The sequence below is a fragment of the Aethalodelphis obliquidens genome, unplaced genomic scaffold (genome assembly GCF_003676395.1).
Source record: "Aethalodelphis obliquidens isolate GAN/ISIS:26980383/991018 unplaced genomic scaffold, ASM367639v1 scaffold7, whole genome shotgun sequence".
NCBI classification, from domain to species: Eukaryota; Metazoa; Chordata; class Mammalia; order Artiodactyla; family Delphinidae; genus Aethalodelphis; species Aethalodelphis obliquidens.
The window spans coordinates 22,421,739-22,565,917 of NW_020837951.1; the positions used below are offsets into that span (position 1 = coordinate 22,421,739).

The following is a 144,179-nucleotide window of genomic DNA, read 5'->3' on the forward strand; positions in this document are numbered from 1 at the left end:
CCTAAAACAGTGACCTAGGAGTGGTACCAGGAAGCACACTCTAAGAATGGGAATCTAGAGTTGCATCACTCGCGGATGGCGATGAGGGCCCCATCACTTGGGGTAGGTGTCGTATAGACAGCCCTTGGAATGCTGTAGCAGTTCAGTCGTTAATACGTTTATTTGTAGTGAGCAGGTGGAAGGAAATAGACTACTTTGTGCAAAGTCTCTGCCTTCATAGAACTCACTGCTGTTTAAAATGATCTTCTTTTGTCTTTGTTTTCATGTGTATTGTTTGTTTTCCACTAGGACGGAAACTACCACATCCAAGATCGTGTGCATTGTGTTCACTCCTGTTTCCCCAGCACTTACAACAGTGCCTAGCATTTAGTAGCTAATCAGTAACTCTTGGTCGAATAAATAATAAAAAATTAATGGATGGGTTGGAGGAAGGAATGACTGAAGATTTGTTATTAGGTGTGGTGGTCAAAATACTTAACGATAGGGCCCAGGCACTGCCAACAGAATGATCACCATACGTAGGGCCTGAATGCCCCCATTTGCCAGGTGATAATATTTTAGTTAGTAGATCTAGGGAAACAGTCTCAAGCGTTTAGTCAAGAAGAATGGTTTCCACTTCTACTGCATCCTTCTTTTGTTTCCTGTGTTCTGTTTTCTGTCAGCATGACTCCATCTGCTTTCTATCTTCCAGAAATGTATCAAAATCTATAGTCCACTGAGACCCCACATGGTGAGGCAAACACATGTGCTCCGTCTCCCATTTTGAACAGGGAGCCCATCCAAACATTGAAGATCCCACAATAATTTCACTTAATATAATTATTAATATGCTAGGGCTTAAGTCTGCCATTTTATTTGTTACTTTCTCTTTGTTCTCTCCATTTTTTTCTTTGTTTTCCTTTTCCTCACTTCCTGTGGGTTACTTGAACACTGTTTAGAATTCCATTTTGATTTACCAGTAGTGTTGTAAAGTGTATCTGTTTGTATAGTTTTGTTAGCTGTTGCTCCAGATATTCCATTATGTGTTTGTATGTAACCCATCATGGTCGATTGGTGTTGACATTCTACCAGTTTAAACAAAGTGTGGAAACTTTGCTTCCTTTTCCATCCTTCTAGCCTCCCTGTTCAGAATATACTTACCTTAAATGCTTCCTCTACACATATTTAGAACCCAGCAAGGATGAAAGTCTTAGCTCCTGACTTCACTCAGACTTTTCTGAGGCCACTCCTGCAGGGTTTGAGCCCCTCATTATGGATGGGTGAGGGTGGAAATCTAGGCCCCCATTCAACCTTTGCTGGCCTGGATGGAAACGAACTCTGATTTTTCTGTGGTGTTTGGCTGGAATAGAGCAATTATTGTTTGGAAGTTTTCTGTCTTAATAGGCTGTCCTTTTTCCTGGCTAAAGAGAACAGGCTTTAGTTAGAGCATTTAGGGGTGTATGTCCATTGGTGTTTCTGGGTTTCCAGCTTCTTCAGCTCCAAATCTGAGATATTTGAGGCCACAGGAAAATCTAGGGAACTCACCACTGTGTCATTCCTTCTTCTGAGCCAATCTGCCTACTTCTCTCCACCTTTCATAGTCTTATGTTTCATAAGACTTATGTTTTCATAGTCTTATGTTTATTTCATATATGATGTTCAAGGTTTTTAGTTGTATTTAGTGGGCGGGATAGGGAAAAGTACATCTCCTCCATCTTTCCGGAAGCAGAAGTCTGCTGTATAGGTTTTTATAACCTGTAGAGTCTGACTCATGTGAATACATTATTATTAAAAATCATTCAATAAAAATAAATAATGCAATGGAAACAGTTAAAAGCAGATTGGATCATTAGATAAGAGATATAATGAATTAGAAAATCAGATTGAGACATTTATCCTATCCCATCCCAGAGGAAAATGATATGAAATTAATACTAGAGTAAAGATAATGAATATAAAAGGCAGTTCCGAGTCATGCATTCTAATAAGGATTCCAAAAAACTAGAACTAAACAGATGAAGGACAATCAGTACGAAAGAAACAGTAACATGTCCTTGACAATTTACAAAATGACCAAAAGAAAGTTGATAAAAATATGTGAAAAAAATCCACGATGTCTCCAGGAATTTAAAAAAAAAAAAAAAAAATCGTAGGGGCTTCCCTGGTAGCGCAGTGGTTGAGAGTCCACCTGCCGATGCAGGGGACGCGGGTTCGTGCCCCGGTCCGGGAAGATCCCACATGCCGCGGAGCGGCTGGGCCCGTGAGCCATGGCCGCTGAGCCTGCGCGTCCGGTTCCTGTGCTCCGCAACGGGAGAGGCCACAACAGTGAGAGGCCCGCGTACCGCAAAAAAACAAACAAACAAAAAGCTAGGAGATAAAAGGTCTCTCTTGTGAAAATGGATAAATATTAAAATTTGATGACATTCTAAGGTAGCCAGTATAAGAAATGGTTACTTTCATATGTTGCTGTTGGTTGTATAAATTGTTGCAGGATTTCTGGAAGGTAATTTCACAGCATACCTTAACATTCCTAAAAATGTGTATTGAGTCTGACCCAATTACTTCAGTTCTATTGTATTCTTAGGAAATAGTAAAAAGATATGTGCAATGAGTTACCTATAGTTCATGGCAGCTATAGATTTAGCTATGGTTCATGGCAGCTACCTATATAATAGTAAAAATTAGACACAGTTATAGTAGCAAAACTCTTGGTAGTATTTGCTATGTTTCAAACACTTTCCTAAGTATTGTCCACGTATTAACCCATTTAATTCTTCCATCATCCTATGAACTAGGTCTTATTATTCTTATTTTATGAATGAGGAAAATTGAGGCATAGAGGGATTAAGTCAATTGCTGGGATGTGAGTCAGTGCTGGAGTCCATGTCTTTCACTGCTTTATCTGCTGTCTGTCTAGATGCAATTAGGCAATATGTATATAATGGTTTATTATACAGCCCTTAAAGTAATTGTTCATATTTAAAATATAAAAATTTGAACATATTTTTATATTTTATTTATTTATATTTTGAATATATTTATATTTTGAATATAAAAATTTATATTTTGAATATATTTATATTTTGAATATAAAATATTCATATTTTGAATATGAATATTTGAATATTTATATTCATCAATATTTGAATATTTATATTCATCAATATAAATATTCATATTCATATTTATATTTTGAATATAAAAATTCGAAGTTTATTGCTAATGGAAAACTGGTAGACTACTAAATAATACAAGGCAATCTTAAGGGAAAAAAATCTAAGTGTAGATTTCTAAAGTGGAGAATCTAAGTGTAAAAGATTCGTGTTAAAGGATTAATGGTTTTTCCTTCAGAGCTGTGGTATCTTGAAGTCATCATTTTGATCGTGCTGTAGATACAATGATTTACCTAGTCATGATAAATTCTGGGCAAGCGCTAGACAAATTCACATGTACTGCAATGAGAAAAGAGGCCTTTGAGAGGAAACATTGAATTTTCTTCAAATTTTTTAAAAAATTGGATGAGTAGAGGCATGCTTCCTTCCAAAATTATCTTGTGTTTGAAAATTAAAAACTGATTTCATCAAGCTTTGCAAAACTGATCTCACAATTGGAAACTGGATTTGTCAGCCATAGAAACTGAGATAAAGAAGTTTCCCCTAAAATTAGACGCTTACTATTAAAACTTAAAACTTATGACTCCTCAGGCATTTCCTGGTCTTTTTTACCTTCTTAGACATCGCATTTACCTGTGGTTCTTTGCTCACTCAGTGTCACCCCTCTGTAGACCTGTCTCCCTTCCTCGGTTATTTTTATCCCTCATTGCCTGTCACTGCTGAGAATAGTTTGGGGGATAGGCTGAAATCAGTGGTTCTTTTTTCAGGTTATCGTAAGCAAAGTGACCTGAGCAGAGTGATGTGGACAGTGACCCTAGGATCATTATTCTCTCCTGAGAAAAGCTGACTTAAATGAGTGAAGATAAAATGAATGAATACATGATACTTGATAGACTTCCCTAAGATCCTTAAATATAATACATCCCAATAATTGAAAAACCAAGATAGCAAAAGTGATGTTGACAGTAAATCATATGTTTAGTCCTTCCTTGAGTAAAGCATCAATTGAAATAAGAAACAGCATCATGCAAACCACTATAGTGCTAACATGGCTAAAAAAGAAGTTCAGAAAGCAGTGTCATGTCAACACTTCTAATTTTAATCGCAGCTCTAAATAGTTAAGAGCACACCCAGAAAATGACAGTGTGTATATCTCAGTCTGGTGTGTTTTGTGGTTAGCATCTCTCTGACATAACTTTAGATAGTACAGGTGGCTTCTCTTCTTAGGGGCACAATTCTAAATGTGGCATTTACTTTCCAGAGGCTGTGGTTTGAAAGGAGAGGAATGACGGCTACTTGCATAATTACAGGTATGATGACGAAGCTTATAAGAATAAGTATCCCTTTTGGATCTCTTAGAAGTTTTCAATTAAGAGGGATCCAGTAAGGAAGACATGTAAAGGTTGAGAAGTCGTAATTATTTCTCCACTTTTATTTTGCTTTATACTCAGATGACATAATCTTTTAGAAGGCAAGGTGAACATCTAGACACGCATATATCTTTGTTTGTAAGAAATGCACTGGCAAAGACTTTAAAAACTTTTTTTTAACTTTTTATAATTTTTAATCTTATTATTAAATTATTTTTTATTGAAGTATAGTTGATTTACAACGTTGTGTTAGTTTCAGGTGTATAGTGACGTGATTCAGTTACACACACACACACACACACACACACATATATACGTATTCAGATTCTTTTCTCTTGTAGATTATTACAAAATATTGAGTATAGCTTCCTGTGCTATACAGTGGGTCCTTGTTTGCTATCTATTTTATATATAGTAGTGTCTATATGTTAATCCCAAACTCCTAATTTATCCCTCCCCACCTTTCCCCTTTGGTAACCATAAATTTGTTTTTTATGTGGGTCTATTTCTGTTTTGTAAATAAGTTCATTTGTATCATTTTTTTTTTAGATTCCACATATAAGCAACATCATGTATTTGTCTTTCTCTGTCTGACTTACTTCACTAAATATGATAATCTCTAGGACCATCCATGTTGGTGCAAATGGCATTCACTCTTTTTCTGTAGCTGAGTGGCAAAGACTTTTTTAAAAATCAGACCGTCACGCCTATGAGTCTTCCCTGCTGATGTAATTTCCCACCACATCATGATGATGTGGTGACTCACAGGACCAAAAGCCACTGAGTGGTGCCGTCGTTTCCATGGTGATCAGGACCCAAGTAAAGGTCTATACGTGCATATATCTTGGTGTCTGTGCTACTTAAGTAGATCTAAAACAAGTAAAAGAATGGTGACCTGAAATACATGTTCTGTGACGATTTGAATCCACAAGCACAGGGTAAATCCTCCCCACAATAAGGAAGATTTTGGTTAAAGCGGTGAAATGAGCACAGCATCAAGTTCTCCCCTCCCCAATTCTCCTAAAGTGGCACGTAGACCGTGTTTAAAAGGAAACATGCGTATCCGTGTTGTAAAACAGGAATGGGTAACAGCTCCATGCAAGAAACTGGTGAATTTCTGCCAGCTGTAATAGAAATGGGAGAGGGTATTGGAAGCTATTAAAATGGACACAATCTGCCCTCTTGAGAAGGAGTGCAGCACCCGGACACCAAGCGTGCTTTCATTTTGGAGAGGCTCTAAGCCTCCTCCCTGACATGAGAGGCATTACCAGGCTGTGAAGCACTTTTCAGCTTTGAATGTAGATCAAGCATAGAAATAGAGCAGAGAGCCTGGCTCTGGGGTGTGTGTGTGGGGGTGGGGGGGAGAATTTGAAGCTCTCATCTATAATAGGTTCTTAGAAATACGAGTATGAAACTGGGGAGAGAGGTTTGAGCTAAAGATTAAAATGTTGGCATGTAGCTGGTATTTACAGCCACAATTGAGATGGCCGGATGCAATCACTGAGGGAGACCTTACATAAAAGAGAGATGAAGCCCAAGGATTGAGCTGTGGCGTGTTCCAATCTTAAGAGGCTAGGAGAAGGAGGGAGGAAAGAAAGAGTCAACAAAGAAGATTGAGGAGGAGGGAGCAGGTAATTCCTGAACTACCAACTATTCCAGAGAGGCTTCTCAATCAAAATGGTAGGCTGACTGAACCCCTTCTTTTCCTTTCCTCCCAAGATTTCATTGACGTGAAAGTAAATGTATGTGAATAAGAATAAATCTATGTACATGTCGAAACCAATCTAAGTGCCACCATGTTGACAAATGTTTGCAGAGCAGAAGGTATCTAATGTTCTTATTCATGAATAACACAGCAAACAGTAAACTACAGCCTGCAGCACACAGGAGCCAGCTCTCAGGGGAGGTGGGAAGTGATCTCACATGAATAAAGACTCCAGGCTCTGAGTCAGCAGATGCAGAGGGCAGGGATGGGCTCTGGGTTGTCAATCAGGGTGAGCAACGCGAGGCTTATATATAGAATAGGTGGACTGAGAGGCTTTCCCACCAGCTGGAGCCCCACGAAATGCTCTCTGAATAGACTGGAAGATTTGCCTGGCAAGGGTACTTGTTGTGTGTGTTGAATCTAGGTAGGGAGGAAGAGGAGAATAGGGGGAGAAGCTTAGACTCTCACAGGGGATGGAAGGGGCGAAGGAATAAAAGCTCTCTCCAGGAGTGAAATATGCCAAAGCGTTATATCCTCAGAGTAGAGTCTTTTGATCACTTTGGCAACTGTGGGATTTCTAACTCAGCCTGCCTAAGTCCTCCCCACAAAGCACATATGCAGAGCCCACGGGGAGCCATCCCGTTAAAGAGAGGCCGTGCTGCATAAACATTCCAACAAAATTGCAGAGGAACTACACTCCTGCCACCTATATGAATCAAAACAACTCTTCATTTGCAATGATGTATGTTAAATCAACCATCACCGGACATTTGTGGAAAACAAAAGCACGAGGAGGCAGAAGAAAGAGGAAGAAAAAAAGGAATGTTAAGAACAAAAGAGAACATAAAATTCTGTGATATTTTAAATGACACTTCACCCATAAAATAGAGGAAATAAAATGGAGTTTTAATGGATATTAAAATAGATTATCAAATTAAAATAATTAAATACCACTATTGGTGTAGCAATGCACGAGTATTACATAATCACACTGTTGTAGGCATTGTTTCTTTTTTTTTTTTCAAGCTTAGAATCAACCTAGAGTAAACACTCAAATCTTAATTTGTTGCAGAAAACAAAATGCAAACATTATAGATCCTGACGGCATAGAAACAGCTGGACAGTATAGAAAAAGCTGTACAGCACAGAAACAGGTGATAGAACATAGGGTGGACGGAAAAAGTGATAGAAGGAAGTGTGTGAGCTTCAGTTGTATCTAACATAGTCCAGAATCAATGGGTAGCCTTTGTTTAAGTGTATTTTTTTAATGTTTATTTTGTTGAATACAATATTGTGTTAATTTCTACTGTACGGCAAAGTGATTCAGTTTTACGTATATATATATATATACACATTCTTTCTCATATTCATGTGGTTTATCACAGAATATTGAATATAGTTCCCTGTGCTATACAGTAGGACCTTGTTTTTTACCCATTCTCTATATATTAGTTTGCATCTGCTAACCCCAAACTCCCAGTCCATCCCTCCCCCACCTCCCTCCTCCTTGGCAACAACAGGTCTGTTTTCTATGTCTATGAGTCTGGTTCTGTTTTGTAGATATGTTCATTTGTGTCATATTTTAGATTCAACATATAGGTGATATCATATGGTACTTGTCTTTCTCTGACTTAGTTCGCTTAGTATGATAATCTCTAGGTCCATCCATGTTGCTACAAATGGCATTATTTCATTCTTTTTTTATGGCTGAGTAGTATTCCATTTTATATATATATATATATATATATATATATATATATCTTTATCCACCCATCTGTTGATGGACATTTAGGTTTTTTCCATGTCTTGCTATTGTAAATAGTGCTGCAATGAACATTGGGGGTGCATGTATCTTTCCGAATTATCGTTTTCTCAGGATATACGACCAGGAGTGGGATTGCTAGATCATATGGCAACTCTATTTTTAGCTTTTTTAAAGGAACCTCCATACTGTTTTCCATAGTGGCTGTACCAATTTACATTCCCACCAACAGTGTAGGAGGGTTCCCTTTTCTCCACACCCTCTCTAACATTTGTTAATTGTGGACTTTTTAATGATTGCCATTCTGACCAGTGTGAGGTGGTACCCTCGTAGTTTTGATTTGCATTTCTCTAATAATTATCGATGTTGAACATCTTTTCATGTGCCTTTTGGCCATCTGTATGTCTTCTTTGGAAAAGTGTCTATTTAGGTCTTCTGCCCATTTTTCAATTGGGTTGTTTGTTTTTTTTGTTATGGAGTTGTATGAGCTGTTTGTATATTTTGGAAATTAAGCCCTTGTCAGTCACATTTTCTCCCCATCTGTAGGTTGTCTTTTTGTTTTGTTTATGGTTTCCTTTGCTGTACAAAAGCTTGTAAGTTCGATTAGGTCCCATTTGTTTATTTTTGCTTTCATGTCTGTTGCCTTGGGAGACTGATGTTTAAGTGTATTTTTAATACACTGATGTTTAAGTGTATTTTTTAAAGTTATAAGGATAAATAACATGATTGATAATGAGAAGTTAACTAAAATAACTCAAAATTGAGAGGGGTTTGAGTAAAAGTGCTCTAACCTGCCCATCTTTTGTGAAGGGAGATATTACACACCTTTTTTAATTGATCAGTTCAGAAAGAGATTAAGTATATTTGTTAGAATTGCATTGGTCATTGCCAGCAGAACTGAAACTAGAAATGGGTAAAGTGGTTTGTACTTAGGCTGGAACTAGAGATGATTTGGAAGAGGGGACTTTTTATTTTTTATTTGTACACTTCTTAGGAGTGTTTAAAAGATCATGTCTATGTATTGCTTTTATTAATAAGTAACAGTTATTTTTAAAAAACTAACCAAGATCCAAAGGAAGAAACTCCTAAGTTTTGGAAACTCATAATACTGATACCAAACTCTAACAGAGAAGAAAACGATAAACTTTTAATTTCATGAATTTATAAATATTGATGCAAATAAATGTTAATAAAACAGATTTGGTAGTAAAAAGACTGATGTGCCCCCCAAAGAGCATTTATTCTCAGAACTTAACAACATTTCAACATTAGGAAATCAATTCTTACATTTCTACATGTTGACAGATTAAGGAAAAAAGCCATAATCATCTCAGTAGACTGAAAATTCAACATTCTTTCCTGATTAATAAAATCTGATAGTAAAAGACAAATAGAAGTATACATTTTTAGCATTATAAAAGTGGTTGAAACATGTATGACAAACTTTAACTCAATATATAAAGCATTTTTATAAAGCAATAAGAAAGAGATATACCCAATAGAAAAATAACAATAGGAGGCAAATCACAGAGTAAATCAACTGTCCTCAAGACATTGAAAAAGTGTTCAGCCTTATCTTATTTAAAGAAATGTGAGCATAAGCTACGAAATAAAAACTTAAACTGTTATGTTGGCAATAATTAGAATGCTCATGCTCAGTATTGGTGAGGTTGAAAGAAAAAGGCTCTCATCTAGCTGGAAGATTATAGATTGACAAAATAATTCAGGAAGTAATTTGTCAATGTATTAAAAGCATTAAAAGTATATATACCCTTTGATCTACAAATTCTATCGATATTTCTAGGAATTATACATTAAGAAATCACTCGAGATAGATGCTCACAAAATTTAGCAACAGGATTATCAAAATACTGTATTTTATAACAAAAAAATAGAAATAAACCAAATGTCCAACAATGGAATAATAGTTAAGTAAATTGTAATTTCATATAATAGGATATTATTCAATCATCAAAAGTGATGTTGCACATGAATACTTGTTGATATTGAAGATGTCTGATACACTCAGTGATTAAAAACAAAGCTTTAAACAATAAAACAGTATGATCTTGTTTTCATTTTAAAGGATTATCTATCTGTTTCTCTCTATAGCTCTATCTCTCATCTACCTATTTACCTACCTACCTACATGAAAAAGACTGGAACGATATTTATCACGAGTTAATGTTAGTTACCACTGGTTGGTGTTTTTTCATTTTCTTTATTATTTGTATATTGTTGCTTATTATTTTTTCTTTTCAAAAAATATTGCTTTTGCAATGATAAAGCAAATGCTATTTTAAAATAAAAGTATATATGTATTTTCTCTTCTGTGCAACGTATGACAAAGGTTTACTATTTATTAAATAAAATGACTTACAAATCAATTAGAAAATGAACTATGCAATAGAAAAATGAGTTATAGATAATTCCCCACACGAGAACTATAAATGACCTGGGAACAAGAAAAATTCAACCTCACTAGTAATTTAAAAATAAAATCAAAATGAGATCATCTTTTTCTATAACCAAGTAGAAAAAAGCTTTCTAAAAAATAGAGAATTAATTCTCTATGTATGACAGCAACTGTTTAGGGCTATGAGATCCGTTGTACAACTCAGAGATGAGAACAGTGTTTCTAGAGAATATGACGAACAAAAGCCTTAATTTTGTTCATGCCATTTGGCTTGGATGTTCCCTTTTTTCAGAATTTCCATAGAGATATTTATGGGCTTGTGCAAATGAGGATGACCAATAGAGTATTGTTTGTGAAATAATAGTGAAAACTGGAAAAATAATAATAGTGAAAACTGGAAAAAACTCAAACGTTTCACTTAAAAAACTCAAATATTTTAAAAATAAGAAATATTTTAAAATATTCAAATATTTTAAAAATAAGAAATTAATTAAATTATGGTATATCCATAAAATGGAATATTATTCAGAAATTAAACTGAACTTTTAGAAAAATAGTTAATGATATAGAACAGGTTTATAATATCCTGCAAAGTGGAAGGAGTGCTCCTTTTCTGCTCTATCACGATACCAGGGAATGTGTTCTTTTGGTGCCCTGGAACTCTTGTCTTGTTTGGTATTCAACCATTTAACATCACTGTGGGTGCTTCACCAGTGCTTGTCCTGACACTTGGTAACAATGACCCTGTGAGTCTCTCTCCTGATCTTTTTGAACTTATACAATGATTTTACAATGGGAAAAAAAAAAATCTGTATTTAAAAAGGAAAACAATACTGGTAAATACTGGGCCCATGTCCCTGAGATACAGAACCTTGGGATGACCACTAAGGCAATAGGACAGTGCATTTAGAGCTAACAAAAAAAAATACACATGCCATCAACTGGATTTTTTGATTAAATTGACAATGCTAAAATATACTTTTTTGCTATTCAATGAAAAGACTGGGATAGGAAATCAGGAGTATAAGGGGTATGGTGTATGCTTTGAAACTACATGCAAATTATAACTCACCTCCACAGAGTCATTGTGATTCAGTTGTTCCCTCTGTAATCATCGGAAGCACCTCAGCATGATGATTGAGAGTTCAGCGTCTTTTGGTCACAACCTAGGCTCTGCTGTTCTGTGTGCTTAAGGCCAGTTACACAATCTCTCTGTGCCTGTTTCCTCACCTAAAAAATGGGCATAATGATAGTACTGACATCACAGGGATATTGTATATTGTAAGTTAATATATTTACTTCAATTTAAAAATATACAACTCTCTCACTTGTGTGCTTTATAGAGAAGTTCGATGTAATTCTTATACTCGTAGGTTGTCTCATTCCCTCCTGGCCCCCTTCAGGCTACTTTCAAAATTCTATCTTTGTCTTCAGTATTCTTCAGTTTAATATGATATGCCTAGGTACAGAAATTTTGGTGTTTGTTCTGCATGAACTTCCTGCATTTGTGGTTTTGTGTTCGTCAAATTTTGAAATATTCTTTGCAAATATTACTTCAAATATTTCTTTTGTTCTATCTTATTCTTTTCCTTCTGGTATTCCAATTGTGCATGTTACACCTTTTGAAATTGTCCCACAGTTGTTGGATGTTCAGGGCTCTTTCTTTTTCTTGTTACATTTCAGTTGTGGGCATTTCCACTGACGTATCTTCAAGCTCCCTGATTCTTTTCTCAGCTATGTCCATTCTACTGATGAGCCCATGAAAAATATCCTTCATTTTCGTTACAGTATTTTTATTTCTAGCATTTCTTTTTGTTTTTTTTTTAGACTTTCAATATCTCTGCTTATATTACCCATCTGTTCTTACATGTTGTCTACTTTTTTTTTCATCAGAGCCTTTAACCTTCAGAAGTGTTTCTCCTGTATATAGCTTTCTCCCCACTGCCACTTACTTGCTTCCCTAGCTATATCATCCCCAATCTCTGTCCTTGAAGTCCTCACCCTTTTTAACTGAAATGTTTCTCCTTAGGTGAGACATAAAAGCTGGAAGAATCTGGACTAAGCAGTAATTATCTTCCACTAGCTGAGACAACACTGTCAAATTCTTTCCCATGGAATGTAGAACTTTGTTACATGATACCTGGTTAAGTTCTTGGAGGTAAATCTCACAAAAGTTATGGGATTTCCTTAAATCTGTACCCTCCAGGATTTTTTCACTCGTATGCTAGTCCACAGCCAGCAGACTCTGCCAGTTCATCAAAATGCCAATTAAATATTCCTACCAGCTTAAAAAAAAAAAAAAAAATATATATATATATATATATATGCCTTAGAGTAAGCATTCCGTAAATGCTAGTTGATGGTATTACTATTGTTACTATAATGGATTTCTAGTTGTTATTTTAGTTTTCAGTTCCTTTAAATATTTAGTAAAATTGGATGGTCTATATAACAGTTCCTTGCTTGCTCACGTACTCATTCACTGACTGTAGTTACCTATGTCTCTCTGACTTTTTTGCTTTGAAATCTTAAATAGCAGAACCTAAAAGACACACAGAGAATCTATGAGGCTGTGGAAGGCATGTGGAAGAGACAGGAAAGTAAGGGCAGTTATCCAGCAATGGGGAGGGAAACAGAGCACAGCTCAAAGCAGCAGACAGCAGAACAGGGCAATGGAAACCGGTCTGAGGGGCAACACGTTCCCAGCAGCACTAGCCCCACGGCAGGTCCTCCAAGTAACTCTAACTGTCCTGACCCTGCTTTTCTATGGAGTAGTTTTTCTGATTGGCCTGACTTCCATGTCTTTCTTTTATAATAAAACTCTGTCAGCTGAGGAAAACTGAAGACGTCTTTGACGTTTGCAGAGCATATATGACACACACATGAGTTTTCATGGGTGAAGGAGAGGGACAAGTCTGTGTTTTTGTCTTGGTTGCCTGGAATGACTATGAACAAGAAAATGGCAGGTTTTCCAGCAAAGGTGAAAAAGTTTTTGCATGCAGGTGCCTTTGGAGATTTTAGGTAGCGTCTTCCAGAAGCAGTTGAAAATCTACTTTCAAGAATTCAGACCATTTCTCCATTGCCCTAACTACCAATTAGGTTGAATGAAAGTAAGCTGATATAGGGTAGACTGCTATTTTCTCTTCCCTGTTTATTTACTTTTTGGGAGAATTTGGGTTCATACTATATCAGGAGAGACTCACATCATCTGTGTTGGCCTCAGATAAAGCTATATTGTGTAGGCACCACTGAGAAATCTTGTGCACCAAGAACCTGACTTCCAGAGGGTTTTTTTTTTCTTTGTAAGAATCATAAGATGTAACAAGATAGGTGAACAGTCATGCAGAAGGTTGATAAGCAGCCCTACGTTAATGCTACTGCCTATCAAATTGGTTTCTAGAAGGAAACAAATGTCAGAATGCACAAACATCAGGTTTGAAATAACTCAGAGCCACAAGAGCATCTTGCAGAATCCCATATTATAAACTATGCTTTATAAAGAGATTTAATAGACTGTGGCAATAGAATTAATGGATGACAGCTTTAAAATGTGTGGCTTCAAAAGCAAGTGCAGAAGAAAATGGTAATACTTTGCAAAAGGTATATACGTAACAGTCCACAATGTTATTTAGAAAGTTATTATTTCTGCCAGGGTGTTCGTTGTATGGATGAAATAAAAAGAAAAAATAGCTATATAACCAAAGAAGAACCGAGTTCTGAAAAAAGGAAGAAATAAAGATAAGAGCAAAGAAAAAGTAGCAAAAAAACTTTCAAAGAAAAAGGTAAATTAATCAGCCACAAAAGATTTTTTTCAGAAAAGAAAATGTAGGAATAAAATACGCAGAGTAAATTCATGACAAGTGCACACAAAGGAGAAACTTCTAGAGAAGAAACACAAAGACAGAAAAAGGGAACTTATTTCTTATCACAGTAAGAATATAGCCTTGCTAATTTATCATTTTATTCCTTGGAAACCTTCTATCAATAAAGTAAGCCACAACTCTGTAGAATACGAACAAATATAAACGTGTGCGTTAAACTCAAGAAATACTGAATAAAAAACCAACACCCGTCTTTGGGTGAGGAGACGACAAATGGTTTTCCCTTCTTTGTAGTTTTCTGTGCTTGAGCTAAACTTCTTACAGGAAGATACGCTACTTTCCTAATGGAGGAGAATGAACTCCATTAAAAATGGAGTTCTCAGCTGCGTTTTGTATCAAAATTTAATACAGCAGAGTCTTACTCTGCTGCCAGCTAATTCAGGAACTGAACAGGATGACATGCTTTCCTGTACAGTCTATAATACAAACTTTCCCCATGAGGAAGAGTAGTTATCTCCAATTATCTGACATTTTTCCTCCCCTGCCTTTCCCATCACCCACTTTCCACCCACCCCAGGAGTTCTGCCCTGTCTTTTTTTTTTTTTTTCTGAGAAACAAACAGCATGGTACCCATGCCTGCTACTATTATTTCCTATCTGGGTCTCCTTGGGCCTCTGGTGTTGGACTCCGCAGGCTCCTAGAGTCCGAGAGGAGACTGGAGAGTTCTACCTGCCCATCTTCGACCTCAGACACCCACACTCCCCTCTGCCCGCTCGCACATGCGTTCCAGGATTCGGTGGATGCTGGTGAAACTGGGCCTGTCTGCAGGCAGCTCGCTCCAACACAGACGCATCAGATTGTACAGTTCCAGGGGGCAGTTCTCTGGGCAGGAGAGGATGTTGCCGTCCCGCACGTAGCAGATGACCTCCTCGTGGGCCATCCCGTAGTAGGGCTGCAGGCCGTAGGAGAAGATCTCCCACAGGAGCACCCCGTAGGCCCACACATCAGACTCCGTGGTATAGCGGTTGTAGAAGATGGACTCCGGGGGCATCCAACGGATGGGGATGGCGTCGTTTTCGTTGGCCTTGTAGTAGTCAGCCGAGTAGATGTTTCTAGAGAGGCCAAAGTCGGCGATTTTCACCACCATATTCTCACCCACAAGGCAGTTCCTGGTGGCCAAATCCCGGTGGACAAACTTGCGTTCGGAGAGGTAAGCCATGCCGGCGGCCACCTGCCTGGCGATGCACAGCTGCTCGGCACAGGAAAGGGGCGGCGGGCCGGGGCTGGAGGCCTGCGCCCCGCGGGTCAGGTCGCTGGGACTGAGGCTGCGTCCGGGGTGAGGGGACATGCTGCGGAGGAACTCATTGAGGTCCCCGTAGGCCATGTATTCAAAGAGCAGGCACATGGGCTTCCCCACCGCACACACGCCTAGAACCAAAACAAGGCCTCCTGTTAGAGGTTGCGTTTCTAAAGTGACACGTGGGAAAAAATTGTACGAAAGCAAATGACCAGATCAGAAAATGTGGTGGCTTGGTTTTCTGTTGAGGGCATCATAGTCGAACTCTGACCCCCTTTCTTTGTGTAAACATCTCCTATTTATCTTTTAAGATTCAACTGATTTATCACTCCTCATGGGGTGCTTCAGCTCCTGACCTTTCCAGGATCAGATTTTCCTTCCGTCATTCTTTATCCTTAATCCTGCATCCTATCTACCTGCCTGTTATGATCATCCATTTAGCTGAGGTTTCTTCCCAACATTTTAGCCCTTTAAACTAGAGATTATATCTTAAGTCTTCTTTAAATTCCACACACCTACCGTGTGTCTGGCGAGCAAGTACTCCATAAATATTGGGTGAATGAATTTATGAGTGGATGTTTGCTTTGAGTATGTAATGCAATTGCTCTGTCTTTCTGCTTCCTTTCCGAAGAAGGATGATAAGGAAGCTGTTGTAGGAAATTTGGAAAGGAGCACAGAAACAATCCAAGATCTTAGGTGAAGTATTCAGGTTACTGCAGTAAAACATGTAGGTAAATTTACAGTGTTCATTCCAGAAAGAAACAAAGTGTTAACATAAAGAGTCTTAGATTTAGTGCCAGGAAGACGTGTTAATTTTAAAATCTTGCTGTATTTGAGAGGGAAATGGACAACTTGAAATATTAGATCAGATGGTCACAATTTCATATCAGCATAAAAATAGATCATTAACTTTTTTTTTTCAGGCAAAAGTTAGAAGTCTGTTCAAAAAGGAAGAGAAATGAGAATACTATTATCTTGGCTTGTTTATTTTGGTGTTAGTTTTTAAATCCAGGGACTTTAGCAATCTGTATATTTATATGTAGTATATAAATTAAATTAAAAATTTAAATACAAAATTGGTAAAAGAATTAATGAAATGACAAAATATTTCTCTGAGAAGTTTTTTAAAACTTCAATTTTTTGAGTTTAGGTGATTTAATGAAATAGTCTACTCCCTAGTACAGAATATATTCTATGGGGAGGAACAGAGACATCTCTCTGATCAAGGAATGAAAGAAAAAACGTAAGTGAAGTATGAAGGAGAAAAAACTTGGCAAGCCTCTGTTTTCTGATGCAATACATTTCTTCACTTATATTTTCATACCTAAGAGTTTCACAATGTTAGGATTATCAAATTCTGCCATGAGGGCTGCCTCCCTCTGAAAGTCTGCTTGCATATCTGCTGAGGCTTCTTCTTTGAGCATCTTCACTGCCACCATTGTGAAAGGTTCATAAGGAAGTAAGCCTGGAGCCCTGAGAGATACATTTATTTAGCAAGAAATCAAAGATCAGGAAGATTACACAGAGTCACATGATAACTACCCATGTATACACATCCCCACACTCATGCAGCCTTTCCCAGAGCCACAGAACCAAAGTAAGATGCCAATGGCAGGTCACGCTTAAAGCTTCTTGACTCCAGTGAATAAAAATCACTGGGGTTATTTTCAACATCGATTGTTTGAAAAATGCATCATTTATTAATAACAGAAAACCAAAAGTGCCCAAATCCAATGGGATTATCATTACCATCCTAACCCCTTAATCTCTGGCCAGAATATAAATTCCTGGAAGGCAGGGACCATGACTTATTCATCTTTATATCCCCAAAGAGCCTAAAAGGGTGCCTTGCAGATTTTTTGGTTCCCAATAAGTATTTGTGTGAGATTTTCATTAATCATGTAACCTCCATACCGGGGCCACTATGAGTAGAAGTAAGGTTGTATCCTGCCCAAGAGCAACAGGCCAAAGTAACAATTGGTGATTAAAACCAAGTCCACACTCTGTGGCCCAGCTGTGTGTCTGTGGAGGTACATCCATGCAGAGAGGATATTTTATTCCAACTCACACAAAGACATTAACTGGGCTAGCATTGGCCCTAATACATACTCGTTTTTTTGAGCTCATTGTTGGCTGACATTTTTGCGTAATTTTTTTTTTCCTTTTTCTGTCTTGCCATTCTGTGAACATCTATTTAATATCCATACATGTCAGGCTTTGAGTTCTTAAACTGAAACACTCTTTCAAAGTAAACATTAAGTGAAGGGGAGACTATAGCAATGGAAAATGGAAGAGATTTTAGAAGGATTTACTAAAAGCAATGTGAGAAATGGTTATTTAAAATGTACAACGAAATTCTCTTCCGAAAAGAAAATATGATTAAACTTTGCTAATTGCTTATCATCGGAACGCTTTATAAAGATTCTCTCCATATACACAACCTTATTTTCCAGCAGAGGGGGAAAAGTATCAAGATTCAAAGTACAGTACTCAATAAAAATAAGGTGAATGATGTGAAGAATGAACTAATTTGATAATAACTATTATACACATTACATAGAATCAAGTTAATATCTGGTAATTTTTCAGACACAACGTATTTCAGTTGGTAGTTTTTTGTTTTTTTTTTAACGTGGGCAACTTTACCTTGCTTGAAAGACCCTTCCAAATGCTCCCTCTCCAATATCTCTCACATATTCAATGTTATTCCTGGGATACTCCAGGCTGAGCAATTTGGGATTCAAAAGAAGTGGCATCCTCTGGTACATGGGGTTGGGATGAAGTCTGTCTAGCAGGAGCTCAGAAGGAAGAGTAGTGAGGGTTACAGCCGCTGATTCTCTGCAGGTAAGACAGGTAAGATCAATAATGAGCTGAGGACCAGGTGAGAGCTTTGTACTCAGACTTAGGTTCTAAAGAGACATGGTGTTTAGGAGGAAACAAATTATGCTAAGTTCACCAAAGATCCTTCCATTTTAGAGCCACGAAGAATTTGGTTTGGAGCCTAAAGTTACATTCTTTTTTTCAGGAATTGTGTCACTATCCAATCTGATAGTGGCAGTGGGGCTGAGGGGGCTGACAGCGAGCAGGAATGGCCATATTCTTCCAAACCGTGGTTTAGATTCCATCTGCTGTGAAAAACTAACCTTAGGACATGTGATCCTATGCAACAAGTCACTGACATTTTTAAAGATCATGGTGGGGCTGCTTACCGTTAAAGCAAGGCAATGGCTGTCATAAAGGAAGTGGCAGTGTTATATATACCCCCCTCCCGTCTCCAGCTTCAATACCAAATACGTAAAGGTTTTAAAAATGTTACTACACGTGGTTCACTTAAACTAGAATCTCACCTTTTCTTATTTTTCCATTGTTTTCGTCTTCGGCAGCAATAAAGAGTGGTTACGGTAAGAAGCACGAATATGGCAAAGCTGGACATGATGGAGATTATTACAGTCATGGAGTATGTAGGTGAGACAGAGGAGGAAGACAGGGAAGAGGGAGGCACGTTTGGAATGTCCACACTCGGCTTTGAGGACGTCATTGGTGGGAATGCTGTAAGTCAACAACAGATTTTCACTCATTCTTAAACTTTTAAGCAGCAACGTTCGTATCCAGGCAATCAGGAAACTAAATTTAAGATTATGTTCTAATGTATCAGGTTCTCCCTGGTTATATATCTATAAAGCGCAATTGTAAGAATCCAGTGAAGTCTAGTTGTAAGTAAATCCAGCTTACAGAATCATAGAACTTTAAAGATGAGACTCAGAGAAAGGAAATACTTTTTCCAAGACAAATGCAAATCCTGGGCTAGTGTCTTTACACTCATCATAGTTTTTATGACCTGACAACAATCATGGACATTGTTAAGTTACTAAATAAAATATTTTTATGAAATTGAAGTCAGGATTATCTAAAGCTGAGGTTTGTTGGTTTACAAACAGAATTAAATGGAAGAACATGGAAAATGGAAATAGTAGGACAGATATGAGGAAGTTAGTTCATCTAACAATTGAACTCCTGTCAAACTCCTATTAAAAAGGTCAATGCAATATACAAATAAGTTAAAATCTGCATTACCGCTGGAAACCAAAAGATGTCATACTAATGTCCCTCTGTTTGTAGGGTGCAACGTCCATTGTATATCTATTAAAACAACATTATGAATTATATTTTAAATCCTTTTAGTTGACTGAGTAAAGACAAAAAGATCTATTCTTTGATCAAAATGCAATTAATAATAGATTAAATAAAATCCAATAAGACATTCAAAAAAGAAACATTTTAATAACCTTTCAATCAAAGAGTAGAAAGTAGCCATAGTTACAGATGACAAAGTAACTTCCTAGCAGTGTTGATGAGATTTGGCCAAAGATGTGTTCAGTGATAAACTCATAGCATTATCTTCTTCCATTAGATAAAATGAATGAAGTGAATGAACTAGATATTTAATTCAAGACTTTGGAAAAGAAACAAAATCTACAGAAAACAAAGGAAAACAGGTGATATAGTAACAGCCATGTACAAGCAGAAATTAATACGTTAGAATACACATAACACAAATGATAGAATTTAAAAATAGGTCAATAGTTTTTCTGATAAATATTTACAAGGTAGTCTAATCAGTGACATTTTAATTTTAAAATGAAAAGAAAGGCACAAACATACAAAATTAGGAATGATAGAGTCATTTTAAGAATAGACTCAAAGGTCAATAAAAATGAAATGATATATAACTATGGAGTTACATTTTTAAAATCTTAAGGAAAATGGTAGGAGCACGTTAATTACCAAATTTGAAGAATCAGAAAGTCTGAAACTAGCCATAACCAGGAAGTTTAAGTCATTATAGAATTATGGTTATATTCTTTCAGTATTGGAAGAGATACAATTTTCACAGTTTTATAATATATTCCAGTAAGAGAAAAATCTTTCAGATTGTTTTAGCAAGCTATTATAATACTAATATCACAACCTGACAGTGTTAGCACAAAAGTGCAGATTATAGAGCATAGATTTAGAAGATGCTAAATGAAATATTAGAAATTGACTGCAATATAGTCAAAGATTTCATAGAAGGAACTATATTATTATAACACATCACAGAGTCAAAGGAAAACTTTCATTGCAGGGATACCTGAAGCCATCTGAAATAGGACACGTAAAAGCAGAGATTATAAGGGGTGCCTACGTATGACTTCTTAGTCTAGGCATGGAAGCAGTGATTATGCCCTGAGCACCAGTGGCTAAGCAAGTGGTTTTGAAGCCTGTGGAGACCAAGTTTGGTTACCCTTGGGACTCAAGCAGGCACCTGGAACTAGAAGAATATTAGCACAGCAGTAAAACATTTGTGCAGGACCAATGACAGCATTTCTCATCAAGCATCACAGCAGTGGTGGATGTAACAGACTTCCCAGGCTCCGCTGTGATGGTTTGAAAGCTGCTCTGACTTTCTGTGGACTGAGTCATTCGAAGATTTAAAAAAATCAATCCAAGATGAGTGGGGAGGGGGGCTTAAATTGGAGAGCTAAACTTAATGCTAATATGAAAGTAGGAGCAATCATTAAAAGACAGGGAGAAGGGAAGCAAGAAGGAAATACCCAATAGATAAACTAATGATTAAAAGAAATCTTCCATCACCCTTCAAAGTGAACTGGTAATATCCTTTAGAGTCTACTCAGAATTCAAGAGACTCTCCAAGAAATATTTGAGGGCTTTACACACTCCCACAGAATATGAGACAGTCTACCTAATAAGGTTGACTTCTCTGTTCAACGATCGACCTACCTGAAGAGCTAAAGCCAATTTCTTTGATAATTGTATTTAACTCAGGGAACATATTTTTAGACATTCCTCACCGTATGGTCAGATGAAATGATCAGTTTATGACATCTGGAGTTCATTTTCTTACATATAGCAAAGATTTCATAAAATGATCTAGCTAATCTATGCTGCTCGCAATTTCTTATAATCAGTGTAGAAGGCAGAAATCTGGATGCTTTTGTGTGTCTTATTTCTGTCTAATCTAGGATTGAAGGTCAGCACCTTTCATACAGTAAACCCTCAATGAATGCGTGAATGGATGAATGAGTAAACAATCAAAGGATAACAAACATCACAGTCATCAATTAAGAGTCCAATCAAAGTTAACTTTGGTTGCTTCTGTGACAAAGAATTGAAACATTTCTTTTTCATTCTTTCAGGTTGGGAATGACAATTTGACAGGCTTCCAGAATAATAGATTTTTAGGGTTTTCCAAAGCTGTTCTTGTTTCCTAGCTCTGAGTGATTCAGTTGTGACCAGTAACATTCTTTCTTTCAATATTCTAAGTCTTAGTCCTTTAAGTAAGCTGGTAAAAGCAAGTCCTAGCACTTAGCCAAGTGCAGAAACAATTAGGCCTGGAATATCTAGCCCAAGAAATGAATACGATTTGAGCCTTGAACATGAAAATCAGAGGAAGTTAGTCGACATGAAAAAAATTTCTAATTTCATCCTGAAGATTTCTGCATTCTGATAGGCTTAACGTACCATCTGATACACGTTGGTTTCTAGGACGCCCCTTTTCAAGCAACCTTCTTGAATTCTTTCCTAGAGATTTTGAGATCACCCTTTTAAAACCATTTGATTTGACCCTGTAAACTTTATAGTATTGGATGATACAAAAATCATGAATGCAAAATCAAAAGGTGATATTTTAAATTGGCTTACTTTATAGCCATGGAAGGGATAAAGCAACTTAGTAACCTTGAGGTAGGAGATGGGATTTGCATCATTCACTAAATATGGTGCTCTCCATGGCCTAATTAGAAGCTATAAACTGGGATCTCTGATGATCTTCCTTCATATTCTACCCTGGGTGAATATAGTGAAAAGACTTTGAGAGGGACCGTACATCCCGTTCTGGACATCATGAAATACGGGTGTAAATACGCATGCATGAATCCAGTTACATACACATAACGTTTCAAGGGCACAAACAAAATTACTTACTTGTTAGGTTTTCTTTTTTATAATCTGAAGGGGAAAGGATAAAAATTTGTTTTAAGTGAACATCCAGATAGCTCCTGTGTTCTGTGAGAGAGTGCTAAGAAATGCAAGTTCTCTTTCAGCTTTTTAATATACAATGGGAAAACATTCTTCGCATTCGAATGCGAAAGGATTGCATCTTTGAAATTAAAACAGCTGTTAGGGCTCACCACATAGTTCCTTACAGATGAAGTTCATTAAAGCAACATGCAGCCATTCAGCTTTGTTTTGTGAGATCAGCATTTGCAAACATATGGCTTATTTTTGCATGCTGAAAAATCTGCTTCCTTGGGTAAGAAAGAGGACTTTTATGCTTTTATTCCACTCCTCTGACAAAATATGAACTGTTTCTTAGCCATTTCTCTGCACATTCAATAAAATGTTATGAGCTCTCATAAGATCTGCTTATGAAGTAAGGTAAGATCTCAAGCAGCAGCGAAAAGTGCTCTTTATTTTCTTTTAGAACAAATGGAATAAATCCTTATGTTAACCGGTGCAATTAGGATAGCAATAGGATTCTGTTATTGGGTATGGAAGGAAGGCAGAACTCAAAAAATATTGGAAATGCCTAGAAATATTAGGAGATTTAAATTCACACCTTAGTTTCCTCAAAATAGTAAATTTCTCTGAACCTCCAAAGTCTCGGGAGAACTCTGTTACCTAAATATGGCAGTCTGGTACAGGCCATGGGGTCCCAGTGCATGCTGGGGAGTTTGTTGCAGTCCGGCATGGAGAGCAGATGTATCCCAGATCTGTAGAGTCCCCTGTGGGTCTTTTCTTCCACCGCTAGCCATTCTTTTGCACAGAAGAGCTCCTTTACTGCCAGGCAGTATTCTCTAAAATAATTTAGGGAGAACAAAATTTGATGAATCATAGCACGTTGAAGCCAAATTGGTGGTGGAGCCTAAATCCCATATTTTCAAAACATCATCACAGTACACTGTTTGTTCTTGCAAAAGTGTTTTTGTAAAGATCCTTTTATTGTAAATAATGTGAGAAGCTATGAAATATATAGTATATTATCCCAGGAGATGAAATGCTGTCTTGTTTTGTTTTAAAAACATCACTAATGCTACTGGGGAAAAGAACGTTCAAGTTCCAAAGGTAATGGATTAGGAATCCCAGATATGTTTTCTCTTAACTTCATATTAAAGTAACTACAAAGGTACAGAAACAAGGTACGCAGAGCTTTAAAAGATCATTGTCAAGCAGTTTCCAGCCTGGGAGGTTTTTCTGTAATCTCAGGGCTAATGGGCAGGGCCTGAGGAACACAGTCCGTGTCTCTGTGTGCTTTGTTCCCTAAAACAGAATAGTATCACCTTCCTGAAAGGTTATAGGAGGGCTTGGGAGTCCTTACCCAGCCCTACCCTTGGAGAAGCTGAGTCCTATCTCATTGCTGTGTGTGCTTTCATCTGAGAAAGCTAGAGTAAGGTCTGTGTGAGTATGAAGCTGCAATGTTCATCTCTGTGTTGTACTGAGTGAAAAGGCTGAAGAAAGATTAGGTAGACTAGTTGGACTAATTAGAATTTTGTGGATTAATAATTGTTCAAGCTTATCTTATAGGAAATAGGATAGACTACATAGGAAAAATCAAGTTAGTTCCAAATTAAGATATTTGGGATTCATAATAAGAGGAAATTAAAGATAATTAAAGAAATTAAGGATAATAATAGTAATGTCATTCATTCAATATATGAAGTATAAAAGAGGAGGAAATTTTGTGTGAGTGTGTACATTCGTGTGTATGTGTAGTTATATATACATGTATATATATTTTTTACTACTCATGCCTACACTCCTGCCTTCCCAGGCAACCACTTGCCAATATGGACCAACTGAGCATGTGCAGAATGAAAGGGCTGTGCATACTAATGTGATGGGATATAATGGGAGTCATGAGTACAATGATGGGATGTAGATTCTTAATATGTCTGCAAAGGAAGAGGGAACAATGGGGCTTTCAGGCTTCTGAGACTCTGAAGAACTGGAGAAACATTGTTTGGCTTGCTTCTTCTTATGCCTGGTCCCATCCTTGGGTCATATAAGCAAATCTTTCTGCATTCAGATGTTATAGTTAAACTGTGCAAAAGCAATATGGGACATATGAAAGAACTTTTTAGCCCACATTATGTGGAGAAAGCAAATACCTGGGAAAATTATTTTTTATTATACATGGAAAAGACACGTTAGAGAATTTAAAAAATTGTTTTGTTTTCATTGCATGCACTGAAGCATGGCCTCTACAGAAGCGTTTTTCACGGGGAAAAAAAATCAAGATGAAATGGAAAATAGAGTGAAAACAAGGTTAAGTTAAACATGGTAGTGACTGAAGAAAATAAAGACCACAAAGAAGTGAAAACAACTGTTTCACTGAAACAAGTGAAATCTTCATTGAGAAAGAAACGGCACAGCAAGATATTGAACAAATAATAGGGGAAAACTTTAGAAGTTCTAACTGAATGCAGAAAGAAAGATGAAAATAGTGAGTAAGGAGATAACTGAGAGGGAGAAGCAAGCAAGAAATTCAAAGTACAAATAACAGTGTTTCCCAACAAGAAACTAGAGCACATAAAAAAATAGAAAAATACTCAGAGATATACTATAAGAAAAATTCTTAAAATAAAAAGGACATAAGTCTGATGATGAAATCATATTATCCATTCTTTTTATATTACTTATAGGAAAGAAAATAATGAAAAGAAATCTACTCCCAAGTCTTTCTAAATGTCTAATTTTTTAAACAATTATTGATTATATATAAGAGAAAAGAAAACCTTAAGTATAAAAATGTGAAAATTTCTAGACTATATTTTTCAACCCCAATGTGAATAAATTGTTTACAAGGATTAAAAAAATAGAAACAATTTTCAGATTAAAAAAAATACTCAGGGACTTCCCTGGTGGCACAGTGGTGAAGAATCTGTCTGCAAATGCAGGGGACACAGGTTCGAGCCCTGGTCGAGCAAGATCCCACATGCTGCAGAGCAACTAAGTCTGTGCACCACAACTACTGAGCCTGCATGCCACAACTACTGAAGCCTGCATGCCTAGAGCCCATGCTCCACAACAAGAGAAGCCACCGCAATGAGAAGCCCACGCACCACAACAAAGAGTAGCCCCCTCTCGCCACAACTAGAGAAAGCCTGCACACAGCAACGAAGACCCAATGCAGCCAAAAATAAAGAAATAAATAAATTTTAAAAAATACTTGTTTAAATAACAGCTGGAATTAAGAAAACATTTAAGTACACTAGAAATGGCTCACAGATTTAAGAGTTAATTAACTATGCTATTCTAATAAATTTGAAATCTCAGTGAATGGGATTTTTTTCTAAAAAAACAAAAAAGTTAAATTATTTTCAATCTTGAGAAAGAACATCTGTGGCCTATGCATTTAAACTGGTCTAGGGCATAAATGTTGGGAAATTACTCAATAAATTTATTTTGTGCTAGCATATGAAGATACAATTCAATTTTAATTCTCATTGTTCCTCAAAAGATACTTAGATGTCATGTCTGATGAAAATATAATCTTAAGTGAAGAAACAACAAATTATGTCTTAAGTAATTTTTTTTTAAGATTTTTTTTTTTGATGTGGACCATTTTTAAAGTTTTTATTGGATTTGTTACAATGTTGCTTGTGTTTTATGTTTTGGTTTTTGGGCTGCGAGGCATGTGGGATCTTAGCTCTCTGACCAGGGATCGAACCCGCACCCCCTGCATTGGAAGGTGAAGTCTTAACCACTGGACCGCCAGGGAAGTCCCTATATTAGTCTTAAAATGTCTCCAAACCCTCAAAATTTGCAGTAAGTTGAAGAATGGAGCACTCTATTTTAATGACCTCTGTAGTCCTTTTATACTAAATAGAATGCCTTAAAACTATTTCAATATTTAAATAGTTCCTGGTTTTATCAAAACAGTTGGAAATGTGCTGTGTTGGTAGTCTTCATGTGTTTTCTTGAAAAGCAAACAGTATCCATCCAGTTTCTAATATATACCCTGGGTACAATTTATCCTTTAATCCTCTCAGCTCTATTGCAGACGAGGAAACTGAAGTTTAGCTGAGGTCATATGTCAGTGCATCTAGAAAGCAGTACAAAACAGTATTTGAACTTTGTTCCATTTAGCTCAAAAGCTACATTGATTCCTGTCTTTTCTACACAAGAAGTAAATAAAGGCAAAGATAATTCTATTGAAAGTGGGTTTATAAATTTCAGTGTTTAAAGAGTAGGGGGTTTTCAAGAAATATCTGTTTTATAACTGTTTCTACTCCTTCCACCCGCCATGACACAAGAGTGTCAGTACGTAAATTAGAATATTGGGTGGAAGGTATTTTAATGTTCTGACATGCTCACCAAGATCTCATATTTATTGGCTAATAATGCTGAAATACTGGATATGTAGTCTTTATTTTCTCTATCTTGGCTTACTAATGAGGTCCATATTAGTTTGGGATTTTGTTTTTCACTTCCTAGAAAGCAGGGATGTTTATGAATATGATAATAATGTGAACAATAACAAATGTAATAGAATATTATACCTTTTATGACATTTTCTAACTTAGAGCCCTTGTGTAATAGGGTATCACCAGTGATTCACATGGTAGGAATTTTGTCCAATTAATTACCTTATATTTTGGACAAAAGCCAGCTTTTGCCTTTACTCTTACACCTAACAACTTCCTCTTTTGAAAACTTTTCCTGTTGGCAGACAGACAAACAGAATTTCCCCATTTATTTATTTTGTAAAGTTTACCTGCAAATGGGTGTAGGAGTAGGTGCCACCCCAGGGTTACATTCTTGGAAGATGTGGTTACACAGTAAAGCTTCAGCAGCCGGCCGGCAGAATGGGCTCACTGCTTTCAGTTCAATCCAGGCAGTGTGGACCAGTAGTTCTTGGGTCTCCTCAGGGTCTGCGTAGGAGTTGTTGAAGAAAACAAGAGCATCTTTTGCCAGGACAGCATTACACACCTCCCCTCTGTACTCGGCGCAGTAGCCTTTGTCATCTTTCTGTGGTTTACTGAAAGAAGCAGTGAAAAACATTCCTGATCACATGCTATTTCATAGCATTCCATCTGCCTTTTTGTTTGTTTTCCATTTCCACATCTGCATCACAGAAATAGAAGACTGCACCAGCAAATTGGTTGAAACGTTCCATCTGAATATTGTCTTCATTTCCAGCAGCAATTATATTACCTCTAGCTACTCCAGAGGGCTATGAAGAGGATCAAATGTGATAACGGATGTGGAAAGCTTTGGAAACGCTCAAGGCCAGAATGGATGGGAGAATTTTTATTGTTTCCATCATAAATAAAATTTAACTCCACATTTGTTACATATAAGCGTACATAGCAAGTAAATACGTCTAAAAAATATATTCATCATCATGATTAATAAGTGACTGAACGTAGTAATTGCTCTGATCCAAAGAGCTTGCAGCTTGATGAACATAGTTTATTTAAACGTTATGATAATTAATGATTTGAATTTTGTGGCACATCTTCCAAAAATCAGATCCTCTCACTCACACATCTTCCCAGCATTCCATTAAAGAATAAGAAGAAAGCTACACAGGAAGGAGAAAGCATTGGTTATGGCTCTCAGAGGAGCTAAGTAGCATCTTCACTTTTGCTATTTTCTTACCACATGTCTTGGGGAGAGTCATCTGGTCTCTGACAGTGTTCTAATCTGTAAAGTGATGTAAGTAATTATCCTGAACCCAGGTTATTGTGTGTTCATGGGTAATATAAGTGTTAGCACAGCAATAAGATTAAAAGCTAATCTGCTATAACAATTGAAGAGGACAATAAGAAAAATGGAAAACGCAGCTGGTACTTCCTCCACATATCCACTGCTTCCTTAATGCAATGCTGGGAATTATAATAACTCCTATACTCACCTGACAGATGTTTATTGAGCACTTATTATGTGCAGGCACTGTAATAGTCTCAATATATCCTTATGCCTTCCATCAGATATCTCATTAACAATGACAGCAAATTCAAGTTGCACTCTCATTTAGATTTGTACATCTGTTGGAATTTAGCATTTTATTATCTTTATATAAAGGATTTCAAGGAAAGAAAATTAAACAAATTGGAATTTGTGGGGATTGTTTAAGTTGCTAACAGACCCCATTTGAATTTGAAAAGGTGATTAGAAACATCATTGACTGGTCTTTGAAGCAAATCTATTAAATGAGATACAACTCATTCAGGTAAAACAATGAACTTCCGTGAAATACTATATTTTAAAATGATGTTTTGTAACATAGAATCATTCTCTAATTCATACTAGCATTCTACTAATTAGTCAACATGAATTTTATTGCATTACCTGTAATTCATTGGGGATTTTTTAAATGAACGCCTTGAATAAGAAAACGCAAAACTCCCATGATAACTTGGGCCCTATAGGGTTGAGAAAACACCCAGAGGAATAGCTCATGACTCAACCTCTGAGGGAACTCAGGGTAAGCTGACACTAAGAAAGTTCTAGAGAAGCAAGGATACTATGCTTTAAGAAACTGAATAATAATACCTAACAATTAGAAATACCCCAAACTGGCTCACAAAATGGTCACACATATTGATAATCCTTCCATAAAAAGAGAGGATGGATAAGAGCAGGTGTGACTCTTTTCACTTAGAAAAAAACTATGGGGACTTCCCTGGTGGCGCAGTGGTTAAGAATCCACCTGCCAGTGCAGGGGACACGGGTTCAAGCCCTGGTCCGGGAAGATCCCACATGGCGCGGAGCAACTAAGCCCATGCACCACAATTACTGAGCCTGTGCTCTAGAACCCGTGAGCCACAACTACTGAAGCCCGTGTGCCTAGAGCCCATGCTCTGCAACGAGAGAAGCCGCGGCAATGAGAAGCCCGCGTACCGCAACGAAGAGTAGCCCCCGCTCGCCGCAACTAGAGAAAGCCCGCGCAGCAACGAAGACCCAACACAGCCAAATATAAATAATAAATACATAAATTTATAAAAAACTATATCATGTAAAAGTTGAATATTTCTCCTAGTGTCTCTGAGCTGAGAATGATTCATCCATGTTGCACGGTCACGTGCTAACTATTGAATGACACTTCTTTATTTTTCCATGAATATATATATATATATATTTTTATAAATTTATTTATTTATTTTTGGCTGCATTGGGTCTTCGTTGCTGCGCACTGTCCTTCTCTGGTTGCAGCGAGCGGGGCTACTCTTCGTCGTGGTGCGCGGGCTTCTCATGGCGGTGGCTTCTCTTGTTGCGGAGCACGGGCTCCAGGCGCACAGGCTTCAGTAGTTGTGGCACGCAGGCTCTAGAGCGCAGGCTCAGTAGTTGTGGCACACGGGCTTAGTTGCTCCGCGGCATGTGGGATCTTCCCGGACCAGGGCTCGAACCCCTGTCCCCTGCATTGGCAGGCGGATTCTTAACCACTGCGCCACCAGGGAAGCCCTCCATGAATATTTTTAATTTAAAAAACTCATGTTTTTTTCTTTAATTACATAAGCAAAAAACATTTAAAAGAAAACATTGGAAACTAAGAAAAATTACACAAAAGAAAAAATGAAAATAGCCTCAGAGATAAGGATTATTAATAATTAAGAACCAATTCTTAAAAAAAAAATTCTTTTTTTCTGAGTTTCTGCTGCTTCTCTTTTAAAAAGCCCTTGGGAAAATCTTTAGAACAACCTCAATGTGAATTAATAGTACGGGGTCCTCACTGATTTTTGAACATTAGCTATATAATGCAAAAGAAAAGAAAAAGCAGAATAGGTTTTGAATAGAAATTAGAAGATCTTGGTTTTAATTTTGATTTGTCTTCCTACCAGCTTGAAGATAACTAGCCTGTGAAAACCCTTTGCATGCTGAGAAAAACCATACAGATACAAAGTATATGGTTCTTATTAATTTTCTCTGTCTCTGTGATGTTCTGGGAGCATTAAAGACTTAGCTTTGGTAGTATATCTTTGCTCGGATTAGCCCCACAAGGTAAGGGATATATAGTACCAAATATATATATACAGGAATAGAGTGAGTGTTTTAAAATACATAGGGAGGACACATGTGCTGAACAGTGTGCGAATGAAAGATGGCATGTCTTCTGCGGGTGGCCTGTATTTTAATTTCCCTACACACACATACATAATACATATATAAAGAGACTGCCCAGTCACAGTGTCAGTCAGAGTTGGAACAATTTCCTCCCCTGTTTTGCTGACTTATAAACCTCAAATTTTATGCAGTGATCAAATTTCAGAGGCAAGATATGGAGGCCAATGGGGCCATTTTTTCCCTCATCCTTCTAACCCTATCACTTAAAAAATTTAAGGAGGTCACAGCAAAACCCAGGGAACAAGATGAATGCAAAAAATTTCCATTGGTGTCTTCTGTCTTTTGCAAGTGATGAGTGCCCTTTCTGTCCAGCTGAAGTCGTATTTCTCCACATGCAGATCTTGGGACTGTGGATGGAGCAACAGCAGAGGCAGCTGGTCCTGTTCCTCGTTTGAACGGTGGGGCAGAGGTCACAGGGATCTGTTCACAGAATGCTGGTTGTTTTGGAATGATCTGCTGGACTACCTCCAAAAATTCTAGTTAATATTGCACATGGAGCCAGTCCCTCTCTTGTCTCCTGACAGACTGAACCTGGCTGACCTCTCTTTCTGAACAGTTTCTCTTTTTGGAGGCAACAACTGATATCTGATCCCACGTCCCCCTTCTAACTTATTTTATAGCAGACAGCTCTCCTTGGTCAGATGGAATATTTAAAGGATTCTCACTACACCTTTTGCTTTTATTTTCTCTTTGCTTTAACATGTATGAATCACGTTCAGTAGAATACAGTTGACCCTTGAACAACGTGGGTTTGAATTGTACGGGTCCACTTATGCCCAGTTTTTTTTTCAATAAACACTACAGTCCTACACCATCCCATCCGTAGTTGAATCCAAGGATGCAGAACGTGGATATGGAGGAACCACATAGAGAGCCAACTCTAAAGTTATAGGGCGTGCTGGTTGGTGCCCCTAACCCCTGAATTGTTCAAGGGTCCACTGTTTTAAAATGTGATCTTCCAGTTTCTATGAGGGCAACATCTCTTCCCTTTGAACACGTTGTCCAAGGGCACATCCAGATGACCAGCCATGGCATGGTTGGTTGGGACAACCCCACTACCCCAGCGGAAACTCCACACCTTCTTTTCCTGCCCTCCCTAGGGCTGGCACACATGAGAACGGGACCTCTCCCCTGATAGCGGCACATCTTCTTCCTTATACAGCAACTGCCAGGTTCCCATTGTACTTTCCCAACAAATGTGATGGCCAGGGCCCTACGCCACTCTAAACTTCCAAAGCAAACTGGAATTCTTTTTATCCTTTCATGCCTAGTGTCTTTGTATATGATTCAATCTCTATGACAGGGATCGGCAAATAGAACCCACAAGTCAAATTTGGCCTACTGCCTATTTTTATACCACCTGTGAGCTAAGAATGGTGTTTACATTTTTAGATGGTTGAAAAAAACCAAAAGGAGAAGTGAAAATGATATGAAATTCAAATTTCAGTGGCTAGAAGTACAATTTTATTGGAACAGAGCCAAGTTCATCCACTTACAAACTGTCTGTGGCTCCTTTTGTGCTGCAATAGCAGAGCTGAGCAGTTGCAACAGAGACCGTACGGCCCAGAAAGCCATATACTTGCTATCTAGCCCTTTGCGGAAAACCAAGAGTGCTTGTGTTATCACAAGTGAAAGATGGTATGGAATTTTCATTAGTTAGCATTTATTTGACCATAATCAGTTTAAATTATTTTCATTTGCATTTAGTTGCATGTGAATGATTTATTTCTGTTCTTGAGCCCTTAGAATTTGTGCATGATTCCATTATTATGTTACCTTGTAACGTGTGTGTGTGTGTGTGTGTGTGTGTGTGTGTGTGTCGGTCCCCTAATAAAATGTAAATTCCTTGGGTGCAGGGAATATGTACAATTTGTTTTGTTTTATCACTTTCCAATGTAGTGCCAGGAATAGAGTGTTTTAAAGATGCACAGGGAAGACAGGTGTGCTGAATGAAAGAGGTGTATGAATGAAAGATGGCATCTCTTCTGTGGTTGGCCTGCCTTTTAATTTACCTTTTCCCGTGTTTATGTTGTATATCCCTTCAGTAGATATTCAGCTTCTCTGTAGAATCCTTCAGGTCAGGACTCTTTCTCAATACCTATTTATTAACAAATGCATCAAAGCTATATGAATTGGGAAAAGATTGAGAACAAACTAAATGTTCTTATGCAATGAATTATTTCATTCCATGGAATTAGAATCAATGGCTTGAGTTGCAGGTCCTGCTCAGTTGCTGTGCTACCTGGATTAGCAACATAGGTATGAATCTGTGTTCTTGAGTCTGTCTGTCTGAGCTCAGATTGAGGCTTTGTAGTTAGCTATGTGGTCTGGAGAACTCTTGTGCCTCAGGTTCCTCATATAAAGAAAGAGGGATGACAGCTTTTGCCCCATAAAGTTGCTGAAACATTAATATGAGAACAGTGGTACTCAAAAATGTCCTGCAAAACTTAACTGCTGTTATTAGTAGTAATGAACCATTCTAAATCTCAGTTTCATCATTTGTAAAATTAGATGAAATTTTACACATCATAGAGTTTTTATGAAAGGCAATTTTATGCAGATAAAATGCTGTAAGTTTCACAGTGTTATATTACATGGTGTTACTTTCTTATCTGCAGGATAAAGCTATGAGGGAGGGTTTGGGAGTCAGTTCTGTGTCTCTTTTCCAAGCCTATCATATACTAACTGTGTAAGTCATGTGTACTCTCCAGTTCAAAGTATGTCTCTCTGTTTCTTTTCTGTACAATAGGGATAATACTAGCATCTATTTCATGTCCTGAGGATAAATTTTTAAAATGCATGTAAAGCTCTTAGCACAGTGCCTGATACATAGTAAGTATTCAACAGATGTTGCCTATCTTCATCTTCATCATCATTTTGTGAGAGTATTAAAAGGATTAGAAATTAGAAAGTTTTCTGAAAGATTACAGTACTCAACGAATAATAGATACTCAATAAATGGCATGTCAAACAAAGCGAAACAAAACATTGGTATAACAATAATATCTCACCTCCATTCTAGTAACAGGAAAGGAAGTTTCCACAGGAAATCAAATTAAAGGGGAAAAGAAACAAAAGTTAGTACATTTTCATCTCAAGGTTTGTAACAGATAATTTTCATTCTTCTAATCTCTAAGTTTCTGAAAAGTTCCCTGCTTCTGCTAGGAGGCCAGATCCTGCATTAACAGGCAGATTTGGAGAAGGAGAGTAAGAAAATATTAAATGTCTCCAGGAACTGAATTCTTCCTTTCAAGCTGAGTCAACCGTGGCCTTGTTCGCCCAGGCAGTATCATAGGTCAGAATTTCCCTCTGTTGGCCACCCAAGGACTTTGCATCAAGAAAGCAAGAAGTGGAGGTTGAACAGGAAGAGGGTGGCGGAGCTGCGATTCTTACAGACCCACTGGCTTCACGTGGTCACACAGCGTCCCACACTCAGAAGGGCCCCATGCTTAATTGAATGTTCTGCGGTTATCATCTTGAAACACTTAATAATTTTTTAACAAGGGGCCCCACATTTTCTGGAGAGAACAGATGGAAGAAACAGGAGGAAATTCTTACAGAGAAAAAGGTATATAATTTGGAATGGGTAAAGGCAGAATCTAACAGCAGCTGAGCAGGGAAACCTGTTGAAAGGTGAAAAGTCCAAGGTTATGTATATGAAAGAGCCCTGAATTTAAGATGTAAAAGAGAGGATTCAATACCGTGGAGGTCAACCAGAGCCAAAGAATCCAGCCGTAGAACTTGGGAAGAGATACTCAGCTTAGCTAGGCTTCGATTTCAAGCACAAGTGAGGAAAAAAAAAATCAAGGTCGTTTAAGGGTGCTCAGTCTTTTCAAGAATATTAAGAGAATCAAAGGATGATTCACTAGGCTTCCATGTGTTTCGTACAGAAATTTCTCCAGTCACATTTTCATTTTTGCGGGGGCGGGGAGAGTGGGGAGCAGGGAAGGGGTCCAAGAGCCTCCGATTATAAACAAGTGCTTTTATCTCAAAACTAGATTTTTAAAAATTTCAAAAGCTTCCAACAGCCATCAATATTTGTAGTATCTTTTCCATTATCTGGAAAAGCCAATAAAATGTTGTCTCTCTTCTAAAACAGGCAGCCAATCTAATATAAAAAAGCTGCCTGATTGTAGAAGGAATGCTTACCTCTTGAGCCTAGCTGCAGAACAGCTGGTAGCAATTTAGTGTGGCTACTGGCTGTTAGTCATTTATTCCTTTCCCTTTTATTAAAAACAAAAACAAACACCTTTAATCCATTGGAAACCAGATGAAGCCACCATGAAATGCCAAGGGACGGGGCCTGTTTTGTTGGTAAGAACACTTCTACCTATCATGGCTGAAACACTGGGTGATAGAGGGAGTCGTGTGCCCCTGCTACATCACCCCACGTCTCACAACTGGGGGGAACATTGCGGGGGACACGGGAGTGTGACTATGAGACATGAGAGAGAGCGTGAAACATGGTAGTACGTTCAATCAGCTATATCGATTACAAAATAAGAGTCCAAAGTTCTAATTTTTTTCTGTAATAATGTGAAACATCAACACAAAATATAGAAAATAAAAATATGAGATGAATGAATAAAGATGTGGTATGTATACACAATGGAATATTACTCAGCCATTAAAAAAATGAAATAATGCCATTTTGCAGCAACATGGATGGACCTAGAGATTATCATACTAAGTGAAGTAAGTCAGACAAAGACAAATATCATATGATATCACTTATAGGTGGAATCTAAACTATGATGCCAATGAACTTACTTACAAAGCAGAAATAGACTCACAGACATAGAAAACAAACTTATGGTTACCAAAGGGGAAAGGGGGGGGGAGGGATAATTTAGGAGTTTGGGATTAAAATATACACACTACTATATATAAAATAGATGACCAACAAGGACCTACTGTATAGCACAGGGAACAATACTCAATATCTTGTAATAACCTATAATAGAAAAGAATATGAAAAAGAATATATATAACTGAATCACTTTGCTATACAGTGGAAGCTAATACAACAGTGTAAATCAATGATATTTCAATAAAAATTTAAAAAATAAAAATACGTGGCCAATTTTGGGAGGGTGGGGAACTCCAATACTAACATATCAGATTTCTCCCTACTGCCCAGCTTTGATTATGCTACATATTTTCATTTGAGCTTTAAATTTAGAATCCCCAGACTCTGAGGTCAATCCAAAGAAGGGGCATTGCAGACAGTGGGGGTGTTGGTAAAATGAGGAGTGGCTTATGTTAGAGGAGGGATGTGACCACAGACTCATTCCTGTACCCTCAGACTGAATAAGCAGAAAAGAACTCTGGACCTCAGTATTTCGTGAAGGACCTATTAATGCCATTGAGAATGGGAAATACAAACATGGATTTTCCTCTACTGGATCCCTGTGTCTGTTTTTCCTAGCTTTATTAAGATATAAGTGACATTCAACATTGTGTAAGTTTAAGGTGGACAAGGTGTTGATTTGCTACAGTTACATAATGCAACTCTCTTAGCAACTTTCAAGTATATAATACAGTATTAACTATAATCACCAATGATGCACATTAGATTTCCAGAACTTATTCATCTTATAACTGGAAGTTTGTACCATTTGACCAATGTCTCCCCTTTTCCCCGACCCCACTGCCCCTGGTATCCACTACTGTACTCTGTTTCTATGAGTTAGACTTTTTCAGATTCCACATATAAGTGATATCATACGGTATTTGTCTTTCTCTGACTGACTTATTTCACTTAGCACAATGCCCTCAAGTTTCATCCATGTTGTCACAAATGACCAAATCTCTTTCTTTATCATGGCTGAATAATATTCCATTATATGTATATACCACATCTTCTTTATCTATTTTTCTGTTGACAGACACTTAAGTTGTTTCCGTATCTTGGCTACTGTGAATAATGCTGCAATGAACATGAAAGTGCAGATACCTCTTTGATATCCTGTTTTCATTTCCTTTGGATATATATCCAGAAGTGGGTTTGCTGGATCATATGGTAGTTCTATTTTTAATTTTTTTCAGAAGCTCCATACTGTTTTCTATAGTGGCTGAACCAATTTACAATTCCACCAACAGTGGGTCAGGGTTCCTTTCTCGCCAATACTTGCTAACTCTTACTTTGTTGATGATAACCATCTTAGTAGGTATGAAGTGATAGTTCATTGTGGTTTTGATTTGCACTTCCCTGATGAATAGTGATGTTGAACACCTTTTCATGTACCTGTTTGCCATCTGTATGTCCTCTTTGGAAAAATGTCTATTCATATACTTTGTCCATTTTTAAATTAGATTGTTTGGTTTTCTTGCTGTTGTATGTGCTCTTTATATATTTTGGATATTAACCCCTTATATATAATTAGCAAATATTTTCTCCCATTCTATAAGTTGCTTTTTAGTTTTGTTGATGGTTTCCTTTGCTGTACAGAAGCTTTTTAGTTTGGCGTAGTCCCACTTGTTTATTTTTACTTTTGTTGCTTATGCTTTTGGTATCATATCCAAAAAAATCATCACCAAGACTGATGTCAAGGAACTTACTGTCTGTTTTTTCTTCTAAGAGTTTTATGGTTTCAGGTCATGTGTTTAAGTCTTTAATTCATTTCAGGTTAATTTTTGTGAGTGTTGTAAGATAGAGGTCCAGTTTCATTCTTTTGCATGTGGTTATCCAGTTTTCCCAACACCATTTATGGAAAAGACTGTCTTTTCCCCGTTGTATATTCTTGGCTCCCTTGTCATAAATTAGCTGACCACATATGTGTGGGTTTACTTCTGGGCTCTTGATTCAGTTCCATTTGTCTAGGCATCTGTTTTTATGCCAGTCCCATACTGATTTGATTACTATAGCTTTGTAATATAGCTTGAAATCAGGACGTGTGATGCCTCCAGCTTTGTTCTTCTTTCTCAGGGTTGCTTGGCTATCGGGACTCTTTTGTGCTTCCATACAAGTTTTTGAATTGTTTGTTCTATTTCTGTGAAAAATGCCATAGGAGTTTTAATAGGAGTATATGAAATCCACAAATAGCTTTGGGTGCTGTGGACATTTTAACAATATTAATTCTTCTGATCCATGAACACAGGATATCTTCCATTTATCTGTGTCTTCAATTTCTCTTATCAATGTCTTGTAATTTTCAGCGTACAGATCTTTCTCTTCCTAGGTTAAACCTATTCCTAAGTATTTTGTTGTTTTTGGTGCTATTGTAAATGGGATAGTTTTCTTCTTTTTCAGATGTTTTGTTGTTAGTGTATTTTTAAAAAACTGATTTCTGTATGTCAATTTTGTACGTGGAACTTAATTCATTGATTAGTTCTAACAGATTTTGGTGGAGTCTTCAGGATTTTCTATATATAAGATTGCATCATCTGAAAACAAGGAGAATTTTACTTCTTCCTTTCCAATTTGGATACCTTTTATTTCTTTTTATTGCCTGATTGCTTGGGCCAGGACTTCCAGTACTATGTTGAATAGAAATGGTGAGAATGGGCACTCTTGTCATTTGCCTGATCTTAGAGGAAAAGTGTTTAACCTCTTGCCATTGAGTATGATGTTGGCTGTGGGTTTGTCATATGTGGCCCTTATTGTGAGGTATGTTCCTTATATCCAATTTGCTGAGAGTTTTTATTATGAATGTATGTTGAATTTTGTCAAATGCTTTTTCTGCATCTATTGAGAGGATCATGTAATTTTTATCCTTCATTCTATTAATGTGGCATGTGACGCTAATTGATTTGTATATGTTGAACCATCCTTACATCTCGGAGATAAATCCCACTTGATCATGGTGTGTGATTCTTTTAATGTGCTGTTGAATTTGGTTTGCTAGAATTTTGTTGAGAATTTTTGCATTTATGTTCATCAGGGAAATTGGCCTTTAGTTTTCTTGTAGTGCCCTTACCTGGCATTGGTATCAGGGTAATAAAAATTGGTGTTAATTCTTCTTTAAATGTTTGGTAGATTTAATACCTGTGTCTATTTTGATGGCCTTTGGCTCTTCCAGGACTATGCTCATTACAGGGATCATGAGGTGTCTTGCTGGTCTCTGTCACAAGGCTGATGACAAAGAGAAGGCATCTTGCCAATAACCCAGCATCCTGCTGAGTTTAAATTGCAACTTGAGCCTTTTGAGGTTGTGACTGGAGGGGAAATGGAACTTCCTGGTTCATAGGGAGAGGTTCCAAAAGTTTTTCTGGCTCCTTTTGATGACTAACAGCAAATGTAAATGAGTCAGAAAGAAGTATATCACATTTCTCAAATAATACATATGAATCTGGGCATACACATGGAAGAGTTTTGGGAAAATGAAGGCTGATCTTTATTTTTTGTTGTTGTTGTCTTTCAGACACTAGCAATATCAATAGACATAATCCTAAGCACTAGACCAGATTTTTCTATTTCCAGTTTTCCTGCTGGGTTGAGTAAATAAACAGATGGAGTGAAATCTTCAAAGTGAAACACAGAGAATGTGACAAAGGGGACTGTTGACTACAGAACACTAGGGGAGGATGGGGATGGCTGAAATGAGAGAAAGGAGAATTTGGGGTAAGGAAGCATTGCCAAAATGTCCAGGGGAGGCACCGGGCTCTGGACCTCTGGCCAGCGCCATCAGAGGCCAATGGAGAGAGATGCCTAAAGCAGAAGTGGAGAGAGCGAATGTCACAACCAAGCTCTGAGAGATCTGGAGAGCATAAGACCGTGCTTTGAAATGATTCTGAATTAAAGTGGTTCCATGAATCCCTTTTTCACCAGAGTGGCCTCACTTCCATGGAATATTGGTTCAGGGAGCACCCCAGAGTTGGGAAGTACAACAGTTTCCTCAGTGATGGCAGGGAGACTTTTATGAGGCATCTAGCAGCTTTGACTGAAAAGAACAGCTTAAGGAGAGGAAGAAAAATGGCAGGTGTCTCATGGGGTTCAGAGGTCTTATTCCAATGCACTCATGAGACACCCTCATTAAATCTGCCTGAGGAAATTTTAGGAAAAGTAGGGGAGCTTCAGGTCTCATAGTAAATGGGATCCAACAGGAAAAACAGATCAGGGGATGAACAAAAGGGCCTTGCAGCTTTTTATGAATTAGCTACATGAGGGAGTCCCTCTACTCATTTTAGTAACTTTGTTTCTATGTGCAGATGGATTCACATTCATTATTCAAATACATTACCTACAGGCCCATTGGCTAAAGTCCAGTCATTACTGGTTTCAGTCTACATGACTATTGCCCCTACTGCGGTCACTGCTCCCTATCTGCATTCACCTCTGCTGCGGCAAGCTTCCAGTCCTCTCTGCTGCTACGTGCCAACTCACGCATTGCTCCCACCATTCCTTTCCCCATGCAAATTCTCCTGCTATTTTCCCCCAGGCTGCCTTTGCTCTTTGCCCTCATTCTCACTCTGGTCTATTCTCAACATTAATGACTTCTCCCTGCATTCTGGGACACTACCTTTCTATGCTGCCTGTCCACACTTTAAGGCTCTTTTTACCACCAGAAGATACCATCATTTTCTTTAGGATTACAGCTTCCTCTGTTGGTATATTCTGTTTCTTAACGGTGTTGGATCAGGTTCTCATTTGGACTAGGACTGGGATGAAAGGGGTGATGTTGCCATATACTACACTATGGTGGTAATTATGCTCTATAGTCCTTTCAGCATCTTGGAGATCATGTCGTGTGACGGATCTGTCTTTGTGGGGGGGGGGAGATAAACCCATTTTATCAGGTTCTTCTTTTTATTGATCATAGCACTGCCTTCACACCTGTCTTTGTACTTATGATGGGTGGGCTGTGAAGGTTACCGCACTTAAGAGGGAGTCCCTGACCAGTTCCTTCAGCTTGGTATGTTGCAGAAAGGTGGAAGGTAAGGGAATTAAGAATTCAGATTCACATTTTATAGATTCCTTTCTCTGGACCAAAATCCTAGAAGAGAGGTATATTGATAAATTAAGGAAAAAGCCAAAGCAGAGGGAGTTTTTCCTACTTCTTATTTGGGACTCTAAAAGCAGAGAACCTTTTAGGGACCTCTTACCCTGACATAGGATGGCCATATTAGTGTAAAAATGGTAGCATGACATGGTTGGGTAGACAGCAGAACTGAGTTGGTAGGTGTGAATCTTTTTTGGATTTTGTGTAACATGAAAGTGATCCAGAAGTTGCTTCAGGCTGCATGAGGGATAAGGAAGGAGCTGACTTGGATTTTTAGTATATCTGGTATTGTAGGGAGAGCCAGGGTGACCTATGTGCAGACGTTGCAGAGTAGACTCTAGAGAGGGGCTCGATGAAGGATTTGACTGAGATGTAGAGGGTTGTGCTGCTACAGGAAGAGCCTCAGTGGGGCTGAGCCAGACAGGGAGGTCCTCTGGGTCCCAACCAAGCCAAGAGATGAGATCACTAGTTCTCTAGCTGTAGACTTTACCAAATACCAGGGCGGGTCCAGAGGACACCACTGCATAAATCCAAGACTCCTTCTCTCTTTCCACGTAGGGAAGAGATACAAGGAGAAAGGGGAGGAAGAAACGTGGCAGGAAATTGATCTTTGAATGACTGAATAATTACCTGAAATGAGACTCTCTTCAGATTAGCAACATTAATTTTTCTCTTCTAGCCAGTGGAGGTGATTCTAATCTAAGCTAGATTAGATCAGTCTATTTTCTTGGATTTGAGAATTCATACGTAAATGTTTCTCCTTCTCTCTGCACACACAAACACACATACACACACTTTGTAAATATATAGATATAGGTTATATAAATATATATTTATGTATTTAACACTGGGTCTTGATCAAATATCAAATAAAACATAAGATAGTGAGAATCATTCCAAGTAATTAAAAAGCATCAAAAATTTAATTGTTTTATTATCTCTTGAACCTCCTCATGTTCTTTTATCTGTTATTATTTGTCCTAGATGCTTTCCTCAAAATCTCAGACACATCTGAACTCCTTCTACCGCATTCAAACACTTTCAAATCCTATCGTTTCTCTCCTGATAGGTTTCACACATCTCCCCTGTTCTCTCTTTACCAATTGTTACTGTTGTTGTTCAGACCTTCATGACTTTCCCAGACTCCTGGAATAGTCTCCTATCTGCATGCCATGCCTCCCCATCTTTTGACACCCGACATCTGTCGATTTGATAAAGAATATATCTGATCATATTGCTTGCCTTCTCTAAAAAAATTAAATGACTTCCCATTGATTGAAGAATAGTCAACCTACTCAGGCTCTTCATAACCCAGCTAGAGCTCACATTTCAAACCTTTCTTCCCATCCTCCACCTCATTCTCAGTCTCCATCATGACTTGCTATTTTCTGAACTCATTTCGACCTTGTCATCTCTAACTCAAATGGCATCTCTTTCCCAAGGATTCCCTTAAACTCTGTCTTGTGTCTGCTGTTGTACTTTGTGCTGCTGCATAGAACATAGTCTGTGCCATATGTCTGTGACCAATGGACTTCCTTTTTAGGTTGAGAGTCCCTAGAAAACTGGGACTCCATTGCTAATGATCCCATTCGTTAATTAAGTTTGCATCCTCTACCTAACGCAATGGACTGAGCCCAGTGTATTTAATAAATGCATGTAAGGGTGCTTCGCAAACAACAAAGTGCTATGTGAATAGTAATCATTTTATTATTATTTGTTAAACTGAGTTGAATTTACTTTTAAGAATCTCACTCTTCTCTGGGAAAATGACTTCCCATCAGTGGAAATTCTCAAATAACTGATATGATGTCTCAAGATACTGTAGGCAGATGTATCCTTGGAGGAGAAGGCAGAAGGGATCCTTGGTTTTGAAATCTCTTTCCTTCATGGGCATGCCTCAGAGAGCCAGCCTTGTCCAGTGCTCCCTTTGTATCTCTCTGTGTCTTTATTCACCTCATGCTAAAAAATCGCAAACATTACTGGAAATTTCCCCATCAGGGAAGATCTAAGAAGTGGCACTGTAATAAGAAATAGTAGGCTCTGGGGAGCTGGCCCTGGGCACAGGTTCTACCAGTGCTTGCCTTACATGTGAGGCCAAGCATCTCTCTGCTGACCCTTGGACAGTAGACATGCTATGAATATTATCATGCCAGGCATTTCCTGATACAGGGATTATTTCCATCTCTAGGAATTCCACAAATGTTCTCAGAAGCCTTTGGGACATTTAAGTTTTAAAAATAAACCTTTATAACTCAACACAAGTATCCTAGAAATCCATGTGTCAGCCCTTTTCCTTGAAAATACCTGTAGGTCCTGCTATCACTTGCATGAAACAGGAAGGGGAAAGACCATAAGGTAGATCACATATTCATAAGTAAAAATACCCTCAAAATGTAGCCATGCAGAAACTGGCACAACCATGTTAAATATCTGCCAACTTCCTCTTTAGAGCCTTGGAAGGTTTGATTAACCCCAAGAAACAAAGAAGAGGAAGGGAAAAAAGAGGGGAGGAAAAGGAATGAAAAAGAATGGGAGGGAGGGAGGGAGGAAGAAAGGAACAAAGGATGAAAGGAGGGAAGGAAGGAAGGAGGGAGGAAGGGAAGAATAAAAGAAGAAGAAAGGGAAGAAAAGAAAATGAAAGAAAAAGAAATGAACTCCTGGAAGCTGTTACCCATCACTTGGGCAGGTATTTGTGGATCTAGTTTTTGAAGCAACAAATTAGCCAAAATCAATTATCTAGGTCAACCTCTGGAGTGTCCCTATGGAGGAAGAAATATCCCAAATGGGACTGGAGTAAGAGATTAAAAAAAAAAAAGATTTTCCCCAGTGAAAGATATTGTGGAATAGTGCCAACTCTCTCCTCTCCTGGAGCAATGCAATTGTGAAAATCCATCCTACCTGCTATACTGATGGTGGCCGCAGCCTTTGCGGTACTGAATTTCTCTCCATGCTTATTAGTAGCTATGCATGTGTAGAGTCCTGGCTTGGTGATAAACAGCTGCAGTCTTGAGTCAATTACTCGGTCTTTCACACTTTCTTGAATGGATCCAGAAGAAACCTGGTGGAGTCAGGGGGAAAAAGAAGATAGAATTAGGTCAAGGATTTCTAATATGCTGTATCAGTTGCCTGGAAAGAAAAAGGATAAGGATTACGATCAAAAGGCATGCGGTAGATTGCAAAACTTGCCAACAACTTTTCTCTCCATATGCCCATGACCTTGCAATGTGACTTTGTTGCTCTTCCCTCAAGAGGTGGCATCTTTCTCCATGCTTTGAATCTTGATTGGCTTGTGACATGTTTTAGAAAGACACAGAGACTTACAAAGTTCTTGCACATTGTGGCTTGCTTTCTTGTTGCTCTTAGACCTCCTGTGAACAAGCCAAAGCTAGCCTGCTGGAGGATGAGGCACATATAGCCCAGTCATCCTCACTGATCCAGCTGGGAGCCAATAATATCACCCAGATATACGAGTAAGGCCATTCTAGACCAATCAGCTCCCAGTCAACCTGCCAATCACAGGAGCTAGATCAGCAAGAGCAGGCAATCCTAGCCCAAATCAGCAAAACCATCTGGTTGACCCACAGACTTGATCATTAACAAATGGTTATTGTTTTAAGCCATTAGGCTTTGGGATGTCTGTGATACAACAATAGATAACTAATGCAAAGTAGGAAAGGATATACTGTGTGGATCCTCCAAGATATGTCTCTCTGTCTTGAAGATAGAGTCAATTATGAGAGGTTATAGAGTTTGGGGCTTATTTTCATAATTCCTGTTCAGTTCCCCATAAATGCACATCAAATAGTGAATGGTTATCAGGAGAAAATGGTTGTAAAGCCAATTCTGTTTCTGCCTCATTACTTAAATCAGAAAGTCAAATGTCCTCAAAGAGCCGGGCTATCAATGCCATATTAGCACATAATTGACAGGTTAATTTATGTAAATGCTTATTAGCTGTCAGCATTCAACTCTGTGAGAAAGACAGCTGTCTAGCACATTCTACTGGGTTGCAGAGTTCCAATTTACACCCTAGTTTGTCTGATCCCAAAGCCTGTGCTTTTCATCATTATGCTTTAGTGCCTTCCCTAGTCCTAGAAAACAGAATAGACTTACTAGAAAACAAGAACAGTAGTAACAACCTCAAATCAACCATGAGCAAAACAAATGTCTGACTTAAATGTCATTGTTAAAGTGGTGGCACTTGTTAACCTGGTGGTTCTTTCTTCACTGTTTTCTTAAGCACTCTACCATCTTTCCAATAATTATTGTTTAATTATCGTTGCTTATATGAGGGGAAAATGCTGGTTTGAGGGAAGTGTGAATGGAATGACAATCAAGGAATTAGCTGATGGTTTTACCTTAACCTTATCTTGGAGGAGTAGGGATGAGTACCATGGTGGCCTTGAAAGAGATCTTTCTGTCTAGGAAAGAATGAAAAACTTGGAGCCAGTTATTTTACTGTTTCACATGAGAGAAGATTTCACAGTTAGACCAGCAAGGGGGAGGGAAGCCCTGAGGTGAGACCAACTTTCCATCCTTCTGCTGCCAGGTGGCTGGCTGGCCCCAGAACCCAGCACTCTCTGTAGCGACTAGGCAGTGAAAGTTTGTTCACTTAGCTTCTTTGTCTTTTTATTCTTTACCTGCACTATTAGTCTCCTTATGAGAAACACTGGTTTACGTGAGCATCAATTTACCTTAACTGGGGAAACGTCCCAGGTCAGATCAAGTATTGTGGCATTTTCCCCAGATAAGCAGCCTGGACTCTATGAGAAATTGACAAGGCAGAGAGAAAAATATCTTTAAGAGACATACATGCAGTTGGGAATTCAAACCGAATTCATCATTATCATATTTACCAGAGGTGCACGTTCTTATGGATTTGAGTGTCCAAGTTAGATGGAAAGGATTGAACAGTTTGAAATGTAATTTTTAAAAAAATTTATTGCAGTATAGTTGATTTACAATGTTCTGTTAGTTTCCGGTGTATAGCAAAGTGATTCAGTTATACATATACATATATTCATTCTTTTTCAGATTCTTTTCCCATATTATTACAGAATATTGATTAGAGTTCCCTGTGCTATATGGTAGGTGCTTGTTGGTGAAATACAATTTTGGACTCTCCAACCTCTGTCAGTCAGTATGCCTTATGCTCTCAGGATATTTTGTTTATAAATATAATCCCTTTCCAGTTTATATATGTGAAATCCATAGAACCTTCCTCCTTTGCAAAGTTCATTCTCTCTTTCAAGAAGTAGGTCTGTACCGTCAGTGCCTGGGAGACAACTCAGAAACGAGTAATCCCCCAAATGCTGACTAAACTCCCACAATTTTCATGTTCACACCTAAGAAAGTCACTCCTCAAGGTCACTGAAAACAGTCTTGGGAGGAAAGAGAAGTGAGTTTTAAACCGCCTGACCTCTCTTCTCCTGGACATCATCCAGGTGCTGACATAGTTCAACGAGTAGACCAGCAAGTCCTGAGGCTCATTGCCTGATTATGATATGATTCCTAAGAGCTTTTCCTCCTGTTTCCAGAGGCCTGGCTTGATTCAGTTTGTGACTCACGCACAGCAGGCCTTGTTAGTCATCGTTTGAATTTGTTTTTCTTTCTTCATGAAGCAGCCTGACCAACAGTTTAGTATTTTTGATGACCTAAAATTCAAAACAGCCCTTTGCCCTGCGTTTTGATCGTTTTGTTCTTCAGGTTTAAAAGCTCAAAATGATGAGTTCAGCTTATTCCTGGGAGCTTTGACCAAGGTATGCTGAGGCGAAGCTGAGGACTTAATTGAGGTGACTCTATCTGGTATTACAGTAAATATGGTATTTCTCCAAGTCACCCAGGCATACTGATCTGAAGGAGCTGGATAAACAGCTCTCTGCTCTGTGTGTGGTATTGAGACAGTGACCTCAAATGAGGGCATCGAACAGGAACTCTATTAAATAGGCATATTAGTTCCCACCTGATTGAACGTATGTAAAAGGCTTCTGAGCGAGGCAATATAGGTGGAATATTTTCTACATATCGTTAATATATTAATAATGCTGTTTGGAGAGAATCTATCCCGAGTTATGGATAATCCCACAACTTCATCATGATTTGACCTCAACATAGAGAAACCTCTGAATGGTATTCTGGCTTCTATGACCTTGTCTTGCAAATAGTCCCAGCTGGCTAGGATTGTCTCAGGGACCTTTAGGATGTGGCCCAATACGGTCCATGTTTAGGGAGTTGTAATAATGTCTGTCTATGCATCATAGAAAAAGGAACAATTGAGAAAATTTCCCATGCTGTTTTTGATCAACATAGCTATGAATATTGACCTCTTTCGATCTAGCTGCTGAAATATTCAACTTAATATATTCCACTTGATATATGTAATTATCTTTGTTTACCCAGTTAGTGAGAGATGTTTCCAAAGCTCATGTCCTTTAAACCAAAAAACTGCCTCTTAAAAATATGTATAGGGACATCCCTGGTAGTGCAGTGGTTGGGAGTCTGCCTGCCAATGCAGGGGACATGGGTTCGAGCCCTGGTCTGGGAAGATCCCACGTGCCGTGGAGCAACTAAGCCCGTGTGCCACAACTACTGATCCTGCTCTCTAGAGCCCACGAGCCACAACTACTGAGCCCTCGTGCCACAACTACTGAAGCCCACGCACCTAGAGCCCGTGCTCTGCAACAAGAGAAGCCACTGCAATGAGCAGCCTGCTCACCACAACGAAGAGTAGCCCCTGCTCGCCGCAACTAGAGAAAGCCTGCACGCAGCAAGGAAGACCCAACGCAGCCAAAAATAAATAAACATATAAATTTTTAAAAATACTTATAATATATAGGTGAGTCTCCCTTTCAGGAAATTCAAAAACCACAATCTTCAACACAGATGATTTGGCTATTTATTTTATAAAATTCTTCTAATAAGTTAAAATGATTCAGCTTTTAACATATTTTAGGAACTATATGGATTGGACAAAGCAAGAGAGATGTGCAAATTTTCTACGTTTTTTTATTTGAATGCCAAAATAATAAATAGATGGGTATAACTTCAAATAAATCTGTTTATCAAAATATAAGGATATTTTCTTTTAGAAAAGTAAACTCTGCTGTAGCCCCACCAAACTATTATTTCCAACGTTGTAAAACAAACGTGATATTACTGCTCACTCTGACTACAAATTTGCATGAAAAATGAATGATATTTCCATAGGAAGAAAGCAAAAGAATTCTTGATGGCTTTGGGGTAAGTTGCTTGCTTTTCTCTTGTTCTTTGGCTGTACTCATTCAGGGTTTTCGTTTTTGGCATGTTCATGGAGGGGGAGAAAAGGAGCATTCGCATCTTTTGAAGTACTCGTTTGTACTTGGTAGTGTGTTATGAAGTTAGTTCACTGGCTTATAGTTAGTGAAAAGCCACAGTTCAAATTCTGTTTTATTCTGTGTCAAATATCTCCCAACTCTGCATTTGTCTTAATCCTGCCCACCCAGAATGATACCAGGTCTGTGGCCCTTCCCTGTTCTCCTCAATAGACTTTTCTGGTTGGCTACTTGTCCAACATTTATTAAATGCCTGCAGTTGCCTCCAGTTCCTGTGATTTGCATCAGCACGGGGCAGTCATCTCGACTTCTATTTGGACTTGGATAGTAGCACCGAGAACAAAACTTGGCTGTGACAAAGCGAGAGAGAGGCATGGACATATATACACTACCAAATGTAAGGTAGATAGCTAGTGGGAAGCAGCCGCATAGCACAGGGAGAACAGCTCGGTGCTTTGTGTCCACCTAGAGGGGTGGGATAGGGAGGGTGGGAGGGAGGGAGACGCAAGAGGGAAGAGATAAGGGAACATATGTATATGTATAACTGATTCACTTTGTTATAAAGCAGAAACTAACACACCATTGTAAAGCAATTATACTCTAATAAAGATGTAAAAAAAAAAAAAACTTGGCTGTAAGAATAACACTCTCTCTGACCATGAGAACTGCAGATGTCCTTTTGCTTTCTTCCTGGAAGAAAGTTACCATTCATTTATTTTATTCCTGTTTTAGAATCTCTGCCAAAGGATCCATTTTGCTTTCTGTTTTTTGTGAATCACATCTTGAAAGATGAAGTTGGAGTCTCAATAAGACCAAAACTAACTCTAACCATTGGCTTTTTTTTATTACTCCTCAACTCCAACAGAGAATAATATATGTTCCAGTTCTAAACTCAAAGGAGCCTTTTGAAAACACTGAATTTTTAAAAAGCCTATGTCTTTCCATTTTCTGTATTAACTGTTTTCACAGAGTTTAAGACAAATTAATAAAGTCATATTGTCAGTTACCCAGTTTTCTTAGGGCATCTCTTTACACTACTTGGAGAGGCTTAAGACAACTCCTACAGCTTCACAGAAAAGCCACAAAACATACTGCCAAATAAGATGTGAATTTTAAATGGCATCTAAAATTTAATTCGAGAGCTGAAGAAGAACAAGACTACAAGTTACTTTACTATAACAAGTTTAAGGCAGTCTAAGATTAGTAGTAGCCCCTGGTCCCTAGCAGAAACAAACAAAAATTCTCTGGAGAAAAGAACCTTTGTCTAGACCTCAAATTAATCTCTGACTTTTTTTTTTCTCAAAACAATGAACAGCAGGTAGTCAAAGATAACTAGGCACACAAGGAAACAAAACACAATGAAAGAGTCAGCAGGAAAACAGACGACAGAAACAGACCTACAATGGCATCCCGTCTCACTCAAATAAAGCCAAATTGTATCAATTGACCTATATAAGCCTGTAGGATCTATAACCCCTATGCACACCCCTTACCTCTTTCCTCTTTGCTCACTCACCTCTAGCCACACTGACCTACTTGCTGTTCCTCTGACATACCAGGTGCACCTTTATCTCAGTGACTTTGCCTGGTTATCATCCCCGCATTATCTACATAGCCTCCTCCTTCAGCTCTTTCAGATCTTTGCTCAAATATCTCCATCTTAATAAGGCTTCTCTGACCACTTTACTGAAAATGGAATCTTTCTCCTGAGATTGTATTTTCTCACTTTCCTGCTTTATTTTTCTCCATGGCATTTGACACTGTGCACATAGACTATAGATTCTCCCATCTGCTTATTTTATTGTTTGTTTTTCCCCATCACAATGTAAGCAAGTTGAGGGCAGGAAACTTTACCTGTTTTGGTTATGCCTGTATCCACAATGTCTAGAATAATGCCTGATGCCCAGGAGATGCTCAATAATATTTGTAGAATGAATAAATGAATGTTTCTATGTAAAGTGCTTAAAACAGGGCCTGGTCATAGCAACCACATACTATATGTTAGTTATTATTACCAGTATTAGAAATGAAAAGAAAATTTTGTTGCACTAACAGACATGGGTTCTAATTCTGGATTACTTTTCATCAAAGTAGGCTCCAACAGTGGACTAATTCTTAAATTGATGAGTTTTGTGTGGGAAGGAGTTAATACCACTTCCCTTTTACACAAAAGCATAAAGAATGAATTTGACTTTCTACTATCCCCATGATACAAGGAAAGAAGTAAACCTATGGAGTTCAGTCTCTAAGTCAGTGACTTCTAGGATGAAAATATTGGAAGGCTTTGAAAAATGGAGGTGCAGATGGGACCAATGACAGAGGTCAAAGTAACTCTACAAATAAGTGTTCTGCCCTGAAATTCACCACCAGTGTGTCTTCCCCAGACAAGTTTCCGTACAGTTGGCACTCACAGCGTTTCCATTTTCAATCCAGGTGATGGTGGGGACAGGGATGCCTGTTGCTGTACAGCGCAGGGTCACAAAGGAACCAAAGGTGACATTGTGGGATTCAGGAGGCCGCAGGATTCTGGCAAAAACTGTTAGGAAAACAGAAGTGGTGAGTGACTCTCCTACAGGGAATAGTCAAGCTGGAGTGGTCTTTAAGAAATGCAAATCAGATCATGTTCTCCTGTGAAGGATCTTCCATGTTCCCTCTGTCTTAAGGGTAATATCAAATACTGTGCCCTGGCTTCTAAGCCGTTTATGCTATGACCCTATGCTTTTCACCACTCCAGAATACACCAAGCTTGTTCCCAACTTAAGAGATGTCCATGCCATTCTTCAGCCTAGAGCACTCATCCCATAGATCTTCATGTCGTGGTTTCCTTGTATCATCTAAGTCTCTGTTTAAGTGACACTTTCTCAGAAAGGGCCTCCTTGACCACCCAATGTAAAGTCTAACCTTCCCCCCATTTGCTTTTTCATCATCCTGTTTCATTGTCTTTATAGACCTTACCCCTATCTGAAGTTATTTATTTTTTTGTCTATTGTCTGTATCCCCGCAGTAGACCGAGAGTCCTCAGCAACGAAAACCCTTGCCTGTTTTGTTCAGTACCTAGGAGAGTGCCTACCAAAGTAATAATATTTAATTGAATTAATGAAATAATTAATTAATGCTTTACATCTTCAACTATATCGTAGTGGGAGGACGGATAAAATCTGTCAAACTTTTCAGAGAGTGAGATGAGCATACAGGGTCAAAAAGAAAAGGAATATTTTAGACAAAAGTGGACAGGAGAATGGGTGATTTATATTCTTTTCTGAGGCTGAATCCCCACTAACTAGGTAAGAGGGAGTTCTTTTGGTGTGAAAAGAAATTTTACTTTTAATTGAAGAGTGGAGATGAGGTTTAGAATGTACAATAAATTGAAGGGTACTTAGAATCACAGAATCACTAATCTTGGAAGAGACTTCAGAGATCAACTAGATTTCTCCTCTTATTAAACAGATGTAGAAACCAAATCCCAGGTCATTTAAGTTTCTTCCCCAAAGTAATAAAACTGATGGGTGAGAAACCTGAGTTCAACTCCTCTGACTTCAAATCCAGTGTTCTTTAAACCATTATGGAATCCTTTTAATTGCCCATTTACTGCAAACATGATTTTTTTTTTTTTGCTCTTGCCTTTTGTTTTCTGGGACTTAAAGACAGAACATAATATTAGACTATGAAATTCCAATTAACACCAGGCTTTGATGCTTAGTTCTTCTAAAACTGCGAAATTTGTGGAATCTGTATTCGAAAGGAAAGTACAGAAGAGATAGTATATACTAGATAGGAGATGTACAGGCCAGGGCTAGATCAAATTCAGCTGTATTAGAAGTTACCCTGATTTTTGAATACCTGTTTAAAAGGGTTACATAATTCAAGGAGATATAGGAAGATATGATTTGTTTAACAGTTGTATGCTTTTTGCAAGTTCTAACTCCAGATTTGCAGGTTCAGATGAACTCACCTTTCTTTTTTTTCTAGAGAGAGATGGCAATTGGACCTTGTATTTTCTGATCATATTTTAGAACATAATAAATTTGAGAAAAATACAAATTTTGTCCTTAACCACAAGAATCGAACACCCACAATCTATTGATCATCTTCTTTTTTTTAAACATCTTTATTGGAGTATAATTGATTTACACTGCTGTGTTAGTTTCTGCTGTATAACAAAGTGAATCAGCTATATGTATACATATATCCCAATATCCCCTCCCTCTTGAGCCTCCCTCCCACCCTCCCTATCCCACCCCTCTAGATGGTCACAGAGCACCAAGCTGATCTCCCCGTGCTATGCAGCTGCTTCCCAATAACTATCTATTTTACATTTGGTAGTGTATATATGTCCATGCCACCCTCTCACTTTGTCCCAGCTTACCCTTTCCCCTCCCCCTGTCCTCAAGTCCATTTTCTACATCTGTGTCTTTATTCCTGTCCTGCCCCTAGGTTCATCAGAATCATTTGTTTTTTTAGATTCCATATTATGTGTTAGCATACGGTATTTGTTTTTCTCTTCCTGACTTACTTCACTCTGTATGACAGATTCTAGGTCCATCCACCTCACTACAAATAACTCAATTTCGTTTCTTTTTATGGCTGAGTAATATTCCATTGTATACATGTGCCACATCTTCTTTATCCATTCATCTGTCGATGGATGCTTAGGCAGCTTCCATGTCCTGGCTATTGTAAATAGAGCTGCAGTGAACATTGGGGTGCATGTGTCTTTTTGAATTATGGTTTTCTCAGGGTATATGCCCAGTAGTGGTATTGCTGGGTCATATGGTAGTTCTATTTTTAGTTTTTTAAGGAATCTCCATACTGTTCTCCATAGTGGCTGTATTAATTTACATTCCCACCAACAGTGCAAGAGGGTTCCCTTTTCTCCACACCCTCTCTAGCATTTATTGTTTGTAGGTTTTTTGATGATGGCCATTCTGACCAGTGTGAGGTGATACCTCATTGTGGTTTTCCTTTGCATTTCTGACCTAAATAGACACTTCTCCAAAGATACACAGATTGCCAACAAACACATGAAAGAATGCTCAACATCACTGAACTCACCTTTCTATCTTTTGATATTGAGGACTCTAAGAGGTGGAATCTAGAAGAGCATGCTAGAAATACACATGTTGGACCCTAAAGCCAGGAGAAAGAGAAAGGAAGGAAGATGCCAACTTCAAGGCAAAAATGTTAAAGAAAAAAAAAAAAGTGGATTTAATGTTTAAAGGGAAGCTGAATTTTCCCCCTTGCCCCAAATAAACACAAAATTGAGCCTGATTTTAAGTAAGTCCTGGGGTCGAATTACCAATATACGAAAGAATAGAGGATTGAGGAACATGTTAAACAACACTATAAGGGTACAATTCTATCATATGGCAAATATAGACAACTGAACAGGGCAAGTTATGTTGTTTCCTCACCAAATAAATAACATTGGGAAAAAAAGAAAAAGAGGGAACTATTATAGATTGAGAAAGGCTTAAGAGGCATAGCCCTAAATGTAATGTGTGAATTCTCATTTGGATTCTTATGCAACAAATCAGATGTAAAAAGAAGTTTTTTGAGACAATCAAATAAAAATTGCACTGTCCTGGTAGTAAATGGTATTAAGAAATTAGTGCTAGCTGGGATGGATGGGGTAATGAAAATGGTAATGTGACTGTGTTAAAAAGCCTTAAAGTACATACGGACTGATTGAATCCATGTCTGGGATTTGCTTTAAAATAAACCAGCAGCAATAAACTGGTACTGGGTTAGATAAAACGAAAATGGTAGACTATTGATCACTGTTGCTGTTGGGTGATGGGAACATGGGAGTTTACTATTAATATATTACTGTATCTACTTTTTTGTAAGATCGAAATGTTTTAACATTAAAAAGTTTAAAAATTGCAGTAGAGCTTACTCTACAGCTCCAGAGAAACATGCAATGGGACACATACCTCTTTTGCCATTGAAATAGCATAAGGTACTAGAAAACCTAAAACCTGAAGAAGGGTAAGGTTCTGAGGAAAAACGTTTGTCAGAGGTGTCAGTCCTAAGAGCTCAGAAATAACCACAACAGTTTTAGATCAGAGCTCTGTGGGGGATGATTCCAAACTGAAACAAAATGTGGGACTCAGGGAAAATTTTCCCTAGCAGGCAATAGTTATAACCTGAAAAATTCCATAGCAAGAGGAATAGCAGTCATTATGGTGGTCAGCAGGGTCGGCTCCAAGAGCGAGTGACCTGTGTAGTCCCCCAGGGCACCATGCTTAGAGGGGCCCATGCTTCGTTTATTTTTCTGCTGCCTGTGTCTTGAAATTATAAGTGATTTTTGAACTAAGGGCCCTCAATGTCATTTGCACCTGGTCCACAAATTATGGAGCCAGTCCTGAGAGCCTGGCGGTGAGAGCTAAAACTGCCTTCTTAAAATAGGGGTGAAGGCTGCACCTCTGTTGGAGTTCCAGAAAAACAAGGCTCCAAGGTGAAATGGAAAATTAAAAAGTTGCAAAATGCTGGATGGGTCAGAAGGAAGTGTCAAGAAAGACTAGAAGACAGAGGCTGTCCGCATTGGAAAGTCTAAATTTCTCAAGAAGAAAAGCCAGCTAGGAGGCAGTGTACATTTCTTCCAGAGCGACAAACATGGTACCCCATCTGAACACCTGATAGGAGATTTCTCCCAACTCAGTCTAAGTTCATAGATTGTGGACCCTGGACAACTAACACAGAGTGACTGGCATCTGAGCGAGGGTACACCCAGGGATTCTTTTCCTTCTGATGTTTTCTGGCAACAATAATGGAGACCTAGATTGCACAACATAATTGAGTCCATATTCATCATTTGGCTGAAATAACTCTTGTAGGGGGTTGGGGCTATACTTGTGTGTCCAGAAGTTTTTGAGTTTGAGTCTACTGCAATGATCATTTTATGGGTCCCACTGCCTTCGAGAATTTGGGGAAAAAAGCAGGATCCTTGAAAGATTGAGAGTGGGTTTAATTCAATTCCATAAATGCTGGAAAAGTGTAGACAGCAGCTGCTGAAGACGACAATAGTCAGTGTGCCCTTAAAACTGAATGAGAGCCTTCTGGCTGAAGATGAGAAGCGTAAGAAACTGGAGAACTATGAAATCTAGATTGTTTTTTTTCTGCTTTAATTTACAAAGGCAAGAATTTTCATTTGGGGACTTTAAATTCTTCCTGGAAATTTAATAATAAGGGAGGGTTTATTTATTTATTTATTCTGTAATTTATGGATTTTTCTCTTCTTTTGGCTGGCGTTACATTATTTGGAATATCATTTGGGCTCATTGCAAAACCTCTGATGATCCATATTGCACAACACAGTTAAGAATTACGTGCGATGGTAACTAAAACAGAGTCCGTCATCGTTCTAGAGGTCAACGTAGCCTTGGAGTTAATTTAATTAATGTGCTGCTCTGTCCCATATCAGAACCTTCTGGGAGGTCCAGTGGGGCACAGGAGGGTACAGAAAGGAGCACCATTGGCATTGCAGGTGGCTGCATGAATGTAGGCTTGTGCTGACAACCTGCTGGTCTCCTGCTCCGAGGGGGCAGATATGCCCTTGGCTGATCATGGGTTTCATTGTTAAGTCTGATGGGTTAAGAGAAAAAAAAAAAAGGCCAGGAAATAAAGGGAAGCTGGTCTCTCCTGCCCTCCCACATTCCTGCCAAAAGATAAAATAGAAACTTGACTCTTTCAGTATTGAAAGATAGCTTACACCTTTCCTGCCAGTTTGCCTCCCTCAAAGAAGGTTGCAAATGTCTTTTAGGTTTTGACTCAGATGTCTTCTCATAATGCTTTCTCGACACATCCCCCTCACACCATGTCATACGTATTGATGTGTTTGTTTTTTGGCTGTCTCTTCTCCTGGAATGTAAGCATCAGAAGGGCAAAGCTTGCTTTGTTCATTAACACAAGCTGATTGATAGACAGATCATTGGTCGGTTCATTGATCAATTGATCCAGAACCCTGCATGATACATGGTAGGCACTCAATAGATATTTGTTGAATGAGTGAATTAGTGACTCCTCTGATTGGTGAGATTGGGGAAAAGTGCTTGTATATGTGATGAGTATCTCAATCCTCTCTGGGCCATCTTTCTGCCAGCTACCCAGCAAACAAGAAGGGTATGGGTTAATATGCAGTAGGTAAGTTCTCCAGGTCAGGACTTCTCCATCCTATGACTCCAGGTGAAAGGTGGAGTTGTGGGGAGGAATCAGTAGATCACTTGACTCCAATTCTTGGATGAAGGAAGAGAAAGCTTTATTTTTCAATTCAGCTTTATCGGCAATGAAGCTAATATTCTTATACCTATCAGTATTTGTTACCAGTTCCAAGCATAAAAGGTGAAGGGATGGAGAAGGAAATTTCACCACATTTATCAAACATTCAAAACAATAAAGCCAGTTGCCATTAAAAATAAATGCCAGACTGCTCCATGGATAACAGTATACCTGTAATAATAAACTTAAACATAGTTCAGTAATAAACTCCCATTGTTTTAGCGGCAGCCACAAACTGAAAATTCGTTCTGAGTCATCCATTTTAAAAGTAATGTGATAGGTTTCATATCAAATAAATGTCCCTTGAATATCCCTATTTTACCTATATTTGCATGAAAGACAATATAGAAGTGTTTTTGTTGCATAAACGAGCTGTTTGATAGAAGGGGCATGACATTACTGAGTAATTTGGAAAATGTTTACAATTGTTTCAATGTGGATTTTTAAAGAAAAAAACTATCCAACTCTGCTTTCTACAAATAGTTTTATCCATCATTCTCCAATTCACCGTGAGCTGTGAGCTGTTTCTGACTTGCTTTCCTATGGCCAAGCACGTTATTCTTCATCTGCAACATGTAAAATAGACATGGGCAATCTGGGTTTTCTCTCATGGTATCTAGTTCTGAGTTTGGGGCTCTACTTTCTCTGGGGTAAGTTTACAATACTAACTGCAGGTTGAGAATCCTGTATTCAAAATTGGGCTTAAGCAGCCAGTGATTCCAAAGTTCTGTATAATATAACCGTATTGTATTCCCATTTCCTTTCTCTCTCTGTTTCTTTCCTTTTCCTTCCTTCCCTCCCTTCTTCCCCCCACCCCACCGCATCTTTCTCATTCCATTTTTCAAAGCACTTTCAGATATATAATAAAGTTTATTATTGGTTGCCATTTTAAGGGGTAATCTGAATTTGTAATAAGGAAGTAGGGCCATTATACACTCTGAAATTTGCCTGGTGGGGTAATGGAAAGCCTAACAGGTGGGGGACCCAAGTTAAATCCTGAAATTAATAAGCAGTTTGGCTTGAGATGAATTGCCTCTCTTTTCTTGGTAAGCGAGTAGGACCAGAAGAATACTGAAGTCCCTTATAAGTTCTATTTCTGAGCAATTATTTCAAAGGACACAATAAGTTTGCATGAATTTTTTCTTTCGTTCTCTTCCTTCTTTCTAATTTTCTAGCTTCCCTTAAAGAGGTCTTTGAGGCTACTTGATTCAAACCAGCACTGACAGGAGTAAATTGAAAACAAGCAAAACAAAAACTAAAATACAAACAAAACCCCCCCAAACCACACAGGAGCAGGTGAAATAATTTTATCTAAATTTAGTTATAAGCAGCGTGATATTTAGAAATAGGAAAACATCGAGGATACCTTATTTGAAATACTAAGATAAGGAGGTGCTATTTCAACGAATACCACCCTAGGATTTATTCCTAGAGCCAAACTGTATTGTATGAGAACTTGTGAATTTCATCCAAAATACACAAAAGTTATATTAGAACAGTATGATTGATTTGGTTTGGTTTGGAGCACTTGCATAATACTTGTCCACTTCAAGTAATGACAGTAAAAACCTAAGCTGGCACCTTGACATTTTTACAAATCTCCGAAGATTGTAACACCCTCACCTCCTGTCCCCCCAAGGCTTTTGGTCAGAGGATCTTTCTATTCCAATCTGTGTGAGATTTATATTCTCATGCTGATTGACGTCATTTCATTTTGTTTGCATTTTCAGAGTTTGGGGTACAAAGTTTAAACATTTCTGTCGATTCAAACTTTTCTTAATAAAAGTAAGTGCTCAATAACTATATTATGTAATAAGGCAGCCCATCTAATAACACTGTTAAATGCTGAATTAATATTCCCCGTACATCGTTTGTTATTTCCTTACAAAATCGTGGCACTCAGAGTTTACAAAGTCAGAGAAATAAACAGTTGAATCGAACCATACATTTAAAAAGAAGCAGTGCAGAAAGCAAAAAAAAATACCTTTAGTATCTTGCTCAGGTTCACTCTCTTCTATTAATAGAAACAAGACACACAAACAAACACAAACAAAAACAACGCATCATGAAAAGGGAAACCTTTGAGCACTGAAACAGCGCTGTAAAGATGAATTAGAATCTGCTTGTTTCTTAATGAGAGACAAATGCAATCAAGTGAAACTGCTGGCCTTTTAAAAGCAAACTATTAAATGACATAAAATTTCAATTCATTACTTTTAGTCAGGCAGTATTACACAGAAAATGAACTACAACATATCCCAGCAACGCAGCTCATTCATGCGTTTTTATTGCGATGTTGACAATTACCCTTTCTTTCAAGGCCACGGACTGTCTACTCTTCTGATAATAGTAGTAGTGATTGTGCTTCTCCTCGTCAGCGTGGCTTCTCCACTTACGAGGCCCTGCTGTGAAGTCAGTGATGTTGAATCTGGGATCTCAGCTATCATTTCTATGGTAATAGACTCATGTTGTGGTAAACAGAGGATTAGGGGGTGTCTGCAGAACGGAGCCTACAACCAACAGAGATTCTCTCCTCTGTATCAATTCCCAGAGGCTGCTCAGAGAGCAGAGAGGAGCAAGTCATTCTCTTTCAGGAAAAAAGCAGTAAAGCAAGCTACAAAGAAAAATATCAAAATATCTAAATTGGGTATACGGAATTGAGAATTTTTAGAATTTTAAAAATCCTAGAAAAGAGACAACCACCAAATTAATTGTTCCAAAATGTTTAATACAACTGTATCAGATGTAGAGCCCACATGAAGCTCTATTATTCTATCATGAAGATTTATTTTTTCATGTCAATTTAGACCTTTCTTTGTTGTTTAAAAAATATTTTAATTTTATTGGAGTATAGTTAGAATAGACCTTTCTTTGAATTAGTGATAAGCCAAGTACAATATTTGTTTTTAGTATAAAATGGCAATGCTATTGTTAACTACTTTTAATGATAAGAATACATTGGTATAATTCTTTTCAGATTATGGAGACTTTCACACACATTGTACATTATCTCACTTAATCCTCACCATATCTCTGTGGTTGTACATGATGGATATCATTCAGCCCATTTTCCAGACAAGGAATCTGAGACTCACAGATTTGCTGCAGATGCAGACCCAGAAATGCCACTCCAACTTTCAGACACCAAATCTTCTGTTCTAACCTAGCATCGCAGTGAGAAGGCCTCATTTTGGTACTTAATACCCAGTACTCTTAAATTTAAGTGAACTTATAATTTCCCAGTTAGATTTTACTCTGAGCTTTCCCTCCCTCCACCAATCAAGTCCGTGGCACATTCTTATTTTATTTTTTTAAGTATCAAGGTCATGTTGGCTAAAAATGAGTTTTTTTCCATGCTAAAAACTGGTCATCTGGACACTTGAAAACTGCAGAGATTCCCTGTTTGCCACACAGATCTTAATCAGAATAAATAAATAAAGGTCCATAGTTGGACCAGATTGGACCTGAAAAATTATATTTGAACGCCTTTGGGCTGCACATATCTTTCTAGTTCGTCAGCACAATTGTGCTTATTTCTAAGCTTAGAAAAAACCCTTTTTTTTTTTTTTTCCCACCAGCCAAATAACTATTTATGAGTGCCTGAGATGGGCAAGGGACTTCTCTGGGAATATTAAGTGTCTTTATTATCTGGCTGCTATATCTCCAAACTTTTGTTCCACTAAAGTTGAAGGGCCTTAAGTAAGTTTTGAGAACTTTATTTACTCATCTCTTACACTACTCTCACTAGGATTCTAGAGCAAGTACAGGTAAATCCTCAGTCTCCTTTTAATTTGACACCGTGATCTTCTACTGGACTGTATTTTAAAGTAGACTCCGAGGGCAATGCTGATTTTCCTTTGCCATCTTTCACCTTGTTGTTACTATTGTTATTATTGTTCATTTTACTTGATGTGTTTGGAATCGGAAGCAGTTTTGAACTAATGCACCCATTTCCTCCACTCCAGACATGTAGAACCAACTCGGAAGATGAAAGAATGTCTAAGATTTGCCATTTTCCTAGGAGGAGGTCTGGAAGTTCCACCAGAAATTATACTTTCGTATATAGACTCTCAAAGTTTTTTTCTACACACAAATGCAAATATACATCTTTATAGATACATATTTCCATATGCTTAGGTATTAATATACACATTCACATTCACACACATGCGCACACAATTGAGGTTACTTTACATTAGAGGCAAATATGCAAGAATACCTGCAAACTATTTAAGGTTGAGTACGAGCATTCAGTGTATGAGATTGTTATTTCAAGGTCAAACTGTAGCCCTAGTTTTTCCGTGTATCCTGCTTGCCTAGCCTACCACGATCCCTCTTGTCTTCTAAACTGATTGCTTTACCTCTTATCAATTTTTACATATTCTGTTTCATGGTGTTTATTCTCACTTGATTGTTAAATTTTCGTTTAATTGCCTTATGTGTACTGCATCGGTCTTGTCTTCCAATGTGATTTGTAATCTTCTTTGGGGGGTGGGGAGTAGGGGGTGGAGGAGGGAGCAGAATAGCATACTTTGCTTTTGCCTTCTTTTTTTCCCCTAAAGTCCAGCACAGTCTCTTGTAGAGAAAGGAAATTCTTTAAAAAAGAGTTGGATAGTGATTCATTTTCCGTCTCTGCTTTCTTGGGATTGTTCAGTAGGACATTTAGAACAGAGAATCTGAGACTTCTCATATTGGAATAATCTGAGATAAAATCAACATCCAAGTGAAAGAGGATATCCATCATTTTCTCGAATACTTTGGTTTATGAGGAACTCAGCATTATCATATCAACCCATTTTGAACAACTGTGTTTTAAATATATATACATATATATTCTAAATCAAACTAAAATCAGTCTCCTTATAATCACCGCCCCCCCTTCCCCCCCGCCAAGACCTAGTTCCTACTTCTATCCACTGGACAAAAATGAGAAAAAAAAATCCATCAAATATTACCATTTTTCCAAGCTTGCTAGCCCCGGTTTACCATCCTGACTGCTCACTTTTGAACCACCTCTTATCTTTCCCTCTTTTCGTAATTTATCCTCTTATCTTGTGGTACCAGGAACTAAAACTAACATACATCTAGAGTCTCACAAGTTCAAAGAATAGCAAGACTCTTTCTAAATATTCTACCTCTATGAATCTAAATTTGCGTAAGTTTTTATTTGCGTTCATATAATAAAACAGGTCATTGGTTCCACTGAAAGTCCTGAATACCCAATACTCATTTCTATATTTGCTTTTATTAAGGTCTATCTCCCCGATTTTGAATATGTGTGTGTGTACGAGAGTGAGTAAATATGACTTGATTCTAAGGTCAATTAACTTTTTCCTACTCAGTTCACCGTATTAGTTGATGGGAGAAGCAGTTTGGAGGGGAAATGTATTGTTATACAGAAGGAGGGAAAGTCATCAAGGTTCTCTGGCGGAAATAAAAGGAATATATTTGGTTAAATAATACAGGTCATGTAGATCTTGTAGAAAGAAAGAAATGAAACCAGAAGAGAAAACAGGCAGACCTGTGAGACGGTTTCCATTCTTTTGACTGTAAGAGTGAGGAAAGCCAAGAAGATAATAGGAATTTGGCTATCTAGAGTTGAAGTCTCAATGGAGGCTGAAATAGCACATTCTTTGCTCTTTGTAGGATGGCATCATTTATAATTTTCTTCTTAGGCAATATCTTAAGGAAATCTCTGGTACTCTAAGAATACCATTCTAGGGCTTTTTCTAAGGACATACTCAGAAATTGGGAAATCAAAATCGTATTACTAGAATTGTTTCCTTACAGTTATATATAATACCCTTAAAACAAACCAGGCAAGTGGCTCTGGGTTTGAGTCCTCATTCTACTGCTTATTAGCTGTTTGAACTGTGATATTGCTCAACTTCTTTGAACTTCAGCTTCTTCATGCAGAAAATGTAGGTATCGACTCTCAACTCATAGAATTATGAAGAAGATTAAGTGAAATGATTTGTACAAACAAGTTAATACAGCAACTAAGACACAGCTAGAAGGTACTGAGGGCTAATTTTGAAGCCGTGTCTTCTAGCTCTTTCTTGCTTGCTATTTCTATCTCTATGGTATCTTCCTGACTGATGAAAGCTGTTCTTCCAACTGACTTCAGAGGTAGAAGGTTATTTTATTTTATCTTGTCTTTAAATTTCAGTCTGCCTTAGCTGGCTGCATCCCAGATATTGATCATGTTGAACAGCCTTTCTGTAGGTGTTAAAAGCCTGTGCTTAAATCCATTCCTCAATTATCCGAGAAGAATCTCTAGAAAGAGAAATCCATTCTTCAGGCCCTATTATCAAAACACAGATGCTAATCAATATTAGATTATTTGAATCCATTCTTAAATAGGCTACATTTGTCTCATACAGCATTGTATTTTAAGAATTATTGAGTCAGAGATGCCTGTTAGTAGACAACCATCCCAAAGAACAAAAAAGGTCATTTTAATTATTAATTTTATACTTAAAAAAAATGGCTCAGGGGTGGTTGAAAAGAAATCACAGTGAGGCTCTGTGGTACTTTGTTTCTGAACAGATCCTTCTTTTGTTTTCCAATCATTAAAAGAAAACCTGACAATAGTAATGATAAACCTAAGTAAATACCTGGTTTTCCTTTCCTGACTTCTTGGAGGCTAAAGCAAAGAAACCCGATCCTGGTGTGCTGCCACTGTTTACATTTCTGTCCCCTTTGAAGCAGAGCAATGCATAAAGAGGTTTATCCACTGTGGCTCCATCTCTGAAGGGATGGGAGCGCAAGTTCCTTTAGAAAAACATACATGGTACCCTCACAAACTGTGCCTCTCTCCTCCAAGTCAGGCTGGCCTGCCTCTGTGACATTTCAATTCTCTAAAGTGGCTTGGGCTGGGAACATTTCTGTGGCCTTGGAGATAATAACATTTTCCTAGCTTGTAAATATGGATGGTGAATAATGACTGTGAGTAAGACGTGTTTACCAAGGAAATCAGACAAGAGCCACACAGAGTTAACTTGTTTTGATTTCAGTCCTCGACGTAGCTAGAGCAACTATTAGGAATATTTTTGTTAAAATGGTTCTGAAAGTACATGACAAGTTTAACTGTAAGTCAAAAGTTGAATTTCGGTTCTGATTCACTTTTTTCATTCTAAAAAAAATTATCTGCTGGTTTTAATGGGAGGAGATGCTAAACAGCTTGATGAGGAGGACAGAAGTCGTTATTAGTTTACCCTTTCAAAAGGTTTTTATTTGGGACTAATTTTAGATTTACAGAAGAGCTGTAAAGGAAGCATACGAAAGTTCCCAGGTACTCTTCACTCAGTTTCCTCCAATGTTAACACTGTATATAACTACAGTATATTTATCAAAATCTTCGTTTACTTTTAAATGATATTTTGACCTAATCGCATGAAAAGGAAGATACCTGAGCTCTGACAGTAGTCAAAGAAACTGAAGTTTAATAAGAACCAGCATTTTCAAATTATTTATTTATTTTTTAGCTGACCAGAAGTTTTATCTGGGAAAAGAAACAGGAGTCACAACCTTAATCTTAAGTGACACGGTAATATCCCGGTTGTCTAAAGTGGCTTGGCTTGGGAACATGTCTGTAGCCTTTGAGATGGGATTCTGGATTTTCCAATAGGACCATATATAGGCCTCCAAACCGTAGGGTCCCATGCTGATGAGATGGTAGATATACACCCATTTTAAAATGATGTCCAAGAAAGATAGCATAGACTATAAACTCAAATAGCTTGTGAGTCAAATTGCAGCTCCTTCCGGTCTTCATAGCGCCTCCAATAGATACTATCCCAAACTCTTTCGTCCATCTTTGACTCCCTGGTTAGGGGTCAGTGTGCCTGTGCTAGCATGATAAGTCTGCCTTTTCCCCTCCCTCACTGAGATGTGATCTGTACCGTGAGCTGCCATTCATCCATCAAAGCCCTGTGAGACCTCACCTCTCTGAAGCTTTCCCTGACCTTTCACTGTCTCCCCTGTCCTGTGTATGTATCCTGCCCAAACTTCTATCATTGCAAATATATTGAACTTTAATTACTGTAATTACTTGCTTGCATGTTCACCTTCCTCACTAAATTTGAAAACTTTTCAAGAAATGAACCATGTCTTATTTATCTCTGTGACCTTGGATTTACCTCACTACATGGAATATAGTAGGCACTCAACAAATGAATAAATTTGAAGTTATCCTAATACTAATGGTGAATAAGCTAAGTTTCTTCTTAAAATTTTAAGCTTCATCTGGAATGAAGACATTCCAGGTAGAAATCTTTAAATCAATGTTTCTCAAAGTGTAGTTCATAGACTACCTATGTAAGGATCATTTGGGAGATTGTTAAAAGACCTTAACAGAGACGCAGCAGATCTGAATCCCTGGGGAATGCAACCTGGAGCTATGCCTTTAAATAAGATCTGATGTGCACTGATGCTTGGAAACCACTACCTTGGAGGAAGAGTTCCATTAGTCCATCAGCTTTGTTATTTCCATCTCTTTTCATAGAGGATTTTGAAGTGAGTCTAATCAATGGTGTGACAGTAAATTAAATGAAATAACAACACATTAGTTTCAAGAAAAGGAGACCTCTTGTTGGTTTAGTGTAACGGATACTATGACGAAGCTTCAAACTGAATTCTGAGATACGTGCAAGCTAGAGCAAAAAAGAAAATAAAGTACATAGCTCTCGCTACAGGAAGGAGTGCAAAATGGTCTCAAGAGAGACCATTGTTTTCTTCCCACGCACTAAATTTTTTTTTTTTTTTTTTTTTTTGCGGTACGCGGGCCTCTCACTGCCGTGGCCTCTCCCGTTGCGGAGCACAGGCTCCGGACGGGCGGGCTCAGCGGCCATGGCTCACGGGCCCAGCCGCTCCGCGGCATGTGGGATCTTCCCGGACCGGGACACGAACCCGTGTCCCCTGCATCGGCAGGCAGACTCTCAACCACTGCGCCACCAGGGAAGCCCGGCACTAAATTTTTAAAGCAATTTCTCACTTAAGATGTTTTGCAGAGCAGCGAGTGATGGAATGATCAATATTTTCAACAAGATTTTTGGCAAACAGCTATTTCTGTAGTGAATAAAATATGATGTAAGCTTGGGGTATGCACTAAGGTTGCCTCGACTTTCCTGATTTTATACTTTTTTGTGGGGGACAGTTTGATTCTAAACAGCCCATTTCTAGTTTGCCGGTAAAGTCACATCTTCATACAGCTCCTTAGATAGGCATCCTTATATCACTTGTCACAATGGGGCCAAACCAAAGTTATAATCTCTAACAAGTACCAAGAATGCAGGGACAAAGCATTGCTGGTTGAGGGTAGATTTATGTTCTTTGGAAGCAAGAGAAGCAGTTGGTAATGTTGACATTCTATTTATGAAATTTGAGAAGCCTAACCAGCAATATTCTCTGGATATAAGTCATCCAGCTTCGTAACAATGTAAAAAACAGACAACAATACCAACAACAGCCAGTATTAATCGAAGAGCTACCATGTAGACACTGTATATATGCTATCTCAGCCCCTTTTAAGAACTTTATGTTCCAAGTCACATTGCCCCCATTTCACAAAGGGGAAATAGACTTGCAGAGGTTAAGTAAATTATCCAATCTCACGTAACTAGTAAGTGGCAGAGTACTGATCTATGTAACATAAACATAGAAAAAGAAAAGACTCAAGAATGGGGTAATGAAAGATGTCCTGGTCTAGGGGTTAAGACATCCAAGCTCTTGGATAACTTAGGCAAAGTAATCATTTTTCTGGTCTCAAGTTTCCTTATCTGAAGACTAAGGGATTGAGCTATAACTTCTAGGGCTCATTTCAGATTTTAAAGTCGATGGTTACTCTTCTGATAGAACCAAAGTTAATAAAACATCAACTCTATTCTAAATAAAAATTTAGTCTTTGCATTGAACTTTATTGCTTCTACCTCAAGGATAAAGATGACACGTGGAGTAAAGAGCTGTAAACGTCTTTCCAATTGCTTAAGTCATTGCTTTCGTTGTACTGAAGTTACTTTAGTTCTATCAAAACTAATATTGATAACTATTATTTGAGTGATTTCTCTGTTCCAAGCACTCTTCTAAGAGCTTTAAACATGGTATTGAGGTTTATTCTTTTTCAACTTATGAGATAGGAAGTATTATTCACCTTATTTTACAGGTAGGGAAACTGAGGCACTAAGAAACGAAGTAACCCACCTGAAGTTAACATAAGTAGTATGTGGTGGAGCCACGGTTTGAACTTAAGCGGTTGACTCTAGTCTCTGCAGTTTTCTCAAAAATCTAGAGCCCATGTTATTAGCCAGTACATTAAGTTCCTTCCAAAAATCATGCCTTGTATAGTTTATCATTGGTGGAAATAAATATACTAATTAAAATTTGAAAGTCACATATTGGATCTCTGAAGGAAACAGGTGAACGTATTATTTGAATTCCATATTGCCATAGAGTCCTGACAGCTTTCTGTGATACCTTTGCATAATTCAAAATAGCTACATTTTGAAATTAAGCCCACTGATGGCACGGTCTTCTCTGTCTCATACAGCACCTGGTGTATTGCTCAAGGAATCTTTGTTGGACGAATTAATGCATTAAAGAGAAAGAAGTTTTCCCTTTTTTTGGTGAATGTATGTTTGAACTTGTACGTCTCATTTTAATACCTAAACAATGAAAATAAAAGCTTACTCCAATTAGAGGATGCATATTTTAGGTCCCAAGAACTTTTCATTTCAAACGATATAATGTCAACATTGTATCAATTTGATTATCTTAAATAATTGAAGACAAATCTTTGAAGCACACTTTCTTTTCTTTTTTTTTTTTTTTTTTTTTTTTTTTGCCGTACGCGGGCCTCTCACCGTTGTGGCCTCTCCCATTGCGGAGCACAGGCTCCGGACGCGCAGGCTCAGCGGCCATGGCTCATGGGCCCAGCCGCTCCTGCGGCATGTGGGATCCTCCCGGACTGGGGCACGAACCCGTGTCCCCTGCATCGGCAGGTGGACTCTCAACCACTGCGCCACCAGGGAAGCCCACATTTTCTTTTCTTAAAAGCGATTAAAGAGGGCCTAACTGTTCTTCACCTTGAAGTATTATATGTTCAGTGCATAATCATTATATAACACTTTTTTGTCCTTAGAGAACTTTACTGACAACTCTTCAACTAAAGGACCACTTTACCATTGTTTCTCAAAAGCACTACAGAACTTTCTAGATGAGAATGCAGCATAATCTCCCCTAAGGTTGAAATCAATGGGTCAAACCCTTCTTTTAGAGCATGCACCCTATTAATCATGCAGATTTAATTTTCCCCATGATAGCCCCCCGGGTTATCGAAGGTTTATGCCTGTTTCTTTTCTTTGGTTTTTAAATGCACAGTGTACTCATGACAGCAAATCAAAGCTGTTAGTGGCATCAGGCAGGTAGAATTGATGCCGGGAACAGGGCCACTGCAAATTTTATTAAGACTGCAATCACTGAGAGCACAGCACACGTTGGGGGTTTAAATACCTCTCTCTGTGGCATTTGTCATATTAAGAGCTGCAGCATAAACAAAGGAAAAAGCAAATCAAATGTATGTAAACATTTCTAGATGCAGTAAGGAAGTCTGATCTCTAGGAAAGAAGACAGCCAGAAGTCTAACATTTTTGAAAACAGTCCCGATCTCTTAGAGTTAGATCTCTTGCCATTTGCCTCTGGGACATCCTATGTGTGTATTTGTTTGGGTCTTTTAGAGTTCTACTTATCTTATATACTGCGTATGTTTGCCAAAAGTCTTCAAAAACAACAACAACAAAAGCCTCCAATAGACCAGGTCATCCCTAAGGATACATGGTGAAGCTTTTCAGATTGCAGAGAAAGGGGCTGACAGCAATAAAGTGCCCTGTTCAGTGTTGGGAAACTCTTGCCCTGGAGCCGATCAAGTTTGCCAAATGGTTCACCTTCCCTCCTCCTCACTCCCCAAAATGCCTCTCCCAAGTGTGGAGACATGGGTCTCTTTTTGAGGCCCCCTGCAAATAAGGAGTTGCTTAAACGTTAGAGGAGCCTCTATGTAACCCTCTATAGCCCTCTGTGTAGAAGGGTTCTGTTCTCTTCCTGGTCTGCTTCTAGGGCTCTCACTTGCAACTTTATACTATGCCCAGCCGCCTCTTTCCACTGGTGATCACTGACTGAGAACCCTTGGTTCTAGCCTCCCTTCTGCCTAACCTTTTCCTTAATGGCTTAAAGCTCCAAGAGGAAACAAGGCAATAATAGAAAATGCAATTAGCAGGGAGCCCGATCCATTCCAACATGCATCTGTTTTAATTTGGGTCTCAAGTATTCTACACTCCACCAGTTTCTATACACAAAGCAGGATTCGTCTGAATGTGATATTCACAGAATGTATAAGATCCGCCCTCAGCTCCAAATAAATAAATCATTTCATTAATAATTAAGGCAAAGATATAAGGGAAGTTTAAGGGAAATATAGAATAGAAGAGAAATATAAGAAAATTAGATATTTGTAGTTTTTTTTAATGGATCCTTTCCAATGATTAAAAAAACTCAGAACCATGTTCTTTCTGGCTATAAAAAGAATAATTACATTATCATATTAGAAGTGTTTAATTTCTGTGGTGTAGTGTTTATGAAACACTTTTTAAGGGAGAATATCCCTCTTGTCAAAATTGGAAAAGTAAAATAAGAATCTGGTACTTCAGAGGTCATTCAAAGCCTCCCCTGACAGCAGCCTCTCCTTGAAAACTTCAGCTCTACCACTCAGATCATCACACTCCATGGTGGTATCGCCTTGCCACTGAGTACTCTGGAGTACTGAGTACTTCGAAGTACTCAGGACAAAACTTTTTCAATTAAAGACACAGAAGAGAAACAGTAGGGATCATTCTTTGGATGCGCACATGCCTAAGGTAGAACATGAAGTAGATTGGAGAAAGAGACAACGCTGTCCCTTGACTTAGAAGAGAATTCCTTCCATAGGTCCCTGAGAAGTCACTTTGTCTCTTCTCAACCAAAACTAATGCAGCAAGTATCATTGTTCAGGGCCGGCGGGGGGAGGGGAGACTACATAGAATTATGCTGCTGAAAATGATGTTTTTACCTCTGTGAGGAACTAATTAAAAGAAATGATCTCAAACAGAAGGAACATTTCTAGTTAAATATAAGGAAATCTTTCTGAGCCAATATGATTGATTTATCTTTGTTTTATAACTGTATATTCATTCTCATATCTGGAGACAGCTAAGGAACCATCTTAGCTAGGGGGCAGAAGCCACAAACAAGGCATGATTGCCATTAAGCTGGGTAAGACAAACCTCAATTTCAGATATATTAAAACGCATAATAAAGAAACAAAAAGTTAGCCAATGCTTGTTGTAAGAAACCAATGACTGTGAGATTCACTCCAAATATGGTAAAATATTTTAAAATGAACATTTAGAAAATGAAATTTTCTATGCAATATGACGTACAGATTTCTCTGGCCCTCATTTATCCTGCCATGAGGGCTATCCTAAAGCCCACTGTCACAGAGGTACCCGAGAGAGGGGTTAACATTTCCAGAGGGAGAGCCTCCATCGTTGTGAGACTGACAGCTCTTTTCTGCATCCCAGGTGACTATGGAATTTGGGCAACCAGAGACTTCCCTGCCAATGGCAAATCAGTATAGCTATATAGTTCTCACCCAGGAGTGCTTCACTTTTCTATGTGAACTTTCTGTTAATTTACTTTATGAGTCAATAACACCTAACCAAGTGTAGAAAATATTCATTGAGAAATCAGAACCCGTATGGAATTTTACTTTGGATCCTCCAAGCTACTACAGAATCATAAATTCCAGGCTTCTGCCCATAATCAAGAAAGAAGAGTCAAACGAGGAGAGAATTCACCAGTAGCTACCACTCTCTGAACCTTTTCACTTCCCACTCCCTTACTTCCTCAACTTACTGTCTTTACGGGTTAATTCCCTCCCTAAGGAAATGGCAGCTTCCGTGTTCTGTTTATCATGATCCCACCGTAGACGTTCTTCAGCCACTAGGCAAGAGTTGTGAATATCTAATCAACGTAGGGATCCATTGCCTTTGACAAAACTTTTCCCATCCCTGAGTTTGTTCTAGAGCAGAATGGAGCAACAGAGCTACAACAATAATATGTAAAACCAATGAACAGAAAGGTTGATGTCACTTGATTAAAATAGTGTAGTATTTGGAAGAAGTCATTTTTTCCAAAGTATAAATACAAGCATTAATTCTTCCTCATTATAAAGGTCTCTTTATAAAAGTTCAGAAAGTATAAAGCTATATAAAGTATATTATGGAAGGTTACCACCCCCCCATGTAATTCTATATGCAGAGATGATGATTATCAACAATTTGGCATTTATACTCCAGTGTATAATATATAACATACTGTTCTTTAACTTATTTTTTCACTTATGAACACATTAATATTTCTAATGGGTTAATATTTCTAAAGAAATAGGATATTGCCTTGTACATGGTAAGCACTATGTAAGTATTAATTAAATTACTACTAATAAAAACAGCAAATATATCGTGCTTACTGTGTGCCAGTATTAATTCATGTAATCACTGCAAAAACCTAAGAGGTAGGTCCTATTTTTACCCCTGTTTTAGAGATGAGGAAAATGAGATTCAGAGACAGGAAACAGACGCAAGTCACATATATGGTGGAAAGTCTTAGAAATTAATACATATAGATCGATTTCATCCTTTTTAATGGTCACACAGAATTTCATCACATATTATGTCAGTCTCCTATTGATGCAAATTTAAATTATTTAAAAAACTTTACTATTATAAACAACTTTGTGATAATCTTGAGTATATACTTCTGTAAAGAATTCCCTTAGATAAATTTTTAGAAGTTAAATTATTGAGACAAATCTATACACATTTTAAAGTTTGATGGTTATTAAAAACAAAAAACATATCTACTAGGCTACACCAAATTATAAGAATAATTGCAAGTGCTGGTTTCCCACACCCTGTCAATTGTTGTTATTCTAATTGATGTTCTTTGTAAGTAATCTGTCTTTTCTTTAATAATTAACGTCACCTTTTTGTCTTTGGTTCATTATAATGTGTCTGGGTGTGCAAATATTTCTGTATCTGCTCTTTATTTTTACTATTGGGACTTGGTGTACATCTCGTACTTGAAGATTTAAGTTTTCATCAATTTTGGCAAGTTCTCAGGCATCATGCTTTTGAGTATAGCTTCTCTTATATTTCTCTATTCTCTCTTTCTATAATTTATATCCTTAATTATTTCTTTTTTTATCCTTAATTATTTCTTAAATTCAATTTCATCTTTCCCATTTCTCTGCACTGAATTCTTAATTCTGAAGAGCTGACTTCTAATGTGTGAATTATCTCTTTATCTCTAATATGCCATTACTCAGCCACTGAATTTTAACCATTATCTTTTTCATTTGTTAAAATTATATTTAATTCTTTATCAGAACTGTCTTTCTTCTTCCTAATGTATCTTACTTTTTTGTTGTTCCTCCTTTTGTGTCTTTAGTTTAAACATATTTATTTTAGAGTATCTATTATATTGTGTTGTTAATCGAATTTCCTGGGATTTAAATCACTTTGTATATTGTGTCAGCTAATTCTCACTCAAGGCGGGGTGTTTCCTGTGGATGCGATAATTTTGTATTGTGAACTCATCCTCATTGTGGCTTTACCTATGAAAACCCTATGTAACCTCTGTAAGGTGTTTCTTTTTTCAGCGTTTTTGTTGTTAAATTTTTGACCAGGGACTAATTTAAAAAATTTTTCTTTTAAAGTATGGTTTATTTAAAATATTGTATTAGTTTCAGGTGTGCAGCAAAGTGATTCAGCTTTTTTTTTCAGATTATATTTCATTACAGCTTATTACAAGATATTGAATATAATTCCTTGTGCTATACAGTGAATCCTTGTTGCTTATCTATTTTATGTATTTTTTTGTATCTGTTAATCCCACATTCCTAATTTGTCCCTCCCTCTCTCCCTCTCCTTTTTGGTAACCATAAGTTTGTTTTCTGTGTCTGCGAATCTGTTTCTGTTGGGTATGTTGATTGATTTGTATTATTTTTTAGATTCCACATATGTCTTTCCACATATTTGTCTTTCTCTGAATGATTTACTTCACTAAGTATAATATCATCTAGGCCCATGCATGTTGCTGCAAATGACAATATTTCACTTTTTTTATAGCCAGGTAATGTTCCGTTCTATATATACCACATCTTCTTAAGCCAGTCATTTGTTTATGGGCACTTGGGTTGTTTCCATGTCTTGGCTATTGTAAATAGTGCTGCATTGGGGTGCATGCATCTTTTTGAATTCGAGTTTTCATTTTTTCTGGATATATGCCCAGGAATGGGATTGCTGGATCATATGGTAGCTCTATTTTTAGTTTTTTAAGGAACCTTCATACTGTCTTCCATAGTGGCTGTATCAATTTACATTCCCACCAACAGTGTAGGAGGGCTCCCTTTTCTCCACACCCTCTCTAATCTATTATTTGTAGACTTTCTGATAATAGACATTCTGACCAGTATGAAGTGATACCTCATTTTGGTTTTGATTTGCATTTCTCTATTAATTAGCAATATTGAGCATCTTTTCATGTGCCTGTTGGCCATCTCTATTTCTTTTTTGGAAGACCTGGGACTAACTTTTATGTTAATTTCTCCAACTGGGGATTCCCAGACTGGCCGGCTGGCAGCATGAATTCAAAAGCAAATCTAATTGAGATACTGTCCTGAGTGTTGGCTATTCATTCTTATGAAGAATGAATATTGGCTATTCTTATGAAGAGAAAGACAAGCCTCTGTGTTTCTATGCCAACGGGTAGCATTTTTCTGGCCTATCTTTTCACTTCAGTGGTTCTCAGCTTTATACAAGGGTATCAGCGCTAACTGCCACTTCACAGGGACCCAAGACCTTGACTTTTTCCCTTTAAGAGCCTTAAAACCAATCTCCTACATTATAGAAGTGGGCACTTGTCTCATTACGTGGAGGACAGTGCCCAACCAGCTCATGATCTCACCGCTCTGCTTTTCCAATTCCTATTCATTCCTGACTTCTGAATATTTCCATTTTTTCCGTATGAGTTGTACAACTAACCCGGCATTTCTGGCTGTTTGTAGTGGGAAGATTTTCATATTATCTTGTTGGCCGTGTTGCTGGAGTTCTAAGTGTGTAATCCCGGGTTTGTGTATTTAGTACCTAAAGATTCCATGAGTCATCATTTCAAGCATTCTCTTCCAATATTCACAAATCCTTTGCCCTCTTTTCTTTCCCGGCAAAACTCCAATGCTTATATCTGGCCTTTGGATTTGGCTTTCTACTTATTCCAACTTACACCTGTACTGCTGAGCAACCCTGCAGGAAAACCTGCAATGAAGCAAATTGATGCCACTCTGTATTCATAGTCCTGTTCTCTGCTAAAATCTGAATGTTCCCCAGCAAGCCTAGTTTCCCTGTGAGTCATCTCCCCCATTCCCCACAGCTATTTTAAAACCTTTCCACTCTCCTCATCCCGCTGCCCCCCTTTACAGAAGTATTTTCAGAAGATAACCTTACTTCCTACTTCCGAGAGGAAATAGAGCCCATCAGAACAGAGCTTTCTCAAATTCCATCTGCCCAACTTATGAACTCATTTACACTGGCATACACCTCTTTTCTCCTTCTTCCTATTATGAGGAAGGAAGTTTCTTCTTCCTGTCTGAGTAATCATATAATTGACCACTGAAGCTGAGATATTTTTGAAAGTAAAAGAAGGACTCTATTAATAATTATTCCAGGACAACAGGTGTAAACCAGAACTGTCCTGGGCAAACTGGGACATGCGGTCACCCCCTATATAAAGTTTATTGCTGAATACATCTCTTTTGCCTTCCCAAGCACCACAGTCCCTTGAACATTCCACCTCTCTCCTGTATATTCAAATTTTCCTTCTCTCTGGGTTCCTTCTCGTTAATATTTTAACACTGTCCATGTTTTTTCTTAAACATTTCAATCTTTTAAAAAGAGAAATCATGCAAAACCACGCTTCCTATGTGCCAAAGATGCCTCCAACTACTGCTAACTTTTTTGACTCATCCCTTTTCTCTGCCAAATTTATCGAAAAAAATTGTCTGCATACACTGTCTCTCTTTTTTTCAGTTCCTATTCTCCTTCATTCACAGAATTCTGGCTTCTTCCCCATCCCCATTCTGACATCACTCTTGACAATGTCACACATGATTCTCTCGTTTTTTAATAGAAGAGACAGTATTCAGTGTTACCCCATTTCTTAGGTGCCTCTATCTGTGCAGCCTTGAGTGAAATAGTTATCCTCTGTGTTCCTCGGTTTCCTAAAATGGTACAATTATAGGCCGTTCCTCAGTGACTGTTAGTGAAAATTAAAATAAAATAATACGTGTAAAGCATTTAGGATTTTAAAATGTTAGCCATCCCGTTGCTCATCCTTTTCGAAAAACATCCATGTTTGGTCATGGTTGAGTTAGACGGTTCCATCAGTAATTTTGCATGCCACTGTTTGAATCTTTTAAGGCAAGGCGTCAGGGTAGAATATCTTTACATTGCCATTCCAGAGACCCGGCGGCCTGAGGATAGCAATCTAGAAAGGGAGCTAGCTTTACTTCTGTGTCCAAGGGTGTTTCTTTCATGTTTGTTATGGCTGCTAGGATTTAGCAAACACACTGTACTAAATCCATGACCTGGCATGCTTAACCTCATTAGAAGCTCACAATGGCAGACAAACCATATCTTTCCCTGACATATCTATTTGCCCTCAATGTAGCCCCACATCAACTAGCACTTACAGGGCTCTCATTCTGATTTGCTCAAACTAATTTGCAGAGTTACCGATATAATACATAGCAAATGCGCATCTGTCCTAACTGACCATGGCCAGCTTCATCTTTAGCCCTCACCATTGCCAAGACAGCAGGCATTTGAAGGCACGTTGGGATTCTTCCAGTGACTTCTTAGTTGCTTTTTCACCTGCTCTGAGTTGCTGGTTGAATTGGCCCTTCCTTTAAAATAGGTCATGTTTGCATTATATCTCGTGGACATGTCTCCACTATTTCTTTAGGTGGAAGCCAATTTTTCAGAGCTTCAATAGCCAAAGCAGATTTTCTGCAAAATTTATCTTCTGATAGTAATAATTATAGTTGATACCATTTACTAAATGCATATTATATACCAGCAGCTGTGCTAAGCATGTCACATATTTTCGTGTCTATTGACTAATAAGGATTAAAATGGAGTAGAAATAGACATGTGTGCTAAAATGAGCATCTTACCTACTGGTAGAGTAACTTTAAATGATATTATGAGCTCTCAGTACTAGCAAGTTTAATAAAACCTCTAGCATATATTAATTACTAACACAATGTACATGATCGTTTCAGTGTTTGGAAGAAAGGAGAGTGTTCAGTTTTACTGATAGGCATGATACAAAACTAAATGGCAAGGCAAGACCAAACTGTGTAATTGAACTCCAACTAATGAGATCTGTGATAATTATCTCTAGGCCAAAGCTAAACCAAATGGCTTCAATATCTTTGAAGACAGTAACCTAAACAATCAGTATTTGATGTTATAATTCAGTGGGCTCATATTTCATACCTTGAAGAGGGAAATATTTATGATATTGTACACAAATGGATAACATTGGTTCTGTATCCCTCCACATATAGTTCAAGGAAACACTGGATCTAGGCAGACATTCACTGTGTCTGAAAGTGGGACTGAGTGTGTTTGTATGTTTATTTAATTTTCACTCAATAAGTTACATCAGGTGGTTGTTGCATTCTGAGCTTTAAATAGCACTGATAATTTAAAAGATATTAAATTCTAGCAGCTGTGCGAAAGATATATTCTTTTTACATCTGACAACCACTATTCCCTCCAACCTCATTCCTATCCATGAACAGTTAATTGAAATGAGATCATTAAAGCGGTGAGAAGAAGGTCTAGCTAGGAAATAAAGATAATCTTAAAGGAGCTAATAGAAAACTGTATGATTGAGAAGGAAGAAATGTAGGAAAGGCTCGATTTTGGCCTAAGAGTAGGGTGACATCAAAGTAAGCTATGGGGAAGCTGTGAAGTCTTCCCCAGCTGAACTATAATTTGTGCCAGTGTGTGACAATCACTTTATCAATCAGATAACAGAAAAGGAAGTGATAACTCTTATAGTCAACATTTACTGAGTTTTACAAAGCGTCAGACACTCTGCTAAATACTACCTAAATACTAACTTATCTCATTGAATACTCACAACAAACCCCACTTTGCAGATAAGAAAACTGAGAGCCAGAGAGGTTAATTCTAAGGCCTGTAACAGGAGGAGCTGGGAAGAGTTTTGTACTCAGTTTACTCACCCCGTATAGGCATGCTGGTAGTTTCTATTTTTAAGCAAAATATGTTATAATTTTAGGTCAAGAAGGAGCTGAGGACCAAATGGATAGAATCCCTAGCTCGACCTGGATTCTGATTTCTCAGTGAAGATATTTCACAACCAGTTGTTGGATTAATTGACTTAAAGGAACACTTTAAAAAACGGAAAATATTTTGACAATGTAACTCATAGAAGTAGGACCGTTTGGGGTTATACATTTTGAGCCAGTATTATATTTTTCTCAACCCTTTGTGACAATACAATTGGAAAGAAGTTACTTTTTTTCTTTTCTTTTTGATACATTTTTAAGACACGTCTTTTATGCTGAAAAAAGATAAAATGAATATCTTCAAATTTATAAACAAGGGAGAATTGTCCAAGCCAAGAAGACGTTCTAAAATGATATCCTATTGTTTTAGTATTATAGTGACTTTAGTCGGTTTTGGTTAATTGATGGGCTATAGATGGAATATGACCTGTTATACAAAGGAACATTTTTTTTCTCGTTTCAAATTTTTGAGTGTTGACCTAACGGTCTAATATCTGGAATAAATAAGGGAAATGAACTACCTACTGCCTCTCTGTTTTGCAAGCTGAAATGCTTCACAGTAGAGCGTGAGGCCCTCAGCTAGCACTGTAATGGGAAGGAACGCAGCTCCTTACCCTCAACTTCCAGCTTCGCCAACTTGGAATATGCCGTCCCAAGGCTGTTTTTTGCTACACATCGATAATGTCCTGCATCTTCCTTTTGCACATTATGAATCCTTAAACTCCCGGATTCAAGAACCGCAGTGCGGGAGTTTTCCTGCCAGGGACAGGGACATGAATTAAAAATGGCCATAGGTCTGTCAAGGACACATTTGCTATATTTCATCTAGTCATCACTATCATTCTTATCAAAAATATTATTTTAACATTTATTTGGCATTTATTATGGGTAACATACAATAATAAATGAGATAGTATAAGATTACCAAAATTAATTTTAATAACAATGCCATAAGATATAGTTATTTTTATTTTCTTTCATTATATGAGGACCCCAAGGCTTATTGGATGTCCTACATCAACAAGCCTTATTTTAGGAGTTTCTTTGATATCTAAAAATGTCACATCCAGGTCTGTTTGATTAAAAGCATTGCTTTTAACAGCCACGCTTACTGCCTATATGGTATCCTTAGAGGAATATATGTCCTTTGAAAAGTTCGAAAATTCTACAGATAATACAAAAATTGGTCTTTATAGTTAAAATGTTACATCTATCTTCTCTCTGGGGACTCTAAATTCATATAGAGCCACCCCCTGCTTTTATTGTAGAAAATATAACAAAAGGAAAGCCAGAGAATTATATAGATTACCATAAAAAATGAAAATTATTTGTTTTATTTTAAATAAAACAAAGCTAATTGATATTATGTTTTATTTCAATTAATTGACATATATCAACACCTATGTATTCCCCATGGAATACTCTGAGTACAGTAATATGAAAAACATAATGTCTTTGACCTCACTGAGTTCACAGTTGGTAGGTTATATAAGGATGGAAAGAGACGATGGTGATGCAGTATAGTAATTTATCAATAAGTGTAGGTATAAGATACAAAGCAGTACAAAATAAGCGTGTGAATACTGCATTTCAAGTTTGACTACTGTATGTGGTTGAGGTTGTTGTCAAGGTGGTTTGTTCACCAGTCTTGATGCTCTAACTTCACTCCAGAATGTTCTCATTCCTTTTCTTCCAAACCTTATTTCTCTCGCTCCTCCCAGAAACGATTTGTCAGGTCTAAAGCTTGGAGCTTAGTTCCATTTTTTAAATCTCATGAGTCTCAAAGATTCAATGTTGAAAAATAAATGATTCAAATACCAACCAAAAAAAAAGACTGTAGCTTTGCTCTGCTTTGCCTCCTTTATCATCCTTAACACTACTGGTTCCTATCTCTTTTTTCCCCTACTCAGCCCCAACTGGAATGCCTTACAATTTGCATATATGGGAACAGAAATATTAAAGTTTGGTTAAATGTTATACATGGAAAAAAGTTTATACTAAGTTTATAAGTGTGCAACTGAGCTTGCAAAGGATTGTTGTATTTGACAATGTGTTGTATATACATGTTTTAACATAACAATCACTTACCCTGAGAGCACTGTCCCCCTTGATCCACGACACTGATGGTTTGGGATTGCCCATTGTAGTACATGGTAGAACTGCCTTTAATCCTTCTATTATTTTTATGTTTATGGGAGGACGAGTTATTTTAGGTTCTAAAGGAAATGAAGGTTAAAAATTAAAAAGCAATATGGCTTTATTAAACTTAGAGTTTCTAAGTTTATGTTTAATTATAAATATACATTAAAAATATTCTTAGGCTTATTATAATACAGAATTCACCAGATGCTAAGACATGTTTTTAGTGGCTATCAAACAGAAATCATTTTTGAAAATTTAGGTTATCTCTGTTTTATCTTATATGAAAAATCAGTTCATAAAACATATTAGGAGTTTATAATTATCATAGTATTCTGCACTTTTAAAATAGTTAATAAAAAGTTGATTAAAATAAACTGATAGGGGCTTCCCTGGTGGCGCAGTGGTTGAGAGTCTGCCTGCTGATGCAGGGGACACGGGTTCGTGCCCCGGTCCGGGAGAATCCCATAGGCCGCAGAGCGGCTGGGCCCGTGAGCCATGGCCGCTGAGCCTGCGTGTCCGGAGCCTCTGCTCCGCAGCGGGAGAGGCCACAACGGTGAGAGGCCCGCGTACCGCAAAAAAAAAAAAAAAATAAATAAATAAAAATAAACTGATAACAATTCAACATCACGTAATTCATAGCAACAGACATGAAAACATATGAAAGTAAAGTTTTGATATAAGTTTTATTTGTATAATTCTGAGTTATGTCTACTTTCCCTTTGGTTTCCATCTTAATTTGACTATTAAGTTTGATGATTAAAAATTAGATACATTTATCCTCTAGAAAATAAATCAAATGTTACTATACTTGTAATCAGAGAAATTCTGTAATATAATTCAGAGTAACTCCACTCTGCAAAGCCAACTTGTGTATACTGTTCTGTGAAACACTCCTAAATTCATTTGTTCAGAAGAAATAGTTTATGTCAGTTAATTTTTATTCTCCAACATGGAGCTTTCAGAGGAAGACGTTATTAAATCTATTGCATAGAAGTACTGACAAGTTCAGGATGCCAGTGATTTTACTATTTGAAACACTCATAAAATAATGAAAACTACATTTATTTCCTAAGGAATCTTATGTTACAGTTACAAAGCAGAAGACTATCTTTGCAGGAGAGACTACTGAGAAATAGATGCATTTTATTTTTTTCAGGTCATGTGCCATAATCAATTTGTTACTTTGACATAGAAGAGCAGGAAATAAGGATTTTTGCCCTTCTACTTCAATTGTGTGTGTGTGTGTGTGTGTGTGTGTGTGTGTTGGAGGGACATGGTTTGGTGGTGGTTATAAGTGATATTTGCAAAGACTGCATGGTTTATTGATTTTTTTTTTTTTTTTTTTGCGGTACGCGGGCCTCTCACCACTGCGGCCTCTCCCATTGAGGAGCACAGGCTCTGGACACGCAGGCTCAGCGGCCATGGCTCACGGGCCCAGCCGCTCTGCGGCACGTGGGATCTTCCCGGACCGGGGCACGAACCCGTGTCCCCCGCATCGGCAGGCGGACTCTCAACCACTGCGCCACCAGGGAAGCCCTGTCTATTGATTTTTAATCTAGCTATTTATTGCCATTTAGAGGTGGTATGACCCTGCAGTGTGGCAAAGATACAAGATAGGCTTTAAACATGTTATAGAAAACTATCAACGTTGTCACTTTGTCTGCGATCTAAAGCATACAATGCTCATTCTCATCAATGACAGTGAATACCTATGCTTAGACAATGACTAGGCGCCTCAACTGTGAGCTGAGTTGTCATGCAGCTATTGGCAAAAGCTTAGCTTAGGAGTTGATACACCTGTGATATAGTCAAAGAGAGTATTATTCATTCCTTCCATTGGGCTCCCTGAACTGATCCCTATGGCAAACCTGAGTCGCAGATAATGTCTTAGGCAGAAAACCTTTGCTTAAAGCAAATAACTCCTGTCTTCTCAATGAAATAGATGTCTTTGTCATCTGTTGGTGAGAGCTCAGGAGAACCTTTGCGGGCAATTGAACATTAAGAAAACCAGGAATGAACTGAGTATTGATGTGGAGTCATGGATTCCCCACCCTAAGGGAGCATGATTCAGGGGGAGCCATGAGCACTGACTAATCAGAACTGGTCATCTTGCTGAAGTGGGATGCTGGAAGTGTCCTGCTACGCCAAGACTGAACCCTTAGTTGTTGGACCATAAGGAATCTGGGGGAGGGAACTCCCGAAGGAGGTCTGAGGGTAGTTGGAGTAGCCATGGGGGTGGGGACCTCGAGGGTCTCAGGAAACAGCTCTTTAGCAAGCAGTGTGGAAGCATTCCAAAATTTTAACAGTTGGGACGGCCACACCAGTGTATAGCCACCTGAATGGGTAAGCTTTCCTAAGGAGAGAGTGGAGAAAAGAAGAGGAGAGAAGAAAAAAAGAGGATTTAGGATAGAACCAAAATCAAGAACATTTAGTGTCAGAAAAATATAAGCAGTATTCAAAGGAAAAGTAGTACCACAAAGTAGTGAAGTACTTAAATGTACTCTTTGGAATCACACCTTCATTCTTCAGCAAAAGAGAACATCCCAACTTCCTTACTTGGTGTTCTTACTGCCCCACATGCTGAAAGAAAGCCTACTTGTGGGTATATCCCAACCTCTTTACCCTCAGAACCCCCAGATCAGCTTCCCCACGATGTCCCACTAGCCCCACTACATACCTATTATAGTTAATCTCGGACAGCATTTATAGGGGTGACCAAACATAAAAGATTAACAGACATGTGAGAACAACCATGAACATGAAGAAAGAGAATCAAAATAAAATCAAAACTTAGCCTGAAGAAAACAGAAATAAAGCAGGTGAAAGAAGAAAATGCTTTAAAAAAGTGCATTAATAGTATCCTTAGATGAGTGAATGTTGCATCATACACATAAAGTTGGCTATGGAGAAAAGGAGCAGTCAGGGAAAAAATAATACCTAGAAATTAAAAATACGGGTTTTTAAGATCAAAGTACAGAATATCAGGTCAGAATAGCAGAATGGTCATACTGAAGACCAAATCCATGATATAGAAGGAAAAGCCAAATAAATCTAGAAAGTAGAATATCAAGATAGATATGTAGGAAGTATGAGGAGAAACAATTGGAGTGCAAAATAAAGACTTCCAGCCACACAAACATACAGAAAATGCATCTCACGTGCTCACACTGAAAAGAAGCAGCAAACCACTTCCTCCAGCAAAACAATAACAATAAAACCGAAAGATAAAAGATGTAAGAAATAGTGATAAAGTCAACAACAAAACCTCATAATAAACGTTCCGGGTGGAACTGGATTCCACCGTGCTTTGTATGATGCCAATATGCATGTTTCTGTGATTTTTCTCATCAGTACTGTGACATCAGAGAGGAGAAAATAAAGGTTACTTCATTACAAGGTTGAGAGTTTGCAAGCAGCAGGTGCTATAGCACAGGGCGTCATGAGATTTGAGGATGCTGGCAAGGGCTGCGAGATGATGCCACACTAGGTAGGAGAGAGAACAAAGTGAAGAGAGAATTGAATGAAGTGCCCATTGGGGGTCGATGTAACAGAGACCCCCCCAATGGAGTTAAGAGCAGGAGAACATGACCATGATTGTGATCGTATGGAATGGGAGGAAGGGTGTGAGAGAGCTAGACTCTGTTCTTAGCTGAGAAGGAGACAGATGGAGTTTGTGCCTTCAGGTTGGAGGCAAATCATGAGTGTGGGAAACTAGTTTCCTCATCGGACAGAGATGGAAATAGAAATGTCCATGTTCAGGATGTGACCTACTGGGGTTTAAGATTTGAAATACAGTCCATTTCCTGGGGGTGACAAGGTCATAGATTGGGTAGACTGATAAAGAGTTAAGGCAAACATCACTGGACTTGTGAAGGTCAAGGAGCTATAGGATGAAGTGGACAGTGGCTCTGAATCATGGCTGCTGAAATCGCTTAGGATAATGGCAGGAGTAGGAATGGATAGAAATTTAATAAATCTGGAATCAAAATCTTTGAGAAATATGGGAGAGGACCTAGAAGTGAGTAGCTGACTTGATGAATAGAGTTAGAGAGAATGTCAAAATGGCAAAAGCCCTCATGAGAGGAAAGGTTTTGCACAGGAATACAAAATATAATGGCTTAAAAGCCACAATGAAACATCAGTACATGCTAGCCTTGTTGACATGAAGTGGGGAAGAAATAGCCTCCCTTTAAGCAGAAAAGTCACTCAAGTTTGAAAAGTCGCTCAAGAAAATCAAGTTTGAAACAAGGCAAAAGGGTAGGAGAAGTGTCTGCAAAGAGGATTTAGATTAAAAGGGTGTTTGGTTGTCATGAAACTGTTTTGAAGGTATGGGGTAAAGATTCTAAAGGGAAGCTCCTGGTGAAAGATGTCAGGGTGGCGCAAATAAAGAGACATACAAAGGCATGAAAATGGGAGACGGTAGAGAACAATGAGGCTTGCCTGTAGGATGGTGGTTGATGGCAGGAATAAGAGGTGTGGGACTGTCTCAAGGTTGTGATTTGAACTTGAACTTGTCTGGCTGCCTGAACATACAGGTATGCAGGAGGCTCTATTTACTGCTTGCTTCAAAATGTACCAAGTCAGCTTTGAAATAATGGATGATTCTCTTTCCTACTCACTCATCTTCACTTGCAGAGCTCCACAGCTCTCGGCAGCTCCTCCCACGCCATTGTTGGCTATGCAGCAGTAAATGCCGTCATCGCTGTCTTCCACACTCAGGATGGTGAAGAGCTGACCGTTCTCCCGAATGCTGTACCGGGTGTCAAAGAGCCTGTGGGTCGCAGAGGATTATGGCAGGTTAGGGTCCCATCTGTGATGTTTTGGCTATGATTAAATGATCACACAGATGGCTTACCAATGGAGGAAGTAGACTAAAGGTAAGAGGAAATTCGATTGAGTTCTGAATAACAGAATAAGCTTATTTGGGAATTGAAAGCTAACATTATATTCTAATCTTTCCTAGGCTCCAATAATCAGAGCAGTGTTGAGTCCTTCAAAAATAACTTCAGAAGGTGATGTCTGTTGATGAGACCAAACATAAAGTTATTTATTTAGGAAAGTATATATCATTACCCAAGATATGAGTTCTGCCCCATATTTACTGGGAAGTAGCAGCTAGATAATGAAAACACACACACACACACACACACACACGTAAGTATGACTAGCAGAAAGGGATAAACAGATACTCACTACTGTATATAAAACAGATAAACAGCAAGGACCTGCTGTATAGCACAGGGAAATATATTCAATATCTTGTAATAACCTATAAGGGAAAAGAATCTGAAAAAGAGCATGTGTGTGTATGTGTGTGTGTGTATGTATATATGAACCGAATCTCTTTGCTGTACACCTGAAACTAATACATTGTAAATCAACTATACCTCAATTTTAAAAAATGGAAAAAAAAAAGAAAGAGTTAAATATTTAGAGAAGTAACTACCACTTAACTATTTGTTCATTCATTAATCAAATGTTTGTTGAGTGCCTAACAAGTGCCAGGTACAGTGCTAGTTCCTTGGGACACATAAGGAAGCAAAAAAGGTTCAAACTGTAAAAATACAGGTTTTACATATATTATCTCACTAAACGACATGCAGTGTGAATGTTGAGAAGGAAATTAGGACAAAAGGAAGAAATTTGAGAGGAAGCGTCAACCTAAAAGTGAGTTTTATGACCAAATATCCTTTACGCTAAATCCGTATATTAGGCAGAGTAAAGCACCCCACCCCCAGCAAAGATCCATGTCTGAATCCCCAGAACCTGTGAATATGTTACCTTACAGGGCAAAAGGGATTTTGCAGATGTCAGGGATCTTAAAATAGAGTATCCTGGATTATCCAGAGGGACCCAATGTAATCATTAGGGTCCTTAAAAGATGGAAGAGGGAAGCAGGAGGATCAGAGGATGAGCTGTGACGCTGGAGGCAGAGTATGGAGTGACACAGCTGCTGGCTTTGAAAATGCAGGAAGGGGCCAAGAAGTGCAGGCAGCTCTGAGAAGCTAGGGAAGGCAAGAAATCAGACTTTCCTCTGGAGCCTCCAGAAAGCATGCAGCCCCGCCAACACCTGGATTTTCGCCCAAAGAGCCCTATTTCAGACTTCTGAACTCCGAAACTGGGAGATAGTAAATTTGTGTTGTTTCAAGCCATGAAATGTGCGGTAATTTGTTACGGTAGAAATGGGAAAAACTAACACGACATGAAAACAAAAACTGTAAAGGGAATGGAATTTTGATTTTTCTAATTCAATGGGTGGCTCCCATCACACACTGATCTTAAAGAGGAAAAAAGGGATGGAGTAATTTTTGGTCTCATGTGACTAAGGATAATATAATCACTGGGTAGTTCATTAAATCACATCAAATAACTGAGGATAGCCATGATATTCACTCTCATGTAGTTTTTGCTTTGTATAGGTTTTCATGGAAAATATGAATATTGGAATATCTTACAGATGTGCTTGTGGACCAAGAGTCCAGCCACTCGGTGAAATATCAACTTCCAAGATTTATAATCTGTGGTATCACTGCTGCTTAATTCAAGTACATAAATTGCTTTTAGATTGTGAGGGACACAAGTATTTATAATTTTCAAAATATAAATTGTTCTTTTTTATTGAAGTATACTTGATTTACAATATTATATTAGTTTCAGGTGTACATAGCACAGTGATTCAGTATTTTTACAGATTATACTCCATTAAAGGTTATTACAAGATAATGGCTATGATTCCCTGTGCTATACAATATATCCTTGTTGCTCATCTATTTTCTACATAATAGTATGTATCTCTTGATCCCATATGCCTAATTTGCCCCTCCCACATTCCTCTCCCCCATCCCTCTCCCCCATCCCTCTCCCCTTTGGTAACCACTAGTTTGTTTTCTATGTGAATCTGTTTCTGTTTTGCATATACATTTGTTTGTATTACTTTTTAGATTTCATATGTAGGTGGTATCATACAGTATTCGTTGTTCCCCATCTGACTTATTTCACTAAGCATAATATTCTCTAAGTCCATACATGTTGCTGCAAATGGCAGAATTTCATTCTTTTTTATGGCTAAGATTCCATTCTAAATATATACCACATCTTCTTTACCCATTCATCTGTTACGGACACATGGGTTGCTTCCATGTCTTGGCTATTGTAAATACTACTGCTATGAATTTGGGGTGCATATATCTTTTCAAATTAGTGTTGTCATTTTTTCTGGATATATACCCCAGAGTGGAATTGCTGGATCATATAATACTTTATTTTTAGCCTTTTGAGGAGCCTCCATACTGTTTTACATAGAGGCCACACCACTTACATTCCCATCAGTACTGTACAAGGGTTTCATTTTCTGCACACCCTCTCCAACATTTGTTATTTGTAGACTTATGATAGCTGACTGGTGAGAGGTGATATCTTATTGTTGTTTTTTCTAATAATTAGTGATGTTGAGCATCTTTTTGTGTGCCTGTTGGCCATCTGTATGTCTTCTTTGGAAGGATGTCTATTCAGGCCTTTTGCCCATTTTTTGATTGGGTTGTTTGGTTTTTTTTTTTGATACTGAGTTGTATGAGCTGTTTATATATTTTGGATATTAACCCCTTACTGGTCATATCATTCGCAAATATTTTCTCCCATTCTGTAGCTTGTCTTTTTGTTTTGTTGGTGTTTTCCCTTGCTGTGCAAAAGCTTTCAAGTTTAATTAGGTCCTATTTGTTTATTTTTGCTTTTATTTCTTTTGCCTTAGGAGACAGATTCAAAAACATATTGCTATGATTTACGTCAAAGAGAAATTTTTCAGAACTGTTTTAGATTTATAGAAAAATTGGAAAGGTAGTATAGAGAATTCACATATACCCCCTACATCCAGTTTCCCACATCTTAGGTAAGTATGGTACATTTGTTACAGGTAATGAATCACCATTGATACATTATTAACTAAAGTCATAGTTTATTCAGATTTGTTTTGTTTTTACCTAATGTCTTCTTCTGTTGCATAATCTCTTCCAGGCTACTACATTTAATTTATTTGTCTCATTTCCTTAGGCTCCTTCTAGCTTTGACATTTTCTATGACTTTCCTTGCTTTGGATGACTTGACAGTTTTGAAGAGTACTGGTCAAATATTTTGTAGGATGCTCCTCTATTGGAATTTGTCATATGCTTTTATCATGATTAAATTGGGTTTATAGCTTTTGGGAGGAAGACCACAGGTAGAGTGCCATTTCATCACATCATAACAAGGGTACTACTATCAATATAATTTCTCACTATTGACATTGACATTTATCACCTGGCTGAGGTAATGCTTGTCAAGTATCTCCTGTGTAAAGTTATTCATTATTCCTCAAGAAGCACTCAATTGTATTTTCAAAACGTAATTTCTTCCTATTTCACATATCCTTTGACTAACAACTATCTGAACCTGTTGCTCCGTTTATTTCTTATTTATTTGTAACACATTTTTGCCATACAATAAAGGGAAGGTTTAAATTTATTAAAAGTAATTTTATTCATAGTATTATAAGCCAAGTTAGAATATTTATGGTTTCCTGAACCAGACTTATAATGTTGATTTTCTTTGCATGATTTGAAAAAAACTCATTGGTTGTCCATTTCTTCATCTACTTACAATATTGGAAGATAAACACATGAGAGGATTATAGGGCAATATTTTTCAAAGTTATTTGACAATGTAGGCAACAAACTTCCTTCTTGGACAAGTTAAAAGATGATGATGGGGAGAGTAGTCTTTGAATATTGACTTTTGAATACTGACTGCTATCTAACACCTATTATAATTTCAAAGTAGAGAAGAATATAAATAATATCCCAGTATATAAGCAACAGTAATATATTACATCATGTTGTAATATAAAACTATTTATAACTTCTACTGTAATAGTGTCACAGGTACTTTATTAGCACTATTATTCATGATGTATGTTAAATGAGGTTTTCCTGTATTGTTTAGGAATAGTCAATTTTATTATAGAAGACAAAGACATAAGATGGATAAAACTCATAAAAAGTGTTAAGCATATAAATTGTAAGGCTAATAACTTATGAGATATTGGTAAAATGACTTGTAAGTAGAGATAAAAAGTAAGCTACTGACTTATGAAATATAGGCAGAATTGATAAATTGTGTTGAATATAGGTAGTAAATAAAATTGCCACCTACTAAACATAGATGGAATAAATTAAAAATATGATGGAACAAAGAAGAGCATTATTTATGGTAGGAAGAGATGGAAAGACAAGTTCATAATTCTGCCACCTCTAGACTGACAACTTTGTCACCTTGAAAACAACCACCCACTGGTGATATACACTATGGCCCCATTATGGTCCCATGAGCTGTATCCAGGAAACACAGTTAACATCCATGGCTGTTGAGCAGGCTAACTGACAAGCTCCGGCCAGGTATACTTATCCCTGCGTCCCTCAAACAGGGCAAATATATATCATTGGCTTCAGGAACCCTCCACCTGTGGGCCCTTGCTCAACCTCAACTCTGTTTCTTGTAAGAACACCACAGTGGGGACATCTGAGGCACAGGGAAGAGAGACTGGACACATAAACATTAAGTAAACCAAGATTCCTAAGTATATTAACTCGCCCTATTTCTTTCCCCTTGTTTCTATCTATGTATTTTATTAACATCGTTATTGGAGTAAAATTGCTTTCCAACGTTTTGTTAGTTTCTGCTGTATAACAAAGTGAATCAGCTATATGTATACATATATCCCCATATCCCCTCCCTCTTGCATCTCCCTCCCACCCTCCCTATCCCACCCCTCTAGGTGGTCACAAAGCAGCGAGCTGATCTCCCCGTGTGATGCAGTTGCTTCCCACTAGCTACCTATTTAACATTTGGTGGTGTATATAGGTCAATACTACTCTCTCACTTTGTCCCAGCTTACCCTTCCCCCTCCCCATGTCCTCATGTCCATTCTCTGCATCTGTGTCTTTATTCCTGTCCTTTCCTTAGGTTCATAAAAACCATTTTTCTTTTCTTTTTTTTAGATTCCATATATATATGTTAGCATATGGTATTTGTTTTTCTCTTTCTGACTTACTTCACTCTGTATGAGAGACGCTATGTCCATCCACCTCACTACAAATAACTCAATTTCATTTCTTTTTATGGCTGAGTAATATTCCATTGTATATATGTGCCACATCTTCTTTATCCATTCATCTGTCGATGGACACCTAGGTTGCTTCCATGTCCTGGCTATTGTAAATAGTGCTGCAGTGAACATTGTGGTACATGACTCTTTTTGAATTATGGTTTTCTCAGGGTATATACCCAGAAGTGGGATTGCTGGGTCATATGGTAGTTCTATTTTTAGTTTTATAAGGAACCTCCATACTGTTCTCCATAGTGTCGGTATCAATTTACATTCCCACCAACAGTGCAAGAGGGTTGCCTGTTCTCCACACCTTCCCCAGCATTTATTGTTTGTAGATTTTTTGATGATGGCCATTCTGACTAGTGTGAGGTGATACCTCACTGTAGTTTTTTTTTTGCGGTACGCGGGCCTCTCACTGTTGTGGCCTCTCCCGTTGCGGAGCACAGGCTCTGGACGCGCAGGCTCAGCGGCCATGGCTCACGGGCCTAGCCGCTCTGAGGCATGTGAGATCTTCCCGGACTGGGGCACGAACCCGTGTCCCCTGCATCGGCAGGCGGACTCTCAACCACTGTGCCACCAGGGAAGCCCCTCACTGTAGTTTTGGTTTGCATTTCTCTAATGATTAGTGATGTTGAGCATCCTTTCATGTGTTTGTTGGAAATCTGTATATCTTCTTTGGAGAAATGTCTATTTAGGTCTTCTGCCCATTTTTGGATAGGGTTGTTTGTTTTATTGATACTGAATTGCATGAGCTACTTGTATATTTTGGAGATTAATCCTTTGTCAGTTACTTCATTTGCAAATATTTTCTACCATTCTGAAGGTTGTCTTTTCATCTTGTTTATGGTTTCCTTTGCTGTGCAAAAGCTTTTAAGTTTATTAGGTCCCATTTGTTTATTTTTGTTTTTATTTCCATTTCTCAAGGAGGTGGGTAAAAATGTTCTTGCTGTGATTTATGTCAAAGAGTGTTCTTCCTATGTTTTCCTCTAAGAGTTTGATAGTGTCTGGCCTTACATTTAGGTCTTCAATCCATTTGGAGTTTATTTTTGTGCATGGTGTTAGGGAGTGTTCTAATTTCATTCTTTTACATGTAGCTGTCTAGTTTTCCCAGCACCCCTTATTGAAGAGGCTGTCTTTTCTCCACTGTATATTCTTGCCTCCTTTATCAAAGATAAGGTGACCATATGTGCATGGGTTTATCTCTGGGCTTTCTATCCTGTTCCATTGATCTATATTTCTGTTTTTGTGCCAGTACCATACTGTCTTGATTACTGTAGCTCTGTAGTATAGTCTGAAGTCAGGGAGCCTGATTCCTCCAGCTCCATTTTTCTTTCTCAAGATTGCTTTGGCTATTTGGGGTCTTTTTTGTTTCCATACAAATTGTGAAAGTTTTTGTTCTAGTTCTGTGAAAAATGCCATTGGTAGTTTGACAGAGATTGCATTGGATCTGTAGATTGCTTTGGGTAGCATAGTCATTTTCACAATGCTGATTCCTCCAATCCAAGAACATGGTATATCTCTCCATCTGTTTGTGTCATCTTTAATTTCTTTCATCAGTGTTTTATAGTTTTCTGCATACAGGTATTTTGTCTCCTTAGGTAGGTTTATTCTCTTTCATATTTTCATCATTAGTGTATAGGAATGCAAGGGATTTCTGTGCATTAATTTTGTATCCTGCTACTTTACTAAATTCATTGATTAGTTTTAGTAGTTTTCTGGTAGCATCTTTAGGATTCTCTCTGTATAGTATCATGTCATCTGTAAACAGTGACAGCACTACTTCTTTTCTGATGTGGATTCCTTTTATTTCTTTTTCTTCTGATTGCTGTGGCTAAAACTTCCAAAACTGTGTTGAATAACAGTGGTGAGAGTGGGCAACCTTGTCTTGTTCCTGATCTTAGAGGAAATGGTTTCAGTTTTTCACCACTGAGAACAATGTTGGCTGTGGGCTTGTCATATATGGCCTTTATTAGGTTGAGGTAAGTTCCCTCTATGCCTACGTTCTGGAGGGTTTTTTATCATAAATGTGTGTTGAGTTTTGTCAAAAGCTTCTTCTGCATCTATTGAGATGATCATATGGTTTTTATCCTTCAGTTTGTTAATATGGTGTATCACATTGCTTGATTTGCGTATATTGAAGAATCCTTGCATTCCTGGGATAAACCCCACTTGATCATGGTGTATGATCCTTTTAATGTGCTGTTGGATTCTGTTTGCTAGTATTTTGTTGAGGATTTTTTGTATCTATGTTCATCAGTGATATTGGCCTGTAGTTTTCTTTTTATGTGACATCTTTGTCTGGTTTTGGTATTAGGGTGAGGGTGGCCTCTTAGAATGAGTTTGGGAGTGTTCCTCCCTCTGCTATATTTTGGAATAGTTTGAGAAGGATAGGTGTTATCTCTTCTCTAAATGTTTGATAGAATTCGCCTCTGAAGCCATCTGGTCCTGGGCTTTTGTGTGTTGGAAGATTTGTAATCACAGTTTCAATTTCAGTGCTTGTGATTGGTCTGTTTATATTTTCTGTTTCTTCCTGGTTCAGTACTGGAAGGTTGTGCTTTGCTAAGAATTTGTCCATTTCTTCTAGGTTTTCCATTTTATTGGCATATAGTTGCTTGTAGTAATCTCTCATGATCCTTTGTATTTCTGCAGTGTCAGTTGTTACTTCTCCTTTTTCATTTCTAATTGTGTTGATTTGAGTCTTCTCCCTTTTTTTTCTTGATGAATCTGGCTAGTGGTTTATCAATTTTGTTTTTCTTTTCAAAGAACCAGCTTTTAGTTTTATTGATCTTTGCTGTTGTTTCCTTCATTTCTTTTTCATTTATTTCTGATCTTATCTTTATGATTTCTTTCCTCCTGTTAACTTTGGGGATTTTTTGTTCTTCTTTCTCTAATTGCTTTAGGTGTAAGGTGAGGTTGTTTATTTGATATGTTTCTAGTTTCTTGAGGTAGGATTGTATTGCTATAAAATTCCCTCTTAGAACTGCTTTTGCTGCATCCCATAGGTTTTGAATTGTCATGGTTTCATTGTCATCTGTTTCTAGGTATTTTTTGATTTCCTCTTTGATTTCTTCAGTTATCACTTCGTTATTAAGTAGTGTATTGTTTAGCCTCCATGTGTTTGTATTTTTTACAGTTTGTTTCCTGTGAATGATATCTAGTCTCATAGCATTGTGGTCAGAAAAGATACTTGATACGATTTCAATTTTCTTAAATTTACCAAGGCTTGATTTGTGACCCAAGATATGGTCTATCCTGGAGAATGTTCCATGAGCACTTGAGAAGAAAGTCTTTTCCGTTGTTTTTGGATGGAATGTCCTATAAAAATCAATTAAGTCCCTCTTATTTAATGTGTCATTTAAAGCTTGTGTTTCCTTATTCATTTTCATTTTGGATGATCTGTCCATTGGTGAAAGTTGGGTGTTAAAGTCCCCTACTATGATTGTGTTACTGTTGATTTCCCCTTTTATGGCTGTTAGCATTAGCCTTATGTATTAAGGTGCTCCTATGTTGGGTGCATAAATATTTACCATTGTTATATCTTCTTCTTGGATTGATGCCTTGATCATTCTGTAGTGTCCTTCTTTTCTCTTGTAAAAGTCTTTGTTTTAAAGTCTATATTGTCTGATATGAGAATTGCTACTCCAGCTTTCTTTTGATTGGCATTTGCATGGAATATCTTTTTCCATCCCCTCACTTTCAGTCTGTATGTGCCCCTAGGTATGAAGTGGGTCTCTTGTAGATAGCACCTAATGGGTCTTGTTTCTGTATCCATTCAGCCAGTCTTTGTCTTTTGGTTGGAGCATTTAATCCATTTATATTTAAGGTAATTATCGATGTATATGTTCCTATTACCATTTTCTTAACTGTTTTGGGTTTGTTTTTCTAGGCCTTTTCCTTCTCTGGTGTTTCCTGCCTAGAGAAGTTCCTTTAGCATGTGCTGTAAAGTTGGTTTGCTGGTGCTGAATTCTCTTAGCTTTTACTTGTCTGTAAAGGTTTTAATTTCTCCATCAAATCTGAATGAGGTCCTTGCTGTGTAGAGTAATCTTGGTTGTAGGTTTTTCCCTGTCATCACTTTAAATACGTCCTGCCACTCTCTTCTGGCTTGCAGAGTTTCTGCTGAAAGGTCAGCTGTTAATGTTATGCATATTCCCTTTATGTTATTTGTTGCTTTTCCCTTGCTGCTTTTAATATTTTTTCTGTGTATTTAATTTTTGATAGTTTGATTAATATGTGTCTTGGCATGTTTCTCCTTGGATTTACCCTGTATGGGACTCTCTGTGCTTCCTGGACTTGATTGACTATTTCCTTTCCCATGTTAGGGAAGTTTTCAACTATAATCTCTTAAAATATTTTCTCAGACCCTTTCTTTTTCTCTTCTTCTTCTGGGACCCTATCATTTGAATGTTGGAGCATCTAATGTTGTCCCAGAGGTCTCTGAGACTGTCCTCAGTTCTTTTTATTCATTTTTTCTTTATTTTGCTCTGCAGTCGTTATTTCCACTATTTTATCTTCCAGGTCACTTATCCGTTCTTCTGCCTCAGTTATTCTGCTATTGATCCCTTCTAGAGAATTTTTAATTTCATTTATTTTGTTGTTCATCAGTGTTTGTTTGCTCTTTAGTACTTCTAGTTCCTTGTTAAACGTTTCTTGTATTTTCTCCGTTCTATTTCCAAGATTTTGGATCATCTTTACTATCATTACTCTGAATTCTTTTTCAGGCAGACTGCCTATTTCCTCTTTGTTTGTTTGGTCTGGTGGGTTTCTACCTTGCTCCTTCATATGCTGCATATTTCTCTGTCTTCTCTTTTTGCTTAACTTACTGTGTTTGGGGTTTCCTTTTCACAGGCTGCAGTTTCTTAGCTCCCGTTGCTTTTGGTGTCTGCCCCCAGTCGGTAAGGTTGGTTCAGTGACTTGTGTAGGCTTCCTGGTGGAGGGGACTGGTGCCTGTGTTCTGACGGATGGGGCTCGATCTTGTCTTTCTGTTGGGCAGGGCTGCATCCAGTGGTGAGTTTTGGGGTGTCGTTAACTTAGTGTGATTTTAGGCAGCCTCTCTGCTAATGGGTGTGCTTGTGTTCCTGTCTTGCTAGTTGTTTGGCATGGGGCATCCAGACTGGAGCTTGCTGGCCGTTGAGTGGAGCTGGGTCTTAGCATTGAGACAGAGATCTCTGGGAGACCTCTCACCAATTGATATTACATGGGGTCTGGAGGTCTCTGGTGGTCCAGTGTCCTGAACTCAGCACAAAAGGCCAGAGCACCAAGACCCTGTCAGCCACATGGCTTAGGGAAGCCATCAGCCAAACAGAAACATCGTGAACAGAGCGCACACCTATAGAAACCCTCTGGTAGTTTCCATTCCTTTCTCTATCTATGTATTTTAAATTTATTTAATAAACTGTATTTCAGGCATCTTAATTTGGTCTGTGAGCTTTTCTATTCCAGGACTTCTGGGATAGCTTGCCTGGTAGAGTACTTGAAGGCTTCTGCAGCCCAGGGTAGTTTTCCACATTACAACATATATAGTAGAAGGAAATGATAAATTTCAATTGGAGCTTAGTGAAAACAAAGATGTAATTTTTCCCCATCCAAGTTCATGGATGTGTTCAAGTTCCAGTTTGTGGAGGAGTTAAATGCTCTTGTCCTAAGGCAAGCTATGTGGCCTGCTAGAAAGCCAGTGGTTACATTTGTTACAGATTTTTAGAGTATTTTTGATCAGATAGCTATTGTAATGGGGAAAGGATAGCCTAACCTTTATGTGCCAAGTAGAAATTTTATCTGTTTGAGAGGCTACCTCACTATATACATCAGGAGTCCTTTCTGACTTTCAAAAGAAAAAGTCATGGTCACCTAGAGGTCAGATTCCTAGACCACATGCATCACTTGATTGGGATATTAGAAGTACAGGAAATGAGGCTGGTCCCTATTAACTCCCCAGAGTGTCCCGGAACATGTACCCCCAGAATTAGGATATCATGGTGTTTCCTAATTACTGTGAAACTTCTTCTAGGTCCTAACCTGGGATCCATGAAATAACCCTGACTTCCCCATATCAGTTAAATCACTTTATGTTGGGCAATTCTCTCAACCTCACTGAAGTTCAGATCTTACATTTATAAAATGAGGAAATTTGCATTTTACGTATTCTAGAAGGTGAACTTTAGTACTGCCAGAGCTGTGATTACAGTTATGACAAAGATAAATCTCGAGGCAGCCTTGGGCATTCTTGCTGGAAAAAGGCAGAATACTTACTTAATGAGAATTTTATTTCTGGTCCAGGAAATTTCAGGCTGAGGATAGGATTCCACTGCACACATGAAAGTAGCCACTTCTTCAACTAAGGCATCCACTGTTTCAAGAGGAGTGGTGATGACAGGGGCTGAAAGGAGAGGAGAAATCAAATGAGAGCATTCTACAGTACTGCTTACTAACTCTTCTGTAAGTAGTCAGAGGCCACCACATACCTGAATGAGAATGACATTTCCCCATAGTAGAAATTTGCCAAAAGGAAGGAAAAATTTTGTGCAGAGGATTTTGTTGCTACTTCTAAAGTAGGCATTTGAGAATCAAAAGAGAAGGCTCTCAGGAGAGTCGGACTTAGATTTATTTTATATGGGTAGAGGCAGATCCAGGTTTTGTGAAGTTCAAAGTTATATAATTTAGGTGTTCTTTTTAAGAAAAAATATATAAAATTATTAATACAAAATGTCTGTTGCCTCCCTAACACCAATCAACTTGAAGGGAAGTGTCACTGAAGGGAAGTCAAAGTGAAAAGAGAAAACAATCTTAACAATTCCTGTTTAAAAACAATTTTTCCCAAATTTTGTTAAAACGTATGTTTATATGAACACATTGCTAGAAACCACCAGAGGTCTTAGAAGGGGGCTCCTGTAAATGAGAGGCTTTGAAGGTGAAGGTTCATCAGATTTATAAAGAATTCACATCTGAATTATGAGTATATTAGAAAAAGACTCAATAATAAAAAGACAACCCAAACAACAAATGAGCAAAGGATCTGAACTGACCTGTCTCCAAAGAATATATACGGATGGACAACAAGCATGTAAAAAGATGCTCAACATCATTAGCTATTAAGGAAATGCAAACCAAAACCTCAGTAAGATACTAGTTTACACACACTGGAATGGTTATAATAAAAAAGAAATATAACAACAAATACCGGCAAGGATGTGGAAAAATTAGAACCTTTGTGCATTGTTGGTGGGAATGTAAAATGGCACAGCCACTGTGGAAAACAGGATGGTGGTTCTTCAGATAAGCATAGAATTAATATATGATCCAGCAATTCCACTTCTGGATATATGCCCAAAAGAACTGAAAGCAGAGACTCAGATATTTGTCCATCCACGTTCAAAGCAACATTACTCATAGTAGCCAAAAGGTGGAGCAACCCAAGTGTCTGCCAACAGATTAATGGATAAACAAAATGTGGTATATCCATTCAATGAAATATTATTTGACAATAAGAAGAAACAAAGTATTGATACATGCTACAACATGGGTGAAACTTGGAAACAATAAACTAAGTGAAAGAAGCCAGTCACAAGAACGACATACTATACAATTTCATTTATATAAAATATCCAGAATAGTCATTATCTGTAGAGACAGAAAATACATGAGTGATTGTCTAGGAATTGGGAAGAGGATGGAGGGCTTAGGGAGTAATCTATGGCTAAGGAATGCAGGATTTCAAATAGGTGTAATAAGAATGTTCTAAAATCGATTATGATGATGAATGCACAGCTCTGTGAACCGTATATTTTACCCAAAGAGACTGGTATGTGAAGTATATCTCAATAAAGCTGGGGGTTTTGTTTGTTTGTTTTTGCTTGGGGTGTGTGTGTGTGTGTGTGTGTGTTACAAAAAGAAAGACAAAAGGAAGAGAGGCCATAAACATGGTCCCTCTCTCCTCCCACCTCCATGAAATGAGGGTCACCTGGCTTAGAAGAATTGGGGAGGAAAGAGAAGTTAAGAAGGATGAGAATGTGTTGGTAAAGGGATGCACCCCACTTCAATTTACAAATCTGAGAATCCCACCAAAACAAAGGGGTGAGGTCCTGGTCACCTCAAGGGTTTGATGGTGTGAGAAAGTGCCGGCCCCTGTATTTGGGTGAGTCTGAAAATCTACCCCATTGTATAATCTGATTTAAAATAATTATTATCACTGCTTTGTTATTATTTATCAAATATTTATTTACGATTTTTCATGGAGCAGGCACTGGGTTGACTAGAAGCAAAAAGATGTGTAAAGCACATCTCTGCCTGGTAAGAGTCCACAATATAGATGATAAGGTAGGATAGATACATAAAATGATCAGCTATAATAATCAGTTATGCCTGCTATCCTGGCATAATTATTAATAGTACCCCCATACTCCAAAAATACCTGAGTTTGGACAGTAAATTATATGGTCATTTTAGTTAAAATGCAAGGTGCCTGGGAAAGCCAAGTAAGTAGTGTGAGCAATATTTTAGATGCAGGGTAGGGGGTGACAGCCCCATAAAACAAGAAAAAACTGGCACATTGGCCATTTAAAAATGCATCCAGGGCTTCCCTGGTGGCACAGTGGTTGAGAGTCCGCCTGCCGATGCAGGGGACACGGGTTCGTGCCCTGGTCCGGGAAGATCCCCATGCCACAGAGCGGCTAGGCCCGTGAGCCATGGCCACTGAGCCTGCGCGTCCGGAGCCTGTGCTCCGCAACGGGAGAGGCCACAACAGTGAAAGGCCCGCGTACCGCAAAAAAAAAAAAAAAAAATTTAAAAAATGCATACAGTGTCTAAATGAAACTTATTTTTTCCAGTAAACTCAGAGGCAAACTCATTGGCTGAGAGTAAGGGAAATGGTGGCTGGGAGTGTCCACTTACTTAGCCCATATCTCTTTTCGTAAGTGTTATTCTTTTCTTAAGGTCCAGTTTAAGCACCATCTCCTCCCAATCTCCCTGACTTCCTAGATAGAACCAAATGCCCTTTTCCTTAACCTTGGGTCATCCTATATATGTCACTCATAGCACTTGCCACACAGATGCTATTAGAATGATTTATGTCTTTGTCCCACACTCAGTTATAAAAACCTTAAGCTTTGGGTCAGGGACCATGTCTCAGACCTCTCTCTATCTGGAGGGCTAGCACACTGACTAATGTATTGTTTAAATGAACCAAACTCTATTACTGAGGGCTTTATAAAAGGCATAAATTTTTTAAAAGGTTGAGAGAAAGTAGGTGAAAGAAGAGGGCAGAATTTTTAGGTGAAATGACGTCTTTTATATCTAGGCAGCAAGGCCCCCCTTTTCCCAACTTTGCACTAAAATGACCATTAATATATACAGAATGCTGTACAAAGAAATAAATAAATTAAAAGTATTAAAGAATAGTTAAGAGACATAAAGACAGACAGGCACTAATAAACTTCTAACAGAAGTTCCAAAAAAAATAAAATAGAAGAAATGGCACAGAAGTAATATGTAAAGGGATAAATCACTGATCATTTTTCAAAAGTGAAAAAAAAAGCAGAAATATTCACATTGAAAGTTTCCACTAAGCATCGAGCCAGATAAAGAAAAATAAATTTATCCTTAGATACACTGGATTAAAACTGTAGAAAATTTAAGATAAAGAAAATCTTAAACCTTAAACTAAACTAAATCTTAAACCTAAAACTAGAAAGAAAAGATCAGTCACCTTAAGAAGAATGCCAATTAGGCTAACCTGATATTACTTGGCAACAGTTGATACCAAAAGGCAATGGACCAGTATTTTTAAAAGGCTGAGAAAAAAATAACTGTTAGTCTGGAATTCTATAGCCAGCTTAGATAATCATTTTTTTTTTAAATGAAGACAAAGTAAATACACAGACAAATGCTGAGAGTATTTACCACTGAGACCTTCTCTGAAACAGTTACTGAAAGTATATAAACTCCATAAGAAATAACTTGTACCCCAAAGAAAGGGGCCAGTGATGAGAAACTGTAGTTAGCATAGATGGTGGTAAAAAATAATTGCAATTTTCGACACTGTGGAATATATATTTTTTAAACTCAATAATTTTTGTGTTTAAAAAAAGAGTGGAACTAGAATTCTAGACAAACAATTATAAGATGAAAGTTTAGGGAAGAAGTTCAGCAGATTGTTAAAACATTCTAAGTTCTTTACCGTAAGCAGGAAGATGACAGAAACACTGAATAACTCTAAACATGGGGAGAAAATATATGGTTAGAGACATATTGTTAAAATTTCATTAATGCTTACCACTAAAATAATAGATTAAAACCCCAAACTTCCAGAGTAGCAGAAGAAAAAAGAGACTAGAACTGTATCAATTTAAAAAAAATGATGAAGAAGCAGAAAAGGATAAATAAGCCAAGAAAAGGTATAGTTAACAGAAGACACAAATTAATGTGGAAGAAACATGGCCAAATATATCAGAAATCACAGTAAACACCCATGGTATAAACTGATCTATGGAAAGACAGACACTATCATACAGGATTAAAAAACACAAAAGACATGCCTAAATAAATTAAAACAGAAACATTGGATATAAAGAGAATGGAAAATATATACGAAGTAAACAAAACAAAGTGATAAAGCAATAATGTAGTACTAATATAAGAAAAAATGGAATATAAGGTGATAAGTAAGCCTTTAAAGAATGAAGAGAAATACTACTTAATGATAAAAGGAACAGTCCATCAGGAAGATACAACAATCATGAAGCTTAATTATTTAAAAATATAGACTCAAACAAAGCCCAGACTAAAATTAATATTACCAGAAGATATTACAATGAAGTAATAGGCTACTAAATTTTTAAAGAAGATTACACACACACACACACGAGAGTGGAAAAATGAATGAGGAGCAAAATGTTATAATCATTTACCTCCTAGTTGTGAGCATTGTGTGTAACTTTGTATTTTTGTTTTGCCGTACCTTACAGCAAAGTATTACAGGAAAATACTATATAATATTTTAAAATATATAAAATTAATATAAAATATATAAAATACATAAAATTAATATAAAATATTAAAATTAATATAAAGTATTTTATATAAAATATTAAAATCATAATTTTATATTATAATTATATTTTATATAAAATATTAAATATTAAAATTAATATAAAATATATAAAATACATAAAATTAATATAAAATATATAAAATTATATTATCTTTGTAATAAAAATTATAGGACATAAATCAGAAGGCCACAGAAATGTTAATTTTCCAATGCAGTGGAAGCAAATTTGTAATTGATAACACAGTTTGAGAAAGTCAGTCTCTTAAAAAAGAAAGCAGATTTTTCTAAACAACTAATGAATGAAATAAGCAATCAATTGCATAATCACATAGATATTGGGAGATCAAAAAACAAAAAATATTATAGTAAGGTCATGGGATGCAAGTAATGATGATTAACTGATAGTATTGAATGCTTTCATTGTTTAAAAAGAAAGCCTGTTGAGGAACTAGACGGTAAGAGGTTCTAGCACAGGACTTGAATTCAAGTCCCTGCTCCATCACTTACTTCCCACTCACTTAACTAGTTGCCTTGGCATCTTCAGCTGTAGACGTCTCGAGATAATAAAACCACCGCATAGGCTTGTCATGAGGATTAAGTAAGTGAATATACATAATGCATTTAACATTGTCTTTGGTCCATATGGAACACTCTGTGTTATTTGATTCCTATAATTTAGAGACAGAAACCTGAACTATTCAGTTGTTCTCCTGGTTGCTGTATTACCTGCAAATTACCAATAATACTTCTAGGAGTCTATCCCAAGGAAATAATCCCCAAATGGAAAGGCATATAGATGAATTTCACTGCACAAAAATAGATTAATTGTACTAAATTGTACTAATTGTGAGAAAGTGGAAGAAGAGTTAGGCACACAGCTTTGTCTTCTAGCTGTGGTCTACTGGAGCTGGCTTGTACTGGCTTGCAAGAGTCACGTGTTAATTTCTCAGAAATTTAACAAGATAATGGAATAGAGCCATTATTAGAAACAAAATTATATAAATTTGATTAGATAAATTGTGTTAAAAACAAAGTAATAATACTTAACATTTATCACTTTCTAATTATTTTTCTATATTTTACTATTATCTATGTTCTTGTGGTTATTTACATCTAATGTCTGTAGAAATTGTAGGTGTGCTACTATACATCTCCTCCCAACTCAGTGTTTGTTGGTACCTGGAAATTGGCTGTGACTGGAGCATTTATACAGCAGTCAACAAATGTAACATATCAGGGCCTTTTTTTCCTCAGAGAGGCAAATGTTCAACATATATTAGCAACTGTTATCTAAACAGGATACTATTTACACAATCACTGCAAATGGTACTTTGAAGATATGATATAAAATATGCTCATGCTTTAGTGGCAGGGAGCAGAATTGCATAAACAATCTTATTATGATATCTTTTTTTAGGATATGTAGAAAAAAATGGAAGAAAATATATCAATATCTTTACAGTCCTGGAAGTGTAGGTGATTTTCTCTTTTAAACTTTTGTATATTTTGTGTTTTCAATATCATTCTTAATGGCCGTGAATTATTTTTACCCAAAGCTCCAAACTTTATTCATTAGTTTCTTCTCATTCAACATGCAGATGCAGAAGTGACAGAGTTAACAGACATAATATTATCTTTCCAACGAGGCAACACAAACTCTGTTGAGATCAGTTAAGATCAAAGAAGTAAATCTTAGAATGTCTTGATAAACTTAGACATGGAGAAATACATGAGCTCTTACTAAGAACAGCTTCCCTTAATGTTCAGTGGCATGACAGTTTCATGTGAGATTTGATTCTGTTTTTAATAATTTTAGCATCTAAAATTGATTAAAAACCTGCTATCAGCCATGCATTATACTTTTCATTCATGATCTCATTTATGTATCACAACAAACATAAAGGCAGATACTTTTATTATTCTCATTGGCAGATGAGGAATGAGGGCGACGAATTGTTCAACAACTTGTCTAAACAAAACAAAAGCAGGAAGTGATAGAACTGAACTTCAAAGTTAAGTTTGATTTAAAGTACCTATCTTTTAACTCTAAGGTATACCATGTCTTCAGTGTGGTACTAGTTACAGAAAGGGGAAAAACATGATTGACACCAATATCAATACCTATAGACAGAGTATAGTCAGTTAAGTCCACTTTTGCCCATATTCCAAAATTACCCAAACAAATCTGCTTTCAGATTTTTACTGGCACAATCACATAGTTGTATTTAATGACATTTGTTGACTCAGCAGACCGTCTCCTGTTTGCTTTCATTCTACTATCCAGCTTTCATCTCAGCCAGGGCCTGTTTAAACTAGGACACTATTTCTTCCCTCAATCCAAGGACCACATGAACAACAAATACATGAAAATAAACACAATGCTTTTCTGTACCCAAAGAGTAACTTGACTTGGATACTAGCTGCTGAGAAGGATATGATATTACCCTTTTATGGGCTCTAGCACATGGCCATTGACATACCAACTTCTGATTGACCAGCTGCTGACTGACATAACCAAATGACTGAATAAACAAAGAAGTCAGGTGTATTTGCTCCTTTCTGTTCTGGTATAATTAGGGCTCAGACTTGGACCACATTCATGCTTTTCTAACATCATGAATACAGTATTGTTTTTTCGGTATGACAAAACACTTTGGTGTCGGAAATTTTTCAAATCCCCCAAAGAAAGAGGATGTTCAGTATTGCTCATCATTTGGCATATCTTAGAAACTGACACATTTATTCTGCTGGTGATGTAATCAAACATAAGTTATTTTTTATTATGATGTCTTTGGAACTTGTAAGGGTCATTGATCATCTCAATAATTATTGTTATCTCACTTATTAATACCGTATCATTAACTCTTTGTCACAGAACACACTGTTGGTCCTTGCCTTCAGGAATGACACTGGGGACAGGCAGGTAGGAATTCTGGGTCAGCCTGTTAGAATTTCTGAAATGACCTCTCCTGGGGGGCATTCCTTTGGGATTAAGAGATGATTTCATAGGGACTCATCTAAAATGTGCTTGTTCCCCAGAAGTGATCACGCCACCAATCATTGACAATCCTTAGCATAGTACATAACGTTGTAAGTTGAGCACTGGTAGGTCCTTCATTTTAGGAGAAAACTGAGGCTTACAGTGACTACATCTTTCCCTAAAGACACACAGAAAGGCATTGGGGACTAGAAAAGGAACTCGATTGTAACATTCTCTTCCAGACCTGCAATATCCTTGTTTCACTTTCTTCATTATTTGACCTAGACGACATGGTATGTTGCCAGATAATCTCAGCTCCCTTACTCTCTAGTCCTTTAGCTGCACTGACCCTGGAAAGTACCAATCTTGAACTAATCCAACCAGCTGTCTTCACTGCTCATATGTTCATAAAGTATTGTTGGATAAAGTGAAACAACAGTGCAGATCAGGACCATGATGGGCATGCAGTCTCCAGTCCCAGTGGGTCCTCAGCATGGACATATGGTCCTTCTACGTTATCGGATACACTTCTCTCATCTTCCTGAATGGGACCATTTCCTTGAGGTCCTCTAGGCATCCCTTACTTGTCACTTTCCCCCAATAATCTCACGTCCTATTCCACTGAGAAGTTGCCTACTTCACCTTTCGAAATATGGTAGAAATCTTGCCATTTCGTCTCTTTTTCTGTTCTTTAAGGTCAATAATATTTAAAGCAACTGTGTTTCCGCAAACGTGGAATGAGTCACTCTTTCAATATACGTTAGTATAAAACATTCATCCAGGACTTGGTATCCTGGATTTCAATGACAGCTGTTCCTGATCTGACTTAGTCATATGTCGAATTTGTGAATTCTATCCCTGTAGACATATGATTTAGAAGAAGAAGTTACTAAAATATACCTCAGGTTAAATCACTTGAGACTCAAGAGCTTCTAGGTATGGTAGTTATGGGGTAATTTTAAAACTGGAATTTGGACGGGAGTTCTTTGTGCATAGCATGTTAACAAATTCAGGGCTGCTTACATGAACTACTATACTCCTACAGAAAATCCCACTATACACTTCATACTCCCTGATAAAGCGTTAAATATTATTGAAGAATGTGGTTAAGGCGAATGTTCAGTGAAATGTTGACTATTTTCATACATGACAGTTTATAAAATTTTCCTCCTTATGGTTTGATACTGAGCTCATGATTGAAAGTATTACTAGTTGAAATGATTCAGAAAGATAGTGACTTTTCCCTTTGTCTTTGAATATTAGGAATATCAATTAAATTAAAACTATAACGATACACTATTAATTCTACAAAGTTGGTTATTAATTTTATGGAGGAAATCCTATGCCGATGGTTGGAAAAGAACCCATGCTTGCAGTATTTTAATTGTGTCGGTTTATTTTGTGATATATTATGCCTCAGACGCCTTGATTCATTCATGCTAAAGGACTTAGGAAAAAGGTATACCATCTAAAAAGCCTCTTCCCATTATTGCCTTCTGCCAAGAATAGAGAAAACAACTAGAGATATTTTGTGTAGAACAATTTCATTACTTTCAATAGTATTAAAATAATCACATATTAATGTGTTTTTTTGTACCAATATATCCCATGTACTTCAACATTTAAAATTTGAAGGATTGTGTTTTCATGATAATGTTTATTCTCAGAACTGGTAAGTGTAGCTAATGAATGTTTGCTCTTCCAGGCCTGGTGTTTTGGCTAAGGCTGATGTTAAACCCATATTAATTTACATTTTTTAATAATACTCAAATACTCTCTTTGAGTAGGCAGGCAAAAATATTTTTTTGATTTTACAGTCTAATTAAAGCAGTAAATAAATTATGAACAATAAACAAGGTTGGGGTAACAATCTGGCTGTTTTATTTAGAAGTCAGGGTTTTGGCTTTGTGACATTTATGCCACCAGTTTTGAACTTTTCAAAATAAACAGTGTGCTTCATCTGTAAAGTTTGGAAGCTACAAATATTCTCTTTCTAGAATATAAATTAGGAGGTTGGGTTTGGTTTTTCTTTGTGCACGAGATTCTAATTTGGACCAGAAAATCAATTGTCCTGCTCCTTGTAAGACTGGATTTCAGTAAATTTTAGTATTTAACCATGTCATTTTAATGTAACTTCATGGTTTAGAATAGCACAAATAAATTTATAACAATCCATAAGTCCAGACGTCCAGGTGCCGCCTTTCCGGACATCCGTTGTATGATCAGGAAGTATTAAAATAATCTGAAGCCAATGTTAAGTCTTTCTGGCTATTATTAGCTATTTGGAAAGATCTAGATTCTCTTTTATCTGGAGCTACCTTAAAGTATTAGTTGACAATTAGACATTTAAATACATTTGAAGATACTGTTCTACTCATGTAAAATAGAAAAAGAAAGCAACAAAACAACATAAGTCTATGAAATCCTACTGTTTGTGAAGAAAGCTGTATCTTGTTAGCATGTGAATTTTGACCTTGTGGTTCCAGAAATTCTAATGAACCACAAAATCTAAGCTATGTTTCCCATCTACATACAATATATTTTAGTACCTTCACTTATCTATACAATACAAACCTTTTCAGTTCTTTGGTAAAGTAATATGAAGGGAAAATAATGCATTTGAGTGTGTCATAAATCACAGAACCTTTTTTACTCTACTGTAATACATTTAATTTGAAAACTCTGTAGTATCATTCAATCTGCTTTCTCGTGTCTTTGTAAAAAGATTTCAATGAAGCCCCCAGTCACTTCACAAGTCACCTATTTTCCTATCTTTCTTCCTGATTTGAAATACCCTAGTCTCAGTTTCATAATACGCTGGCCAGAAACTGTGGACATTCTTGCTACTGCAACAGGTGTTTGTCAGTTTCTTAAGTTGCTTTCCTTTCCCCTGAGGTGGTGTTATTTCCGGTACATTCCAAAGGCTCTGAAAAAAACCTTTCACAGTCTCTTGCCAAACCAAATCATGGCTCCAGCCTCTAAGTTATTGAGAACCCATTGTTCTTCAGGCTTTTATCTTCTAGGCACTTGTGTGCGTCTTTCTCTAATTCCAGTGTGGGAGGAACTAAAATATTGATTAAGAGTTTTGCAAAGCTGAAACTGAAAATGGAAATGATTTTTGTCCAGAAGCAAACACTCTGGATGTCTGGGAGTGCGGTTGATTATATTCCCAGCAAACCTGATGTGAAAAGGTTTTCATCATCCATTTAGACCACCCTGAAGTTTGACATACACATAAACAAACTGACCTCGATAACTTGCAGTCTACCTGCTAATGTTTCCCCTATAAGTGAGGGCTCCACATTCACTGAATGGCTGAACTTTTTATTGCAGAACCTAAGCAGAGGAGGGATAGCAGTAGAATGGAGACCATCAATCAATTGCTTATTTATACAGTTTTCTCCCTCTCCATATACTGCACCCCTACTTCACCAAGTAAAACCCAAGCATGCCATAATATGAATCAGTCATGATCGGAACACACGCATGCACCTCAGAACTATGATAAGGCAAGAGAAGACAAGATTGCTCAAACCAACCTTTTGGAAGTTTCTCAGTCCCGCTGAAGGCAACCAAAGTAAGAATATGTACCAGTGGAATGTTGACAAGCTCTCTCATGATTAATCCAGGCTCAGGCAGCAGAAAGTTCTTTCTGGACAACACAAGGAAAATGCCCCCCCCCCCCGTTTACATTTTAAAGCATAGTTTGTTCCAAAAGGGTCGTCTGCTAATGACTGTTTGTGTCAGCAGCTCCACTGACTCTAAGTATAATCAGGAATTCTCAGACTTGGCTGTAATGATGGACACGGCCAGCTGGTGAGTATCCACTTAGGCCAGTAATGCAAGTGTAGGGCTGGAGGAACAAGGGAAAGAAAATCCCTTTAGAATCCCTTTTAAGACAGTGGTAGAAGGACAATACCAGATGCCTTTCGCAACCATCACTGGATTCCCCGAGGTATAGTTTTCCTGGTCTTCTGAGTCAGCTCACCATCCCTCCCGCACTCACCCCAGAGCCCTGGGCATATCTAATCATGACTCCTCCCCATTTCTCACTTCCCCCTCCCACATCCATCCCGTTAACAATTCCTACAGATTGCACCAACTCGATATTCCTTGATTTCCTCCCCTCCTTTGATTCCAGCTAGTCTCACCCTATCCCAACCTCCCTTTCAGACATTCATCTTCTTGGAATGACAGTGGTAACCTCCTGTCTGTTCTCTCTGCCTTGTGTCCTACTGTCCTCTAGTCTCTTTTCAGATCGCCTGCCCTACTCAAAAGTCTTCAGTGGCTCTTCATTATAGAAAAAAATATTCAAACCTAATATGACGTAGGAAGGCTCGCTGGACTCTGCCTACCCGTTTAGCCCCATCTGCTACAATCCATGCCTCTAGTTTAGTATTTAGCAACCTGGTTCCCTGTATACAGCCTTCCTGCCTCCATGAATTGTTCCTACTGTTCTCCCGTCTTGGAATGCTTTCCCCTCCTCTCCACCCAGTTAATATCTATCTCAGCTTGATCATCAACTCCTCCTGGGAGCCATCCTGGACCAAAACTCCCACATCTTCCCAAAGTTGCATTAGGTTTACCTCCTCTGGGCTTCTCTGTCATTGCATTTACCACATGGTTTTAAGATTTTTTTCTGCTTGTGTTGGTGTCTCCCTCATTCTTTGGCTTCATGAGTCCACAGGGTCAGCAGCCATGGATTGTCAATTGCAGCAGATTCTTCCAAAATGTTCTCTTATGCGAATTGCCTTTTCCCACTGGAACAATGTGTCTTGGAGACTTTTCCATGTTAATGTACAGCACTACCTCATTATTTCTATTGGCTACACAGATTTCTAAATCGTGGATGTATGATGGTATATTTAACCATGCCCCAACAATGTATGAGAGAATCCATTTCCCCATACTCTCGTCGACACTTACCTTTGAATTTTTACATTTAAGTAGAATAAAAAGGGTATGTCGTTGTTTTAATTTACATGTATTCCACTCTTACTATTGGTAATGAGAATTTTTCAGGTGTTTCTTATTCATTTTCCTCTTCTGTGGCTTTTGTCTATTTTCCTCTTAGGTCACTTTTCTTTTTCTTATTAATTTATAGGAGTTTTAAAAACTACTCTGGTTGTAAATAATTTATATCATTGGTCCATTGTATATTTTGCAAATATTTTCTGTGTAGAACAGCTCTACTACCTAGCTATGGTGATTGCTTCAGAAATGGGCTTAGGGCTCAAGCTGGTTTATGGTTCAAGGTCTCCATGGTATTTTACTGGACCTAATACAAAATAAGCTCCTCTTTCTTAGATCACCGCCTGTGAGGACCAGGAAAGCCAAGGTTGTTGGAGGTTTCATGCTTCATTAACAAGAAATAGTGTGCAAAGCCAGAACGATCCATTGGATTTCCTTGTTTTTGAAATTAATAAATTCCTTTTTATTTTTTTTTGCTTGGCTAATATGACTTTGATTCCTTAAATTGCAATCAAAATAATCCTGATGTAATTTTAATAGAAGAGGTACAAATTTGGTGTGGTTTCTGCTGTGAGAATACCCTGCGAATGCAACGTACTTCGTGGGAAACTTTGACATTAGCAGGATGAGCACTTTTTTTTTTATGTGAAATTTAGGAATCAGCAGGATGAACAGAGTGGCTGTGGTTCCCATAAGCAACACTAGGGAAAGCACAGGGTTTCAGAGATTTGGGTGACTATAGATTTATGAGCTAAAGTTAAGCTCAGGATCACCACCAGCTGTTAATAAAGGGAAGTCCAAGGTGAGTGATTCAAGGGGCCTCTATTCAAATGTCCAGGAGGAGGATTTGGGAGTGACCACTCTCCATCCTCTTCCCCTTTCCCCTAAAGTATAGAACAAGCACTGATGGTGCCCATTTTGAATCCAACAGGAATTGTACCCTCTAGACCAGTGACCCCAGGAAATGATCCCCTACTTCAAATTCTACCACAACCTGAGCCTGAAGGTGACAACAGTACTGTGCGAAGCTAAGGGGAAACAAAACTCTGTTGAGGGAAATCCAGAATGTGTGGCTGAGGGCTGGTTTAAAATGAATCACTCTATTTCTGTTTTGCATATAAGTTCATGTGTATCATTTTTTTTTTAGATTCCACATATAAGCGATATCCTACGATATTTTTCTTTGTCTGCCTTACTTAGTATGATCATCTCTAGGTCCATCCATGTTGCTGCAAATGGCATTATTTCATTCTTTTTGACGGCTGAGTAATATTCCATTGTATAAATAAACCACATTTTAAAAATGATACACATGAACTTACATGCAAAACAGAAATAGACCAACAGACACAGAAAACAAACTTATGGTTACCAAAGGGGAAATGGGGAAGGAATAAATATAGGAGTTTGGGATTAACAGATGCAAACTATTATATATACAATGGATAAACAACAAGGACCTACTGTATAGCACAGGGAAATATACTCAATATTTTGAAATAACCTATAAGGAAAAAGAATCTGAAAAAAATATATATGTATGTATGTATAACTGAATCACTTTTCTGTATATCTGAAACTAACACAACATTGTAAATCAATTATACTTCAATTGAAATAAATAAATAAATAAATAAAATGAATCAACTGTTGGCTAAGAGAAGCCCCTGGAGAGTGTGGCTTAGGCATGGACGCTGCAGCAGCTCCCAAAGTGTAGCAGCTGGAGGTCGTCAGCCAATCATGGTCCTTGCAGCAGTTTCTTGGAACCTGGATAGAAAATGGCCTTCCATCCTATAATACAAGCAAACCTATTCCTTGTAAAGCAGGCTCATTCAGCCACAGCGAGTGGAGACTGGGTGCCAGCCAGTTATTTGGCTCCTTTCTTGGGCATGTGGGGAGTAAATGGGGTTGATGGCCAGTCTTCCCTTCAGTAAAATGCACTCAGTCACCAGGTAAGCTTGTCTTGCCACCTCTGGTATCTCTGCTTCTTCATCTCAAGAGCTGGCCACGAGAGCAAGCGGCACCATGCTGAGCCATATCTTGGACTTGATGCCAGAATTCAACCATACAGCGGCTGATGAGACCGGCCCCATTCCTGCTGGAGTCAGCACATCCCCCAGTTAGTGCCGCTGGTCTGCACCCTGCTCTCATACATCTGCTGGGGCTTGGCAGGGAGCCCCTTCTAATTATCACAAAGGGCAATGACCTGGTTCTCTGCCTCACTGGTCGGCAGACAGTGGTTCAGAAATGCCACATGGATTGCCTTCTCCAGAAAATTCCTGGGAAGTCAAAGGGATATTCTAGAGTTCTATTTTTTACAAATGGATTCAATGTCTGATTAAATATTAGGATGGCAATTAGAGATACATCAATATTCTGGGAACATATACCTTGTAAAATTGGGAGGGACTCAAAATGTTTATTCAATGAGTGAATGAATTATATTAACTACCTACTGTATGCTGAACATTCAGCAGGAATCAATGGAGGAGGAAACAATGTCTGGTGATAGAGTGAATATTATACAATAACATTAATAATTAACTAAGTTATAATCTGGAGAGATACATTGTACTGTGAAATTATATAAGAACTGAGCCTGACCTAGTCTGAGGGCTCAAGAAATGCTTCTCTGAGAAGATGCTAGTGAGGCTTAAACCCTGCAGGATAAGTAAAAGTCAGACAACTAAACTAGGGACGTCTGGGAGTGGACCATAACAGGTAGTCGGAGAAGAATGTGGAAATGACCCAGAACACGAAGGATGTGATGTGATGGAAAGAAAAAGGGTCAGTGTGTTTGGAGTATAGAAAGTGAGGGTAAAACCTACAGAGGCAGGTAGAGGAGGTCATTCAGGATCTTGTATATTTCAGTAAGAACTTCATTTTAAGAGCAGGAATAACTCATGGGAATGTAGATCACAAATAAAGCTATAAAAGTGAATCAGCTGCGCTAAGGGGAGAGTGTAGAAGGACAGGAAGCCCTAGAACTGAGCCATGAAACATCCCACCCTTTAAAATTCAGTAGAACATAAAGAGCTAGAGAAAGAGATTGATAAGGAACAGCTAGCGAGATAGAAAAAAACTGATAAGAGTGTCACAAAAGGGAAGGGAAGGGAAGAGAGCGTTTCCAGAAGGAGAGCCTACTTTCCAGGACTGTTCTGAATGCTACTGAGAGGTCAAGTAAGAAGGAATGGAAAGGTTTCCATTGAATTTAGCAACATAGAAGTAATTAATGACGTTGGTAAAGGGCAGTCTCAGGAAACAGTGGAGAATGAGGTGAGAAATCAGTAGTATAGAGAGATGGAAGAGTGAATAAGAGGTGTGAAAATGGAGACAGTATGGAAATATGATTCTCTCAAGAAGAGTGACTTTGAAGGGATAGAGAAAGTTAAGCAGCTGGAGGGAGAGGCTGGATGAAGACAGAATTGATTTTTCATTTATTTTGAAGGTGTGCTGTGAAGGATCCTGTAGAAAGAAAAGAGGTTAAAGACACAGGAGAGAAAAGAGATAATAGACAATTCACGGTCTCAAGGAAACCAGGTGGATAGGATCTTGTAATAGAAGATGATGAGGATAAGTAGGGGAGTTTTTGGCAGGAATGGCAAAGAGTTTACTGAACCCTCATCTGATGACTTCTATCATCTCTATCAGGTAGAAGATGAGGTCGGAGAAGATTTAAAACAGTTACTCTGGAGAAGAAGAGAACACACTGCTGAGATTGTTCAGCATAGAGTCATACTGATTCTCATATACCCTGGTGTAATTTTTTTCTCTACCAATTCTCAGCTTTCCACATAACAGATGTTGAAATGTTAGGTTTATTTGGGGGAGGGGGGAAGGAAAGGGTATTTGTTAGTGATATATTAACCCAAGGAAGCAGCATTCCAGAAGAGACAATGAAGTGTAATGATAGGAAGCAAAGTGGATGTATTGCGTTAGAGATAGTCAATAAACCAGTGATGATACTGGCAGGACAAAGAAGGTAGGAAATGGACAAGGGGAGCAAGCAATGAAAAGCGTGGATTCAGGGATGGGGGTAGGTTTAAACCAGTTTAGGAGTTCATATTGGGAACACAGCCCACGACCCGGGGCCATTTTGCTTATGTGTAGTTAAGCTCATTTCTCAGAGTGGAGACCAGCTCTGTAGCTGTTGCCATTCACACGAGGGGCAATGAGGTTGTAACAGTGTTGATGGAGAGAAAAGGATAGATTTAGACAAGTATGGAAAGGTGAATCAGAAGGATTTGTTCATAAAGACAGATTTCCAACTGGAAAAATTGAGTGAATATAGAAAATGGAGTATTGTATGCTAGCAGGAATTTCCAACAGGTAAATGTATATCTTATATATCTCAGGATGCTGTTTGGGTCCCAAAACAAAATAGATGGCCCCGGTCCAAAATAGATGGTTCGTGCCCCGGTCCGGGAAGATCCCACATGCCGTGGAGCAGCTGGGCCCGTGAGCCATGGCTGCTGAGCCTGCGCGTCCGGAGCCTGTGCTCTGCAGTGGGCGGGGCCACAACAGTGAGAGGCCCGCGTACCGCCAAAAAAAAAAAAAAAACTAAACATACTCATAACAGATTACCATCGGATCCAGCAATTGCACTCCTTGATATTTACCCAAAGGAGTTGAAAACTTATGTCCACACAAAAATTTGCACACAGATGTTTATAGCAGCTCTATTCATAATTGTCAAAACTTGGAAGCAACCAAGTTGTTCTTCAGTAGGTGAGTGGATAAATAAACTGTGGTACATCCAAACAATGAAATATTATTCAGTGCTAAAAAGAAATGAGCTGTCAAGCCATGAAAAGACATGGAGGAAACATAAATGCATATTACTAAGAGAAAGAAGTCAATCTGAAAAGGCTACCTACTGTATGATCCAACTATATGACATTCTAGAAAAGGCCCAGCTATAGAGATGGTAAAAAGATCAGTGGTTTTGAGGGGCAGGGAAAGAAGGGAAAAGATGAGTAGGCAGAGCACAGAGGAATTTCAGGGCAGTGAAAATACTCTGTATGATAGAATCATGATGGATATGTCATTATACAACTGTCCAAACCCATATAATGTATGACACCAAGATTGAACCCTAATGTTCATAATGTTCATGAACTATGATCATTATGATGTGTCAGTGTAAGCATCCTTGCTAAAAAACATACCATTCTGGTGAGTGATGTTGATATTGAGACAGGTATGCATGTGTGGGGCAGGGGGTGTATGGGAAATCTCTGTACCTCCTTCTCAATTTTGTTGTAAACCTAAAACTGCTCTAAAAATATAAAGTCTTTTTTTAAAAAGAGTTTATGTAAAGAGTCAATACAATGATAGTATTCATGTTTTTATAAAAGTTCTATTATAAATATTGAAAAATTATGACAACTACAGATGTCCTTTTATGACCAAGAACTAGTCCTAAAAACATCTTTGCAAGGAAGGCATTATACTCTATAGTGAAGTTGTTTTGTTTTGTTTTAATTCAGTATTTGAAATTCTTCCTATGTTTCTGTGAGTTTTGGTAGGAGGAAAGTCTATGCTGTCCCTACAGAAACTAAGAAAAGTGAATACTTACTCTTGTGAACCTGCTAGCTGGGTATGGTAAGTGACCTAAGCTCAGACAATCAGACGCCTTTGCTGGGACTGTGAATCTGGAGCAAGTGTCACAAAGAAAGAGGTAGTTAGAATTCACGCCAGTGGTGTGGCATCAAGTGTTCAGTGGCAGTGGTGCCAAGGGCAGCATGCGGCCATGGCAGTGCCTTAGCAGTATCCAGTGTCTAGCGATGGCAGTGCCAGTGGCCAGCGTTCAGCTGCAGAGCTGTGTCATCCTGACCAGGCTGTTCCTCTGCTGAGATCGTCGTCCAAGCGCTTTGCCACCTGACTGCCTTAGGTTCCTGCCTAGCTCTTCAGTGTTCCCCAGGATTCCACAAGCTACCCAATATCCTTCCCCCAAGTTCCCTTTCTCCTAAATAAACCAGTCATTTGTTGTTGATTGCAACAATAAATGTCTATTTTGCAGAAAAGAAAATTAAAGCTTTGAAAGGTTGAAAATGTGTCCAAAGTTTTGTAACTAGGAAGTGGAGGCAGAATTCTAACACAGGTCTGTCTGGCTTCTAAATATGATTCCCGCCCATCCCAGCCCCCAAACCGCTGCATCTACAACGTGGATACAGTATACGCTTCGTATGACAGGTGGGTGTTTTAATGGCCAAACAAGCGTAGAGGTTGAACTAGTCAAGGTAAGTGGTGATTTTATCTTCTCTGATGAATACAAACTGAGAAATCAGGGAAACGGCAAATATGGTTATACAGTGACTCTGGAAGAAGGATGGGGATGGTACATGCTATCCCAAGATCACATGGGACATGTCCTGCCGTATGAAGGTGAGTCATCTGGGGTTCTTTACAAATTGGTGTGAACAGTCCTAGTAAGCAGGCTGGCTTAGAAGGTGACCCAAGATGTATACATGACTGCAGATGAGATCAGTCAGGTTTTTGGTGGGACTTAGCCAATAAACTTGGGAGGCAGGGAAGTACATGCCTCCTCCCCTCTGGGACCAAAACTAACTTCCTCAGCAGGCAAAACTTAAATATTCCTGAACTTCTAGGAGACTAGACAGTTCATGCAGGGCTTTCCTCCAAGTCACTGTTTCCCTTCTACTTCCTGGTGCCTATGCAAACCAAACCAAACCAACCAACCAACAAACCCCAAAACCTCAGTACTTACTGCCTTCAAACTTAATCTCATCCTGCAAAGTATTCCAGTTTTCTATGGATATGCAGGAGGTAATGACTTACCTGTAAGAGCCGGAGATGATAGCATCAGGAATTACTGGCCCTAGAAACCTAGAGTTTCTCCACCGAATTACTGTCATTTGTGTTCACCCATTGCTTTTGCCACTCACAGGATTGTGAATGGGAGACTTAATTATTGGATTTTAACTACTTAGCCTACCGTCATCAATATTGACTATGAATTTCTTGTGCGTCTGCCTGTCTTGGTGTATGAAAGAAACCAAGGGCAATTATCAGTTAGTTAGCCATTAATAAATAATAAACTGTGACCTGCCTTCACTGGATCAAGCTTGCTTTAACTTGGTTTTTTATAAAAACTCACATTTCCTCCAAGCGTCACGTAGCCTAATCAACGAGATGTTTGCGCAAGTTGTTTTTTTGGAAACTTGGAGTCAGCTGTGTCCCGTTTGCGCTTAATCCTGAAAAGACTGGTTGGGACCGCTGACCCTCCAACTGGGCATGCGCGGGTGTCCGCTCAGTGACCTTTTGACGTCAGAGGGCCAGGAGCTCCACCCTCAGAACATGCTGGTGCCACTCTTCTGGAGGTGCGGCCGGTGAAGAAGCCGGTAGCGTAGTTGCACCTGTGCAGAACTAGGAGTGCCTCAGCTGTTTATTATCTCCAATCACCTTTCCCCACTTTCCCCACGCCCCAGCTTTATCCCATAAATATCCCGAGCCCTTCAACCTTGCCAACGCGGATTTGAGATTCGTTCACCCATTTCCTCGTTTGGCTGCCTCGTGGATAAACCCTTTCTCTGCTTCAAACTTCGGCGTCTCAGGGTCTGGCTTGCTGCACCCCCGGTGAGTGAACCTGGTTCGGTGATATTAACACCTAAGATGTCAGGCAAGTATACAAACGGTGGAGAGGTTTGGGGGGTTTGTTTTCTTCTTAGTGTGTAGAAGCCTGTATTTCCTCCTCCACAGGGACCTCAGTTTTACATCAGTCCTATGTATGTACCCTTAGTTCAGGTAATCTTGCTTAGAGCTAGAGATCTAGACCCTAAAGGAGAACTACTTGTAATAGTGTTTCATTTACTCCTAACGGCAGTTTGTGAAGAAGAAAAAGAGCAAGGCACAGCTTTAGCAGAACTATTGCCCCCCGAGATAATGTGTGGCCTCTACATTTAAGGAAAACCCAATGAAATTCCAGTAGTATTTTTGGAAGTAGGGGAACTGATTTTTAGGATGCATATACGGAAACTAAATAAGCAAAAATGATCAAGGAAAGTTATTGAAAAAATAGACTAACAAGGGGGTAATTTGCCTAGCAAATGTTGAAACACATTGTAAAAGCTATAATAATTAAAATAGTGTAGTACTAGGCTATAAATAGATCGATGGAAATTGAATAAATGATAGATGACATTTTAAATCAGTGGGAAAAGATAACTTCTATCAACTGGGTAGCCATCTAAACAATTAATTATATACCTCATAGATTACACCAAAGTAAAAAATTATGTATGTTCCTCATATATTACACCAAAGTAAAATTCTAAAACAATTGAAAGTAGTAGAACAACACATGAAAAAAATACATGTGTATATTCTTTTGGGAAAAGTCATATGATACAAAACCTACAAGTCATATAAGGATGAATACATTTGACTGCATAAAGTTTTCACATCTACCTTGGAAAACGTATTGCCAAAAGGCAACTATCAAAAAGGAAAAAAACCTTCCTAAGATAATAGATATCTCGGTATGTATCTTACTTGAATTTTCCTCAGCATATGACAATATTGGCCAGTTGTTTTTACTCGAAGTTCTTTTTCACTTGGCTTTTCTGCATGGTGCTCTTTCTTGTTATTTTTTGTTGTCACCCTCATAAAACCGTTTCTTTCCCATGTAGAATTAAAATTATTTTTTCCCAACATTAAGTCCTTGGCATTCCTCTTTGGCACACATATTCTAAGAGTGGCTTTAGCCATTTTACAGTATTAGACAACATCTATACATGTATGACTCCTACACCTGTATCTTTGAATTAAATCTCTCTTTTGGAGACATCTGCATATGTGGTCACCTACCTGGCTGCCCCACGGCAACTGAAACTTGACAGTTGAGATACAATATTTTAAATCTTAAAACCATTTAATATTCAACTAGAATTAACAGTGAGATCAGAGAGGACAGAAAACCTTCAAACTGCTTTTTCTCCACATCACTGCAAGGGGCTCTTTAAAACGAAAATGTCATTTACAGACCATATCTCCATAATGGCTCTCTACGGTTCTCATCTGAGCTAAAATAGTTCTGGAAACCCACATATCTCCAGAAACTAGACCTAGTTCCAAACTCATAAATGAAGGTGCCAGTGGGAAAGTTGGAGGATACGTGTTTCCTCTTATTGGTGAGTTCTATGAAGGCAAGTACTTTAGAATAATGACTGGCGTATGGAATGTGTTTAATAAATAAGAGTTGAACATAAATTAATAACTTTTTCAAGTTGATGTGGCTCTAAATTGCCTGTAAAACGTGATTTTCAATGTTAAAGTTTCCTTAGAGTAAGTTAGTAACAGACCAAGAGCTAGTCCTGTACAGCTGTCTGTATCTTTAAGTAAGACAGTCTCGGTTGTTTGTCCCCTATATGCCCCAATCCCTGTATGGTAGTGGGAAGTTATTTTGGGGAGTTGTGGGAGACAGCTTGGGAAGGTGTTATGATTTCAGAGCTGATTAAATCTGATACAAAACCTTTTCGCAAAGCTCTCAAGACCTGGAGTCTAAATTTCTACCGACCAAAAGATCTGTCTTCATTTAAATGAATCCAAGATCCTAGTAACAGAGGAAATTGGTCCTAAGGCCCTACAGCATCAGTACGTCCAATACTAAACTCATCATCTTCCCTGAAATGTGGGAATTCCTTTATCTCTTGTTTCAGTCAATATCACCATCTTCTACTCAGCTTCTCAAGCTATTAAGCTGTGAATCATCCCTGACACCCTTTTTTTCCCCTGAACCTTAAATTGAATGTGAATCTTATCAGATTTACATTCTGAAGGCCTTTCTAGTTTGTCCCTTTCTCAGTGCCCTCACTGCCTTACTTTAAGCCCTCTTTAATTTACTGTCTGTTCACTACAGCAGCCCCCTAATGGGTCTGCCAATCATTTCTCTCCACCAATGTCAGAGTTCCTTCTAGTATACAAATTTGGCCACTTTGTTCTCCTGCCCAGAATGTTTTATGGCTTCCCACTGTTTTGGGGGGTAAACTCCACACTGCCTAGCATGGCAAACCTCTGTTCACCTCTCCCCCCTCTTCTCTCATCCTCCCTTCCTCACTCTTTGAGGAGTAACTGTAGTGCCTTGAAATCACCACATTCTTTCTGGCCTCTCTGCCTTTTTTTTTTTTTTTTTTGCGGTACGCGGGCCTCTCACTGCTGTGGCCTCTCCCGTTGCGGAGCACAGGCTCCGGACGCGCAGGCTCAGCGGCCATGGCTCACGGGCCCAGCCGCTCCGCGGCACGTGGGATCCTCCCGGACCGGGGCACGAACCCGCGTCCCCCGCATCGGCAGGCGGACTCTCAACCACTGCGCCACCAGGGAAGCCCCCCTCTCTGCCTTTTAACATGGCTTCCTTTCCGCTGAAATGTAACTCTTCTGGTTTTTTTTCTAGCCAGTCACGGCTTGTCTATCAAGATTCCACCCGGTTCTTACCTCCCTAAGAAGTCTCGTTTGATGACTCGACCCAGGTAGGATGCCCTCTTCTCTGTTCTCATCAGTGCTCCGACCCTGTGCGCCCCATTCTCTCTATATCACAACACACTGTACAATAGATTCTTACCTGCTCTTGAATGTGAGCTTATCGAAGGCTGATTTTTGTATCTTTTATCTTTGTGATGCCTGTGCCTAGCAGAGTTCCTGACGTATTGTACCCCTGGTACCTATTTTATGATGAGAGAGGAATCAATGAAACAATATCCTCCTTTCCCCCTAGGAATTTTAGGCCTTAGCGGTGGATTCTTTTGACACGGGAGTGAAGCATTAAAAGGGATTTCCTTGGCTTACTTTCATAGGCTGTATTTTTTTTTCCTTTCCTCCAGAGGAGCATTTGGAGTGTTAGGTCATGCAGAATTGCATTTTGCAGCTTGGGGAAATGATGGTTTGAAGGCATACTCAACACTGGAGAGAAAACAGGACTGGAGTCATAGGGCTGTATGCTTGAAGTCTATGCTTTTGGTAGAGAAGAAAGATAATCTATGTTACTGTATTTACCCAGATCATTAGGGGAAAAAATGGCAGGCAGGAATTCTGGGCATATCCTGTGTACAGGAAAAGAGTGAATTTGATTTGGGCGTTCTGGGAACCTGAGGGTAGTGGTAAGCAAATGTCCTCCTTCAGTTCCTCTTATAATAAAACTAGTACCTGAGTGCCCTGTAAGCTGCCCCTCTGTATTGTCATCTCTTCTGCTTTCCTCAATCTTAAACTTCATCCAGAGTTTCCCGAGACAGAGAGGCACAGAGAAGACCATAAACCATCATTTAAGCCCCTTACAAGGATGAGAGTCATCCCTGTTTCTCACCACCTGTCTCCTTCCTTCTTCCTCATCATCATAACTGGTGTGTTCCAGATTCCTACCACATATTCCTCAAAAACATTAGGTCTATTTTCAGGGGACTGTGGAAAAGATTGGAGAACACTGAACTAGACCACCTCCAAAGGAAACATCCCATTTTAAAAGCTTTATTTCTCAATTTAGTTCCAGCCATCAGCACTGTTTACATATTCTGACCGTGCCTTAGAGACGTACAATTCTATTCAGTTCAACACGTCATTACGAGGCCTCATCCCAGGCACTGGAATCCAAAAGAAACATCGACAACTGCTTCCACTAGGCCATGTGGCAATGTAAGGAGAGAAGCTCTTGGCAGGGCTGGGAGCACTGCCCGAACAGTGGGGGAGTGTTTTGACAGCCTCTTAGATAGTCCCCAAACGTGGAGTGCCCTTTTGTAATCCCCTTTCCTTGAGTGTGGTCTGGATTTAATGACTCACTTCTAATGAATAAAACACAGCAGAAGCAATGGTATGTCACCTCCGATATTAGGTTATAAAAAGACTGCTCCTTCATCTGGGATATTAGAACAACAGGCCTTGGTGAGGTAGAAGGAGGAACAAAAATGATGTTCAGGGTTTTAGATTGAATACCTGGATGGACAGGGTGTCATTTACTAAGATGCTGAAGACTGGATTTTTTTAGAAAGGGAAAAAAACAGCTTAAGAAGGAAGCTGTTCTTAACCATGATTTTGGTTCTGGATGTGACGTTTGAGAAGTCTGTGTGACACACAAATAAAAATGTCTGCTAAACAGGTTAGATTTAGGGCTTGAAGCTCAGAAGAAAAGTTTGGGCTTCCATGTAAATTCGGGAGTTTTCAGCATGTTGATGTTGTTTAATCATAAGACAGCAGAGATTGTCATGGAAAAGTGTAGCTGGAGCAAATTTGAGACCCCAGGACTGAGCTCTTAGGAATACCAACTTTTAGAGGCTGTACTGAGAAGAGAAAGTTAATAAGGCAGAAGAGAGTGAGACACAATTGCCAGACAAGTTGGAAAAGCAGGTGTGTGCATTCTTGTGGGAAGAAGGAAGCTCCTAAGCAGGAGGAAATGGTTAATTCGGTCAAATGCTGCTGAGGGGTGAGGGAGTTTAGGGATGCGAAGTGTCCATCTGATTTCGCCACATGGTGGTTGGTGGTGACCTTGTCAGGAGTATTTCAAACATGCACGGTTAAGGGCTAACATGAGCACGGAAGAAAATTGCAGACAACAATTCACATGCTGAATTCTTAGATCTCTGTGTTGATTAAATTTCAGTTTGATTTAATTTGATTTATGAAATCCTCATTTCCAAAAACGAAAGCAGAAGATATTTGAACTGTTGACACCATATTGAAGGTAGCTTTGGCATTTGCTTGCCAAAATTGCTAGCTTTCATTTTTGCCAGGTGACTAAACAATGAGATAACGAATCTAGTCAGCACTCCCTTCTCCTTGCCTGGCAATAGTTGCTAGATGCACACACAGACTATGACAGTGCTTCTTTATATGGTTGAATTCAGTCATCTTAAACAAATTGGACAAGGCGCTAGATACATCTTCTAGCATTTTCTATAAACAGCACAGTACCCTTATAGTGACGTGCTGGATAAATAATGGCTCAGGAAGTGTATACTAATGTCCAAATGGCCTGGAAAGGATTTTCCAGTTTTGAAAGACATACCATCTCAGGGACAGAGAAGGCTTCATTTAGCTCCTCAACAGCTTAGCACCAAATAACCCTCAGAAGATTACGCTGCACACTGAATCAGTATGATGTGGTCGGTGTATTCACAGTCTGATTTTGCAGTGGTCTCTTTGAGCTGTTGCAAGGATTAGTAAATGCGGTTTTTGCATAACCCTGACAGCCTCAGGAGATTTAATTTAATAAAAACATAAATCCACAGATAAGTCTTATTTTGTAACATCCTGGTAATCACTAGGATTAGGGTTGCCAGACCAGCCATACCTCTGGCCCTTTTGCAAAGCCTGGATGTGTGTGGCCTATGGGCCAGAGGACAGGTTGCTTTTGGTTAGCCCAGGGCAAGGGCCAGACTGAACTGTGCAGACTAGGGAAAGTTCTGGAGATTTTGAGTAGCGGTTTACATAGGGCTTTAGAAATGATTACAGTACATACTCAAGGAGACATTTTCTGTGATTTTTCTAGCTTTGCGAGTAAAGTAATATTTTTGAGATGTTTCTTTGTCAGTGGTCTAATAAAACCGTTGTTAGTTGTACTTCTCTGGATTAGGAAATATTTGAAGACTGCAATAGTCTGATGTGATTTTTAGGCACTCTTTGTTTGCTGACTTTTTCTTTTTAAAAATCTTTTTCTGTCTCTAGCCATTCATAGTAAAAAAAATAAATAAGAAAAAGAAAACAATCATAAAACATTAAGAACAATAAAAACAGTAGTCAGTCATTTAATAGTAGTGCCCAGACTTAGCAAACCAACATTATTGCCATGTTTGCCATGTTATTGACATACACGTAGAATATATGTTAAAGTTTGAAGAACACTGCACATTGTTTTGTGTACGTTTCTACCAACATTGATTATTACGGATTTTATTCTAACATACAGATATACTATTAATACCATCTGTGCAATCGTTCACGCCTTTTAGTTATTTCCAGTTCCTAACCTTAGAAGTAAAATGTCAGCATCTCATCCATCCTTGTTCATGTGATCCTCTGACCTTCAGATAAATATAGGAACGGAATTACTGAGTCTAAGTATGTGAATGTTTATGAAGCCCTTGATATATGTTTCCAAATTTCCTTCCAGATATTTTTACCAGTGTCACCAATTTTCACTCTATCATGATATCATTTTTGAACTTATCTATGATAATTTTTTTCTTCCATTTTTGTTGAGATATAGTTTACCTACAGCACTGTGGAAGTTTAAGGTGTACAGCATAATGCTTTGACTTACGTACACCACGAAATGATTATCACAGTAAGTTTAGTGAACATTCATCATCTCATACAAAAGGAAAGGAAATTGTTTTTTCCTTATGATGAGAACTCTTAAGATTTACTGTCTTAACAACATGCGTATAGAACATACAGCAGTATTAATTATATTAATCATGCTGTACATTTCATCCCTAGTACTTATTTATGTTATAACTGGAAGTTTGTACCTTTTGACCACCTTGATCCAATTCCCTCTCCCCCACCCCTGCCTCTGGTAAGCACAAATCTGTTCTTCTTTTCTATAAGTTTTTTTCGTTTGCTTGTTTGTTTTTGAAGAATAATTGACCTACAACAATACCTTAGTTCCTGGTGCACAGCAAAGTGATTCGCTATTTCTATACATTGCAAGATGATCATGAAGCTAATTCTAGTTAGCATCTGTCACCGTACAAAGATATTACATTATTGTTGACTGTATTCCCCACACTGTACATTTCATACCCATGACTCATGTATTTTGTAACTGGAAGTTTGTACCTCTTAATCTCCCTCACCTACTTTTCTCATCCCCCCACTCCCCTCCCCTCTGGCAACCATCTGTTTGTTCTCTGTATCTATGACTCTGTTTCCGTTTTGTTATGTTTGTTCATTTGTTTTTTAGATTCCACATGTAAGTGAAATCATATAATCTTTGGCTTTCTGTCTATGATAATTTGATGGGTAAAATAGGTATCTTGTGCTGTTTTATGTGTGAAATGTAACCTTTTGCAATATGTGTATTGGCTGTTAATACTTCTTCTATTGTAAATTCTGTGAGCTTGTTCTTAGTCTGTTTTTCCTCTAAGATGTTTGTCTTTTTCTTGTTTAATTTATAAGATCTGTATATATTAAGAACCTAAAGTATTATATGCATTGTCGATCTATTCCTCATTTATTCAGTTTGCCTTTTATGACTGAAAAAAATGTTTTTAATTTTTATAAAACTTAATCTATCAGACTTTTTCCTTGTGCCCGCTACCCAGGCCCTGCTTTTATGTTCATAAAAGCTCTCTGGATTCCAAGAAAAGATAATAACAACGTACATTCTTTTCTAGACCAACTAAGAGTTTATTATCTTTATATTAAATTTTTCAATCAATCCAGAATTTTCCTTAGCATCATGGAAAGTAGAAATATGACTTTTTTTAAAGTATCAATTATTAAATAATCTCTTTATTAACTAATCCATTTATTAAATAATCTCCATTTATTAAATTAAATTTAATAATTGATTAAATAATAATTTCCATTTATTAAAAAGTAATCTCTTATTTATCCCATTTACCTGAGATCTCATCTTTTTAGTGTATTAAATTCTTGAGGACAATAAGATGGTAAGGAAGGGAAAGGCAAAAAGGAATTACCTTGAAGGGTGACGAAGATGATTGCACGGAGCACTATGTTAAACACATTCTGGAACAATTTTAGGATCAGAATGGAGTGCCGTGATTGATTACTAAGGACTCCCATGAGCACATATGTGAGAGGGTAACAGGAAAGATGCTTTATATTTGTACATTGTGTTTCATTGATGTCTATCTGTTCTTCACCCACTATCATATATGTAGCTTCATGTACCTAATATATTATATAAAGAATATATATAGCAAAAAATTATAGAATTCTAATTTATATAAAATTATAGAGATATAATTATAATTTATAATAAAAATTATAGAATTACTATGAGAAATTGGCAAATCCACAGCTATTATAGAACCATTTCAACCACTGTGGAAGATTTTAACACACCTCTTTGTAATTGATAATTCAAGTGGAAAAATTGTAGGTTTTTTCCAGTTTTATTGAGATATAATTGACATTGTAATATATTTAAAGTGTATAATGTGATGATTTGATATGTATATACATTGTGAAATGATTTCCACTACCAAGGTAATTGACGTATCCATCACTTCTCATAGTTACCTTTTTTTTTTTTTTCTGATGAGAAAGCTTAAGACTTACTCTTAGTACATTTCAAGTATGCAGTACAGCATTGTTAACTATGGTCATCATGCTGTACATTAGATCCTCAGAACTTACTCATCTTATAACTAAAAGTTTGTACTGTTTTACCAACGTCTCCCCATTTTTTCTACCCCCACAAATAAAGTGTTTGACTTTCTCTGTCTCACTTACTTTGCTTACCGGAATGTCCTCCAGGTTGTCAAAAATGGCTGTATTTCCTTCTTTTTTTTTTTTAATTGACAAGCTGGAATTTATTAAAATTAAAGCCTGCTCTGCAAAAGACAATGTTTTTTAGGGCAGTGAAAGTATTATGTATTATATTATAATGATGGATACATGTCATTATACATTTGTCCAATTCCTTGGTCCACAGCACCAAGAGTGAACCCTAAGGTAAACTGCGGACTTTGGGTGATTGTGATTCATCAATATCGATTCATCCTTGTTAAAGAATGTATCATTCTGGTGAGTCATGTTGATAATGGGGGAAGTTATGCACATGTAGGGACAGAAGGTATTTGGAAAATCTCTTTACCTTCTTCTCAATTTTGATGTAAACCACAAACTGCTCTAAAAAATAGTCTTAAAAAAAAGATGGTAATAAAACTTTCTCATGGAGTGATGAAGTTAAAAGGGGATGATGTATTTTGTGAACAAGGGCAATATCTAGCTCATGATAAACTAGCATTCATAATTGTTAATTCCTTTCCCCAGCTTTATTCTCCAAATAGGATGAACAAGCATTGTACCAGTTCTCTTTTCTAGTTTACTAATTCTATATTCCAGGTATAATGAAATGTATAAATGATGAACATTAATGTTCACATATTTCAAAAAATGAGTGCAAATTATTTTACAATTAGCATGGTATAAAATAGATTAATGGAGGAATACTATAAATAATAAAGCTTCCTCTAATTTCACTACCTAAAAAAAAAAAAGACAATGTCAAGATAACGAGAAGACAAGCCACAAAGTGTTAGAAAATATTTGCGAAGGACATATCTGACGAAGGACTGCTACCCAAAATACACGAAGAGCTCCTAAAACTCAATGACAAGAAAACAAACAACCCAATCCAAAAGTGGGCCAAAGACCCTAACAGACACCTCAGCAAAGAGGATACACAGATGGCAAATTAAGCATATGAAAAATCTGTTTTACATAATATGTTTTCAGAGAAATGCAACTTAAAACAACAATGAGATGCCACTACACACCTATTAAAATGTCCAAAGTCCTGGACATTGACAGCACCAAATGCTGGCAAGGATTCCTTCTTCTTTTAAGGCCGAATAATGTTCCATTGTATGTGTATACCACATTTTCTTTATCGATTCATCCGTTGATGGATATTTAAATTGTTTCCATATGTTGACTATTTTGAACAATGCTGTGATGAACATGGGAGTACAGATATCTCTCTGAGATTATGATTTCATTTCTTTTGGATAAATACCCAGAGGTGGGACTGCTGGATCATAAGGTAGTTCTATTTTGCATTTTTTGAGGAACCTCCACAGTGGCTGCACCAATTTATATTCTTACCAGTGGTGAAAAATGGTTCTGTTTTCTCCACATCCTTGTCAGAACTTGCTATTGCTTGGCTTTGGCTGATAGCCATTTTAATAGGTATGAGGTGGTATCTCATTGTGGTTTTGATTTGCATTTCCCAGGTGACTGGTGATGTTGAGCACATTTTTATGTACCTGTTAGCCATTTGTATGTCTTCTTTGGAAAAGTGTCTACTCAGTTCCACCTCCAATTTATCAATTTGTTGTTGTTGTTTTTTTAATTTATTTTATTTATCTTTGGCTGCGTTGGGTCTTTGTTGCCGCGCACGGGCTTTCTCTAGTTGCGGTGAGCGGGGGCTACTCTTTGTTGGGGTGCATGGGCTTCTCATTGCGGTGGCTTCTCTTGTTGCAGAGCATGGGCTCTAGGCGCATGGGCTTCAGTCGTTGTGGCATGCGGCCTCAGTAGTTGTGGCGCATGAGCTCTAGAGCGCAGGCTCAGTAGTTGTGGCGCATGAGCTCTAGAGCGCAGGCTCAGTAGTTGTGGCGCATGGGCTTAGTTGCTCCGCGGCATGTGGGATCTTCCCAGACCAGGGCTCGAACCCGTGTCCCCTACGCTGGCAGGCAGATTCTTAACCACTGCGCCACCAGGGAAGCCCCATTTGTTTGTTTTTACTGAGTTGTATGAGTTCTTGATATATTTTGGATATTAACCCCTTATCAGATATATGATTTGCAAATATTTTCTCCCATTCAGTAGGTTGCCTTCTCATTTTGTTATTGGTTTCCTTTGCCGTGCAGAAGCTTTTTAGTTTGATGTAGTCCCACTTATTTATTTTTGCTTTTATTGCCTTTACTTTTGGTGTCAAATGTAAAAAATCATTGTCAAGATGGATGTCAAGGAGATTTCCCCCCATGTTTTCCTCAGAGTTTTACTGTTTCAGGTCATTCATTTAAGTCTTACTCTACTTTGGGTTGATTTTTGTGTATTTTGTAAGACAGATGTCTAATTTCATTCTTTTGCATGCGAATATCCAGTTTTTCCAACACCATTTATTGAAGAAACTATCCTTCCCTCATTGTGTTTTCATGTCTCCTTTCTCAAAAATTATAGTTGACTATATGTATATGGACTTATTTCTTATCTGTCACCAGTGGATCAGCCATTTCCTCAGTTCTTGCACTCTTGAGGGAAAGAATTCAGTTGAGAGGCATAGAGCATTTTTTAAGCAGCCAGAGTTTTATTAAGCAGAGCAAAAGTACAGTCCCGAGAAAGCATGAGAGCGGGCTGTTTGGAAACCAGAAGCAGCCCTGCAGTGGGGTAGGGTTGGGGTTTTTTTTTTTAGAGTGGTGGCCCCTCCCTGTGTCCTGTGTCATGTGTCATTTGACTGACAAGTTGATTGACAGCTTGAGGTTATGTAACTTTTCTCCTCGTGTCCAGGCGCTTACCCATAAGCACCCAAGTGAAACCCACGGGGGGTGGCAGGGGGGCAAAAACTGCAATGCTAATTTATTACAAATATGGTGCATGCCCCATAGTGTTTGTCAGTAAAGCGTTTAAAACAAATGGATACTGGGCTTCCCTGGTGGCGCAGTGGTTGAGAGTCCGCCTGCCGATGCGGGGAACACGGGTTCATGCCCCGGTCCGGGAAGATCCCACATGCCGCGGAGCGGCTGGTCCTGTGAGCCATAGGCCGCTGAGCCTGCGCGTCCGGAGCCTGTGCTCCGCAACAGGAGAGGCCACAGCAGTGAGAGGCCTGCGTACCGCAAAAAAACCAAAAACAAACGCAAAAAAACCAAATGAATACAATAGTGATTACCTCTGTTCTTACAGAATTTTATGTATTTATTATGTTCTTCTTCTTTCCTTCCTAAATTTTATAAAATATCCGCCTTGAGTATTGTCCGTACCTCATTGTTACAGAGGTGGCCCTCCCAAAAACTCAGAAATGAGGATGATACAGCTGCCATTAGAGTTAAGCTCTGTCGCCCATGCACAGTGGATCAGTACATAGACACAAAACATCATAAGATAAAGTGAATTCCAGGCTGCAAGGGCTTGAGGATGACTTGTTTCAATATATCCACATATTTAATAATAAAGGATTTTTTAATCAAAAAGATGGTCTGCTAAACCATGGGAACATAAATAAATATCTTCAGAGATTAGTATTGATGGTACTCATCCTAATAATTCCCAGGGAAATTGAGTTTTAGCAATCAGGCTTTCAATTTTTCTTAGAATTATGCTTTGAAAGAAACTATTAAGAGCTAACTCTGCTTGAGTGCTTACTGTGCTAGTCAGTGTTTCAAGTATTTTACATCTATTATCTTATTTTTTTATTTTTTGTGGTACGCGGGCCTCTCACCGCTGCGGCCTCTCCCGTTGTGGACAACAGGCTCTGGACGCGCAGGCTCAGCGGCCATGGCTCACGGGCCCAGCTGCTCCGCGGCATGCGGGATCCTCCCGGACCGGGGCACGAACCCGCGTCCCCTGCATCGGCAGGCGGACTCCCAACCATTGTGCCACCCGGGAAGCCCTATTATCTTATTTAATCCTCATTAGAATGCTGTGAGGCAGGCACTATCAGTGTCCTCCCTTATCGTAAGATAAGGGATCTTATTCTGTAATTTGCTCAGGCTCCCATAGTTATTAAGAGGCAGAGCCAGAATTTCAATCTTGGGAGCCTGAATCCAGCACCTGTGCTCTTAGCCACTACTCCAGGCAGCTTCTGGATGAACATTCATTTAACAAATATCTACTGAATGCTTGCAGAGGTGCCGGGCACTGTGGTTGGTACTGAAAACCTGGTGGGACTCAAAACAAACATGATGCCCGCTCTCCTGGAACTTACAGTCTGCAGGTAGACAGGACTTGGAGCAACAAGTAAGTATATAAGTACAAATCGAGGCAAGTGCTATAAAGAAAAATTACAGGGTGCTCTGGAGTGTGCAGTGGGGACCCTTTCATAGATAAGAAGACCAGAAAAGGTCTCTCTAAGTAAGTGATAATTAAGCTAAGATTAGATGGATTAGTAAAAGTTAGTGAAGAAGAGGGGAAGAATGTACCAGGCTTTGGGAAGAGCGTGGCAAAGTGTTTCTAATCCCCTTAACAAGACCTCATAGGGATATGGACACATCAGGCTCTCAGTGCCATTAAAATCAACTTCTCCCTGTCCCTTTGTTCTGACTTTATGTTCACTAAACAATCTTGTTATAATTTTGCTTCACGTAGAGTTTAATGATGAGAGTGCACTGATAGGCAGACTTATAGTATTTTGGTTATTATGAGAGTCCTTTCTCCTTGTAAATTAATAAATTCACATTTATGTCAGTCTTCAGTACATTCTCCTCTTGTTGCCTAATTTGTCAGCCCCGGACCCTGAGCCTTCACAGCAAAAGCCCAAAACCTCAAATGGAATGATCTAGAGTCCACGTTGAGTTCCTGCCCAGCTTCCTGCCTCTCCTTTGACAATTCAAATGTATACATCTTGTCTCTCTCATTGTGAAGTTTTATTAATATTCAATATTTGGTAAAGTAAAAGAAAGATGAGTGCTTTAAGAAAAAAACAGACGAAAGTGGGTTCTTGATCCATGATTATCCTGATTAGTTTTACTGAAAAGAAAATCCATCTGGGAAATGGTTTGAATGAAATCATGTTTTGAATATTTAGGGAATAAAACAAACACCATCTTGTCTTAGCAGTCATGTGCTGAGTGAGTAATGCTGGTATTCTTTTACGAGATTGTTTGAGTATAAAGCTGTAGTAAACCGTGCTAGTAAGTGTTTCTCCACTATAAGCCTGGAAACGAGACTTACTCATAATATTTATTTCTTCTCCAGAGTGCTTTTACAGACCTGAAACATCTGAACTAACAAAAGGCCTCCAACTTATAATATAACACAGCTGCTCTGAGGATTGCGTGCGCGCATATGTGTGTGCACGATGTATTTATTCATTTATGTGCCCTCTGGAGCAAGGGCAAGTTCAGCCCAACTGGAATTCGAAGTGTCTTTTACTGGGCATTTGTTAGACGTCAAAAGTTGGCTCACGTCTAAAGCATCCTCCAGGCAGCGTGCAGCTGAGAGCCATAAACGACGAGATTGTATATTGTTTAGGAGCTTTGAGGCTGCTGGGTAGCTCTTCCACAGTGGACAATTCATTTTTCTAATAATAAATGCAGAATAGGGCATTTATTGTAAAGAAGTGGGAATTGTATAGAAACTATTATCCAAAGCTTTGTTTATATACTTTATTTGCTGTTAGTAATTATTTACAATGTTAGCCTCTAACACAAGCACTATGCTTTTAGCAGAATAAACAGAAATGGTTATCAGCCCCATAATCTAGCTCTTTCTTCACATTTTCCTCCCAAATTGGTTGAATAAAGTGTGAGAGATCTTAGATGCTACCAATTTAGGAACAATCTAGAGGTTCTAAGAAAACTTTTCGTCTTGTCTTTTCTATCTCTTTCCCAAACCTGTTCATTCATTTCACAAACTCCACTTGACCTTGGGGATCCAGTGACAGTTAACTCTATCTGGGAGTTCACAGTCTGGCTAGGGAGATGCTGTGAGTGCATGGACAATGCTGGGAGAGTACAATAGGTGTGAGAGAGGCATGTTTAGAGCCCTGTGGTGGGGGGGGGCACTCTGGGTGCTGATGTGGGTCCCGCAATGGTGAGGCTGGTCTGGGATGACCGCCAGAGAGGAGAGCATTTGAGCTGAGCAGTTGTTAACTAGGTAAAATGTGAGAGCAGGGAGAGGAGTAGAGCTCATGGGAAACCACCTGTCCACGATGTGTGGGGTATGAGAGAAATGTGCTACTTCTTTTCTCGCCTAATTCATCTTTGCCTCATACCTTTTTATGAATGCCAAGAGAAAGCAATGAGACAGGAACTCAAAGGAAGAGGTGAAATAAAATATAAAAAGAACAAACACAGATCTCTTTGCCATCTGTGGGAAGGTAGCTACTTGACAACAGGTGTTTAATATTTCTCTTCCCAGTGGCTCGTGAAATCAGCCAAGAAATGGAGAAACAGCTCCATTCATATAGGAAACCAGGGAAGGGTACCATCCAAATGCTAGAATTTCTTTTAGTTACAGGGCACATGGGATCTGCTTAAAGAAGCTTAATCAGGATTGACTTGCAAACTCTTGCCTTAGAAATTAGAGGCTTTCAAAAATTAAGAAGAAATTCTGAATGCCGTAAATATACATTAGTTTATATGGTCTAGGGCTTGAGTTGGAAATGAAGCATCAGATCATAAGAAAACCCTCCTCCTCGAGGGTCTTGGGCAGCAGCTCGTCCCCAGATTCACTGGTATAAGTGCCTTGGGGGAATCCAGCCAGATTTGAGAGTAGTTAACCTGAGACGTCTGAGCCCTGGATGGCTTTGTCAAGCCACCGGCTGCTGGCAAAAGTGATATTGGAAAACTTTTGCCTAACCCCAGGCCGCCAACTGTTCAGAGTGCTAAAATGAGGGCAGGTGGAGGTGGGGAACAGTCCTCTGTAGGTGGCACAGTTACATCAGGTTTCCATAGCTTATGCTGCGCCAGGAAAGATGTGGTATCTGGCATGTAAGTTTTGAGAGAGAGAGATGAGATTTACTTCAGAAATGAGACTTACCTGCCAAGGCTGCCCAATGCCCTAGGTCCCTCTGTTTGGGCTACTGGATCAAGGAGCTGGAGACCAGCCTTCCTTATGAAGACCCAAGTGATGTTTAGGGAAATCCAGGGGGCGCTGTAAGCACCCTATTACTGGGGAGATATACCAGGACCCTATCAAAAGAAAGAATAAAGAAAAAATATTCCTTTCACAAAAGTGGGAGAAAAACAGACCTTAAGCATTAGACTTTTTTTTTTTTTTTTTTTTTTGCGGTACCGACGCGCAGGCTTAGCGGCCATGGCTCACGGGCCCAGCCGCTCGGCGGCATGTGGGATCTTCCCAGACCGGGGCACGAACCCGTGTCCCCTGCATCGGCAGGCGGACTCTCAACCACTGCACCACTAGGGAAGCCCAAGCATTAGACTTTTAAAAACAAATTATTGCAGAAAACAGAAACAGATTTTTGTAAGTAACAAATATTCAAAATGTTGAAATTTCAGGTATAGAAATCCATTGCTGATATATTTGTGTTTGTGGGGTTTTTTTGTTGTTGTTTTGTTTCACTACCCAACACCCAGACTCCCTCCCCTCCAACTCTCAACAGTCTTGCTAAGGAGTCAAGGCCCAGCCTTACATAAAGAAGCCCAAGTTTCCAGATCCTCCCCCGCTTGCCTCCAGACCCGGGTGGGCACATGACCAGGATCCGCCAATCAGATGTTCCTGACCCCTACTTCCAGTCTTGAGCCAGCAAAAGCCAAAGTCATGTGAGAATTCATTCACTGACATGGCGCAGGGCAGCCACGGTAGAGGGTAGAGGTGCTGGTGCCAAGACGTCACCAGAGCCCAACTGCTCCTGGGGCATGGCCTTAACGTAGTGCCTCCTGCCTAACTTTCCTTGGTTTTTACCCATTTCTCAAGTTCGATTCACTAGCCTTTCCGTTGATTCTGTGAGCTTCACAATATTCTTCCAGTAATTTCTTTTCTGCCTAAATTAGGCTGAGCTGGTGTTAACTGATGGCATCTAATACAACAGTTAGGGAATTTTTTTTTTTTTAAAAAAGCTTTGCCTGAAGAAGAGGTCCATTTGCACCCTCACGTGGCCCTTAGGGTTTTCACAAATATAAAAATGTGAAAACTTTCTTTTTTTTATTGAAGTATAGTTGATTTACGATGTTGTGTTAGTTTCTGGTATACAGCGAGGTGATTCAGTTATATATTTATATTCCTTTTCAAATTCTTTTGTATTATGGTTTATTACAGCATACTGAATATAATTCCTTGTGCTATACAGTAGGACCTTGTTGTTTATCCATTCTATGTGTAATATTTTGCATCTGCTAGTCCCAAACTCCCAATCCATCCCTCCCCTCCCTGCCCCTGCCTTGGCAACTGCAAGTCTGTTCTTTACATCTGTGATTCTGTTTGTTTCGTAGATAAGTTCACTTGTGTCATATTTTAGATTCCACATATAAGTGATATCATATGGTATTTGTCTTTCTCTTTCTGACTTACTTTACTTAATATGATAATCTCTAGGTCCAACCATGTAACTGCAAATGGCATTATGTCAGTTCTTTTTTGTGGCTGAGTAGTATTCCGTTGTAGTATTCCATTGTATGCTATGGCTGCGTAGTCTTCCATAGTATTCCATCTTCTTTATCCATTCATCTGTTGATGGGCATCCAGGTTGTTTCCACGTCTCAACTATTGTAAGTAGTGCTGCTATGAACATAGGGGTGCATGTATCTTTTCGAATTAGAGTTTTGTCTGGATATTTGCCCAGGAGTAGGATTGCTGGATCACATGGCGACTCTATTTTTAGTTTTTTGAGGGACCACCTTACTGTTTTCCGTAGTGGCTGCGCCAGTTTATATTCCGGACAACAGTGTAGGAGGGTTCCCTTGAAAACTTCTTGTTATAACCCACAGAGTTCAGTACTGGGATCTCCCCCAAGGTGATGTCCTACTGGTTTTTTGCTCAGCTACCCTGTATTGTTCATGCCCATCCTGATCGATGTCTCACTACCCACAAACACATCTCCTGGATCATAGCTGCTCTCCCAACATATTCTTTGGTATCAACCACCTTCTGCATTCTTAGTAGGTGCTGTATTCCTCTTACTTGGCTGAAATCCTAGTTCCAGTAGTTTTCCTCACCATGACTTAAATGCTAGGCCCTGTGCTACACCCCACAGCTCAATCAGGTTAAAAATGTGACCTAATTAATTGTATAGAACAAGCAGATCTAAATTCTGTCTTTGAATGCAAGCCAGTCTCTCACAAATGGGTGTCATAAAAGCTTTAGCAAGATCTTCTCATGGCTCAAAGAGAGACATGCCTGATTTATGATTTCTTGATAGCACTTAACATTTTATTTGGATTTAGAGATAACTCTAGACACATCAGTCAAGCAAGCTGTTTTCAAATCTTTCCTCTCAGCTGTTCCTGGTGCCAGATTGTCTAACAAATAGAGGCACAAACAGATGTAATTTGTGACTGGTGGAGACCATTCTCGGTCGTGCAGCAGGCCAGCTGGGAGCCCAAGCCACAGTCCAGTCCGTGCCTGACTCAGAGGCATGAACAATGTGTAGAGATCACACTTACAAAATAGTAAAAGTTTATTGCAGAAAATTAATTAATGTTTGCTTGCAAAACTTGATAGCTAAAAATGGTATTTTATTATAACATGTATTCATACGATGGACTGTGCAAGGTAGAACCTCCCTTACCTGATTAAAAAAAAAAAAGAAGCTATCGTAATTGAAAAATAGAACTTTGGCAAAAGAATCAGTGGTATATAATTGACAGTCCAGAGACATGATTGTGTGTATATGTAATATGTATGTAAACACACAGATACATGTATATATGCATATATATGTAATATCTCTATGTGGTGGGGGGGGTTATTGTTTCCCTCAGTTGCTTTACTGCATGTGGCAAAGATCACTGGTCCAGTCTTGTAATGCCAAAGAAACTCAGCATCCCCACACCACACATCACCACTACCACCTGCCCCCCATCCCTGGGGGAAAAAAAAGACCAAAGAAAAGGACCCGGAGTCGGGACAACAGGGGCAAGCCCCTCAGTACGTGATCTGGTACATCAGGAGCAGCCCCTGGACCCCAGTAACCATCAGGCAGCTGTGGGGGACACATCCCAGCACACAATGGAGGAGGTCTCGGGTGCCTGTGACACCTTGGTCACCATGGGCATGCAGTTGATGCTAACGAGGTGGTCCATCCCAACACTCACCCACCCCTGGCAGAGGGAAGAGAAGTTGAGACAGAGGATGGTGCTATCCTTACACCCCACCGTGTACTTTGGGCTCCCACAGATGTGCTGCAGCTACTGCTGGCTATTGGCTGTGCCCACCAGTACCCGGTCCTCTTGGAGGCGGGGGTACAGGCTCATTATCTGAGACATGAATTGGTATTCCTGGGGCTCCCCGGCTGTCCCTGGGTCTCAGCACCGCCGGCAGGAGTCCAGACTGTCAGGTCTGGATGTTCTGGTCTTTGACAATGATGGTCTTGGTTCCATTAGGGTGACCCGGCAGGGCCCTGAGCACGCCCTGGTCCCAGATCCTGACGGTGCTGTCGGTGAAGCCATGTGTACATATTTGGTAGTGAATGAGAAGGTTATTACAATTTTGTGCATAATAAGGATTATTCAAAAAAGGTGTGCCAAGGTGTTTTCTTAATTATTTGGAAAAGAAATCTTCACTTTACATCATGTTCATAAGCTAATTTCAAATAGATTTAAATAACAAAAAGCCAAAGTACATAAGAGCTGGATGAAAATATAGATAAATCTGAATGATCATATTAGCATGGGGATAGATTTTCTAAGAATAAAAGCAATGTAAGGAATAAAGGAAAGCAGCAATAAATTTGACTTTACAAAAATTAAACTAGTTTGTATTATTTAAAAAACCACATCATTAAGAAACAAATTACTGGAATTCAAAGATTCAATAAATAGGGGCTTCCCTGGTGGCGCAGTGGTTGACAGTCCGCCTGCCGATGCAGGGGACACAGGTTCGTGTCCCAGTCCAGGAAGATCCCACATGCCATGGAGCGGCTGGGCCCGTGAGCCATGGCCGCCGAGCCTGTGCGTCCAGAGCCTGTGCTCCGCAACGGGAGAGGCCACAACAGTGAGAGGCCCGTGTACCGCAAAAAAAGAACAAACACAAAAAGATTCAATAAATAGTATCTGTCTCCCCCATCCAACTTCTGAACCAATTGAAATATAAAAGAGGTAAGTCAATAGACAGAGGCCAAAATATCACCTTTATTATTATCAAGCTCATGTTGGAGAATGTTGCCGAACAGTGACAAACGGGTGAGTCTGCTACCATAGAGCCCCTGAGTTAGGCTTATGTACCCGTCAACTCACAGGCAGCCTTGGAGCAACCCAAGCGTTCACATTAGGGGTCTGCGCCTGTTGAACTTACGACATGAGTAAACAGAATAGAACTTGTCCCTTTTGTCTCACTAGGGGGAAGTTTGCTCTCAAATTAGAAAACACTTGAAAAGGGTACTGAGCTGTGTATGGACAGATTTTGCTCCCAAACTCATCAATTGGGTCATGATGCTGCTTCTCCCTCAGAAAGAAGTGATAACGAGGTCAGAATATGTCCAGGAATCTCATGCACATAGAATTCAAACATAGACATCAGGAAAGAGCTAGGACCATTCTCTACGTAAGACAAATTAAGGGTAAATATTTGTTACAGGAATTGCATTGATTACTAACTATAGTGGGCAAAGAGCTCATATAAACTAATAAGAAAAATATTCCAACCTCAAATTCAACAAAGGACAAGTCAGAGCATTACAAAAACCTAACAGCATAAAAATTCTCAAACTAATCAGTATTCAACGAAATAACAAATAGTAAACGTTAATGTGTAAATGAGATTTCTTAGAGCTATCATTCCACCTTGGAGAGAAAAGCAGGGTCCATGAGCTTCTGTGCATCTGGCATCGTGATAATGAAGTACAAGCAACGGCCTTGTACCAATCAGCCACTGGTGACTGCAAGAATGATTTAATTCCTGATGTTATTAAGGTCTATCTTATCAAAGAGTTAAATCAAATGCACCAGTAAGAATTGGTTCCCCATTTCTAAATAGCAAGTTGTAGGAGAATGTTAGTCAATGGGCAGCATGTAATACACCGTGCTCCTACCTCCAGCCCTAACTTGCTTTGCTTCCATCTGTATGATGGATGGTGCAATGATAGGACATTAGCTCAGGGCTAGAAGGACAGACAGTGTAGTGGGAGAGGAGTGGATGGGATGGTAGTAAGTGGGGCTGGTGTGGCTGAGGGGTGTGTGCAGTCAGGATATAGACACAGTTTGTTAAGATAACGTATCAGACAGAACATGATTCCTTGACGCCTTGGCCAGTCGCATTTACCCAGGGAAAATACCCCGATTTGAATTTCTGCGAAAAACATTAGGACCTAAATAGAATAAAATACGTCATTGCTTGCCTTTCAAATTGGGAAGTTATACTTTCTAAGGATGATCGTTGCTATTGATGACATAGACCAATATTCTCCTACACAGATGGTGGTTGTATAAATTAATGGGAAGTTTTTATTAAGAGCTTTATAAAGATAATACATTTTGACTCAGTAATTTCATGTTCAGGACTCTATCCAATGCAGAGATTAAAAGACATTTACATCTATGTTATACACAATAGCCCCCAAAAGTAGAAATGATCTAATGGCCCCCAAAAGGAAATCTTTTGAAATTATAGGATTTTTGTAGAATATAATATTATGCAAAAATATTAAAAATCATGTTTTCAGAAATTCAGGCTATTAGATTTTGTCCGTTATTAAGTTTTAAAATGTAAGAATAAAACTTGCCATTTATAGTTGGCTTGCAACATGCATATATGTAGCAGGAGGAAATACACTGAAATGCTAAGATTTTCTTTTTCATAGGCAGAATTACAAATGATTATTTCTCCATACTTTTTTGACTCCTTAAATTACCCACCATAATTTTGTATTACCTTTTTTTAAAATTTATTTTATTGAAGTATAGTTTATTTACAATGCTGTATTACTTTTAAATATACATGTGTATGACAAATTCATAAATAAACACAATTTTCATATTTGTACCCATTTTTGTAGCTATACTTACAACCCTCTTTAGATAATTCTATATATTATTCATGAGCTTATCAGTTCTATGTGTCTCAGAATCATCTTGTGAATTTTGATTCATTTTTCGATTGAGTGAAATATTTTTCTTCTTTTCGAGAAGGGTACATAGGAGGTGTGTTTGCCGAGGCCTTGTATAATCAAAGAATATCTACTGAAGGCTCTCCTGGTAAAAGGCAATGGATTTCACTGTAGACTTTTCTTCAGTGTTGTCTGACATCCAATATCACATAGAAGTTTGAGGTAAATCTAATTTTTATGTCATTCAAAGTTACCTGTTTTGTTTTATTTTGTTTTTGCCTAGTTAGTCTAACAGAATTTCATTTAAGTATCATCAAAATTCAAAAACCTTTGGGTCCGTTGGTCACTAATTTTACCCCTAAGAGAGAGGCTTGTTTTAATTTGAGGGTCAGTGTCACTTGGAATATGGGAAGTTTGGTACATCCATGGTGGATGTACCAAGGCTCTCAGAGGTATGCTTTCCCCAAGATCACACAAATCTCAGGGCAGTTGACAGAACTAGGGCTTCAACTCTGCAGCTGAAATGGTAGATGTTCACTCTGACTTGTTTAATAATCATTCATAAAAAACTACCATGTGTAAACCATGGGTGCTTCTTTTTAAATCCTATGTTAGCTGCTCTTAATCATACGCAGATGCTTTAGTGAAAAGACTTCTAGACTCAGGATCAGGATAATAGGATCTAAGGCATCACAAAGCATTGTGGGCCAGGTGTGAACCATGGCTGTGCAAACCAATCTTTTGATTTTGCAAATGTAATTCCTGCCAAGTGGGTTACACTGCCTTTGCTCTGTCAATATTGCTGCCCCTCCCACCCCCAGCCCATAGAAGGATCCTATATTTCCTAGGCCATTACTAGCAGACAGGTAGAAGTACGGCAATTTGTCAAGAAATAAGCAAAATTTTCTGCTTTCAACTTCGTCCCCTCCTGTAGAATCAGGTCTTTTCTGGACTCTGTCATATTCATTGCAAGTCCCCAGGGAGTGGGGGGGGGGGTGCACTTGAATTCACAACTGAGTCTTGACCTGCGCCATCTCTGCTTCGGTCTTGCTCTTTTGCGCCAGCCCCTTCCATTGGCATCTTGTCAAGCCTGTTGTAAGTGCGCTTCATCACTGTCTTTCTATTGCTCACCATAATACTGCCAGGACTGCCAAAGGGACTGTCTTCTAATACTCCTTAAGCTGTCGAAACAACCTCCACTGTGGTTGCCGAGGTGCTGCCACCAGGCACCAGCAGTATTGGGCCGTACACCCTCATCCTACAAAGTCGTAAATAAAATCATCACTTTCAGGTTTTGCTTGCAGGCCTCTCTCTCTCTGGCTTGGTTGTGGAAATAAAACCACAAACTCAGATGTTTTTGTTGTGTGGGTTTGGATCCTGGTTATCTTACCTTGGGCAAATAACAATCTCTCTGTTCCTCATTTCTAAAAAGTTACAGTAATAATACAATAATGATAATAATAATATCTACTTCATGTAGATGTTTTTATTTATTTATTTATTTATGTCTGTGTTGGGTTTCGTTTCTGTGCGAGGGCTTTCTCTAGTTGTGGCAAGTGGGGGCCACTCTTCATCACGGTGCGCGGGCCTCTCACTATCGTGGCCTGTCTTGTTGCAGAGCACAAGCTCCAGACGCGCAGGCTCAGTAGTTGTGGCTTACGGGCCCAGTTGCTCCGCGGCATGTGGGATCTTCCCAGACCAGGGCTCGAACCCGTGTTGCCTGCATTAGCAGGCAGATTCTCAACCACTGCACCACCAGGGAAGCCCACCATGTAGATGTTTTGTTGAGTAAATACACCTATCCTGAAAACCCTGTCAGAGTGAATGCCATTATTTTAAAAAATCCATTGATTTACATGAGAAATACTCTATTCCAGTTAGGCAGCTCCCTAAACATTAAGTGCATAAGAGACAGTCACATCCTCTTTTATAGCATTTATATTATGGAATTCAAATTCTATTAATTTATAATATGGAATGACATAGACCTGTGGGACAGTTTGAAGGAAGCCATTGAAAAAACAGGAAACATTATGAGTAAAATGTTTAAAGCTACTGAAAAGATCAAACTTTTCAACCACTTTAGAAGCATCTCTTAACTGATATAATATACAATTGATATATTAATTAGGGAGTATACCAAGTATAATTTGATTTTTTTTAAAGAGACAACTGAAATAGGGTAGAGGGCTTTCTTTAAGCTAAAATGCAAAATCCACACTAAAAATATGAGTTATAAGCTTTAATGCATCAAATAATATAATGATAAAACATAAAAAGAAAAAACAAATGTGAGTAAAGAGAAACATAATTGTTGAAAATTTTAGCATCTCTTCTCCATGAGAAATCAAGTGGTCAAAGATAAATAACATAGAGAATTAGAGAAATATAACAGGATTGTAAAATTTGAATTCTAGAGCATACAGATATAGACTAACCCTTTCATAACCCCTGGGGACATTTATTAAAATTAATTATAAAATAATACTCAAAAAAGTTAATAAACTTTACAAAGAAGAAATATTCTTTCTAAAATAAAATAATACTCTCTTAAATAACTCTTGGGTTAATGGTATTGGGCTATTTAGCGGCAATGATAACCTTAATGTATAGAGTGCTTACAGAATAAGCAGAGAAATTATGACTTGCTCTATTTTTAAAAAGGGGTAAAAGACCTGAATACGAATTTCATAAAAATCAAGCAGATCATAAACCTATTAAAAGTTAAAAATATTTAATAAAAGACAACATTTGCTTTAAAGTTAACTTTTGTTCCTATTTTGAAGCAAATGCTTTTTAATATAATATTCAGTGTATGTAAATCAAAGCAAAAAGGAGTGTGTAAATTAGTATAGCCTTTCTTGTGACCAATTTGAAAACAGTACTTTGAAAATATAGATATATTTTGAAACAGAAGTTGTACTTCTAAAAATTTATCCTGTTGGGAGACAATTAAGTATATGATGCTTATAATTAAGGAATTAGGCACAAAGATGTTCACGACAGTGTTATTTATGAGAATAAGAAATTGGAAATAGCCTAGATTTCAGACATGTTATTAGTTAACCAAATTATGATATAGTTTTATAGGCATAAAAAATCATGGTGCTGAGAAAGATGACACAGCAATTTGTTTATAATACATTATTCATTTCAAAAACCTAGGCACTAAGCTCTTGTGGGATATATTCCATTTTTGTTTCCATGTGACCATAAAAACTGGCGATGCATTAAAATATTCATAGTGAATTTACCTGTTATTTATCTGATTTTAAAATTTCTTCCATCTGCTTAACTTTATTTTCTCATTATTCTTCAATACACTTGTGTAATGAAAAAATAGTCACTGTTAATAGTTTTAAAAAGTCACATCTCCAAATTTTAGTTCATCTGGAATTGGTTCCTCAAGTTAGCAGTGCCATCTGCTGATCGTCTTGGGAGTGTTTCTTCAGAACAACACCACCAGCAAAATGTTTAGAACTTAGGGAAGGCAGTAGTTATCAAAATTAAACATTATAAAATTTTAAGAAAAAGAGGGATATGTAAGGAAAAATCTTGTGGAATTTCCTTAGTGTAGTATATATGTGGTACCGTTAAGACAGTTTCCAGAATCTGAATTATGAACTTTCTCATTCTTTTATCCCTTCATTTTATTTATAGTTTTATCATCTTTAATTTATAGTCATCCCTTTTCATAGAAGTAATCAAAGAGAGAATATGAATTCCAGCCAAGCGTAACTGCTAGCCAGCAACTTGTAATGAGCAATAGTTCCAAGGCTCAAGTTAAAGTCGTAAATGGGAAAATGAATCAGGTCAGAAGTTGGGGTAAAATAAACATGAAACAAGCAAGGGAAAATTGTTTACAATATGGTAGTAAAACGAATGTGTTCTTGGACCTCTTTTATATGGTGGAGTGAGCACCTGACACAAAGATAGGTCTAATAGCTTAGAGGAAGCAAGAAAAAGATGATATTATAATACAGCTTATATTTTCCATTTTGCCCAAAAGGATATAATAAAAGATTTGTCAGATGTCTTCTTAATTCCAGATACATTATATTCACATAATTCCCAAATCTACCCATACTTTCAAAAAAAAAGGAGTCTAGCTAACCTGATAGTATTTCTTCACAAGGAACCCATGTTCAACCTGAGCTTCATCTGAGTAACCCCAAACGACCTCTTAAATAACCATCCTAGAACACTATTTGGGCTCAAAGTCAAAATTGCTATAGTTATCTTACATAATTCATCTTTCACATTGTGAAGATTTCAACAGGATTCACCCATTTGCAATATCCTTGCAACTGTTCTATGTCTCTTTGGTATCTCAAAGATCATTAGTAGTGATTCCAGTATCTCAATAGCAATTCTTTTTGGAGCACAGTCTTGAAGAGTTAGATGTGTCTTTCCTGTGAAGTGTCTCATGCAACTTTGTAGGATTTTTTTTTTTTTTTGCTTTAAAAAATACTCATTTTCGAAGTTACTTTTAATTGACAATAATATATTAAAATCTACCACTTAAAATAAAATTGGGGGAACTTAGGGAAGCTAAAGCAATGGCAGGGAAGCTAAAGCAAAGGAAGCTATCACACAGTGTTCCAAACTGAATTAAGTATTCTCAAACAAGCATTTGGGAATTTTGTTTTTAGATTTATTTATTTATTTTTGTCTGCGTCAGGTCTTAGTTGCGGCACGCGGGATTTTCGTTGAGGCATTCAGTAAGTTCAAATCTCCCAACATATCCTCTTAAAAAAAGTCAGAACAACAAGAACAAATAAAAGTATGTAAAATTCTAGTAGTAGAGAACATCCAGACTTCCAATTACTTGTAAAACTGGAAAAATAAAAACAAAATACCAGTGAACTATTCACATTCCTGACAGAAGTGTCCATGGAAAGCAAAAGCAGTCTATTAAAAGCTGCATGAAAGAAGAGGGAAACTGGCAGTGGGCCTAAGGTTAATCTAGAAATTACTTCCAGAGAAAGAAAACCAAACATAAGTGTAAAAATATTGAAAAAGAGTACTGATCTCATGGAAGGGACTGAGAAATGTACAGCAGATGCAAGGAGGCAATTAGAAAAGAGTAAGTTTGCGGGGATGTAGGGGTTAAACAGATGGGAGAGACACAACTTGGAAAATTCAGAGTGAATGAGAAAAAGAAGCAAACACAACTTGGAAAATTCAGAGTGAATGAGAAAAAGAAGCAAGAGAGGGAAATTTGAGATCCTAGAAAACAAAAGGAAATTAAAATATCAAAGAGCACATAATCATTTTCCTTATCCCCTACAGAAAAATGAAAGCCATCTAGAGAGAAGTTATATTTTGCTATACAGACTGAAGAAGATACTTTTGAACTAAGAATCTGGTAATCTACTCCAAGCAGGGATACAGTCTTTGTCTGTATAGATTACTATTAAAATAAAACAAATGAAAATCAAAACAGTTTTCTAATGAACTTTCCCTTAAACAGAAGAAAAGCAAAGGAAAAGGAAACTAGCACACAATGTTCCAAACTGAATTAAGTATTGTCAAACAAGTATTTGGGATTATTTTTTTTTAAGATTTACTTACTATTTATTTATTTATTTTTGGCTGCGTCAGGTCTTAGTTGCAGCACGTGGGATCTTCGTTGAGGCATGCAGGATCTTCATTGTGGTGCCCAGGCTTCTCTCTGGTGTGGCATGAAGGCTCCAAGGTGCATGAGCTCTGTAGTTTGCAGCACGCAGGCTCTCTAGTTGAGGCATGCAAGCTCAGAAGTTATGGCACGTGGGCTTAGTTGCCCCGCAGCATGTGGGATCCTAGTTCCCCAACCAGGAACCGAACCCACATCCCCTGCATTGTAAGGCAGATTCTTTACCACTGGACCACCAGGGAAGTCCCTTGGGAATTTTTAAAACAGCACTTTGCATCAAAAATTCAAAAGTTGGGGCTTCCCTGGTGGCACAGTGGTTGAGAGTCCGCCTGCCGATGCAGGAGACACGGGTTTGTGCCCTGGTCCGGGAAGATGCCACATGCCGCGGAGCAGCTGGGTCCGTAGGCTGCTGAGCCTGAGCATCCGGAGCCTGTGCTCCGCCACGGGAGAGGCCACAGCAGTGAGAGGCCCGCGTACCGAAAAAAAAACAATTCAAAAGTCAAGAATAATAAGAAATGAAATAGGAGTTGATTGAATTCAGTGGGGGAGGAGGGAATCATGGAAGAAAAGATACAAGTGAAAAATTAATAAAGTGCAATGAATAAAAGTAAGACAACAACCATGGGAATGAAAAAATAGTTTTTAAATAGTTTTTTCTTTAATCACCAAAGAAAAATGATTTAGATGGTATTCAAGCAAAAAAGAACTAATTTATGTATTATTGGAGTTTCAGAAGGAGAAAAATTAAACAGAACTAATACTAAAATGTATAATCTAAGTAAAGTTTCTAGAAATAAACAAAACCCATATTTACATATTGAAATGATCTACCAGGTACCAGGGAAAATTGACCTACAATGATCAATGCTGTGACATATTCTAGTAAAACTATTAGACTTTAAAGATGAAGAAAAAAATTCTCAGGGCCATCAGGTTAAAAAAAAAAAGTTACAAGGACAAAATTAGACTAGCATCAAATTTCTTAGAAAAACATACATAAAGTAAGGCATCAATGAAGCAGAATTTTCAAATCCTTTCAGGAAGGGATGTGCAAACCAAGAATTTTATAAAGCCAAGTTGTCTTCGATAGCAATGCTTTAAATATGCAAG

At 38.2% G+C, this 144,179-nt stretch overlaps 1 protein-coding gene across 6 annotated transcripts; it reads right to left on the bottom strand.

Annotated features, from left to right (window-relative positions):
- Positions 1-14,826: 14,826 nt before the first annotated feature.
- MUSK (muscle associated receptor tyrosine kinase) lies at positions 14,827-106,641 on the bottom strand. 6 transcript variants are annotated; one of them, XM_027105979.1, is made up of 16 exons: positions 106,425-106,503; positions 95,111-95,237; positions 83,346-83,497; positions 78,673-78,800; positions 77,199-77,340; positions 58,105-58,134; positions 50,255-50,379; positions 43,432-43,591; positions 33,604-33,610; positions 27,240-27,503; positions 23,144-23,319; positions 22,448-22,471; positions 18,811-19,012; positions 18,110-18,301; positions 16,788-16,936; positions 14,827-15,594 (listed from the first exon to the last, which is right to left on the bottom strand). In XM_027105979.1, the coding sequence occupies exons 1-16, from the start codon at positions 106,501-106,503 to the stop codon at positions 14,912-14,914; spliced, it is 2,640 nt and encodes an 879-aa protein (XP_026961780.1). In that variant the 3' UTR covers positions 14,827-14,911. The 6 variants fall into 6 exon arrangements, with proteins under 6 accessions (XP_026961780.1, XP_026961782.1, XP_026961781.1 ...); XM_027105981.1 differs by lacking the exon at positions 58,105-58,134 and having other exon boundaries at positions 106,425-106,641; XM_027105980.1 differs by lacking the exon at positions 22,448-22,471.
- Between the last annotated feature and the right edge of the window lie 37,538 nt (positions 106,642-144,179).

Excerpts from the sequence above, each read along its gene's own strand:
- MUSK (XM_027105979.1), bottom strand. The coding sequence starts at position 106,503 with ATGAGAGAGCTTGTCAACATTCCACTGGTACATATTCTTACTTTGGTT. Across the intron at positions 19,013-22,447 it reads TAAAAAAGAAAACCTAACAA|CATTCCCACCAATGACGTCC; the intron begins GTAAGTAATTTT and ends GTTGACTTACAG. Across the intron at positions 15,595-16,787 it reads TAACATTGTGAAACTCTTAG|GCGTGTGTGCGGTGGGGAAG; the intron begins GTATGAAAATAT and ends TTTTGGTTCTAG.